Source organism: Cyanistes caeruleus, chromosome 4 (assembly GCF_971803275.1).
Source record: "Cyanistes caeruleus chromosome 4, bCyaCae1.hap1.1, whole genome shotgun sequence".
NCBI lineage: Eukaryota > Metazoa > Chordata > Aves > Passeriformes > Paridae > Cyanistes > Cyanistes caeruleus.
This window is the reverse complement of record NC_141704.1, coordinates 23,418,175-23,562,353: the sequence shown is the minus strand read 5'-3', so window position 1 is coordinate 23,562,353 and position 144,179 is coordinate 23,418,175. Positions and strand designations below refer to the sequence as shown.

Sequence of the window (144,179 nt, the reverse complement as noted above, 5' to 3'; positions counted from 1 at the left end):
GTGACATTTATGTCAAAGCAGGCACTTCACTCCTGTTGTGTGGTTGTATAGATCAAAATAAGTCCAAATAATTCCCAAATTAGGTGAAATAGTTCAATGGAAAAAGATGTCTGAGAACTATAAAAATATACATGGCTTCTGTTTGGCATTAATTAAACTGATTTTTGTGACTTTGATAGATGGTAAAATGAAATGTAGCTAAACTTAATCACAAAGCATGAACAAACTTGTTTTAGGAATTAATTCAAGAAACAATTGCTGTCCATACATGTAATGAATTATTTCAGGCTGTGTATCTTATAAATTGAATAAAACACAATGATTTTTTAATAAAAAAACTTTCAAATATTTAAAATATTTGCAAGTGCAGAAACTTACCCTATTAATCAGTTCTAACTGTAATTAAAACAATACTTAAATTTGCAGTTGATAAGCATTTGGCGAAGCAAAAGCCACAGTACTTTGTAGAAAACTCCTGATGAATTGGTCAGCAAATGGACATAGGATGGAGTTTGCTTGCTTTCAGAAAACTTAATGAGTAATAATGACGTCTTCAACAGTGTTAGTATTAAATCTCTGCCTTGAATGGGCCAATAATTTACACTTTGTGTAATTTAAGCTTTGTGGTCAAGAACAAATTGTTTTCACTTTTCTCCATCCTCCTGTGTTCTCACTTCAGTAAATTAGATCTTATCAGGACCAGTAAGAGACTGTCACCTGAAATGCAATCTTATGAAGTTATTTGTTGCTCCTCTCCTGGGGGAACACAATTGTAGGAAGGCCTTCAGGTGCAGCTGAAGCAAGCAAGGCTGAAATGAAAACATCATAGGTTTCATTTCTGATGAAAAAAATCCTTAAAACACTGTTTCAAGCAATGCTTGCCTCTGTATTTGAGAGTTCAGGTTCCAAGGTTTTGAGTCTTTGAACACAATGACCAGTGTTTTGAGTTGTGCTGTGAGATCAGGGAGGTCGTACACAGACCTCAGAGCAGATGATCTGTGCCTGTAAGAATTTGTACTAGTCTGAATTTGGAGAAATGCACTCTAAAGGGGCTGTAATTTTAGAGTGAGTTAAAGTTGAAGCGTTCTACAGTTCCGTTTGGCGCTAATGTATAATAAGAGGTGAATTCTGAAAACCCTGGAAAAAATAATGAAGCTTTCTGGGAACATGGAGGTTATGAATATTGACATGGTCACCATTGCTGTTTGTGAATCCAGTTTAGCTGTGAATTTGACTGAAACCTGACTCAGGAAATTACTTTAGTTGCATAAGTGAAAGCATTCTGGTTTAATTCATTAGAAGTAATTCCACTTTTGTACAGCTAGGCTTTTGGATGATCAATTAAACTGAAAAATATGACTTGAAGAAAGGTGTGTGAAGTATTGTTGAATTTTGATAACTGTGTAGACTTGAACCTCTCAGTTTCCTCTTTGTGTCTTTGACACTAAACTGGGGAAGTGATGAAATGAAATCTGGTGAAATATTTCTGTACACAGGTCCTTGGACAAATTAGGCAAAGTCCTCATATTTGTATTGTCAAAAAGCACATCTGTTCCTTCTCCTCACATCTGCAATAATCAGACAAGATTTGTGTAATTGCATTTTTTGAGGTGATCCCAGAGAAAGTGATTCCTTTTAAGGCAGTAACTTGTTTTATTCTCTGGAATATGAAACCTGTAGACTACTGAACTGCAGCCGTTGTTTTCATTCATTGTGTCAAATGCAAGTTACAAGAAGGAAAACATTTTCCCTTGCTTCCCTTGCTTGCTTTTTGCTCCCTACCAAATAAAAGTGTATTTTCTTTTCTGAGAAGATTACTGAAATGTATAAGTGAATGTAATTTAAAAACAAAGGAATATTAAAAATAGTAAAAACATAGTTAAGAAAAAGAAAACCTCCATAAATACAATCTTCATATCTTGATGACATTTCTAGACCTCCACTTCATAAGACCTAGAATACTCCCTGGCAATTTACTGTGTAATGGCTACAGTGACATTACTGAATATTTGTATTAAATGATTCAGAAAATTATAATGTAGTCTTCTCCTCGAGGCAGGATTATTCAGAATGTCTGTCAGGCTCTTTATTAGTTCATTGTAGTTCCATACTGTGCATTGCAGAGTACCTGGTTTTGGTGAGGATATTTTTTTTTTTGTTTTGTTACTGTTGCTTCATGTGTACTAATGGCATCAATGAATAATCCTGTATTGGATTCTAAGTCTGCCTCATAGGACTATTTTTCATTTTGGTTGAGCTGACATGGTGTCTGTCTTTAAATGCACAATCACCTTTCTATCTTTTGTTTTTTTTAAATTTTGCTGCAGACTGGTACCTTATCACTGGGATTAATTACCTCTTGCCCTGATTAAGATGCTTCCATTTTCTTACCGTTCACTTTCCCCTTTCATTTTATAAATATTCTGACATTACATACCTTAGCCAGAATACCTCCTAGAGATACATGTCTGTATTTTAACATTTAGCCTCCGTCTTGTTTTTCTCAGTTGTTTTAATTTAAAATGTTTTGTATTTTACACATGAGCAATTAAGCATGTCAGACAAATAAGTTGTTGTCTCTTATAGCATTTTGTATTAATTCACAGGTTCTATTTGTCCCAGTTACATAGTTCATGAATTTGGAAAGCTTACTTCTTTTGGGAAGAATTTTTGCTCCACGGGTTGTCATCAATGTTCCTGGTATAGAATGTATTTGACTGTATAATTTCTATAATTTTACTCATTATTTTGCTAAAGTTACATTGAAAGTGAAATGATTCTGCGGCAAACACTCTTCCCTTGTGTATGATACATCTGAGTGCAGGGTGAAGATAAGGAGAAAACAACTGTTGTGTGTCATGATGATTTAATGATGGATATTAAGACAACATTGCACAAAATAGCAGAACAAGGATTCATTGCTAAGAATTAGTATAAAGCAAAGTACTACACCTAACACAAAAAAGAAGGATTTGAGTGAGTACAAACTGTTTTTGACTAAACAGCACAATGCTAAGCTATTCACAAGAGGTGTTGTTCTGGGATATGCTAATGCAGGATTTGTATTGAGGGCATGGCAACTAATCATTCTGCTAAGCTGGCAGGCAGTAGTAAGGCTTCAGCTGGAGTTTGATTACCATACTGGGTATTTCATGCTAAAGCAGATGCTGAAAAATTGCAGAGAGCAGGTTAAGAGAGTAATGAAAATTATCAGAAGTTTAAAGTGTAAAATTTAAGATGAAAGGCTGAACATTTGAGTTGTTTTCTTCTAGAAGAGAAATACTAATACTGGATATTAAAAGCGGTTGCAAAAGGAAACTAGAGAGTGACCTCCACATGTCCATTGTGTGCAAGAATTTAAATTCCTTACTTTTCTCTAAGGGAGAGTTGAGGCTGGGGGGAATTTCTAGTTATGAGGATTCCTCTGGAACAAGACACCAAGGCATGGGAATGGGATTCCCATTAATGAAAATTTCTGAGAACAAATCAGACTGATATCTCTTAAGAATGGTCTAAATATATTTTTTCTCACCTTGGAGTGAAGGATTAGAACTAATGATCTAAGATTTTATGCCTAAAGAATCTAAGCTGCTAGTTATCTAGGCTGATAGTTTTACCTCTGTATTTCTCTAAGTAACTAAAAATTCAAGAAGATAAAGTGATGAGGCAGATATCTTGCTATATGTTGGAGAATACAGGTTAGGTGTTCAAGATTAAATCAGTTATCTTTGGCTTCCAGATATTATGGGGAAAGAAACAGCTGCACAACAGGATTCATTTGGTCTGCCCTAGGGCCCTTACACTGAACTGTTCTCTGATCTGCCTCTTTCCTCTGGCTCTGAAGAGACCCCCAGCTGATTAGGTTATATGTAGGTGTTTAACCTTTATATGCCCAAATGAAGTGAGAGGTCTCTGAGCCCAGCACCTCAGATTCTGAGCTTCCTACCATGTAGCTTTCTTTCATACACAAGTATGTGATTTACTGAAGTGATTTAGAAAAATACAGATAGTTTTCTAGCTCATTCTAGCATGGTGAGGCATTAGCAAGAATCTTTCTGGGTGCTTGATACTTACGTGTTCATGCATGGCTGTGCTGGCATTACTCTCTTCCACCCCTCAGCAGGACATGGTGAGTTGGATTCAGACCACACAAATACACCCACATGGCACCATTAGGTCAGGTGTTTGGACTGTAAGACAGTTACCAAGAAGGGTAAAAAGGAGAATCTGTGGAACTATAGGCCAGTCAGCTTCACCTCACTCCTGGGGACTTAGATGGAGCCTATCTTTCCTGATGCCAAGGCCAAGATGATGATCTGGAGCAGTCAGTGTGAGTTTATGTAGAAAAATCATGCCTACCCAACATGATACCTTCTATGATAAGAAGAATTGCTCGGTAGATGAAGGAAGAGTGTTGGGTATTTTTAATCCTGTCTTTAATAGTACTGCAGCACTCTCATAAGTGACAAAGTACAGGTGAGGTAAGGGTATGGTGATACGGCTTTCAAGTGGCCTGACTGCTTGAACAGCTGTGCTTCAAGTGCTGTGGTCAGTGGCCTGAAGTACAGATGGAGGCGAGTTACTAGTTCCAGAGGCTGATATCAGGGCCAATAGCGTTTAAAACCTTCATTACTGACTTGAATGACAGGACAGAGTGCACCCTTGGGGAGTGTGCAGAGGGACTGCTTGATACCCCAAATAGCTCTCCTGCCATTCAGAAAAATGTTGACAATCTGGACAAATGGAAAAATGAGAATTCAATGAAGTACAAAACAGGGAAATAGCAAGTCCTGTACCTAAGGACAAACACAGTAATCCAGATTAGTATACTCTACTAGGTTGATCAGCTGGGAAAAATTTGCAGGAAAAGATCTATGGGTCCTGGTGGCCAATAAAATTTAACTTGAGCCAGCAATGCACCTTTGAGACAGGGAAAGACAGCAGCCTCTCCAGGGCTATATCGAGATACTCCAGCCACTCTCAAGCACTCTCAGTCATCTGCCTACAGTCCTGATTTACTGGAGAAGTTCCAGCTGACTGGAAATTAGCAAATGTAATGCTCATTTACAAGAAGGGCGAGAAGGATGATCCAGGGAACTACAGACCTACTAGTCTGACCTCAGTTCCAGGCAAAGAGATCATCCTGAGTGTCAATGCATGGCACATGCTGGACAGCTAGGGTATCAAGCCAAATGATATGGATTTACAAAAGCTTGAACCTGGTCTTCTTCTGTGATAAAGTGACCCAATTATTAGATGAGGGAAAGGCTGTGCATGTAGTCCATCTATACTTCATTAAAGTATTTAGCACTGTCTCCCACAGAAAAACTGCTCAAAACTTGGATGGGTGGACTCTTTGATGGGTGAAAAACTGGCTGGATGGGTGGGCAGGCCCAGAGAATTGTGGCAAATGGAGTTAAATCTAGTTGGCAGCTGGTTGCCAGTGGTGCTCCCCAGGGTTTAGTTATAGGGCTGGTCTTGTCTAACACCTTTATTGATGATCTGGATGTGGGGATTGAGTGCACCCTTGTAAATCTGCAGACGACACTAAGTTGTGTAGGAGTGCTCATCTGCTCAAAGGTAGGGAGGTCCTGCAGAGGGAGCTGGGCAGACTCCATCAAAGGGCTGAGGACAAGTGCAAGAGGTTCAATAAGGTGCCAGGTCCTCCCACTCATGTTGCAGCAACTGGATGCAGCACTACAGGCCCAGGCAGGAGTGGTTTGAAAGCTGTTTGGCAGAAAGGGACTTGGGGGTGCTGCTTTACAGCTAGCTGAAGGTGAGCCAGTGTATGCCCAGGTGGCCAAAAAGGGTAATGGTGTCTTGGTCTGTAGCAAGAATAGTGTGGCCAGCAGTACCAAGGCAGTGATCATCCCCCTGTAGTCAGCATTGGTGAGGCTACACCTGAAGTACTGTGTTCAGTTCTGGGCCTCTTACTTAAAAAAGGACACTGAGGTGCAACAAGGCTTGTGTAAGGTTTAGAATGTGTGTTATGTGGAGTGGCTGAGGGAGCTGGGTTTGTTTAGTCTTGAGAAGAGGAGGCTCAGGGAGAAGCTCATCACTCTAGAGTGACCCGAAAGGAGGCTGTCATGAGGTAGAGGCTGGTTTTTCCTGCCATGCCTGCAGTAACACAACTTGAGGAAATGGCCTTACGATGAAACGGGAGATTCAGGTTAAATACAAGAATTTCTTTTCGTTGTTAAACTGTTGCAGTACCTGGACTATTTATCTCAATGAATAAAGCTATGCAGCAGCAATTTAAATTTTCTGAGGATAATTTTTTTTTTCTTAAATTAGGAGCGATAACAATTCTATCATATTGTGTAAATAGAAATACTAGTAGTTAAGATAGTGTGGGGAATATTTTCTAACAAGAAGTATGCCAAGGTTAATACTGCTCTACTACTCATTATTTGAATTAGTGGACTAATGCCCTGAGATAGAGCTGGGGCATATGTGCAGTCTTTCTTCTGCTGCTGTGAAAGTGAACACAGTGAATATTAAAGTGCAGTTTGGGAGATAATAATTCCTAGCTGCTAATATTTTTGCCTTATGGAGTAATCAATAAATGTAGATACACATATTAATTTCTTAATTTTTCTATGCCTACCTCTCCTCATCCACACAATTTTCACTTACAGTATTCCTTTTTATAAAATAATTTCTATTAAAACCAACCTTGTGTAATTGCTTCACATGTGATATATACACCTGGAGAAACATATATTTTCTATAATTGGGAGACTGTAAAAAGATGAAATTTTTCTCTTTCATAGAATTTACTTAGTCTTGTTTTAAGGTTTGTATGCAGATACAGGAGTGTGGCAACCCAAATACATTGTAGGCACATTTTTTTTTACATATTCTGTGTGAATGTCCTCAAAACAATAGACTTTTTTTTAAAGTGGGGAACAAAGAATTCCAGGGACTCAGCTGGTGCTCAAAGGCCTTTTTACTGCCACAGTCAGCTCTTGCTGCCACATGTGCTGCTGGACATTTGGAGTGACCCAGCAGGACTTGCTGTCTTGGTAACTGACAGAGGCAACATGTCTGCACTCCACTGGCACCATTCCATATGGGCTGTAAAGCAGAATTTCAGTTCAGTGATAAATGGGAGTTTAGTATTTGGTGGGCCTATACTGACATGCTCCTGAATAGTTCAAGAACTCTTCTGGAGATATATTTTGAAGGGAAAGCAGTATTGAAAAGTAATATATAAATATCAAAGTTCAAATTCATGTGTGGAAGTTCTTTTGAGCATCCTTTCCCAATAACATACCAATTGGATACAGACAACTATTCCTTGTTCTCTGCTACTGTGCATTGACTAGTTCAGTAATGCTTGACTAACTTTAGACAAGAGTTTTCTATTCAGATATAGTTTCTCTTAATTAATTCATTTAGAAAATATATGTATAACTCAGCTACAAACATCTTCATGATTTTAAGAGCTCCAGAGTGGTAGGCTGTCCTCAGTGCCCAGAACTGAGAAAGAACTTTTGGTGGTGAGCAGCTGAGATGAAGAGCAGTATCAATTTCCTGACCAAGTCAGTATATATTTTCCAAAGCTTCTCTCCAGCAGTCTCTTGAGGGTGTGGTTGTGAAACAGATGTTAAAGCTGTTGTTCACAACTGTTTCAACTTTGCATATTCTTTTGCTACAGGCTGGAGCTACAGGTCTTGTGCAGTGTCTTTTGAGCCCTTATTTTAAAATCTTTTCATTATGTACAAAGATGTGGGTTTTTTAAATAATACTGAGGCAGTAGCATAGTACTACATCTAAGAATTGGACTCCTCTGGTTCATCAGCATCAAATTATTTTAGTTTTCAGTATACATTCATTTTTTGAATGTGGCTGTGACTGTGAAGTTCTCAAGGTTTAAGTTCTTTGGTTTCTAACTACAGTTTATTGACGACTTGTTGATTTTATATCAATACTGAAAATGATGAATGCGTTCCTCAATGATTACAAATCTTGACAGTTTTCCTACTGAGATTTAGGCTTTCACCAACACTGGTAGCTTTTCTGGTTTAGCAGGCCAGGACCTGCATAAAACATTCATTTTTCAAACTCACTACACCTTTGATTTTAACACTAGTGATAATAACTTAAATTGATTCTCTGGCTTCTAAATATATAGCCAATGAACCGTTCTAGTTAACAAGTAGATACCTCAGATGAATGTGCCACAAAGGTTTTCTTGTAAGTCCTTAAAAATAGAATATCATGTTTGTTTTATTTCCCCTTAGAAATAGTTCTATATTGACAATCACATATCTTTATTTTAAGTATCAGCTGGGTAACACAGTGCAAACGGCAAGATTTTAAAAGCCTATGGATCAGTAAGAAGCAAAGATGAACTAAATTTTAAAAGTTACTGCAGGTGCTTTGTGGTAACATGAAATATGCTGTCCAACAATTCATAAACATTGGATTAAGTGGGATATTTTATTAGTTTTAGGTCATTAGCCTAATGTGTTTGTTTCAGTGGGTGGTTACAATAAAAATACCCATCGATATTTTTTATTTCAGCTGAAGAACTGTGACAGCAGGCCAATCATAATATGCAGTCATATTCTGCAAGCTCATCAGCATCTGCTTAAGAAGGTTTCTCTTCCATACATATTAAGAAATCAGTTAATTACACCTAGGTTATATTTTTCTTTCTATGCCATGCCTCCTTTTTTGCTTGACTTGTGTACCTGAAGAATTTTTTTTTTCCTTCAAAAGCATCTCTTCCTTGCTCACCCCTGGTATCATTTGCCTAACATTTTATGTTAGAGTCCCTAACAAAACAAACTCCTGAAGCTATTCCTCATCTCAGCTCCTTTGTTTCTTTTCCTTGCCTGCATCATGCCGCCCAAACCTGTCCTCATAAGCCTGCCCTCACATCTTCTCCCATCTCAGAAGCTGGCCACTTCTTCTGGCACCTTTCTATCATGAGATGGTGGAACTCGGGATCCTGCATGGAGGAAGCAAAGCAGCGAGCAGGACTTTTTGGATGGACCAGCAAAAATGCTTGTGTCACTTCATCCAATGGACCTCTAGCAGCCAAGTGTTAGTGGGTGTTGGCTTCAGAAGGTTCTTTCCTTTTGATCATAGGGATAGGGAGTGCAAGAAGCCAGGCTTCAGGAAGCAAGTGCTGAGCTATGACAATAATTTATTTAGATTATGATATGTTTTCTGCCTGCATCTGAAGGACACAGGGAAAGGATCTGGTAAGCTGGTAGGTTGCAAACTGAAGAAATCATTCAGGCAATGTTGTAGATGTAGCTCATAAACCACAGGTTGACTACCTCACCCTTAGTCTTAAAATGTAGCAGAAAAAATTAAATGAACCAAAATGTCACAAAAATGCTAAAGTTTTATTATGAAATGTCCTTCAGAATTTCCTCAGTGTGGGAAATATCTACACATTATTTGAACAGATTCAGGATGAAGTTTATATCATTTATCAAACAGTTTCTGGAGGTCCTTGTTTCTCTGTGATGGAGACCCTAATTCTTGATAATCTCTTGTGATGGAATCAGCAGCCTGGGAATTGACAGGAAAACCTCTGCTGACAGGATTTTGTTCTCTCAATCTAAAATGAAATTTTTGATGAAAGCTAACAGCAAAGGCTCATCTGGTTTTCTTTGTGTGTTTTAGTGCATGGAGGAGTGATCAGATCACTTTCACCCTCTCCAATAGGTGACATTTAGAAACATCATAGCAGACTTCACAACAGTGAGTGCAAAAGCACAAAATACTCTGTTTCAGAGGAGGGAAGGCAATATTTTCTTTCCTCTTTTCGCAGCAGTAGTGGTGCAGTGTGCCTCCCAAGACCTGATTTAGCGGAACATCTTCTGTTACACAAATTATCCCTTCTATAGACGAAGAAGAAATATTTCCCCCTCAAAATATATGCTGTTTTAATAGGAAAAGAACTCTTCCTTCAGAGTTTGGTTCTCTTACACTGCCACAGGAGAGTTCTGCTTCCTCTTATTTTATTTCCCACCCCCCTACCCCCCCCCCCCCAAAAAAAAAAAAAAAGGGGTCCTATTTAGTGATATTTTCTCAGAGACTGGACTCTAATGTGTTGGGCTTTAGCACCTTCAATCTGCATCAGTTTGTTGACTGTTCCTTGCCTTATAGTTAGGCTATAATCTGCTATGGACAGGCCCATCATTTTCATGGTTTGTATAGTGCCTTCTGTGATGGACTTCTGGTCCATTTATTAGATCTACTAGATCCCATGATAGCAATACTAGTAATAAGATGGTTTCACTCCCAGTGGCTGCAGTTCTGTTTAATAAATGTGGCACTGTGAAATATCCTGATAACTCCTAGAGCAGTTGCCGAGTGGTGGTGACAGCTTTGGCACCCTGAATTGCTATTTATGAAAGCTTGTGGTTTTCTGATGCCTGCAGCCAGGACAGCATCAAAAGTGACTCAACATGACAGCTAATTAAATGCCATACTTCAGCGTGGACTCATTACCTCTTAACACAGGTCTTGAATAATAATTGCTAAATGTGGACAGATACAAAGAGAACCACAATGTCATTTTCATATTGTTACTGTTCTTGCATTGAGTATTTGCTGGGAGCAATTTTAGTATATCTGAAAGGCCGCCAGATGTCAGTATGACCTTCTGCAATTTACTGCGGCATAATTAACTCACTTTTTATCAAACAGAATCAGGAGTTTTTAATCTATTTTTTAAAGAAAAGTTCTATTTTCTGTGACTGAAAGAAATAAAGTCAATTATTAAATACCTTCTCAGAGTTGCAGTGAGTCTTTCATTTATTACAGAGAAAGGGCAAAAATAAATGCTGAAGAAATTCTGTGCATTTTACAGGGGACTTTTGCAGAAAACTCAGAGTGCCTGGTAGAATGGTAAAAAGCATAAACATTTTGCTGTCACAAAACAGAAAGCTGAATGCAATTTTCTGAACAGAGAGCTGTTCATGTTCCTTCATCTCCCCACTTAGGCTACATCACTGTAGTGCTGGAGCAGGGGAAGGTGGCCTCCTTTTTTTTAAGACCCTAATAAAACCACTGCTAGGCAGAACCAAATCAAAATACTGGGAGGACTCATAAAAGATTTGATTTTATTAAATTATAATTTTTTCCCTAATAGTTCTCCTATTATTGTATTCCAAATCTGTGCTTCTTTGACTATACCTAGGTTATTTGGCCTTGGAGACCTTCCTAGGTATGTGTTGGAGTGTTTATCTGACCATTCTCTCTCGGAAGATATGAACCCTGGGCATGTATCACTCACACCCTTGTGCTTGCTACTTCTCACATCAAGGAAACCTTACTTCTCAGAACTGGTAGCAATGGCAGTGCAATCCTGAGGTCCTCTGGTTTGGTGGATTTGAGGAGCAGGAACACAGGGGATGCCTTGACACATTAAGGGGCCCAGTCAGGAACCCAGTCTCTTCAGAAACAAAAAGTTTGGGAAAATATATTCAGCTTTATTTCTCCATATGAAACCAAAACCAGTGTCTCATTCATTTGTCTTCAGTTCAGATGCCTTGGTTGCATTCTGAAGTCAAAGGAAATAACAAAGGTGCCTCATGACAAAATTATGAGAGCTCACACATCTGCTAAAGTTCTCATATCTAAGTAGATGCTACATGATTATATTTCCTTGCTCCTTTTTTGTTTCAGTTAGGATGTAAAAAGTAGCTTACTTTCCAATGCTAACTTGTCCATTGCATTTTTCCTTCTTGAATTCCTTAACTAGGTCTCCTAAGCATCTTCCATAGAGGAGACATAAGTCTAAAATCTTAGTGTACTAAAAAAAAATGTTTTTACAGTGAGAAGCTCTAATTTTAAGCAACTCATTGGAACTCTGGAACAATGGATTAACAATTTATTGAAGTTAGTGCACATGATGATTTACTGTTCTATAGAATAGGTGTATACAGTTCTTTAATAATGGAGAATTGCAGTAGGCACATACAAGAGTTAATTAGGATGAAGCATTTCAAAGGTAAGGATAAAGTTTTGCAAAATGCTAAAGGATAAAGTTAACTTTATCAATAACAACCACATCTATGACAATTTAAAACTTCAGTAACCCAAATTTCTCTCTCATTTTGTTTTCAAAAATTTTTAATTATTTTTGCCTCAGGTGACTATAATGTCCTTCCTCTCCTCTCCCTGCCTTCCTTGTACATATTCCAAGTGCACATATTTTTCTGTATATTCAGTTACCTGAAAATGGATTTCAAGATGCTCAAAAGTATTAGCTAATGTTTGTACAGCTTAGAAAGCATAGCATGCACAGTACTGGTTAAATTTTTATGCCAGGTGAAAAGCCAATGACTGTAAATATCTGTATGATGGACATTCTGTTTTCAAAAGTTGTCAAAATTTATCAAACTTTTTAAGGTGAAATACACTCACAAATGTTAAAAGTTTTTCATAAAGGAAAAAAAAATCCCACATGAATATATTTTAAATTCATACTAAACATTTAATTTCATTAGAGTAGAAATGTTTCTCTTCATCTCTGAATTTTTAAATATTTTGTTATGTTACAATGTAGGGCAAAAAAATCAGAATGAAGCTATTTGAAAACAAATTATCAAAATTTTTACGTTGTATTCTCTTTGCTGAGCATATCCAGTTTTCTGAAATAGCATATTTCAGAGGAGCTGAATTCCACCTAAAGCTTCACCAATCCATTCTTCTCTCTAAAGCTACTGTTAAAAAATCCTTCAATATAAACCTTGCTTTAATGCATTCCAAAACTGCCTTGCCTTGAAATTTGCCAGATTTATTCTGAAGAGAAAGATGAAAGGTTTTCAATTTGGTTTTAAGTAAAAAATAGTTCTCAGATTTTAGTTTCCAGTTTTGGCTTTTGTGTGTTACTCTTTTATCTCCTTTTAGCTCAAAATGTGCTTGTTGTCTTCCTAGACTGAAAGGACCCTTAATAATTCTATTTCAAGTATTTTTACTATTCCTTAAATTAGGGGAATGTTAGGTACTGAAGTTGGTTATGATCTTTGTTTTGGATAATTTTGGCTTGCTGCTGTAAAGGAAGTTCCTTTTAACTTGAAAAGAATCAGAGAGGGAAACCTGAAAACTCATTATTAATTACATAATCCAGATGACAATATGTGTTTGGGAATCAACACTTCAGGTCCAAAACTACCTGCTAACATATCTAGAGTGACTTAAATGCTAATTGGGTGCAGGAGGTGAGCATGATAGACGTTCCAAGAGCTGGTGTCCTGTGACATCAGGAATGTATTCCTCCTTGAGGATCCCCAAAGCTATTTCAAAACTCTTAGATCCTGTGTCCAGCTGAATTGACACCATAAATCAAGCAGCTGTAAGCACTTTCATGTTCTCAGCTGCTTGCTTATAATTCTGGACTCTGTTTTCCCTGAGCAGTGAAAAAAACCCATTCACCATCACAAAGTGGCTGCATGAAAGATCAAAAAGAAGCAAATGGGTGGGGGTGACCGTGGAGAACAGGACAGAAGTGGAAGGAGACAATTTTTAATTCAGTGCATGCAGCAGGCAGGCAAGGGTAGTGGCAGAAGTGTGCATCTGGATTGGAAGTCATCAGTAGCCCACAGAGCAGGAACTCAGTGGGATCTTTTGTTGATTATGAATTCCTGCTGGTGTCCAAGGCAGCTGTTCCCTCTTTCCCTCTGTCCCTTCCAGTATGATGCACAGCATGAAAGAAGACAGCACAGTAGAGAGTTTAATTCTTCTACTTTTCAAGCACTGAATATAACCAAAGCATGTCATTTATGAAGCTCCCTTCATTACCAGATTTCTCAATTTCTTCTAAAGGACATAATTTTCTTAATTCCCTACTGACTCTATCACCTAATTGCAGTTACAGACTTTGATCTAGCTGTAGTTGTGGAGTTTGATAATGACTAGGAAGTTCCAAGGGATGCAAATTTCTATTATTTTTTGCATAAAATATGGAAACAATTGGATTTGTAAGCAGAAGTCACATTTTCTACCTGAGAAGGGAGCTGGAAGGAAAGCTGCCCAAAGCTGTTCACACAGAGACTGAAGGATTCAGCAGGTTTCCATGATTCTCACCCAAAAAAGTGAAGTAATGAAATAAAAATGAATCAATCATGGAATTATCATGGAGCTCGCAGCCATACTCTGTTTTATTGGCATGAGAGGTATATTTCTCTCCTTACATGGATTCTTGTTTGTTGATTGAGATTCGTAGCTATTTGAACAAGGATCATTTCTCATCTTCAATACCAGTATTCTGCAATCTTGTAATTTTTGGCTCTTAGCCAGTACTAAGTATGACAAGGAAAAATGATAATGTGTAGATTACATTCATTTTAATGTCCTAAAAAGAGTTTTAAAAGTAATTAAAAATATATTTGAAGTAAAATTTTAAACTTTTAACTTGTCCCTTAAGAAGGCTGACACTAAATCTGATAAATCTGAATGAGTGCTCTTAAAAGACTTTCAAAATGAAGAGTTAAAGTGTGTGTATATATATATCTGTATATTATATAGTATATTATATATGAAGTATATATGTGGTATATTGTATATAATATACCACAGGATAAATGGAATTTAAGATTTTTTCTCAAGTTCGCTGTTGTGTTTCTATGTATGATATTGTCTGCAGTGCACAAAATGGAGTTTCTAGAATAGCATATATGTCGAAAAAAATCTTTTTACAATTGAGTGTTTATGAAGAAAATGCAGTTTAAGCACAAATCTGGAAATCTGGGCCTTCTTTCCACTATACATCAAAGTGTTTCTATCAGGTGCTCAGCAGTCTTTCTGTGGCTCTCCTGTGATATTATTTACACATCAAAAACCAGCAGTAGAGATTTGTATGCAACTTTGCAAAGAATATGGAAATTTATTTCAGGTGACACAATAAAATACATGAGAAGAATATCCTTAAAATAGATAAATCATATCCGTTTCTTTAGTACATATTCCTACTGCTCAGATAGAAAAGTGTTTAAAATGGAGTTGAACTATTCTCTGCAATATTCAGAAATTAAATGTAAGTCAGCTAATATTATTGAAATGATCAATGTAAGTCAAAATATAGACATAGGGTGGTTCTTAAAAACTGCAAAAATTAAATTTCTTTTTTTTTTTGTATACATGGAGAAGAAAGATAGAATTGGGTTTCTAGCAGGTCTCTAAATGCATTTGTAGTTTCAATTTTAAGAACAATGAAACATGCTAAACAATTTCACAGCAATTCTGCCTGGACAGATTGCACAATGCTCAAGTGTTTTAGTGTTCTGATTTCCCATCAGTCACATTTATTCAATCATGGAATAAACACCAGGCCCCTGGACACTGTTGAGATTATTCATGAGAGACTGCTGTGCTTAAGAAAAATTGTTGGATGATGAAAGCAATTGCTGAAAAAGTCTTTGCTTTGTTCTAACTTCATTCATGTTGAAATGTGTACTTTTGTTTCTCTTCAGAAAAAAAAGCAAGAAGCATAACTAGAAGTTCTAGCACAATATAGGCTGTTCTGGCAGGCTCTGCTGATTCTCTAATTGTAGGGCTGTATGATATACTTATTAAAGTTTTGATTTTGTCAGAATTAGTAAGTTTTGTCTGTTTTTCTTACAGTGATATTTATTTGCAAGTGACTTATCTCTTTCAGATACCATAGGAATAATTCAAGAAACATTTAGAGAGTTTCCTCCTCAAAGATTTTGCTGCTGACTGAAACTCTAGACAGAACATGAAGACTTTTTGTTGTTTTCTGAAACTGCATTTTAGGAAAGCAATGAAGAAGCAAAATGTCTCAGTATAGGATTTTCTAGAAACCTGAAAACCATCTAGAAACCGCTCCTATGTTAGGAAAAGAACTGGATAATCCCTCTCTGAGAAAATTGCCCTCTCTATGGTGGCTTTTAAATGCTTTTGATGCTGTTTATTGGGAACAACTTCTCCAAATTTTTCTTGTATAAACAAGAGCACAAGACTGGAGCCAGAGCCGTATACTAACATTTTCTTCTGTTGTATGGTGGTGAAATCCTACACTCTCAGTTTTCCTGGATCTTTTATGAGGGAGGTACTTTTCATAATATAATCCAATTATTCTTTGGAATAGGACTGTACAAAACTACTGTAAAAATTTCAGTTCTTTCCCTTTTCTTGATGATTCTCTAAATTCACAATCTTCTTGGGCTGTCTATTCACTATGCTCCTTAAGAGACTTCCTAGGTAGGTACAATTTTTCCAAAGCTGCTGGAACACCTTGCAAATTGCAAGCATGGAAAACCACTCATCATGTCCACTTACCAACTGTATGCTTTCTCCTTTGCCATGAAATTGTGACAGTGACAATTGTGAAATTGTTCATAGCACAATGTTCATATTGACTTCCAACATTTTATCTATTGTGTGCTACTGTTATTGTGCCAAGTATCAGATCTGCAATGGCGTTCCACTGGATAAATATGTAAATGGGAACCAAGTGAACTTTCCAGAAGTGACTTTATATTTAATTCAACTGAGTTTACAAGCAGTACAAAACTATGCTTTAGGGAAGAATGGTGTGTTATATGCTGGGCTTCTCTCTGTTAAAATTGTTCATGGCTTTGTTTGGCTTTGCTTTCACAGTCTGCTCAACCTTCTCTTCAACTCACATCTTCATTTCAATCTACATTTGATCTTTCTGCTCCCTCCCTGTTATCTTGTAACTTAAAAAAATGCAATAGAGAACTTTTTGCCATCTGATATATGAATTACTCCTTGTACTTAAATCACTTCTTAAAATATTAATTTTCTAGTTAGTCCATAACTGGTTTGGTCTACAAACCACTTTTTACCTCAGGTATGAAGGATAATGTATACACGTAAATTGTATTGTCTCTATAATTGTATTTATATCTTGTGTAGTTTGCTGCACAGTACTGGGCTTTTGAGATAGGTCTAGATAGATTAACAGCAAGGTACCAGGCTGGTTGTATATCTGAAATTTAAGAATACTTCTAGTAGGATACTAATTGAGCACATGATTAGAAGGCAGCTCTGGAGCTGAGATGAAAAAAATATATTAAAAGTGGAGTTTTCTCCTTATTTTGTGACCACTTAGTCCCCTGGAGTTATTTTACTGGATTCAACAAGAATTAACTTTTCTCTGCTCTCTCAAATCAATAATAATTTAACTGACATATTCTTTCATACAACCCTGTAGCCCAAACTAGTCTAACTAATATTTTTGATTTAAAATGACATTATCCCATCTTACTCCAGAGTGGTTATTTTTCAAAATTTCTAAGTAGAAACTCACAAGAAATAAAAAGAAAAAGTAGTGTTTTCAGGCACTGAGAAAAAGAACCTACAGGTACAAAACAATGCTCATTTAAAAAACAAACATTACAGAAGAAATTCACTCCAACATAGAGAAATGACCCTATTTCTCTATTAAGTGTGAGATTTTTCTAGATTATATATGACTGATCTTCCTCTATTTGCTAGAGGAGTGGTTCTTATGACTGCTAGATGTTGATTTTCTCAGTGTCTGTTTTAAAATGTTGAAACAACAGAACATAGTTAGCATTATTGATCACATTATTTTATGTTATTACTCTTGAATGGATAGAGGCTGGATGCCTTCTTGGGCTACAGCAGACCTAAGGGCTGGATTTTTTTGCAACTGAAATCCCTTTCATAATGTAAAATTAAGATGAGAGAGTGTCGTGGTTTTAAACTAATAACTAAGAAAAGTACTTATCTCTTGCTGTGAGATATGGATTAGAACAAGAGCAAAACAGGCATAAAACTTACAAGGAATAAAGAAAGTTTATTGACAAACTACAACAATAAGAACACCAAAATAAACTTCCAGAAAAAACCTTTTCATCCCCTATCTACCCACTATTCCCTTGTTCACATGACAACAGAGACAAAAACTTTGGAACTTTGGTGGTTAAAACAGTCCCAATTCTTGCTACAGTCTTTTCACCAGTCTTTGTAGAGAAACAGAAGTTTCTTCCTGTTAATTTATGGAGTTTCTCACAAGAAAACTATTTTTGTTATAGTTTTCCATTGCCCTAATGTTAGCTGCCCAGAGCTACTATTATTAGAGCCCACTCCTCCCATTTTCACATCACTCTGAAGTGTGTATGGGCCATGAGTCTAGAGATAGCATTTTATAAGGATAAGTTATTCAAAGGTAAAAAAAAAAGTCTTTTTCATCTGTTTCTGTGAGCTTCACTAGAAAACAGTTTTCTCATTGCCTCTCAAGGCTTCAAATCTCCCAGCACTTCACTATACCATAATTACTCTACTTTTTACTCAAATTTTCACTTTGAACACTTTATTCCTCCCTATATACTGTATCATGAATTAAAGGAGCTCTTTTCAGGACTTCATTGTCCATCTCCATAGTTTTAACAGAAAGATATTTCAGCTTAATTAAAGCATCTTCTTAATTCTCTGCCTCTTCAGAAGCTTCTTTTCTTTCCTGTCACTGGTAGTTTATAAAGTCTCTTTTCATGTTGATCACTCTCTTTTTCTCTCTCTGGATAAAAAGATTAATCCACAAGTCTCATCTGGGTAATGAAAGAGTTAAAATCTTGCCCAGGCTTTTGTAGATGGTTCTGTGATCTCTGCTGAACAGGAGCTGGAGCCCTCTGCGACGGAAAGTTCCTCATAGCTGCTCTGGAGAGTGTGGCTGTCTCTGCTTGCTGCAGGTCCTGAGCTTCTCTCCTTCTTCACTCGGCATTTTCCAGTGAATTCAGCTACAGCAAAACCTGCAGCCGAGCCAGAGATCAGCTCGGCCCGGGCCCGAGGAAAACCTTCCGCAGGCCCCCCCCATCTCCCGGCCGGGAGACGGGGCAGGCCCGGCCCCATCCCCGCCCGGCCACATGGCCTGGGCAGGGAACGGGAGGCCTGGACCTCCTCCACCCTTCACAGCCAGGAAACAAAGAGCACCCAAGTGCCCTGACTTTACATCTTAAGGTAGGGTTCACAAGTTGATCCTACCTTTCAATGGCCAAAACTGCTGTCAATTCCCAGCAATGACTGATAATTGGTCAGGAGAAAAGACTCCAGTCAGTCCCCAGCAACTTCAACTTCCTTAGCTCTCACAACCACCTTAAAGGTAAAGTCACTTCATGACAGAGAGTTTTAATTATATAAAGAGCATATGAACTACTGTGGAGGGCACGATGTTAACAGCTATTCAACATAGACTATCCATAGAGATGATAGTAGAAAACAGACCAGTATTTGAGGTTCCTCTTTTCTGATTTAGTGAAGGAATTCTGATCTCTGCCTCCTGCTTTCTTTTTCTTCAATGAAGTGTCATCAAGAAGCTAGATTCTTATAGATTCTACAATGTTCTTGAGAAAAATAGCCCTGAATTGCTTGGAGTTTTGGAAAAAAGCTTAAGGGGAGGTTGACATAACTGAAAATTTGCTTATGCATTCCCTGTCCTTCTTTTTGTGCAGTCGTCCTCTCTTGGTTACTTTCTCCAATCGTGGGCTGGCTGTAACACTTGGCATTGTCCCTCCCAGAGAGAACTGGAAGACTCATCTTCTTGGCATAGATTTTTTCAGAATTCAAAACATTTAAAAATGAATAACTTCACCTGTCTCTGCTCTGTTACAGAAAGATTGAAGAATCTCAGAGTTAACTCCAATCATATCAAGGGGCGGGATTGTACCTCCCCACTGTGTGCAGCTCTTGTGGCAAGGGGAATAGGACAAGCATAAAAACAATCTTTTCCACTGGGCTTTGGAATAGTTCCTAAATAGTTTGTACAATCAGTGGGAGATTTGGATATGTCACAGTGGCCAAGTCTCAGAGAGATCCCAAAGCAAAGGCATTCTGCTTAGAAAGAGGTATACACAGCAGCATATGGCCTGCTAATTAAAATCAGTATTTTCCAAAGCTTTGAAAATGGGGGTTGAGTGCCAAAGTGGCAAATGCTTTTCTAATCTCATCTGAAAATTTTACCAGTCATATATATAAATGAATGTTTTGTTAATCATCAGTTTTACTAAAGGACATTTTGTAAATTTTGCCTTTTTTTTTAAACATAGTTTCTGAAGAAGTGCCTACATATGCTAACTATTTGGTGCAATGGCTATGAAAAAAAACCAAAGCACTTCTAACAAAAGAGAAATTATTTTTGGTAATGTAAAAACCTTAAAATTAGGAAACCCCTACTCATTATCGTCCTGGGGTGACTTTATAATACTGGAATTCCTAATTGCCTGGTTTATGATATATATTAAGTTCTGCACCTTTAAGATTGGCTTGGAGAGCTAGGGAAGTTAAAACTGCTGGAGGCTGATGGGAGTTTTCTCCTGGCCAATAACTAACCATTTCTGAGAACTGACAGTGGTTTTAACTTGAAAAGTGAGATTAACCTGTGAACACCACCTTAAGACTTAAGCCTGAGACTTTCATTCTCTCTTTGGTTTCCGGCTTCTGAAGAGGTAACAGGCTCCGGTTCAGCCTCCCCCAAGGCCGCGGAGTGTGGGGAGGGGAGCGGGCCCCAGCCGGGCCAGGCTGGTTCCCTGGCTGGGCTGCAGTTTCTGCCGCTGCTGAGTTTCACCAGAGACTGCTGAGTAAGGAGAGGAAAAGCCACTGACCTGTGGCGTGCTGAGACAGTGACCACACTCCTCCAGAACAGCCATGAAATAAATCTTAAATCCCAGACAGCTCCAGTCGCTGCTCAGGCAGAGATCACAGAACCAGCCACAGGGCCTGGGCAACATTTTAACTTTTTCACTACTCAGATGAGACTTGCAGATTAATCTTTTTTTTCCAGAGAGAGGGGAAGAGAGAGAGTGATCAACATGTAAAGAGACAACACAAATTATCAAAGACAGTGAAAAAAAGGAATTAAGCTTCAGAGGGGGGAGAGAAATAAGGAGATGCTTTAATAAGCTGAAATGTTCTTCTGTTAAAACTATGGAAATGGACAATAGTGTTCTGAAGAAACTCCTTTAATTCATTAAAGAGTATTTTGGGGGGAATAGAGTATATCAAAGTGTAGATTTAAGCAAATGGTGAAGTAGTTTTGATCCTATGAGATGCTGGAACAGAAAAAGAGAAGTAATAGTTGAAGATTTGTGGCCTTTAAGAGGCAAATAGAAAACTTCTGTTTTCAGAGAGGCTCACAAAAACAGATGAAGAGAACTTTTACCTTTGAATAACTCATCCTTAAAAATGACACCCCATCTTGACTCATTGGCCCGTAACACACCTCAGAGTGATGTGAAATGGGAGGAAAGAACTGATGGCAGAATTTCCGAGCAGCTGGCATCAGAGAAATAGAAAGCCACGAAGAAAATGGTTTTCTTGTGAAAAAACTTCATAGATTGGCAGAAGAAGACTTCTTTTTCTCTACAAAGACTGATGACAAGACTATAGAAAAACTGAGACTGTTTTAACCACCAAGTTTTTTGTCTCTATGTTGTCATGTGAACAAGGGAATGGTTAGGTAGTGACGGGAAAAAAGGGTTTCTGGAGGTTTTATTCTGGTTTCTTATTCTTGTAGTTTTTGTTAATAAACTTTGTTCCTTTGATGTTTTAAGCCTGTTTTGCTCTTGTTCTAATCCATATTTCACAGCAAAAAATAAATAAGTTTTCTAGTGATTTTTTAGCTCATACTTTAAAACCATGACAATTATATACTTGGAAATGTAAAATCAGTATCTTCCAGTCCCCTCCGCCCCGAATGCTGAATAATTTCTACGCACTTCACAGTGACAAAGACACACAACTGCAGTGAATGCATCAGCTGCAGATTGCAGACTTAAATAAAGTTTTCTTAGATTTTAAGCTTTTTAAGAAGTACAGTGCACATGTTTGAAAAACAAACATATGACAAAGTGTGTGATTTAGACTGGGTGAATTCTAGACTTATTGCCACTCCAAGATGTCATTATTGAGACAGAAGTTGTAGTGCAGACTCAGCACTGACTGTGACTGGCCCATGTGGTGCTGTCTTCCAGGGAACTTTCTTCACCTGCAGAACCTGCTGTCTCTACCTTTTCAAAGTAAATTGACGGATGTCCTTAATGGGCTTCTCAAATACTGGCTGCAATTCATCTCAAGGGTTTTTGGCAGCTGTGAGTATCCCCAGCCAACCAATTCTCCTTTCCTGTGTGGAGCTAGTCCTGTAATTGTATGCAACAGGAACAAAGGTTTAAAAGTCAGTGTACAATTCTGTAATTCTTCTTACAAGTAGGATGAAATTTAGGAAGATATGGTAAGTGCAATGTTACTTAGATTTCTCCTTAGCCCTACTTTTGGCTTTTTTCTCTGGCCTTCTAATACTGGCATATTACCTAGTGCAGAGGCATGCTGCCATCTGAACAGATGGGTATGAGTGTAGGTGGCTAGGAGGACATGTTTGCTCATCAAATATGTTTGTCGAAAGCAGTATTACCAGCCAGATTATTGGATCAGCTGTTCAGCCTGGGCTTTTAAATCTATATTTAAAACTGCTACTCTGATAAAAAAAAAATGCATTAAATCATAAAATAATGAAATGTTTACAACCCTTTGAAATGTGGCTTTTTTAGTTTGGGAGAGTCAGCATTTTTATTTCTTAAATGCCTGGATTTCAATGGAGACATTATAACCAAGTTTCAGCTACAAAATTTTAAAAAAATCCTCTGAAACCACAGAACTGTACCTGTTGGGAGACATCTAGGTGGTGCTGAAAGAGCCTATTGTAACGTTTCATGGGAGTAGAGACCATTAGGAGTATAAAGTGTATCATTAAATCCTATTAGTTTTACTTTTGTACCTTAGACTCAATTGCTTAGTACTACTATAAGAGTAATTTGTAGAACTATATGTAGTGAAACCTAAAATCTGCGGTAATTAGTGAGGTATCACAAGATAGGCATTAATCAGTGTTTTTAAACTGATTTTCCCCTTTCTGTTATAGAAAATGTGTCAAGAAGTAGAAGAGCTGAGTAGTTTTCTAGACTGCACATGCTTAATAATTAGCAGTAATGTTATGATTTTCTCATGCAAGATACTTAATCTGAATTTTTAGTATGCTGTGCTGCATTAGAAGATATTAAACAGGACAGTTGGCTAAGCAAATTAAATCTGTGTTGAAAGCTGTGGCTGCCTCATGGTTCCTGTCTCAGCTCTCTTTTCTAGTGCAGTTTTCCTAGTGCTTCAAGATAAACCAGTGGCTCATAGAGCTGGAAACCTACTAGAAGCACACAGTTAAAAATGTGAGGTAGCAGCATTCATGCATATCATGCATATCTAGCATCCCCTCTTTCTTCTTCATTTTACATGATTTTTCCTGCTGTCTTTTCAAGGAAGAGCTGAAATGCTGGAAAGATGTGTAGACAGGGGATAACAGATTGCTCTCCTGAGCTGAACACTTTGTTTTTAGATTTAGATACTATGATCAGGCTGTGAATGAAATACAGTGATTCTTAGAGTCCTCTACATCTCTTATGTTGTTCAATGTAGCAATAATCACAATGTGGCCCCCTGACATGCTATGAAAAAATACATGCAATGACAGAGCTTGCAATAAGGGCCTTTTAACCTGAGGAAGGTTATTAAGGAAATATACCCCACACAACTGACACTGTGATCTAATTTAGATATTTTTTTTTTTTTTTCAGATTATACAGGTAATCTTAATGGTAAAGGGAGATCTAGCCAACCAAATAAACTGTGATATACAGTGCTATGAATCAGTTCCTGAAGATCAAATTAATCCTATTTTTTGAATGAAACTTCAAACCCATGTCCTCAGAAGTGTGCAGCCTCTTGACTTCCACTGTTTGGACAAGCTGTATATTCAGTGTGACACTTAATCTTTTTGAAGTCTCTTTGAGTGTACATGGCTAGGCACATGCTGAAACAACTTTGATGGATGGTGGTTATGATTTTCCTTATGAGCCAATTACTTGAAGTGTGAAGCTTGGATAAAAATCAAAATATGTGAAGCACCCAGGTACCACTTGCAGCTTTGGGAAATAATAATTGCCTGGCTCAGTACTTCAGAGTAAATAGGAACCCACTGGACCCTTCTTCTGAAACTGAAGGTGAATTAATGGACATAAGTGCAACTTTTATTTTGAAGCTGATTCAAATATGGTTTGAGCAAACACAACAATTTATTTTCTTGAGACATGCATAAGTAGGTTTATTACAGATATTATCTACTTCTATAAAGGAAAATGGAATATTTGTCATTATTCCTCACTAGCATTATTTTTCTTCTGTACTGGAGTATATGAACTTTGATTTTCTGCAATTAGAAGTGCTAGCAGGTATTTCTAGAATTTCCTTTCCAAATGCAGCAAAGGATGAATAGCAAATGGGCACACAAATTGTTCTCATAAGCCAAGGGGCTTAGAAGTTTTGTGTCTGCTGGAAAAAGTCAAAGAGCTACACCAGAATGTACTTTGATGCCTCTTTCTTCTTTGGCATGTACCTTGAAGTAAGTGTTGTTTCTCCCCTTTTAAGTTGCCTTCAACATTGAAAAAAACCCCTACACTGCTGAATCACTAGGGATTGTTTGGATCTCTGTTTCTTACTTTAAATACAGTACCTTAAAAATCCTGTGTGCTCTGCAGGCATTTATATTGCAGTTGGTAAGACCATAAATCTGTGTTATTGAAGATATATTTTAACAGTTGAACCACTGATTATCTCCTGCATGATCATATGCATGCATATCATGTTAGGAAAAGGTGAAAGAAGAACTATTGCTGGAACACTCTCTTTTATAAAATGTTTAATTGCCTGTGTCCCAAAGCTTCAAGGTCCAGCTCTGGTTTGTCTCAGCTGCATAACCTCACTCACACTGCTGAAGAAGACTTGTGAGAAATCATGTAGAAAGATAAGAAGGATAAATTTATAGCCAGCAGTAGGAGAGTCGAGAGCAGATTACCAAGTAGCTCACAGATTCAGGAGCATAAAAAGCAATATAGAAAGACAAAACCCAAAAAAGAAGTGGTCAAGGGAGAAAGGAGGCTAGCCAGGATCATTTGGTAGCTGGTTCAAGTCATCGGAGGAGCCAATCCCGTGGCTTTGCAAGCTGACCTGACCTTACTGGACCAGTACCTATCTGGTCAGCAAAAACCCAGAGGTCCTCCATTTGGCTGAGACCCAACTAATGTCTGGCCTCACCCAGTCCCAGCTGCCTTTTATGTGACCTATCCAACAAGCCACTGCTTGCTACTTCAACCCTGTATATCCTGCTCTCAGAGTCTTTGCATCTGCTGCTGTGTGAATTGACAGGCTGGCAACCACAAAACCGTGGCTGAAATGCAAAGAGTAAATTTATTTTATCACCTCACTAACCTTGCTAGGATCCTTAAGCAACACCTGAGTGGAGACACACAAGTGGGAATGCTGGCACCAACAGGCTTACTCCATCCTGGTGATTGGTGAGGCTGCTGATGTGCCCTTTTGTCAAGTGCCCATGCTGCCCATGTTGTGATCTCCCTTGTTCTCTTTTATGATCTGTGACCTTTGATATTCTCTCTCCCAAGACTGGAAGCTCAACCAGGTATGTAAGAGTGCCTCTAAGTCTCTGTAAACACCTGTTATCTCTACACAGACATTCCTACTCCTCAAAACAGTTAGAGAACGAACAGCAAAAGGCACAATATGTGATTTTCCACGCCATTATTCTCCAGGCCTTGGCATTCCCAGCTGCAAGGTTACTTGAATGAATCTACCATCCTCTTTGCCATTCTTCTGCTTTTAACATTTTCCTCCCAGCAGCCACTGAAGGTGCCAACCCAGGAGGAGGACTGGGACAAAGAGCCTTCTTATTTAATGCAGGGAAAGAAGAAATTAAAGAAGGTGCTGGGCTGGTGTCAGTGTACCTGGGAAGCTCTGTCAGAGTGCTCCTGACAGTTGTGCTGATCTCCTTTTATGTACTTCCTTCTCCTCCTGGTGTGTGTTGTGTGAGAAAGGACCAAGGGAGCTTAAGTGCCACTTTCTGAGAGGTTATTCACAGCTCCATGTCCTGATTAGGGCATGCTGGAGAGAGGGGCTCCAGCTCTGCTGAGAGACAAGTGACTGAGGCACATGCCCTTCTTCCCAGTGTATCACTCCCTGTGATGTCTTTCAGGGCAGGTAGAGGCTGGGAGTACTGGCATCCTCAACTTCCTTTGGAGAGTCTGAAATTCTGGGGACTGCTGCTATCACTTCTTGTGTGCTTCAGGGGCATATCCATGCTCTCTCCATCATTTTCACCCTTTGAAGAATGAATAATTTCTTTTTCTACTGTAAAGTGAAAACTTCTAGTTTTTAAGCACAGATTTTTCCACACAAATTTGGTCACTTTCAGTGGAAAAATCCTTTATCCACATTTTCTCAAAAAAAAAAAGATGACACCCGAAGTAAAAAAAAATACCACAGTGTGTGCTGTAGACTCTGAGATGAAAAATTTGTATAAGAAAGCTGCAAAACCCATGAGTATTGTTTTGGTTCCACTGAACTTCTTGAAAACATTCAGCCTGATGTAATCTGCAATTTAAAAAGATAAATAAAGTGATTAAGTTGAGGAAGGTTCATAACCTTGTATTAGTGTTGCTTATGAAAAAGTTATCATTGTATTGACTTTGTACTGACTACTGACTTTATCTGTAGCCAGTGCATCTTTTTATTTTATGTATTTTCATTATGATTGCAGAGTGGAAACTAACCTCCAGAATTCTGAAGGAAATGACTGCTCAAATGCTTTGGTGAATCATTCTAAGCCTCATTCAAACAGGGATGCAGCTAGATGAATGTAGATATTCAAAGGCTGTTTAGAAATCCCTGACATACTGGTAAATGAAAACGACTGTCTCATTCTCTTTTGTGAATGAAATTATTCAGAATAGCTAAGGGGAAATGTCACTATGTGAATCAGTTCAACACTTACTGATTAATCCTGCCTCTGGTGTTAGAAGTTTTTCCCTTTCATGCTAGAATATAGAGAAATCTCAATAAATTCAAAGACTTTCTTATGCTGGTAGGGTTTGAATCAGTCTCTAAGCATTTGTAATACAGGACCACATTTTTGCTTAAGACAGTATTTTGGTAGTCACCTTGTAAAAGTGATTGCAGTGTCTCAATGCAGGAAAATGGAATTTCTTAGCATAAGAAAGGCCAGCTTGTAGCCAGCTCTGAATTCCACTGTCTCATGATAGCTTTGGCTTGCAGCAGCTATGGTTTCACATAATCCCTTGATTTCTCCTTAAGTCTTGGCCATTCAGGTGATGGAAATGTATGCTAGTTTCAGTGCAGAATATCAACAGGCATGAGGACACCCCACCTTTGTGCCAGCTTAGTGCTTTTTCTCAGTGTATAAACCATAAGCAACTGATGTTCCTGCAAAATATCATCTCTGTGTTTGCCTGTAAAGGAAAGACAGCTTTAAGCCTGCCCCTGAGATGGAAAGAAGGAACTTTAAATCAATAGTGGACATACCTAACCTACAAAGCAATCCTTTCTGCCAGTTATCCACCATAAACTTTGGGGACAATATGCTTTCCCTATTCATGGACCCTTTGAAAGGGCAGGAGAGGACAGCATTTGCCATTTACAAAACAAATTAGTTTTTGTCTGATACTGGCATTTTACCACCTCCTGCATATGGAATTGAGAGTATCAACACTTATCAATTATATTCACCATAAAAAATATGTGCATTGCAGTTTAGATGATTCCAGAATGAAACTTGCCTTTCCTTATCTTTGCAGTAGCACTCTCAGGGCATATTTAACCTTGCCTTTTCAGTGGCAAATGTTAGTGAATGGCAAGACTTGGACTCTGAACCAAAATAATTCCGAAGTTTTGGTGAATATCGGGGTTAATTTCATAGCTGTATCCTGTCCCTATAGATAGCATAAAAATCAAGCATCTTCAGCCTTTGAAATGCTTAGTTCTGTTCAATAAGTCATTCTGAACAGATATGCATTTAGCAGAACACCTAGCTTCAGATCAATACCAAGCATTTACATCTGATTTTTGAATTTTACCAGTAGTTCCAGAACCTTTTCCTCCCTCTGATGCTCTACGTCTAACACCCACAAGTAACCTCCAAGCACCAAAATTGTATTTTTTCAGCACTTCTGTTTTGCATATTAAGGTGAGTCTTTGGAATTAAGAAATAAAAACCTAAAAGTAGACTTTTGGTGAATAGGAATTAATTTTACTCCTTTTTTTATGGTGATATTACTTTATTGCTGAAATTTTTGGGTTGGCTTGTTGGTGAAGGTTTCCACAGTACTGGCTTAAACTTACTATGAATCTGAAACATATAATTTCATCTTTCAGTAGTTCAGAATTTATTTTATGTTCTGTTTGTTACACAGTCCATTACTATGAAGTTTTTGCCTAACATTAGGCAAAAGCTAAACAAATTAGGTTTATAAAAATCTGCTTGTTGAAAGGAGATTAGTGTTTGTTAAATCACAAGCAGTTTTTTCCCTTCTACTTTATCACCTGCCTCCCCCTAGTAATGATAAAGTACTTGGTCATAGTTTAGAGTAGTAAGAGTAGCAGAGAAAAAAACCTCAAAAAGCCCCCGCAAACAACCCCCCCCCCCAAAAAAAACATCTCCAAATACAAAAATATCCTCTTAGCATTTTGAAGAACATAAGTTGTTTTCCTGAGGGTAATGTGATGTTCTTTGGTACCCACCACAAGTACAATGAGCAGCAGCAGAAATGCCTCTGGATTTATTAGTCTGCCAGCTCCTGTAAAGCTACCACAAAATTGCTGAAGAAACCTCTCATGCTCTCTGTGGTCTTTGCACAGTAAAGCTGAAGAAATGGGAGTTAATCCTGTTGACCTCAAGGTTCTCCTCCTTGCATTTGGAAAATCTCCAGGTTCTCTAATACTTAATTTGATTCAAGAGCAGATTATAAAGGCTTTTTACTATTACTGCCATACTGAATAAAAATGAAGGTGATTCCTTTAGGTGCATTTGATATTGGTTGGGAAAACATTCTGAAACTTGTTCTTAAGCCTTGATTTTTAGATTAGAGGGAATCTTGTTTCAGCAAAGGCATTTGAATGCTTGTTTCTATCCTAAATCTGAGGACATGATGCTGTCTTGTTTACCATACCAACTCATCTCAGAAGTTTTCTCATTTTTCAGTGTGTATTTAGAGTTAGTTCATACTTGGCAGTTCACAAGATTTGTTACAGTGTTAAGTTTTCAATGTTTTCTCTCTTTTAAGGCTAAAATAATACAATGAAAAATTTATTTTCTACTTTCATTTAATTGTCTGGGTTTTTTTTTAACTTGTTAGAAAAGCATGCAGGATGTAGTACTTACCTAGTCATTATTCTAGAGGGGGCTGGTAGATACTTGTAATTTTAGCACCCTGTTTCAAATGTCATAGTCTAAAACTTCTGCAATATAGTGCTGAAACTTTCTATGAAAAATGTCTGTATCCAACTGTACTTCTCTTTTGGATGCTTCAGCCAAGAAAGCAAAGGTATTTACAAGAACAACATTAAGAGAAAACACCAGGGACCTTTTCTTAGATGCTGTAGATTCCCTTTGGTATTAGATTAGGCAATAGGTATTAGGTTTGAAGATGGCCTTTGGGTTAACCATGTGAAAATCCTCCCAAATGTGGGCCAGACACAGGCTTTCAGATTTTTGAGGACTAGTATGAAGCAGAATAAAGTGAACTTGATAAACATTAGTCATTGTCTGCCAGACTGGCTTCTCTTTCTGAGCTCTGAAATTAGGCACTCTGCTTTTCATGCTCTCTATGTCTCATATAGTTGAGGTATATTTTTTTGGAGTGAATGGTGTTGGTTGATATTCTTTGATATAAGGTATGGATAGGTTCTCCCCTTCTCTCTTTCTCCCATTCCTGTCTAGACTTACGAATTATTGTTGGTTTTGAGCCTTACAGATAAAGCACAGTTTCCATCCCTTCATCCTTCCTCTACCCCCTTGCAGTGAGAACCTGCAGAGTGTCCACGTGGATGAAACATTCTGTTGATATACGGCAGATAGATGGAAAAACATTTTTCATGGAGTGTTCACTTCAAACACTGAGCATCAAAAGACATCTGAAAGACAGGCTGAAGATTCAAAATCTATCTTCAGCAGAGATCTTCTAGCAGGAGAAATTCACTTTGATCATTATGGAAGTCACAAAAACATCTTATCAAAAGGTCTCCAGAGAAGTTAATTTTCTCTTTTCCAAAACCTGTGAAGCAATAACCGTATTGGCCAAACAAAAACAAAAAGTTCCCAATTTACAAAGAAAGAGAAAAATAAAAAAAAGAAGAAGAAACCCCTCAAACCCATAAAACATTAGCTTAAAAAAAAAAAAAACCTTAACCATACCATACCTATTTGATGTGCCCTGGGTAGTTGAGAAAAGGAGAAGCATAGATTGGTCTGTCCAAATGTAATAGAAATTTGCCAGGTTGTCAATTATGTGTCAGCCTAGAATTATGTAGTTTAACCCAGGGTTACCTAGGACATTAAATGAAATCAGATAAAATTGCTCAATTGAAATTTGAGCCTCCATAGTTTGTTTCTTTGAAGGTTTCCTCAGTACAACATATTTCTATGATTTATTTTCTGTAAATTAACCCAAACTCCACCTATAACTTTATATCTCTACCTGTTCTGTGTCTCAAAACAAGGTTGTTTTGTCAATTGCATCAACCACATGCTTCTTCCCATCTGTCTCAAAGGTTTCTTTCAATTAGGCTATAGCATCAGTTTTGATATCCCCTGATTACAGAACCATAACCATTATCCTATCCCTAGGCTTTTTTTAGAAACATATTAGCCCTGTGAGACCTAAATCAACCCAATATGTGTCTTAATGTCAGTTCTGGATATCTGTTAAAAAATTAACTTGTTGCTGTGTGTTTTGATTTTTTGAAGCCACCCTAAACCTAAAATGAAAATCATTATTCAAATGGGTTCAGGAAATACACTGAAGACTGCTGTCTTGTCCTTGTCTAAAGTTAATTTTTAAACAAATTGGAAAAAAACCCATCTCTCCCCCATAACAAACTCCCCATAATTTTCTGTTTGTTTAAATGTAAATAACTCTTTAGCTGAATTTCTGTAGTTTTGCAGAGTTTATTGCTATTGAAAGTCCACTTAAAAGATAGGGAAATGAAATGTACTTTTAGCCCTGTCTTTAATATGACATCTGTTTTCAGCTCAACCGAAAGGTCTCTTCTCAATGAAATTGAAGATTTTCTACCTTCTGTACCTGATACCCATGAGAATTGCTCAAGCTGTACCTGCTTAAGCTTTATCCTGAAGTATTATTTTTTGTTGAAAATGTAATTTAAGAAGATTATTGGTAATTCTGAATCCTAATGCTAAGCTTTACTATAAAGCAAGATCTGTTTTATGTGAGGATCCAGTCTAATCATTAGTCTTTTTGCTAACAAAATGGTTCAATTCACAGTGCTCTCACCTCTACCCAAAGAGCTGCTCTTGACAAAGTTTTGAGGTAAACCCCAGCAGGCACAGCCTCACACAGCTATTTATGTTTCCTCCTTCTTTCTCCCACAAACAGGATGTAGGAAAGAATCTGAAGGGTAAAACTGAGGAAACTCATGGGCTGAGACAAAGGCAATGAGTAGCAAAAATTCCAGAATTCCAAAGCAAGGAATTAATCCATCATGCTTAATGCATGGACAGGCAGGGGTTCAGCCATCCTGAGGAAAGCAGGGTTCTGGCAGACATAACAGTGACTGGGGAAGACAAATGCCTTAACTTCAAACTTTTTGCTTGCTTTTTTCTGCAGTTGTTATCGTTCAGCACGATGGGATATACCTCTGATCAGCTGGGGTCAGCTATCCCAGCTGTGCTCTCTCCTAACTGCTTGTGCACTCCCAGCCTCCTGACTAATGGGCTGAAAGGCAGAAAAGGACTTGACATTTAGGTGCTGCTCAGAAGTAGCTAAAGTATCAGTGTGTTATCAACCCTGTTTTCAGCATGAAATCCAAAACAAAGCCCCATATATACTATGAAGTCAATTAAGTCCATCTCAGCCAAAAACAGCAGAAAAAGTTAATATTAGTCTCCATGTGCATTTATGTGGCTGAAGCCTAATAAACATTGGTCAGTCTTTTTTTGGCAGGAAGATTTTATCACCTCTGTTCAAACTGGCTCTTTCAAAACAAGCTAGACTGAGGAAACTCCAGTAAATACTTTGTTTTTCCTCATTTAGCCTGAAACTAGCTCAACAAGGTCCAGCCTGAATGGTGGCCTGATTTACCACCCATATGTCCCCTCACTACTTAGTTCTTCTAGTAGGGTTTAGCTTCTGATTTTCTTCAGTAACTTGTTTGGTTCCACAGGACTTCTGGGATTAATCAGAAGAATAAAATCCCTACATTCAGCCTGGTTTTCTGTCACTAAGACCAATGCTCTCATTGATCCAAACTGTAAACCAAGATTTAATAAAATGCAGGTTTTCCTCCTGTACAAATGGCAAAAATCTCAGGTAGACACAGACATCATTTTTCTTTCTGAAATATTCCATGATAATCTTCACTCTTCACAGATCTAAGCTACTGATCAAGCAATCAGACCCATGTCTGGAAGAGCAATAGGTCTCTTATTATCTTCCCTTATATTACAATAAAAGACCTTCCAAGATCAATCAATAAACACAAATCTCTCAGTTTCTGCTTTGTCAACTTGTAATCTCAGCATAGTGCTGAATTTTTTTCAAAGGTCATATAACTGCACCTGTTTGGAAAAATTTCTGTCAGCCAGCATTGTATCTCTAATGGGCCCACCACTAAATTAAAATAAGTAGAGCTGAATTAGGAAGACAGTCTAACTCTGGTTTAAAATTTAGACCAAAATTAGGGTTAATCAACTGTATTTAAATTCATACTAGAGCATCAGCTCCTGTCACCATTCCTCATCTCTCTTTTCCAGCTTTTATGGAATAATCAGTAATACAGCTGTGAGCTACTTTCCTGAACATTTCTGCTTAACCATAACTGTAAACTGTTTTCCCTGGTACTGAAAATTATATGATGAGTTGTCATCATCCCTTATAGTTGAAAGTTTTTGCAGATGTTTGGACTAGACTTTAAAAATCTGGATTTTAATGCTCCTAAATATATCATTGATCACTAAGACAATTAATGCTGTAGTAATGGAAATAAGGCCCCTGACATTTTTTTTTTTTTTCAGTCTTTCAGGAACTGGAGGCCTTGTAGGGGGTGTGAGAAATATAATTTATTTAAATAGTACATTGAATTCTCATTCTGACCATATAGACCAGCTGGTGTGTGATCCTACCAGGGGCGGTGCCCTGCTACACCTGATGTTCATCAACAGAGATGGGCTGGTGGGAGTGAGGTGGCCAGAGGCTGCCTTGAGCACAGCCAATGTGGAATGCTAAAGGTTTTGGTTCTTGGTGAAGAATGGAAGGGGATCAACAAAACCTTGACCTAGTCCCTCTATTGTTGGCACTCTCAAGACTGCACCCTCAAGTCCTGTATCCAGTTTTGGGCCCCTCACTACAAGAAAGACATTGAGGTGCTGGAATGTGTCCAGAGAAGGGTAATGGAGCAGGTAGAGGGTCTAAAGATTGAGTTATAAGAAGGTCACCTGAGGGAGATGGGGTTCTTTAGCCTGGAGAAAAGGAGGGTGAGGGGAGACATTTACACTCTCTATAACTGCCTGAAAGGAGGCTGTGGCCAGCTGGGGGTTAGTCTCTTGTCCCAGATGACTACCAACAGAAGGAGAGGAATTCGTGTCAAGATGACACGAATGACATTCAAGTTTGACATCAGGAAGAATTTCTTCACTGAAAACATGGTCAAATACTGGAACAGGCTTCCCAGGAAGGTGGTGTAGTCACCGTCCCTGGAAGCGATCAAGGAATGTCTGGGTGTGGCACTTTAGTGCTATGATTTAGCTGATGTGGTGGTGATCAGTCAAAGGTTGGACTCTGTAATATTGGAGATCTTTTCCAGCCTTAATGATTCTGTGATTCTGTTCTAAGCACTCAAATTGAAAGATGTGCCTTCTTACTTGAGACAGTCCTCATTTCACCCTGGAACTATCTGCAGAACTAAGTAGCCAACAGAGCCCTGGAACCTTCACCCTAGGATTCTGACCTTGGACCTTGATGTTTATATTGATTACAGGTAAGACATCTACACACACAGCAGAACAAATAACTGCATGTTACTGTTAGCTCTTTTTTTATTCCTAGATTCCTAGAATAGAACATAAAACTAATTCTTCAATCTAAATTTTCCCAAATCTTAATCTTATTTCTAAGACTAACCTGGATGTAAAATGTAAAATAGACAGCATATAATAAAATAAATAAATTTATTTATTTTATTCACCTTTTGTAGGTTCAGCAGTTAAAACAGCCTTTCCATATGTAGTCCTAATCTGATTGTAATTTTAATCTGAATTTTACTTTATTACACCAGCAGAAACAATAACAAGAGTTCAGTTCTCCTTTGACCTCTCTAGAAAATTATTTAGGAACAACAAAACATAGCTCTGCAACTCACACGTTTTTGTTCCTTAAATTTTATCCTGATTTTTAACTGAAGTGAGAAGTATATAACTTCAGAGTCCACTATATGATTACTGGTCCCTAATCTATACTCTTGCATGCACTTCAAAATCCCAAAGGAGAGACAATTCTTCAGTTTATGATCTGACTTTCAGTCTCGTGCTAAAGCCCAGCCTTAGGCAAACCTGTTAGCATTGGACTGTCAACAGTAGTTAGTCTCTATGGATTTCAGCCCTCTTTTGCTTGGAATCTTGGGGATTCAACATTAAACTGTTTGTAGAACATGCCATTACAACTGCTCTTATCCAAGACTTAATCTCAGAACTGACATTTATGATGGATCAGTGAAGCCAGCTTTTTTAAATTGTAACATTAACATGCAATCTATTAAAAAGGCTCATGTTGCCTTTCATCCAATCTGTAAAGATTGGGCTAGCATTTATCCTTGTTTTATCCCTACATTTTCCAAGATCCATGAAAACTTTCAGACCATCATATTGAAGATTTAACCCAAATTTTAATTTTAGCAGTGGTCTTAGTCATGCATCAGATTTGTTTACTTAGCCATGTAACCCCACTTTCTTAATTTCTGTATGTAGACAACTTTTGCAGTGTGCTGAGACATGATAAGCAGGAAACATCTTTGAGAAATTACTGGTTGGATAATGTACACAGTAGATATCAAACATGAGTAAACTACTAGAGGTAAACTCATAATCCTGGTATTTCCCAAGCCTTTGCTAACCGGTGCAAATGCTGGCCCTTCTCATGCCTTACAGTTGGTTGATCCTTACTCTTTTGAGGTTGTATCTTTAGATTCCCTTTTTTTTTTCTTTAAGGTTTTATATTTTTGGTCCAGTAGTTTTATTTTCCCTCCTGAACTCCTGATCTGCCAACTATTACCTTTGAGCAATTATATTTGTCTTTTTTTTCCTTACCTTGCTGGTCTTCATTGCGTACTTTTTCACTTGACAAGATTTTTCTCAGTAAAACTGAGCCAAGGTGTCATGGAGTGACTTTACCTTTAAGGGAGTTGGAGTTGCTGGGAACTGCCTGGAGTCTTTTCTCCTGACCAATTATCAGTCATTGCTGGGAATTGACAGCAGTTTTGGCCATTGAAAGGTGGGATCAACTTGTGAACCCTACCTTAACATGTAAAGTAAGGGCACTTGGGTGCTCTTTGTTTTCTGGCTGTGAAGGGTGGCAGAGCTCCAGGCCTCCCGTTCCCTGCCCAGGCCATGCGGCCGGGCGGGGATGGGGCCGGGCCTGCCCCGTCTCCCGGCCGGGAGATGGGGGGCCTGGGGAAGGTTTTCCTTGGGCCGGGCCGGGCCGATCTCTGGCTCGGCTGCAGGTTTTACTGTAACTAAATTCACTGGAAACTGCCCAGTGAAGAGGGAGAGAAGCTCAGGACCTGCAGCAAGCGGAGACAGCCACACTCTCCAGAGCAGCTATGAGGAACTTTCCGTTGCAGACAGCTCCAGCTCCTGTTCAGCAGAGATCACCAAACCATCTACAAAAGCCTGGGCAAGATTTTAACTCTTTCATTACCCAGATGAGACTTGTGGATTAATCTTTTTATCCAGAGAGAGAAAAAGAGAGTGATCAACATGAAAAGAGACTTTATAAACTACCAGTGATAGGAAAGAAAAGAAGCTTCAGGAAAGGTAGAGAATTAAGAAGATGCTTTAATTAAGCTGAAATATCTCCCTGTTAAAACTATGGAGATGGACAATGAAGTCCTGAAAAGAACTCCTTTAATTCATGATACAGTATATAGGGAGGAATAAAGTGTTCAAAGTGAAAATTTGAGTAAAAAGTAGAGTAATTATGGTATAGTGAAGTGCTGGGAGATTTGAAGCCTTGAGAGACAATGAGAAAACTGTTTTCTAGTGAAGCTCACAGAAACAGATGAAAAAGACTTTTTTTTTTACCTTTGAATAACTTATCCTTATAAAATGCTATCTCTAGACTCATGGCCCATACACACTTCAGAGTGATGTGAAAATGGGAAGAGTGGGCTCTAATAATAGTAGCTCTGGGCAGCTAACATTAGGGCAATGGAAAACTATAACAAAAATAGTTTTCTTGTGAGAAACTCCATAAATTAACAGGAAGAAACTTCTGTTTCTCTACAAAGACTGGTGAAAAGACTGTAGCAAGAATTGGGACTGTTTTAACCACCAAAGTTCCAAAGTTTTTGTCTCTGTTGTCATGTGAACAAGGGAATAGTGGGTAGATAGGGGATGAAAAGGTTTTTTCTGGAAGTTTATTCTGGTGTTCTTATTGTTGTAGTTTGTCAATAAACTTTCTTTTTTTTCCCTTTTAAATTTTATGCCAGTTTTGCTCTTGTTCTAATCCATATCTCACAGCAAGAGATAAGTAATTTTCTTAGTTACTAGTTTAAAACCACGACACAAGGTCACACTGAACTGATGTTCCCAGATGGATGTTGGATCACAGACACTGAAGTCCTGTTGCAGCAGGTCAGCAAGATCTTTGCATGTGCCATGAGGAGTCAGGGTTCTTGTGAGAGCCCTGTTGAATGTATCAGAACATATAACTCCTTGATGTGACTGCTAAACAGTAATTCTAACCCTAAAATGGGACCAACACCATCTCATCAGACAAAAGAATCGGTGAATTTGTTGACATCTGCTCTTATTGAATGCTGCCAACATTTCAGGCTTCACCAACAGAGTTATTAATATTATGTTTTCTTACATATTACAGAGAGCTCTAAACATAATGATAAATCAGTAATTCTTCCTACTTTTGTACCAGCATTATATCATTAGTTATGTTCACATTATTTTTCATCTTAAATATGTATGAGGTATCAGTTAAGAAGATCTTCAGCCTGCATTTTCTCAAATTTTAATGCTAATCCCAGCTGCCTGAAACAGACTGACCTTCAGGATAAGATACTGAACCAGCTGGGACAAGGTCTTAACCTGCACTTTGAACCCTGGTTTTAAATTTCTTTGATTTATCTCAGCACTAATCTAACCCACACTGGGTTAGATCCAGATTAGGTGATCCACACCTAATCTGGGAGTGGATCAGATTACCTCACTGACAGTTTTCAGTACTGGCATATCAAGGCTTGGTCCTGTAGAGGTCAGCTGTAAAAACAGTAGTTCAGCCCATTTTGCAAATTCTAACTCTCACCATAAGTGTAATCTTAATTCCATTTGCATTTCAGATCATGTTTTGAAATTAAGCATAAAGGTAAAACGTATGCTGTGAGAGCTTGTAAAACAGATGCTTCACAAGGATTTGACCAAGCAATGATGGAGCACATGTGAGTGTGGAAGGTTTGCAGATGACCTCCAGAGGTCCCTACCCACCCTAACAATTGTATCTGTGTATCTGTATTACAGGTTCACAAAAATCAGTCACAGTGGGCAATGCTGGTGTGTGGGATAATGAAGTTCTGTCACCATTGTGACCTTTTCTATTGCCAGATGATGCTACCTTGATTAGACAACTGTTTAATCCAGTTTAATCTAGTAGAGAGGTTTTAAAAAAAATCCTACAATTCTCTTGTCTAGATAAAAAGTTCATTATGCAAGTTTGGGTTTCTAAATTTGGTAACTGATAAGTAGTGGGATTACTGGAGTCTTTTGTTTGTTTGTTTTTTGTTTCATTTTTGTTGTTGTTGTTTTAATATTTTAAAGACAAGAAAAGTCTCGGCTATTTATAAAAATAGAATCAATATAAAGTAAAATGAAAATAACTGTAAATAATTTCTTAAGTCCTGAATAAGAGACTTGACATGCAAAAGCTTTTGGAGAATGTTTCCTAACCTCTAATTTTCAGCAATTCTGTGCACTGTGATCAGTATAGACTGCTGAAAAATATTTCTGTCCCGATACATTTCTAGGACATGTGACTGTCTCATGACTGCTAAATTTATTGCAGCATTTTTTAAGGGGAAAATCAAAGTATTTTTTCTTTCCTCCAAACTAAATATTCTGAAATATTTTTGTTTTGTAGTCAATATTTCAACTTTGTCTTTACTAATATATAGTTGTATCAATATTGACTTAACTAATAGCACACATTATCAGCAAAATGGCCAATAAACATGGAATTGATAGATTGTTCCTCCAAGAAGCTGAACTGATGAGAGTCAAGTATAATTATGGTACAATATTATTTACATACAAGGAAGGAGATGAATTTCTACCGCCTGAGCCAAGAAGTAACAAATAATACAAGCTAGTTTTCTTGTTCAGAAGTACAGATATGTCTTGTAGCAATCTCTGCTGCTTTCTGCTTTATTTCTCTCAGACTACTGATACCCATCAACTGTGTAGAAGGTTTGAGTAAGAAAAACAGCTCTTGTCTCCCTTCAGACAGCATAAGTAATCCTAATGCAGCATAATCTATCTGGTAAATCAGTTGTGAAATGAGGACTGGGAGACCATTGCTCCAAAGTTCTCTGAAAATGGAACCACCTTTAAACCTGGAATCTGCACCAGAGTGTTGCCATGCCATGCTATAGATTATAAATATATAAATTAAAAAATAAATTATCACTAGTGCTCTTAAATAATAACTGTAGAACAAGATGAGTAAGTTGGAAAAAACAAGACATTGAAAAATTGGGAAAAGTGCAATATAATCATTAACTGAGGAAGACCCTTGTACTAAATGACAAGTTTGTAGGGTCAGCCAGTGACTTTCTGCTGTGAGTAGGCAGATGTTTATATATTTTGTATATAATCACAGTATGTAAACCAGGCTATTTGCTCAGATTTATTTTTAATACTGTCCCTTTTTATGATTGAATAAAACCTTAAAAAAAAAAAAAAATCACAGCCCATGGACATTTACCTAGCTTCCTTGTTCATCATCAGCCACCAAGATCTCATTTTTTTCCTATCATTCCTATCAAAGTTGCAATTTCTTGAGCAACTTGCCTTGTAACAGAAACAAGGCTAAGGAGAAAGTTCAGTGAAATAAGGTGTTTATTGGGAAGCTCCTATTTGGCTGTATGAAACTTAAAACTCCAGAGGCTTATTTAAAGTCTTGTAGGCCTTAACATTTAAAGTTTTATAGGCCTGGTGTGTGTTTAGAGATATCTATACAACCAAAAACACCTATTGGATTGGCAAGTCATTGCCTCCAAATATGAAAATATTATTCACGTACAATTTTCCTGTTTTTGTATTTAACCAGCAGTAGCAAGTGATTGAACAAGTGATTAGTCATCTGTATAGCATAAAGTGAACTTTTTGTAACTTTGTGTATAGCCACAAGAAAACGGGCATGTCTGTGAAAGAATTTTGCATCTTCCCAGTAAATGATCTTCTTTTTTGTAGTTATATATTTACACAGAACAATTAAAAATACATCCTTACCAAAAACCCAAACTGACCAGAAGAAACAACCTCTTTGCTATTTATGTCTATAAAGTGGCATTAACATTCAGTTCTCAGGTGCAACAATGATGTAGACACAGAAATATCACATAGAACAATACCTTATTTTGAAAAGGTCAAATTCACCCCAGCCAAAAAGAAGCTGCCTAAATAAAGACATGTATGATTTTGTTAAAATTTCTTCATTTTGGGATTGAGGCATCGTGAATTCAGATGTAGTCAACTGAATCCTAAAAATGGGATACTTAAGCCACCAAGTTTGGTACTTACTGAATAACTCAAATTCCCACCAGTGCAAAAGAAGTTATCTTTATGTTAAGTCTGGCACACTAAACAAAATAGTTATAAATTGAAGGTGACAACTCTTTTTAGATTAACTGAAAACAGACTATGAGAAAATTTCCACTTCTTTATATTACAGACTAGGGTAATAAATATTCCTTGTTGACTCTTTATTTTTTACTGGTTCCTGTTCAAGATTTGTGATTACTGAAATCATAATATAGAGAATATAGATAAGATCATATATTTTTCATCTTTTTCTGTAGAGCTGGGTGGGTATTTTCCATGATGTTTTTTTGAAGTGCCTTCAAGCAAGGTTATCTATATCACAGTCATGAGGACAGGTTATCAGAACCTGCAGGGTTTCTTGGAGACCACAGGCTCATAAGGTGAATTGGAAAGAAAATGAGAAAAGGTTCAGTGTGTATGTGTGTGTGTCAGTGTTTTGTTTGGTTTTGGTTTTTTGTTTATTTGTGTTCTTGTTTGTTTTGTTGGTTTTTTTAAAGTTGAATTAACACTAATATTTTCTTGTATAGAACCTTCTGACTTTGAGAATTGGCATTTCTGTTAATAACTTGGAAAAAGACAAATTGTAGCTGAAAGTGCTTTTGAAGAGAGCTCTTCCTTGACTTTCCTCAGGCTTGATCCCTAGCACATGTTATTTTTCTTGCATCACAGCTGTCCATCATAAATGTTTTTCTTGTGGTACATGATATATCAAGCTTGATGTTGTAAGTACAGAGTTGTATGGAATTTACTAGTAGACTGTAATATTTACTCCATTCACTTAAACAGCAGTTGTATACAGATATACTGCCTTGTTTATCTGCACAGTTTTTTACCGCTAGGATATATCCAGAAAGTATATAGCTGTAGCAATTGTTGTCATGTATTTCTAGATAAGTTTTCAAACATTAAGACATGGCTATCATCTGAGACAAGTACACACATATTACCATGATTTAGTGTGTACTTTTACATAATCACAGTTTTCAAGGTCTCTGAGCTTTTAAGCTGTCTGCTTCTTTCAAGCCCTTATATTTATATATTTCTATAACGTAGACTTCACTGTCTTAGCATACCAATGTAAACCCAAAGTAACTTTATTGAAATCAGTGGTAATAGATGAGAAGAAAATTATTGTGAGGGATGACTCTGCTGTATACCTACACTATTTTTTAAATATGGGAAGTTTAAGACATGTCAGCACTATCTTAAATTGATGCCTGTATTTTATATTTACATGCCATTACTGTTGCTGAGAATAAACTTCTCTGCCCTCTCCCATGCTGCATCATGCACCATGAATGCAAACTAATTGCAGTAGTAGTGATAGGCTGTGAATATATATATATATATATATATATATATATATATATATATATATATATGTATGTATATGTGTGTGTGTGTGTATTGTGGGAATGGGAATGCATTCCCAAAATTGAAGATTGGAGGAAGCCCACATACTTGAACCAGGACTTTGGCAAACCTCAGAGTGAGTTTTTGCTATTTGCAAGCCAATCTTCCCTCTAAGTAATGCTGAGCTTATATGCTTTATGGTGCTATAGCCTGGTGACAGTGAGATCATGAAACAGCCATTCCCTGTGGCAACAGATAGAGAACTGAAGAGGAAAAAGAATTAGATGCCAGTAAATTAACTTATTAATAATTTTGTGGTAGTATAGTCTTCCTTAGGACTTCTGTTTAAAGACATACTAATGATCTAAAAGTGGATCTTGAAAATGGGTCTGAGCTTCTTGTTGAAAATCGTTCCATTGGCCAAAAAAAAAAAAAAAAAGCAATCACACATTTCTAGCCTGCTGTGCAAGATGTGCAATACTAAAGAATACTAAAGTGGAAATCTGATAACAGATATGGGCTGACTAAGATTGCAGAGTTTAAAGCAGTACAACTTCAAGTTGTGTACTTCTAAAGTAACTTTTTTTTTAAATCACTAGGAACTTATCTGAATAATATATGCTCTGTGATGAATAATCTAGCAAGTGAATGGAAGAGAATACCTGAAAAAGGACATGGTAGTGTGCTAACTGAAATCATGATGTAACTACTAGACACATTTCCACTGCATCAAGAGAGTTTTCTAAATTTTATGAAGTTTGAAGATATTTAAATAAAAATACATGTCACTCTCACAGATATCTCATGTCAGGAATATTAATTTCCCTGTGTGATCCTGTCTTGGTTTAAGACAATTTCAGGGGAGGATGCACTGAAATGAGTTGTCTTCCTTTTTGGTCTTAACCACTCCTTTTTCACCAATAAGTAGAGCAAATGTGAGTAGGTATAAGTGGAAAAGTAACAGTTTGCTTAAAAATGAAACAGCAACAGGAGAAAAAAATTGGTGATAATCACTAGTTATAAAGTTGCTGAATCTCCCTGACTCCCTAAGGTGAGCTCTGTAGATGACCTCCAGGAGCAAAGGCACAAAAGGGACAAACCCTTCCCCAAAGATGGGGCCCTGCATAGACAACCACATGGCCCAAGAGACAAAGATGGCAGACAAGTGCTGCTGGGCTCAGCCCTTCCCCTGGAACAGAACACCGGGAAGGCAGGAGCTTAGGAAGCAGTTCTGGTGCCAGCTGGGGGTGCTGGCACTGCCTGGGAGCTCCGGCCTGACAGAGTCAGCCTCCCCAGTTCCTGTGGGCGGCCATGGCTGGGCCTGTGCCTGTGAGGTCAGTGCTGCTGCCCGCTGCCTCCTCCTGCTGCCCTCTGGACTCCAGGGCTGTCAGCGCTCCTGTCACTGCCTCAATTTGGGGAGGAAGAAAGTCGACCAGTCAAGCACTGTGGAATAGTGCTGTGAAATTCACTCTGAAACAGTTTTGCAAAATGCAGCCTCTCATGAAGCAACCTCCCTGCAGAGCCCAGAGGGAAACAAAAGAAGTCTTCTGCCTTGTACTGTCCCACCTTCCCTGTGAGAGCAAAAGAGAAACGCAAGAGGCTTTCTGCCTGAATGCCCCTGACCTTAAGAAGGTGCTGGTGAAACGTGGAAAAACTCTTTATAACCCACAAAGTAAGTTATAATAGTATGGTATGTATTTATTCAGTGCTGTATTTATTCAGAGCCTGGGAGATAAAAAAAAAACAACTCTGCACACTCTTGGAGACTTGTGCTTTTCTTTTTATTCTCTACAAACTAGGACTACACAATATGTCTAATACATATTAATTTCCTAACCCTGCCTGTCCCCACTTTGTATTCAAATTAGCTCCACGCTTCTTTGCAACTGTGCCCTGCTCCTTGTTGGTCACTCTGGTGGTCGTCTGGGGATCTTCTGGGATGAAGTAAACAGTCTACCTCTCAACTGTACTTCTCACCTTGTCTCCTTGACTATGCTCTTTTTTACTCATTTGGTCATCTTCTAGACTTTGATACTAGTTTTCCTGGCTTAGGGGTCCAAAGAACCCCCTTATGCCTGTGGTGCCCTTGTCCTTGCATCCTTTTTGCTTATCTTTATCTTACCTTGTAGCCTTGCTCTTTTCCTGTTCTTGTAAGCACAGTAAATGTTTAGGCATTTCATACGGCTTTTTAGTCAAAGCATTTCTTGATGCTTGATTCTTAATTCTTAATTTCTCTGTTTCACTGGCATCCCCTGATGTCCTCAAGTCTGTTTCTGGCTACAGGTCTTCAAGAGACAGCAGTAGTTTTGGGTGTATGACAGTAGCACAGATAGCTATGGAATACAGTAACATTTTGAGTTACCCAGGCCAGGTCCCTATTTTTAGATTTGTGAATGAGATAATTACAGTAAGTACAGGACATTAACTGCAGTTCTTCACATACCTTATGTAGAAAGAGAATTTCTTTCCCAACCAGGGTGGGTGGAAGAGAGTGCAGGCTTGCCTGAAGAACTCATCAAAATTGTAAAATTTTGTTAGGTGTAGTAATCACAGATTTATAAATACACATACTTTTTATGTATTGTACCATGTACACAAAGACTTTTAATAGGACTGGAAATATCTTTAAAAGAAAGCTACGGAAGCAACAGAGAAATAAAAAGAATAAAAAGCTTCATAAATAAGAGCAATGTGTTTTTTTAAAATTGTGGCCCTTATATAAAGTATATAAAAAGAACCTGGTTCTGGAAAGTGGTTTCTGGAAAGCCATACATACATGCATGTTATGTACTAAGGAGCTCATACATGATGTACTTACAGCATTATAGTCATTGCCTTGCACAAAACTGTGGCCCTAATCTTTGCTAAAAGTACATACTTTCTCCCTGTAACTACTGGTTAAATGAATGAACCTGCATACAGTCAGCAATGCATCAACCAAGCCAGTGTGACTAGGCTCTGTGGTGGATGGAATCTGAATAAATCAATAAGACATGAATTAATTAATTTCAGGCATGTGTAGTCTTATGATGGTTGCATTACATTAACTACTCATCACTGTCTTTTTACTTGGATTATCACAGTCATTTGTGTCTTACTTAAAAGATGTGGTAATACCTTTAGAATAGGGCCTGTCTTCCTGTCTGATCAGTCCAGCGGGACTTTGGTTCTGCTTGTAGGTATCACTGAGTTACAGAGAGCTGATAACATTAATGCTGCTGAAATGACTGAATGGCAAGAGCTTTATGTAGAGTTTTGCTCAGCTCCTTGCATAATCAACTTATAGCTGTTGTCAGCCCTACCTCTTTTGTGTCTGGCTCTTTGACGTGTGGTTACTGCACAGTTGGCTGCACAGAGGCAGCAAAAATTGGTAAATGGTAAAATTCTTCCTGAGTTAGAAGTATAGTTGCATGTGATGAGAGTATGTACATCTGCAGAGACTGTGCTAGTAAATAAACTTATTTCCCCAGTGATATTACTTTACCCTGTGTTCTTACTCAGAGATATATTAATCTTTCTGAAATATGAAAAGGAATAGTAGTAGAAGGATAGGAAAACAAAAAGCACTGATCCTCATGATCTCTGGTGTCTTCTATTGAATTATGTACCAATAATATTCATTGCATGAAAAAATCCTCAAAAGGCTCTGGTCAAATTATTGTCTTGGCTGTAACACAATAGTACAATCTAGGAGGAGAAAAAACCCTTTCAGTTCTCCCAGGGTGACAGACACCATGATGCAATGTTTAACACTGTTTTCTAGAGTTATATTTCTCTTTATGGCAGGACATATATGTTATCATGCCAACCTCACCCTATCAGGAGTCCATCAGGGCTCATATAAATTTTGGATCCTGGTCTGCCAGCTGCAGCTGCTAGAATTATATTCCACTTATGATCCCTGTAAGCTTGCTGGTGATGGAAATGGACTAAGACTGCATGATCCTTTTTCTAGCCAAGAGAAAAATGGGCTAGTCTTGGACTTTTAATTTACAGAAGCATTATGGAAAGAAAAACAGTGAAAAATCCTAATGAACTAGGAGGGAATAAATGCTCTTATAGGTTAGCTGTAAGCTGGAGAGGAGCACTTTTAGAGCTTTCTAAATTGCAAGACAAAAGAGAAAGGAAGAGCCTGACACTGAAAATTGGACAAAGATGTGAGAAAAAAGATAAAGGAAGACTAATACTTGAGAAAACGTGGAGATGACACAGATAGAACTGGTGGAAAAGGAGGGTGAATAAAAAGGAACAAAGAAGAAAAAATAAAAATATGTGAACAGAATGAAAAAAGAAAAAGAGAAATGCCAGCAAGGAGTCGAAATGGGTTGTACAGATGACACTGCAGGAGGGAAGAAAACTGAGGGAAGGAAACATGTACATTCTGTTTCTATAGGATGATGCTGCAGCAGCACTGGCAAGACTGCCTGATGGAGGGGGAGACATCTCAAAGGTCTGTACATTCATAGGATACAAGAGCAACAAGTAAACTCCTTGTGGCCCCTCAGGTGAAAAAGAAAGCAAAAGGCAGAATGTTTGTCCAAACTTATGACTTTCAAAGCATGTACACAGATGACTTCCAGAATAATCAGTATGATGGAAAAACCAAACCAAACAACAACAAAAACAAAAACCAACCAACCAAACAAAAAAAACCCACAGAAAACCAAGCCCCCTCCAAAAAATCCACAAAAAACCCCCAAACTTGAAAGTACAGCTGAACTGGCATGTTTAGTGTTTTATTTCTATTCAAGATTGAAAACTTGGCCAAGGCAATTTCAATTTAGCTACCTGGAAAATATTCTGGAAAATATAATTTACTGACAATTTTTATTGTGTAAGAATTATGTATTTCAGTCAGCAGGGCTTAGATAATTTCTAATCTTCTGTCTTTATCCCAAATGGCTGTCACTGTCTTGACTTGAATGTTTCCTTTGACGTCCACAGTGACCTTTGCTATGGGAGAGCTTACAGACAAGAGAAAAGACTGACAACACTCTCACAAATCTATCCAAACCCTGAACTTCAGTGATTCTTTGAACCAGAAACCTTCTTTTGGCATGAACAAATGTTACCTGTCAGTTTGGCCGTGCTTATGACTTGTTAAAGGTCCACTGTCAGAATCTTTTTCAATTCCTCTGCCATTCCTTGTGGCTAGGTTTTGCTCCTCTGTGAAGAAGAAATCTTCCTGAAGAGACAGCAAAGAAAGAACCTGAACAGTGACCTTCGATACCATTTACATACCGTGAAGTGCTTGCCAGGTAATTTTGCAAGGCTGTTGAGGCAGTGTTGCAAAGTGCTTGTATGGAGCACATACTAAATAGATAATGATTTAAAATTGTTCATGGTTCCAGCAGTTGCTTGTTTTTATTTTCCTATGTGTTATTGCAATTATGGCAAAGAAATGTTAGGAAATTTCTTAAAAAATAAATAACTACATGAATGAAAGATAAAATGGACAGTTTGAGAGGAAAGACTGAGTCCACCAGTGCAAAGAATGTCACCAGTAAGAATAATTTTGAAAGATGGCGGCTGCAGTAAAAAGAAACATTTTAAAACAGTGTGTTGAGGCAGTATTCCAATTCTGGCTCAGAAGGAAGTGTGTTACTTACTGAATTATGAGCTCAACATCCTTTTTAAAGATGGTATTTTCTCTTTGCATTGCAAAGGAAGGGAACAGAAGCCTTCCAGTAAACTGATGTATGGTCTTCAGCTGAATTGCCATTGGTAGACTGTTAAAATATTTTAAGACATATATTTCTTTAAAGATAATGTAATAGATTTGTAAATTTTGCAATATAATGAAATTACTGGGAATTTGAGTTGATGTTGATCACACAGAATGAATATGAGAGATAAAGGCCTTCTTAGAACAATAAGGAAAAAAAGGGTGAAGATGTGATGGAGAGCTTTGGAGAGGAGAGGTTAAGTAGGTGGACTTGGGGCCTTTGCCATCACACAAGGAAAAAATGGTCAGAAGCTGTTTGCTTCATCCCATTTCATCCTCTGCTGTCTGCCTTCTGATCTGCTGAAAACAATAGAATAGGGACATGTGGTACTCTAAAGTAGTATGTTAAACCCTAGATAACATACCCAACTTTTAAGTGGTGAGCCAGTCCAGCATAGAAAACATGCTCACAAATCTACTTTCTAATGCATTCTGACTCTGTGGAAAAAATATATGTCAGCACTGCTTAAAATGAACTAGTTAATGACAGTCTAGTAGCCACTTCACGTATCTAAATTAGAAAACTTTGTATGTACTGCAAAGAAATCTGTTCTATATGTAAACTTCCCCATTTTTGTTTTGAATGCTGCCTGCACCATATAACAGCACATTTTAGAAAATAATATAGCATACAGCAACACATTTAATAAATAATATAGTAATTGTATTATTTCAAACAAAGCATTTTTTTTCTCATTTTGGTTTTCATAAATTACTCTCTTGTAGTAATGATATTCAGCCAGTGGGAATTTATATTTTCTACATGTTTTTTAAACGATTGTCACAGTTCTTTATTTTTATTTTATTGGTAATCATGTTAGTTATATTTGTGGTTATGCTGATTTTCCATGTTCTTTAATCCAATATGTACTGATACGGAATTGCTACCACAAAAGACAAAACTGAAATAGGTAAAATTGTGCCTTTGGATGACAGTACAAACTGTGTGTGCTCAGAAGTGACATCACAAGTACCCAGACTTTAACTTCTAGGTACAAGGAGTCATGAAGATGCTGGATTCTCAGACATTCCCTCTTCCAGGATTACCAAACATTGGAGGTTCCAGCTTTAAACCATACACTGCATGGTGCTTCATACATAGCCCCAGTGACTGGAGAGCAAAGAATTCTCTGTCTGGATTGTTTCTTTTTGTTCTTGGGTAGTTTCAGATTGATAGCATTGATGATGCAGCAAACCACCTCTATAATCAGAAGTGATACAAACAGAAATATATAGAACCCTGTCTAAAATGAGTGTTACAATTTTTTCTGATAAAACTGTAAGGCAAACGGTGGAATTAATTTCAGTGAACATTTAAATATATATTGCAGGTCTCTACTGCCTGGATAGATACCTCAGGTTTTCTTCAGATTCAGAAAAGAGTAATAGTCACCCCTGGGGTGCACTTCATCTTATCCTGCTGTTGACATCTAAAATTAATCATACTCTGGAATTGCCTATATATTTTTTTCATCTCTACAGAAAAATATAGCAAAATTAATTCAGACCTGGGTATCTATATTTCAGATGGCTTAAAATCATTGAAATTAAATAATCTGCAGCAGCTCTCCTCTTCCAAGAGTCTTCCCACTATGGGAAGAATGTTAGAGAGAATACTTTCTTTTTCCACAAGATCTAGTAACATTTTTCAGACTTATTTTTATTTGTTCATTATGCAAAGACCTTTTGGATGTATATAGAGCACTAAATAAATTGTAACTTGCTTGTGAAAAAAGAACATTTTTTGCTTGTCTGGGAGAGAAAACAAGAGAAGTCACTGGATCAGAATTAACATGGAAAAAAATTGATGGAACTAGTGTCCCTGCTGTGTCACAGGGAAGAGGAAAGCTCAGTAATTCATTGCAATAGAACCCAAAACTGAGCAAGGTACTTAGACAGTCTTCCAGAAATGCTTAGCAATGGGTTTGTGTCTGTTGGTGCTATTCAACATTGGCCCTGGCAACATGTTACTTTCCCCATTTTTATACTTTAAAACCAATGTAGTTGGTGTCAGTTCTATTTTATTCTAATGGAGGCATAAATCTTTGCCCTAGCACATAGTAGTAAAATAAAGTCTGAGTAAGTAAACCTGCTGGGGCAAAACATTCTACATTTCTATAAAGTGTTCATTTAGTTTTGAAAAGCAACATATTTTTTTCTCTCAGATTTGACACATGCAATTTTATTTTCAGTGTTTATGAATTGTCTGTTCTTTTGGCAAGTAGCAGACAGTGTACAGTAAGCTATTTTATTACGTTGTAAAAAAATTGGCAGCTACATATTTAAAGAGACAAAAATATTTGGATTAATTAGATGGTATTTTATATTTGACAAGAATTTCTTAGAAAGTAACTGTGAGGCCTTCACTGCAATGGGAATTAAAGTGGTTTCAATTTTCTATTTTATGAGATAGACAACAGCTGCTCTTTGTAGGATGAGTGCAGTAGGTTAATAACTGGGTCAGTGTTCCATTCATGTCACTGTTTCCTTTCTAAGGGGAAGGATTGTGCAGAAAATATGGCTGAAAATTACAAAACTTGGGGGTTTGTCTTTGCTATTTTACAATGAGTCGTCAATAGATGTTTAATATTTTCTAATTTACATGCCTGCAAACTTCCTTAAATTTATCTATTCCTCAATTACTATAAACTGTAATAACAGTTCTATTGATCAGCAAATGCCTTCAAGGCATAGTCTCATTGATGTTAAATTATGAAACAGTAGAGAAGGGTGAATCATATTTCTGGAACATAAAATGTGAATTCTTTTGAAGATCCATAAAGATGTAGAATCTAATTCAGTTCCTCATTGCTATGTTTTCACTTCAAAGTCCAATAGTAGCAAACTTAGCTTTTCCCTGGAGCATTCAGGTGTAACACTGAGGATGTAGAGGAAACAGATCTGAGGCAGAAGAAAGTGCTATTTTCAAACAGTTTCAATAGAAGTGCTGTAGTTTAATATATGTACCCACATGTTACTGGCTTTTTGATATAATGATTGTGTTGAGACACAGCAAGTTTCAAAGTCTGGTTTGTTCTCACAATGCACAGGAATTCCTTTTCCACAGTATGTTGGCTAACCTGTATTCATCTGCAGGGTCTCAGGTTTATTGAATAATGAAGGCTCTTTGAAGTTGATATTTTATTCTTACCTCTTAATAGTTTCAGCATTTCTTCAAAAATACTATAGTATCACAGATATCCTTTAACCAAAATCTGTTTTTTGGTGTCAATGCAGTTCAATGTCTAGACCCTAGCCTATTGTGGAGTTGCAAAAGAAGTGGCCTATATTCTTCTGTTTAGCAAAATTTTAATGAAAATGAAGATGTGAAAGAGACAAAATCTCCTGTATAAAGTGAAGGAAAGACTTTAAAGCATAGGGATATTGGAAAAGGACAGAGAAAAGACTAAGTGAGGAAACAATTGATACATCTCAAGATCATGTTGAAGACAATAATGGAAATGTCAAAAAACAAATGCAGGTTTCAGCTGTTTCAGAGAAGATTGAGAAGACAGGAATCTGTCTCTCTTAAGTTTTCTGCTTAGGGCAAATAATCCATATGGTGAACATCCATCCATTCTGCTGCAGTTCACACCCTGTTGTAGTGTTACTTTTGGTGGGAAGAGCCTCTGTAGTGAACTGTTGAGAATTACGGAATAATTCCATAATTAATAAAGGAAGATTTGTTGCCTTCCTGGGGCCCAGGTAAGAGACATGACCAAGAAACTTCCCAGACTGGTATGGCCCACAGATTATTACAGCATTTGTGACTCTGTATTTAGGGCATAAGTACATGTATTATGAAAAGCCTAAGGAAGGAGCATGTGTGTCAAAGCTTCCTGTGCTCCTTGTTTACAGGATGTCCTGGGGTGACACAGGACCCAGGAGCACACATCAGAAGCAGCACAATTACAGTAGTGATATTTTGCAGGTACAGAAACAGAATAACTTGAATGTCTAGAGCAAATGTCTATAAGTAAAGGGTTCTTTCAGTAGCTATTTGATTTTACTAACCTTGACCTTCACCATACACACATGCCCTAGCTTTTCCACATTGTAAGCTTGGAAGACAGCCAATAACAAGGAAAAACTTAATTTCCTGCTTTATGATTTCATTATGATATGGCTGATAATTTTTTTCCCCCAGTCTCTTATGAACAAAGCTGAACAATTTTGTAATTTTTAGCCTATTCTAACTCTTACAGTTGTGTACTGGTCTGTACAGCCAATGACTAATCTGTTTTGGTTGAGCAGACCTAGCAAACTATTTGTGCTATCTCAGAATTAATGAATATGTTGAGTTGGAAGGGTCCCACAAGGATCATCCAGTCCAACTCTTGGCCCCGCACAGAACATCCCCAGGGGTCACACCATATCCCTGAGAGGAGTGTCCAAATGCTTCTTGAACTCTGTCAGGCTGGTGCTGTTACCACTGACATGGAGAGCCTGTTCCAGTACCCAGCCATCCTCTGGGGGAAGAACCTTTTCGTAATATCCCATCTAAACCTCCCCTGACACAACTTCAGGACATTCCCTCAGGTCCTGCTGTTGATCACCACAAAGAGATGAATTACTGCCCCTCCTCTTCCCCTCAGGAGGAAGCTGTTACTGCAATGAGGTCTCCCCTCAGTCTCCTCCATGTTGACCAGACCAAGTGCCCTCAGCCACTCCGTACATGGCTTCTCCTCAAGGTCCTTCACAATCTTCATTGCCCTCTTTGGCCACTCTAACAGCTTTATATCTTTCTTATATTGTGGCATCCAAAACTGGCCAAAATATTCAAGGTGAGATCACACCAGTAGAGAGTAGGGCTGGACAATCACCTCCCTTTGCCATGCTGGCAGATGATGGGAAGTGACTCTGTGAGCTCTTCTGGCACTTCCCTCAGTGTCCCTGAGTGTATCCCTACAGACCCAAAAGATTTATATGTGTCTCAGTGGTGTAGCACATCACTGACCATTTTACCCTTGAATTATGTGAGCTTCACTTTATTCTCTGTCTTCCAGCTCAAAATAATTCCATTTACTCTAGTCAGTTTTACTTCTAAAACAAAAATTAGCTCATATTATGAAGAAAAGAGAAAAGAAAATTTCATGGTCTTCATTTTGGCATAGTAAAGTCCCTATTTTGGGTACATTTGCAATGTCTATTCAACTGCATCACACTTAGACTGTGATTCAGGAAAAATAAACTGCCCTCCAAGCCCTAAGGACAAATCTATTTACAAATCTATTCACATTTCTAAACTAGAAGCCATTGTAGTTGAGCACTGATGGCTAGAAAAATTCAAACAAAAAGGGAACAACTTTTCCATGGCACATTATTCTGTGATGGAGAATAGCAATCTATGTGGATGGATTCTGACATAAGGTCACATAAATAGTATCACACAATGTATGACATAAAGAAAGAGTGCCCTGTGAGACATGGAGAGAGGAATTTAGAGTGAGAGAGAAAAATGGAAAACACAGTTTACAATAACTTACCACTTGTTTGAATGTTACTCTGAAACAAGTAACTGGAATTTTTCTGAGCTGTTGATAAATTTTGTGATCCTTTCTAGCCGTTCCTTTCCTAGAATGGGTTAAAGGCTTTGTTTAGGTTCTTAATTTCTTGTATGGCCTTTTACAGTGGGCTTGGGAAGAGGATTTGTTTCTAATCGCTATTAGAGTTGTATTTTAGACATGTTTTGATGCATCAGTATATGGATACTTGGGGTTTATTACTCTTTATCTCACTAGTTGCTGATATCTCTCCTGCCCTTAGGGTCAGAACTGGATGGCTATAGCCATTCCAACTGTAACCTCAAGCATCTAACCACAATGCTAAGTGTGGGAACAATGCTCCACATAATTTCTCTGTAACCAAACTCATTTAGCTGTAACAATCCCTTGTAGAGTTATCTGGAACATAGCAGAGTGGCAGGTGGCGAATGTTACTCAGACTGGGCATTTATCAGTGTGTGGTGAGAAAGTGCATTGTGCCTCACTTGTTTTGTATATTCTTTTATCATTATTATTATTATTCTTTTCCTTTTCTTTTCTATCCTATTAAACTATCTTTATCCTGATCCATGAGTTTTAACTTCTTTCTCATTTGCTCCCCCACCCTATTGTGGGCGAGTGGACAGCTGTGCATTCAGCTGCCTGGCGGGTTAAACCACAATAATTAGAAAGGTCCTTAACTCAGTTCATAAGAAATTAACATAACACTGTTACATCCACTTGGCAAATATTTCTTGGCCATATAAGAAAAGCAGAAAGCCTGTTTAGCCCTAAGGAGAAATTTTGAACAACTTTACTTGGTGAATCTTCTTTTCACATTCATTTGATTTGTCCAGGTTCACTTTTTCTTGTGGGAATTTCATTCTTCCTGGAACATCTCTTCTCTAAAAGTTACTTGTTGCCACACAGGTTGTATGAGAATACCCACAATACAGCCAGCCATCACTGAACTATGGCCACAGCTTTGTTAATGTCCCTCCACCTTCTACTCAACATATATCTCATACAGAGCATCTGAAGTTCAGACTTTCCTTATCATTTTCTTAAAGCCTCTGGGTCTCCTCCTTTCTGCAGAAAGCCTTGTTTGCAGCATGTTTGTCTCCTTCAGCCTTATCACTGTAGATTTTACTTGCAAGTACTGGTATTTTTTTCCTCTTTACAGAATGTAGTGTCCACATTTTCAGCATGCTGTTCCCTTAATGCATATGGAAGATATCATTACATTCCAGTGAATAATTTTTAATTGTTAGAGTTCGTAACCCTGAAAACAAACCAAAGCAAACCAACCAACCAAACAAACAAGGAAAAAACCAAACACATCTCCCCTGCCCCCCCAAAAAAAGAGAAGCTTGTACTTTTCTGATCTTCTTAAAAGGGAACATCTCTATAAGCAGCCACCTTGAATTCTCGTATCCATTTCAAACATAATATTTATGCATGACAATATGACAATATGGACACAAAATAAACATTTTTGCTAAAATGTTAGTTTCTTTTGCTGTTTTTATTATTATTTTAGGTTGCAATTTTTATTTCATGTTATAATTATTTCATACCTCAAGTCTTAAACATTCTAAAAATCTTTCTTATTGGAAGTTCATTAACTGGACAATGCAGAAAATCTGATCAAGTCTTCTGTGTTCTATACACTTTTAGCTATAGAATTTTAACCATCAGAATATTTGGAAGGAGTGGAAACATAAAGTAAATAAGATCTTTGACTTTGATTGTAAAAGAATTGGACCATCTTCTCATTATGGTATGAAGCATGAGAGACACAGTTGTATCACAACATCATATTCCAGAGTTGGTCATGACAACAATTTCAGAATTATTTTAATTATTACAAATTATGTCAGCAAACGTAATCTGAAAATGTTTAAGTTTGTAAGAAACAGAGCTGTTGATTTTATTAGTTGTGTTTGTTGCTAGGAAAAAAGCTTTTAAAGCTGCTTGCAGCGTTAATTGCACATTTCTTTTCTGTCTTGCAGAGAATGACATAAAATCACTGATGTGTTTGCTTTAGTTTCCAAAAGTTAATGTAAGGGAATAAAATTTACTTAGCATGAAGTCAATCTTGCTACTGTAAAACACTTTTAATGTTAAAACATTATGATACATTTCTTCTGCATAAGAACAAAAATGTAAGGGGAAGGGTGGAAGAAAACCAGACCTACTTAAATCCTATTATTTAAGAAAAAACAAAATTCATATTTTTTTACCAAATAGTGGCCCACAGTAAACAATGAAGACACAATAGCTTTGAGCTAACTCTTAGTACAAAATCTCCATCCCACAGCTGGATAAACACCCCATGTGCAGGGTGAGCAACTGGCTCATGAGCTGGGCACAAAGGGTTACAGTGACTGGGGTGACATCAGACTGGTGACCTGGCACTAGTGGGGTTCCACAAGCTCCTTCCTTGGCCCTGTGCTCTTCAACATCCTCATAAATGACTTGGACATTGTACAGGAGGGGACACTGAGCAAGTTTGCAGATGGTACAAAACTGGGAGGAGCTGCTGACTCTTTTGAGGGCAGGGGGACCTCAACAAGCTAGAGGACTGGGAAATCACCAATTATATGAATTTTAACAAAGGTAAGATTTGGCCAGATTCTGCACCCGGGATGGGGCAGCTCTGGATGTACAGATGGACAGACTGGGGAATGAGATGCTGGAAAGCAGCTCTGCAGAAAGGGACCTGGGGGTCCTGGTTGGTGGCCAGTTGAATTTGAGTCAGAAGTGCCCTGGCAGCCAGGAGGAGAGCCTGTGTTCTCAGGTGCATCAGGCACAGCATGGCCAGGCAAGGATTGTCCAGCCCTACTCTCTACTGGTGTGATCTCACCTTGAATATTTTGGCCAGTTTTGGATGCCACAATATAAGAAAGATATAAAGCTGTTAGAGTGGCCAAAGAGGGCAATGAAGATTGTGAAGGACCTTGAGGAGTACGGAGTGGCTGAGGGCACTTGGTCTGGTCAACATGGAGGAGACTGAGGGGAGACCTCATTGCAGTTACAGCTTCCTCCTGAGGGGAAGAGGAGGGGCAGTAATTCATCTCTTTGTGGTGATCAACAGCAGGACCTGAGGGAATGTCCTGAAGTTGTGTCAGGGGAGGTTTAGATGGGATATTACGAAAAGGTTCTTCCCCCAGAGGATGGTTGGGTACTGGAACAGGCTCTCCATGTCAGTGGTAACAGCACCAGCCTGACAGAGTTCAAGAAGCATTTGGACACTCCTCTCAGGGATATGGTGTGACCCCTGGGGATGTTCTGTGCGGGGCCAAGAGTTGGACTGGATGATCCTTGTGGGACCCTTCCAACTCAGCATATTGTGAGTCTGTGATTCTGTGATTTATTAGCAGTTGTTGTTACAGAAGGGCTGAAAGGAAGATCTGGGGAACTAGAGGGCTTTCAGGTTATCTCAGTGCTGGGTAGGGTCATTTGACAGATAATCTTGAGTGCCAAGTTGCTGCATGTGCAGAACAGCCAGGGGATGGACCCAACCAGCATGGATTTAGGAAAGGCAGGTCCTGCTTGCCTAACCTGATCACCTTCATTAACAAGGTGACTGGCTAGTAAATGAGCAAAAAGCTGTGGATGTTGTCTACCTAGACTTTATCAAAACTTTTGACACTGTCTTCCATAGCATTCTGCTGGAAAAAATTGGCAGCTCATGCCTTTGACAGGTGCATTCTTTGCTAGATTAAAAACTGGCTGAATGCTGAGGCCCAGAGAGTGGTGGTGAATGGAGTTACATTCAACTGGTGGCTGGTGACCAGTGGTGCTCCCCAGGGCTCGGTACCTGAATCAGCCCTGTTTTATTATCTGTTTTGTGACCTAGACAAGGGGTCGAGGGCTGCTCAGTAAGTTTGAAAGTGACAAGTTAACCAGGATTGCTGGAGGGCAGGAAGGCTTTGCAGAGGGATCGGGACAGGCTGGATCAATGTTCTGAGGCAACTGGATGAGGTTCAACAATAAGCGCCAGGTCCTTCCCTTGGGTCCCAACAATTCCATGCAACACTAAGGGCTTGGGACAGAGTGACTGGAAAGCTGCATGGTGGAAAAGGACCTGGGGATGCTCCTTGGCAGTCAGTTATGCATGAGAAGGTGTGTGCCCAGGTGGCCAAGAAGGCCAATGGCATCCTGGCTTGGATCAGAAATAGTATGGTCAAGGGACTAGGGCAGTGATTGTCTCCCTCTACTCATCACTGGTACCACACCTCGACACACCTGTGTCCAGTATTGGCCCCTCACTACAAGAAAGACATCGATGTGCTGGAGTGTGTCCAGAGAAGGACAACAAAGCCAGGAGAGGGTCTGAAGCACAAGTACTCATGAGGAACAGCTGAGGGAGCTGGGATTGTTGCTTAATTTTAATTTAGCTTAATTGCTACTTTACATTCAGATTAGCAATCTTCAGAGGTGAGTGCTAGTTCCACTTTTAGAAATTATTCATTATATTTCATCTATCAGTTAATATTATGCTTACTTGTTTCCTTGTGACTTTCTTCATAAGATAGTTTGGTTTTACAATTTTAGTGGCACATTAAGCAAGAAATTCTTGGGCCTCTGAGGGCAAATGCAGAAAATTGTCCTCAGTAAATAATCAGGATGTAATGTGGATCTAGGCTTTAAGATGAGCAATAGCCTGTTGCTTGTTGTGGTTTAGGTACCTTGTTTTACATTATGCTCTCATTCATCATATATGAACAACTTCGCAGCTGTTATTTCCCTTCAGCTTAAACAAATCATGCCTGTGGTAGCCAAGGGAAATATTGTATCAGTAGAAAGCAGAAGTTATTTGTAAACTGAATATTATTTCTTTTGCTAGAGAAAAAAAATCTTCGTCTGAAACCAGTGTATTTTTGACATACCTTCAGAAACAAATTTCTCTAAAATGTTATTACTTCTGCAAGGATTTCAAGCTAACCATTTATTGCTATGCTGTTAGTCTGAAATACTCGAAGTAAAATTTTGTGTAGGAGAATTTATATTGACCTATATTGTTTTGTTCTGTCAGAATTTTTTATTGTTGTTCAGATGGATTTTTATATACTTCTGTTGCTGTTATATACAGGATTTTTGTCAGTCCTGAAGACAAAATATATAAAATCTCCAAAATTATTATGAATATAATCTGATTTATGTAAATTGATGTGTTAAACACTACAAGAGTGGACTTTTTAGTAACTCATTATGAGAGTATTTTTTTTGTAGTACCCTTCAGCAGAGGATCTCAAATGACTTTACAAATGGAAATTAGTTTTACTTTTTGGTTCCAGCAGGTAAACCACCATCCTGAAATATTTAGCATTAGAGAGTACCTCAGTACTGTGTGTCATCCCCCAGGGATCATTTTTGGGCCCATTCCTGTTTAATATCTTTATTGATGGTCTGGATGAGTTAATTGAGTCTACCATTTACAAGTTTGCAGATGACACCAAATTGGGTGCAAGTATTGGTATGCTGGAGAGTAGGAGGGCTCTGCACAGGGACCTGGACAGGCTGGATTGATGGGCCAAATCCAACAACATGAGGTTTAACAAGACCAAGTGCCGGGTCCTACACTTTGGTCACAATAACCCCCTCCAGTGCTACAGGCTGGGGACAGAGGATATTCCCACTATACCATTGAGTATAGTATGTCCTGCAGGACAGATTTTTGATTAGATGGAGTTCAGTTTTTAAATTTGTTGCAACAACTTTTCCCTGTCTTAGATAATGTCATCAACTGACTGCCTCTTGCCTGTTAGCTCCACAGACTCCATCCCATAAAACTTTTTCTGCAGCAACCTGAATCCTCTGATTTAAAAACACTGATCTGACACAGTGCATGCTTCCCTGAATGATTTATGTTGCTATGCCCAGAGAAGTATTTTCTTAAAAAATATTGAACTGCTAATTAATGTCTTGTGTCTGACTCACCATGCAAACACGTCAATATTTATTTTGGTTTTTCCTGCTATTCCAATGCTACAAACTAGAAAGACTAGAGACGTGAACAGGGAAGTATTAGCTTGTATCCAAAGATGAATTTGAAAATAATTACTTCTGCCATAACTCTTGTGATCCATATGGATAAGGTATGATACTGGCATTAGTATCTACAGGTCCATCTGCACAGAGACTCATTTTACTGCGCAACATAAAGCTTTGTAAACCTAACCATCTGTTTTCATTTATTCCCCAGAACCTCTCAGTAAGACTGGGAAATAAAGATAAAATGTAAGGAATTACTCTATTTGATATTTGATTGTAAAAAATAATGGGACAAGATTAAAAATAATATTTGAATATTTTGTATGATCATTTCTGTGTCTAAAAGTATTTAAAGTAATAAAGACATTGTTTGACTATGGCATCTGCTAAATACTATGTAGTCTTAAAGACCTAATCCTCCTTCACCTTGCTGTAGAATGCAACTTCAACAAAGGCAACAGAGTGACAGTACTACACAATCAGACTCCCTATATATTTTTTCCCATGATAGTAATGAGGGGATATTTTGTTTTGACTCTTACATGATTTCTCTTACTCTGATTTCCTTTTGGTTTTAGGAGGACCTATGGATGTTTCAAAAAATATTATTCCTCCCTTCTTTTTGGTGAACACGAGATTCTAAACACATTTGGTAGTACCTACTTATTAGATTGAGTACTTTTTATTAGTCCCATATATATATGTATGTATTTATATGCAAAAAATCCATTCAATGAATTAATTCATAGACCAGTAAGAGATTTGGTGCACTCCCTATATGCAGTACACTAACACTGTGACACTCTAAAGTGCTGGAAACTCCTTGTAAAAAAGCTTTAGCTACTCCATACAGAGAAGATAGAATATACAGGGTTATTGTGCACAGGGGAAACTGTCATCTGCAGACTTCAACACATGAAATTCTGTGTTCCACAGAATAATGGATTCATAATATAAATTGCTATCTGAGGATGAAGGGTCAAGTCTTTATAACATGAAATGAGATCTTTCATAATCTCCTTATAGCATGAGTGATTAAATGCATATGAACAAAAGGTTGTGAGCTCTTTCTTTCTTTGTTGCACAGAGAAATATTTTTTTTTTGTGGGTGAGAAAGTGAATCTAGTGAACCTATATTGATGAAAAGATGGGTTGTCTGAAAGCACTGGCTTGCTTTCCTTAAAAAGAACCTCAAACTTACTTTAAAATCTGGTCTTTTTTATGCACAAAATATTAAAAAAAGCACTTTTGCTAATAACTTTAGGAAATTCTTAGACTTGACTAATTAATCAGACAAAGCATACTACACTGATGATTTAGGAGCATCAAGAAGGAAGGAAAATGTAGGTAGGGTTTATTTGGGAATGCTTGAAGATTCTAATTGGATTTCTTCAGAGCTTAGGATCTGTCCTGTCAGTTATATGTATATTGAGTATTTGAATGTTTTGTCAGACTAGCTAGGAAAAAATATAAATATTTGTACCAAAAAAAGTGTTGAAAGCTTATACCTAATTGGCTTAGTTTATGTTTCTATTTTGGGGAAAGCTGAACCCACTATCCAAAGTACACTGATGGTGGTGGCCTGAGCACCATTGACTACACCTTGCTCTGGACTTGTGGTATTAGTTAGGAGAGGAATGGAACTTAACTGCCATCCACACTTGCAGCAAAGTATGCATCCTTTTGGAGTACCTACCCTGCTTGGATCCATGGTAGTACAGATCTGAGACTATACTCCTTGACCCACACACTTGTGGAAAAGGAAAATATTGAGTGCAGTTATTCTTACTTTCTGCATGGAAGAGTAGAGGAAAGCATAACTTAATCTATTGTGAATTACTATAATGGTGAGATAGTCTGCTCCTGTCTAGGGTATATTAATAAATTAAATCACTACAATACTGATATTTGCTTTGAATCAACATGAAATGGTTCAATTTTATGCAATTCAAACCAATTATATAATTACTTGATTCTAAAACATTCGGTACCAATAGGGAAACATAATTGGAGGCTATTTTATTTAATCCCTATCATTTTAATTGTATATGTAAAGTATAAGTGGCAAGGCACCAGAAGCAATTTTATACAGGGTACTCAGAAAAGAAAACAATAATGATAAGCTATATATTGAAAAACTTTTTAAAAGTTGTAAAAAAGTTTAAAATGAGGTTTTTGTTTTTGAAAATCATAATTTCAAAATATACAGAAACAGTATAGGAAAATAAGTCACTTCCTTAATAATCTGTTTTTTTGGGAATTTTGTTGCAAAGAAAACAATTTTGGTTCTGTGCACTTGGTTATAATCCCAAAATTAATTTTGAGCTGTGTAATTATATTTATTGCTGTCATACTTTGGAAAGAGATTATTTTAACTCATCAAAAATATGCAATCCCCCCTTGCATTAGTTTATTTGCTATGATAGGCCCAGTTGATATTGATAGATTTTATATGTACAAAACTATTTAAAATTAATAGCTATAAATCGACATATCTCAGAGATGTACTGTTTTGTTTTTTTTTAAAATGTTTTCAAATAACAGTAGCTAGTTACAGAGACTGGGAGTTGTCCTTAAAACCAAACATCAGTATTAAAACCAAAACCAGGCAATAAAGCTTTCACACTTAGATTTCAAGCTGGTCTCACTGTAGGAATCTGTGAATGAAATTCCTTGTTCTTTCCTATATTCTGAATTAAGCAAGTAACTCTTTGCTTCAAAAGAAGTAGAACTTCAACAGCAACAGTTCATTTTTTTCACTAATTTTTTTTTAATGATTACTTTTATTTGTTTATAACATAATTTAAAAAAATCTTTATTTTCTAAGCAGAAATAACATCTTTACAGCATGAGGTGAGGTTTCCACATTGTGGAAGAACCAAACAGAAGCAAAACCAGTATCTGGTAACCTTTTATTAATGACTATGGATGCTGAGTTCTAATGATCCTGAGGCATACACCTAAAATCAAGGCTGCATGAGAATGCATTTCTAAGGAGACACTTTCCTAAATTTGTCCTGATATTAATGCTGCAGTGGAAGTTTCCTAGCTCACTTGGGATGCCTTTCAAATGTAAGAGAACCTTTATTCAAAATGAAAACAGGAAGACAAAAGTCTGACAGATTTCTATGGCAGATAAATTAATAGTGGAGTGAGGACATAAGACTGGGTCTTTTCAAGGTTTCTTTTGAAGACTTTGGTTCTAGAGGCATCTCATCTCAGCCAATAAAAATACAACTTTCCTCAACAAGGCTGCTTTTTGTAAGAGTATAGGATCTGACAAATTGATTAAATTAAACTCTTTCCTTCAGTTTCTGAGCTCTTGAAGGATACAATTTGCCCACCTCCACAAGTGCAAGAGAGAAGAAGCCTCCTGGGGAGGGGGGGCAGCAGCGGCTGGGCAGCTGCTGAGTGCTCCCAGGCACTGACAGCACAGGTGTGAGCTGTGTACTGGTACACCTGCAGATGCTTGGCATGTGTCCTGTTTGCACACTGCTTACTGGAGTCTAGGAGTCCACCTCTAGCTTATCTGGAAAGCAGAAAATTTGAATGGTGACATTCCATCTCTTTCTGCATAAGCTTAAAAAAAGAAAAAAAAAAGAAAAAAGAAAAAAGAAAAAAAGAAGTGTCAAATAAGAGAATTTTTAATTTCTTTAAAATAATTATGGTGAGATTAGATCATGGTATCAGGTTTGCAATTCAAGGACTTTATTGTTATACCAGCTTAGGTTTCCTTTTGTACCTTTTTTACTATTAATCAAAATTAAAATTCTAATCTTCTTCCCTTAGAATGGTTCAGTGAAATATGTGTCTCAGATATAATATTCAAAAGCTTGCCATGCCAGTCTACTAAAAAAGCTTTCTAATCAATCAGAACTTCTGAATTTTTTTACAGTCCAGCACTTCACAATCCAAAACGCAATTTCCGATAAGACGCCTTAGCAGGCTATGTCAGTAAAAATTAAAACAAAAGAATAGGCATTTCATCAGTGCTTTATTCTGTTGAGACAGTTTTCATGGGTGGCATGACCATTCATACATTTGGATTGATCATGGTAATGCCTCTGTGCACTGACAATTGATACAAATGAGATAAAAAGGAACATTTAGTCATCAGATGGTAACGTCTCTATTTAAAATTCTATCCTAAGTTAAATGGGACAATAGCTGTCAGGAATTAATACTGAAGAGGAGTAAATCTGAAGCTGCCACTATGTGTTAAAAATACCCTGTCATTGACATTTTCATTATACATGTCAATTAAATTCACAATGGGTGTTAGCTTAGAGGAATGATCTGACATGTGAATGGGCCACAGAATCAGGAAACACACTAAAAAAGAAATTAATAAGCTTCAAAATGTGAATATGCAATGTAATAAAAATTAAAACAATATAATTAAAAATATAACAAAATGTGTAGTATGGACATCAGTACAAAGCTTTCTGCTAAGCTCTAACTCTACCGTAATCTGAAGACAAGATTCTCATGTCTGATTACCACCAAGTAGGCACACTTTCTTTTGGCAGCACATAGAAATCTCTGTTGGGAGAGTATATGTTGTACAGGGAAATATAGCAATATAATGTGGGAGAAATATGTTCTGAACAAATACTTGAATGCCATGCAATTCTACTATTTTTTAATTATGAACTTAATTATTAATTTAATGATTCTGTGATGAAGAATATTGACTGTCATATGAGACATTTGTCATATGACATTTATTTTCAGTGCCATGTCTTTACAGACACATCCTCTGTAAAATTTAAATTGTGATTCATTGAGGTTCTTAATCTGATACTGAAAGAACTGGATTAGCACTCTGCATAAGTGTGGATACTCATTCCTTCTTTTTTCTGTAGTCATTAGTGCTGATTGATATCCATGTATCTGGACAGAGAACAAGGTCAGGGACAGATTTAGGTTAAAACTAACCCCACAAAAAAATAAGGTGGTGATGGTGGAAAGCTTAATTGAATTCAGTCTGGCTGTTACCAGGCTCCTTGAGTGCTTTTGCTGGCTTAAGGGAGAGGGAGCAAAGGACTGCTGAGGAATGGTGAGGGTAGTTTAGAGAGGAAGTTTAGAGACTGTACAAGTTTATGCAAGCTTGAGCCATGCATAGTGTTTACCTTGGAAAGCTCTTGTGGCTCCATCACTGCATACAATTTCAGAACAAAAAAAATGCTTTTAAAACTGTAGACTTTAATTAGAATATTGCCATAAGGAAATAAAGTATAGAATGAATCACCTTGTGACAATGAAGTTTTGTCTACTATTGTATGCATTTTTTAAATCCAGCTGCTTTAGCTTATGTTAGGTAAATACATCATCCCCTCCTTAGAAGGAATAGTTGTGTGCAAATCATCTCAGAAAAAAAGTTGGTCATCAGTAAGAGAAAATTTATTTTTCTAATGCAAATGCTGGTTTATTATAAGAGCTATAGAGTTTAGCTCATTATATATAATGTAATCTCTAGAAATAAAATAGTGGCATAAATTTCGAGATAGACTGTTCACATATCATTTAAAACATAAATTATTGGGTAATACTGAAAGAAAAATCAAAGACAAAATACTGCTCCTACTATTTAAGGCCATCTTCATGCTGAAGGGGAGATGAGGCCTACACAGAAATAGAAGCGTATTTTAAAATCAGAAAAATAAAAAAACCATGGATGTGTGAGAGACTTCTTTGGTCCTAGTCCAAATGCTTTGTTACAGAAGGCAACATCATCATATAATCCTGTCTGAAATGGTATCGGGTTTATACATCAACTTCCTGCTTTTCTGAAAAGCCTTCACCAAAATCTTACTTCATTAATATTCTAAAACCTCCAAATTTTTCAACTCAAGTTTTCAACTCAAGTGACCAATTAACTTACATGACTAAAGAGTCTAAATTTCTTTGACCAAGTCTGGTTTACTGAGGATCTTGGCAATCTGATTTCATCCTTTTTGCCTTCTCTAAGACATATTCTTAATAAAGAATTATACAGCAATGATAGCACTAATTGCTAATTCTGATTTTTCAAAACCAGACTTTGCTTGCCAAAACAACTAAAGGTTCCCTTCTTTTCACACAGTGTAGTGGGATATTTAGGGAGTTCAGGGAGAAAAGCAGAGGTGTGTTTTTGTGTTCCCAGTGAAAGCATCTGCAGTTGACTCTAACAGTAGACTTGCTTCTTTCTGTGTGGTTTGTCTTTTGGGTACAAGTGGTAGATGGGGTGCTGACATAAAGATATCACACACCTTTGATTTTTGTTTATTTTAGAGTCTTTTGATTAAGAAATATTTACCAGGAAGCATTCCCAAAGTCAGTAAAGATGAGGCCATGTTGTTTTGGCAGGGGTAAGACTAGAGCCATGAGGATATGAACCATGGTGTGGTTCTTGCCCTCGGGGCCAGATGATAGTCCATGGTCCATTTTAGTGCCAACTATTAATGATTATAGTCAAAGGGATTGATTGGACTGTACGTTCTGCCTTTATTCCCAAACTGCTGAAATAAATCGGTTTTTGCTTTCTAGACCATGCACACAATTCCTCTTTATCTTGGCTAGAGAGGAAATCATGTCACACAGTAGCAATACCTGTCACCACCTGTGGATGCAGGAGCATGCTTGGTGAAAAATAAACATCTCTTTTAGCTATGACATCACAGCTGTATTTTCTCAAACAACACACAATAGTTTATGTATTCTGTCCTTATAAAATGTCATGAAAAGATACCAATTTTTTTAGAAAATGAGTTACTCAAAAGAAATATGATTTTAAAAACAAATACATAGTTGCTTCTGTTTTTTGTTAGGTTTCTTAGTAGGTTTTATTATTTGTTGGCTGTTAGTTTGAAAAACCATCTAGAGTGATGTCTATCACTTGAATGGAAAAATATTCAAAACTCTCTAGTTTAATTTTCAAGATTCTGTACTCTCAAGATTTACAAAATCACATAATAATTTATATTTATCAATATGAAAGTTGAAACCTGTCTGTGAACACTTCTGACAAACAGTACTGTTCCAATGTTTGCAAAGACAGTCAAAATTTTGGTTATAATGAAAGTTCCTTTTACATAGAAAATTTATCCTATGTATTCAAAATAATTCTTGAGTAAAAAGTGTGTTCTTCTAAAGACCTACTTACATTTCAGGGCAGACATATCTTTATTTTCTTATTCAGTGTTCTTATTTTTGTAATTCTGTGTGACACCAGTCTTGTAGAAACATACTATCTACATCTGCTAAAGCATTTCATATAGATTTACTCTTATAACAAGCAGTATTTTGTACATTTGAAATATTGTGCTTTGAACTAGGATAAATTCTCCTTGCTGTGCAAGCAGCACCATCATTATGAAGTGATAAAACATATCTTTTATCTTCTTTATTTACATCAGAAGTTGAATTAACAGCAGTAATAGCAGCAGGCCTACTCAGGATACGGGGAGTTTGATTGAATTTTGTTGTAGAAAATGAGCTTATAGCTGAGTTTAGCCAGCTGATACTGACTCACTCATGCTTCAGCACTTTTTGTCACTTTTGAGATGGATTTATTTAATTTTAAATTGGTCTGAACTGTTCAATCAGGAAAAAAACCAGAAATTTTAAAGTAAAACTGTTCCAGCAAAGACTTTTTATTGTAGAATTCAGCAAGAGATGAAAGAAGTTTGCAACTGCTACTCTACTGTTTCCCTTGAAGCCCCAAATTTAGAAAGCAGAAGCAGAAATATCCTCCATTTAATTAGTATATAGGAATCATGTGAACTGCATGTATTTTGCCATTGACTTCATCTTTTTGATCACAAACTGCTGTGACTGAAGGGGACTTACAAGAATGATGGACTCAAACTCTTAATGGAGGAGGGGAGTGCTGCAGCCACAAGTAGTATCTTGGGAGGTTCAGGATGCAAATTAGGGGAAAAGTCTTCACTATATTTCCACTTTGGAAAAGTTCCTGGGGAGAGGCAGGGAGTCTTCCATTCTTGGGGTTTTTAAGACTGCAGGACATGTCAGCATGACTGAACCAGTCTAGCTCTCTCAACAGTCCTGCTCCATGCAGGAGAAGCAGATGAACTTTTGCTTGATTATTGTTCAAACTAGGCCATGTACAGACATAACTTCCAACTAGCATTTCTACAATTTTAAAAAATAGCTGAAATCCCACAGCACAACATGCAATATGTATGGGATTTATTTAATCCTATCAAATTCCCATTCTAATCTTTCCAATTCAGTTCACTTAAAGGCAGACTTTGGAATTTAAAAAAATTCTGGTATGGATAAGGCAGTCACATTGTTCTGGATTATTGTTTTGTCTAACTATGTTTAAAATCAATTTTAGCAGATACATTAGCAAATATTTTAGATATTTCAGAGGGGCACACAGAGAAGATAATTAATTGTACTGAGGAGATAATGGTTTGATAATAATTTTCACTTTTAGACTTACAGGAGTTAGACTTTCATGTCTAACACAGCCAGAGACGTATGTTAATCAATTATCAAGAATAAAAGCACTTTGTGAGAGTATGCTGGTTTTCCTGATAGCTGTCTAAGATAGAGAACATGAATCACCTTCTGAAAATGCTGGTTTATCTGCATTAGGGAGTTTCCAAGATGACTCAGACACAAAGATTTTAAATGCCGAAACTAGGACACATGAATACGGGGACTGACACTGTATGAGTGAAAATATTTTCATTTCATACAAAAAAGAGTGAAAGGAAATCAAGTAAACTTACAGTTTACCATTCTAATTCAAACCTTTATAACCTCAATATTATGTTTTGGGATATCTCGTGCCAGTGCATTACCTTTAAACTTTTAAAGAAAAAGGCTTTAAATTATTACTGTGTTTGGAGGTAAAAACACTTCAAATAATTTTAGCTGCTTTGATTGTGTCTTTATTTTCCCTATGATGTATATAACAGAAAGTCTAAAGGAAAAAAAAGGGAAACTTAACAGCTTAAACTGTCATTATTACTATGTAAGCTCATATTGTATAATAATAGCAACAGTGAAAGAGAGTAATGCTGACAACAACTCTGTTTTGTGACAAAGCACCTGGCATGGTCCTTTAGATAAATCCAAGTTAAACTTTCCCTTGATCAATTATTCAAAAGATTTCATGAAAGGAAAAAAAGTCCTTATATATTCTTATTCAATTGAAATGTAAGGAACCTTCATCTTCATAGATGTCTTTTGGTGACTTGGTCTGAGGCACAGCAATGCACTTTGATTTTGACTGATGTCAACATAAACAATTTAGTCTTCAGGTTTTCATTGTTATACCTGTCAGACCTCTGAGATACAAAGGATGACATGATAATATCTCGGCTGAAGTATACATCATGAAGGCAGTGTTGAGTTAGATGAGAAACAACAAATATTTGATCTTCATAAAGACAACAACTTGACAGGTCAAGAAAAATTGTGAAAATGAGAGTCACCTGGCCATTTATACTGTGCTCTAATAAATTCATTCACTGCACTGGAATCAATCACTCTCTTTAAATCATCGACCTTCATCTTAGTTCTCAAGTGATGCACATCTATTATACAACTATAGCATAGTCAGTCTTGGTCTAGATATTTTTACCTGGAAACTGAGAAACTAATTCAAATAGTATTTGCTGATTCCTGTGTCATTAAGTTAATTTTCCTATGGTAGTGAGGGCATAACTTAAGCTGAAACAAATTTTGAAGTATTCTTGCATGGTCAGTATTGAAATGAGTTGTTAATATTCTATAGGATCCAGCTCTACTTATTATTTTGTGTATATTATACCAGTCTATTGGAAATTTTCAGGGATCTTCATAATTATAAATCTAAACCTGAAGTGAAGAATGTATAGGCCCTGCTGCCTAATGATATCTGTTTTCAGAATGTAAGTACAGGTTTTGTACCCATTAATAAAATTTTATTGCAGATCTCAGTGTATTGTACTGGCATATCTCATATGTGTTAGATAGGCATTTGGCATATACATGCAAGTGTTGCAAAGCAGGCAGCTGACAGAGCAAAAGCACCAGAAGGCAGCAGTTTGTTTTGATGTGCTGTATCTCAGCCATCTGGGGAGTGAGGTACTACTAACAGAATAAGGCTATTTAAAGAATCTCACAGCAACTACTGTAAAAGTATAAACCTGAAAGGCACAGATATTACTGTTTATTGATTCCTTACAGAAAGATTTACTCACAGTGCTTCTGAATTGAATTTCTGATTAATAAATTCCTTAGTCACATTTGCTGAACATTTTCTTAATCCTTTTAAAGAGTTTGGCTCTCACAGCTTTGGCATTTGGGTCCATAATCATATATTTGGGTAAAATGAATTTAATATTACGTGATTTAGATGATGTAATATTGTTGTCCTTATGGTGAATATGTATATTATGGAATTAGTCTTAATTAGCATTATTGCTGTGTGCAATACTCCTGGTAGGGTGAGCAGCTCGTTCTAATAGGGACAGTAGGGGATGCTCATAAGCAAAAGATAAATCCCAGTGGAGTTACATTGCCTTAGAAAAAAGCAGTAGCCAGGACTTTTTTTACCAATTCATTTTTTGGTGAAAAAAATGAAGAAAAAAAGAGCAGGAGGGTAAAAATACACTTAATGTATCTGATCTTGTAATAATGGCTCCTATTGAAGGCTACAGTGTTTTTCATAAGGGGTCATCACCTTAGAACAACGTATTAAACTCTTCTAAGATTCAGAGTGAGATAAAATAAGAGGAAAACTAGTCAAAAGACTAAGAACTTAAAAGAAGTGGCAACTGGCTACAGTGCTCTTTAGAAAGGAATAATGCACAGAACAAAACAGGCCTAGTAGCTTAGTTGAGATGTGAAATAACCTGTGAATCCTGAAGGATGGAACAGGCAGGGCACAAGAAAGTGAATTTCACTAAAAGAAACCCATAGCCTTTTATTTTACAAGGAGGAGACCTGTTTCTAAATATTTTCTCATGAAAACAGAAAGAAGGAACTGCAAGGACGAGATTCACTATGGCTTCATGAACTAAAATTAACTCATTCCCCATGGCAAAAAACAAGGAAAGTGACAAAGGACAATAACTTTCTAAATAAAAAAAAGCAAGGTTAATGTATCCTTACCTCATCAGTTCAATCATACAAACACAGAATTCAACAGGGATGATATTATTTTTTTCTTATTCTCTGTCCTGCCCAAATAAAAAGCTGACATATGTCTTTTTTGTAGGCCTTGTTAATATATATATATATGCTCTTGTTATAAGACATGACTAAATATATGGATGAATAAGGCTAATGTACAGATTCTAGCAAGTGCAAGGATTTTCTCTTCCGGCCTTGCAGCAAGCACAGATTTCCTCTAAAAAACTTATTTAGCCCCTGAGGTTGTCACTGTGGAGTTGCAATCTATTTTTAGTAATTTTAACACATACTCTAAATTAAAAATAGCAAGGATTTTCATTCAAAAATGCCTAGTGAGGGTTACATGCAAGTACTATTTTTGCCTTATCTTACTATAGTATTATTTTAGCAAACAGCTGGTGCAGACAGGAAAGAAAATAGATGTGCTTTAATGGGCTGTCTGGCTGACTGACTGGTAAGTGCTGTTGAAACATGCTGTGCTAACTTCATGAACGAATTGAGCAAATGCAAATTGTCAAGTCGGTTAACATTTCCCGTTCCCATAGCTCTGACTTGCAGCCATGACAAACACTGTCACTGCCTGAGCTTTACCCTCACCTTTCCAATGAATGAGGATCACACGTTATTGCTCATCCACTATGCTATATGTCCCTGGGATGTGAGAGAAGTGGTGGTGGTGGCACAACAACCCTTGTATCTCTGTGATAGCATGTAAGTCTCAACTTTAATTAAACTCCTAACTAAAACTGGAAGTTCCTGCACAGTGAATGAGTGTAGCACTGTATTAGGAATGGTGATAGTGGTGACACAGACTCTCAAGCTTATTTGCAAAAGAGAGCTAGTTTAATTCTTCCAGATCCTCATTTATAGACAGCTCTGAGAGGGTCCGAAAAGGTAAAGCTTCCATTGGTCATTAAACCAACGCATCGCCGACAATCAGGAACAACACCCCTTGACCATTTCTTGCAAGAAAGCAACAAGGAGACAAACAATACCTGCAAAGGTTGTTTTCCTTCTCTAAGGAAGTTTGAATTCCTCCTCACAATTTCTCAGGCCACATTTTCTCAGGCCACTGTGAGAAAGTTGTGTGACTTAGTTTCACACAGACACTCTGCTACCTGTCTGATTGCTCACATTCAGCATCCACAAATGAGAGTGTGAAGATCCTGTGAATCTCCTGTTGCATTCAGCACAGGAGTGTCTTGCCACATGGCAACTCAGTGCTCTCAGAAAATGGCCTTGTTTTAGAGCAAGGCTGGATACCAGCTATTTCTTCTTTAGAATTAGCTTCACTTGCCCCTGAAGGGTGAGTTTAAGAACCAGTTTGTTCTAAGTTATTGTACTATGTTGTCAGTATAGAGCTCCAAGAAGAACATGAAATCAGAAGTTTAATAATCAGTATTTGAAAATATATTTTATCAGAAATATTTATGTCCTGAAAACATACATGAAAGAGTCAAATCAGAATGCAGAGAAAATTTTACCATGCTTTATATTTACATTAGTATTTGTGTTACTGTTCTACGTCAATCTACTTCAATATTAAAAAGCCTATTTATCCTTTTCCAGAGAAGTTATTTAATTTTATCTAACATATTTCCTTTTTAGAGAGAAGCTTTGAAAGAGTTCCCTTGATGAAACTAATCATCAACATAGAGTGAAAGCCAAGACTCATCATTAAAAAAGAGAGCGTGAACAATAAATAGAAGAAAATAATAGAATATAGATGTCACAGTTAAAGGATTATATCTTTAATTAGGAAAACTTAGCTCTGTTAGATAATGCTTGGCAAAGAGAAAGAGAACAAACCACATATTACTCAAAAGTAGTCTATAAATCTGTACAGGCAAGCTGTTTGGCTGATTCATTTCTTCCCCAGCACTCTGTCTAATACTAAATAACACATAGACTTCCTGCAAGCTACAGGCTTTCTTGGAAAGTAGTTTTACTACTATTCCATGTTTTTAATTTTGTATTACTTCTCAGATATCCTTTAAAAATTTACTGTGCACTCTAGTTAACACCAGAAAGGTGAGGCTAATTAAATTCAATCTTTTTCAGACAATCAGTGTTGGAATACAATTATGTCACCAAAAAACTCACCTTTTGTGTCTGAGGTAGTTTGTAAGTTTGCCTCATTTCAGTATAGCTACATTGTGTCATTCATATGATTACAATGGAAAATATCTTATGAAATATGTGTGACTGAACATACACTTTACAGCATGTATATGAACATTTCAGTAAAAACAAATCTGCTGTGATCATCTATTTCATTCAAATGCTCAGTGAAAATAAACAAGAAAAGTCTAAGATTAATACCATGTTTAAATTAACGTTCATTTTGAATGAATAAACTTGTTACATATCGTCTGTGCTTCAGAAATAATCTCTACACATGTGAGAGCTGTTCACATGGGCAGTGATTCCAGTTACAGGTGATGTGTAGCTCCTTTGTTTTTGCATGTTAACCCTTTTGCCTGTAATAATCTCGTTTAAATAACTAAATAATGTGCACCATTGTGGTTTAATAATTACCCTTGAAACATAAGTCAGGCCCCCTCAGCTACTCTAACACATTTTCTGTGTTAGACATGCTGCTCTTTGACAGTCATGGCTCAAGTGCAAACTACTCTGGCTAAATAAGTGTATGCTACACTTTTACAGTTTAGGTGTTGTAGCAGTAGCAGGACCAAATCCAGACATTTTAAAAAATCTCTGAAACACAATGATTTTTCTTTTCTTGTCATGTACTCTAGAGTCTTCACCAGATGGTGTCATATCTAGCTTTATCTATTTGTTAAGATATTTTTTTATTTTTATTTTTTTTTTAATTAGCTATCTCTCTAACAGGTTTTTAATATGATGAGCATAGACTTCACACTTAACGTTGTGAAGTGGTAATAAAAAAGGAAACTGCTTTTGGGACAACATTGAGATTCCTAAAGCTCCTCTGCATTGTTCTGGTGTAGATAAAAGATACTGAAAAACTTTATTGCTTAATAGGATTTAATTAATTAGTATTATTTAAGACCTGAGAACTTAATTGCTCTTTATGTGTAATTCTATCTTGCTATTTTCCACAAGTTCAAAAGGCTGATGTAAGGCTGCCCTTTTCCAGTCTTGAACAGAAATATAGGTATAGATTTACAAGAGAATGAGAATATGTTTACTTGGGGTAAAACTTCATCATCATCTGGTAGATTTAAAAAAATCTTTAAAAGAAATTATTCATTATACATTTTAAAGTGCTATGGTTAATATATGTAACTAAATAGAGCCTCTAACCTACACTGTAAAAAAATGAAGCTTGAAAAAACCTGTGCTAACCAAACAAAAAAATTTGGTCAGTATAGTTTTGGGATCAAAGGGCAAAATTACTTCAATTGTGTGATTTTGCATTTAACTGCAATAGCAACAGAATGCAGATACTGTGAAGGAGAAGGTGAACATGGTGTGCAGATATTGTTAGGCAGTGGAGTCATTCTGAAACTGTACATATCCAACTGTATTGTACATCATTTATTTATTACTAACTTTGATATAACGCTCTTGGTAGCTGAACAACCTTGTACCTTAGGTCTCATAAAGGGAGATATATTTACAGGGGCCACTAAGTTTAAAGGTACAGTACACTCAGTACACAGTAGGTGATGATCACAGAGGGGAAGCATGAAGAGGGTAAGTCATTTATACTCTTTTGGCACCATTAATTTTAATTTGAAACTTAGCTTTGAAAGGCAAATTGAAATGAGCACATAGGACTTTGCAAAAGTTTCCTTGAAGTCTGAGCCTACTATTAGATGAATTACTATTCAGAGTAATGAATAGGGCTGAAATGCTGAATGTTAAGTGACTTGCACCTTTGAGCTGATACAACCCCTGTCATTCAGCTGAAGCTTGGTCTGCCCCTTTCATTAAGCGCTTGGGAACACGATTACTCGACACAGCGCTTCAGAAGTGAAAGACATTGTGTGCCATATGAGTTGGAAACTCTGGAGCCAGGAGAGTCACCACTCTTTTTAGAAGCACTGCATGAGAGTATTTGAGCGCATTAGTGTGTGAATTCAATTACTGGACTTCATGGGTGTAGTCCCTAAAGATGATAAAGCACTGCCTATGTGCTCCTCAACATCTACTTGTTACACTCTGCTTCCATGGATAGGAACAAAGTGTGTGTAGGAGCAAGGGAGTACGACAGGGAAGAACAATTTAGAATAGCACCTAGATTCAAGAGAAAGAAATGTCTAGTTAATAGCTTATGTGGACAGTAAGGATCAAAGAATTTATTCAGCCCTATAATAATCCATGTGGATAGTTTTGTGTACGTAGATACTACCAGATGCATTACCTCAAATGCTATCATATGACACTAAGGTAATTTATAAATCAGCACTTTTATAACAAGAACTTAGACTTCTAGCAATTCATTTTCCTGCCCTGTGAAAGAAGAAAGATGGATCTCAACAGTTTTGAGTGATGAGTCAAATAACTGTAATGAATCAAATTATATTTCTAGCTGCCACATATAATGTGCTAACTAAAATGTTACTGAACAAAGATATTTTGGTAAAACACCAGTAAAAGAAGGAACTGGAGCCAGTCTTTTTACCTTTGGGCTCATCATCACTGTCCTGTTTCAGCTGGGGTCGAGTTAATTTCTTCTCAGTAACTGTTACAGTGCTGTGTTTTGGATTAAGAATGAGAATGGTGTTGACAACATTTGCTAAGTGGTGTTTATCTTAAGTCAAGGACATTTTTTTTCTTGTCTCATTCTGTTCCAGTGAGGTGGTATGCAAAAAAAACAAACTGTGAAGGAACACAGATGGGACAGGTGACCTAAACTGACCAAAGGGATATTCCACACAACAAAATTTCATGCCCTGTATATAAACTAGAGGAAGGTACCCAGAATGAGGGCTAATGTGGTTTTGGGAAGGGGGGGATCTGACATCAGTCAGCAGATGGTGAAAACTTGCATTGTACATCAGTTGTTTTTTTACCTTTTGGTTATCACTATTGTTATTATTTACAATTATTACTGTATTTTACTTTAATTTCAATTATTAAACTGTTATCTCAACACAAACCTTTAACTTTGATGCTTCTCCTCATGCCATTGGGGAATGCATCTGAGTGTGTCTTCTAGGAGGCTTTTGGCTTCTCTGTCGCACTGCAGCATATTTTTCCTGTGTCAGTCTATGGGGGTATCAGGACAGACAGCTGTTTTACAGTGCATGGAATCACAGCTTGGGAGAAAGGCTCTGGCTCTGCTTTAGTGTGTGAAAAGCCACTACACAGATGACTAGCTGCTGTTTTTCTGTTGCTGTTTGTTACTGTGGATTATACTTCAACTCTGAATGTCTCTTTGCACTTAATGTCCAAATTGTTATTTTTAATTTTCAAAAGACTAGATTAAAATAACTGATGATCCCAGCACTTTTTAATTTGTCATGACTGTTTACAGTCCTTTTTTATTTTCTGAGAAAATGTGTGTACACACATCACATGGTTTTTTTGAAACAAAAAGTTTTTCTCAATTCAGATCTTGCATAGATTTAATCCACTCTTCAATAATAAATTAGCTGTTGATTATTGCCCTGCACAATTGCAACAGCCTCATTAGTTTCACTATGTAGCTTACAGTAGTTTCATGCCAAATTAAAAGTACAGGTCAAAGGACTAATGTGAGATCAACCTATAGAAATTTGAAGCTCACCTGGATCCAGCAATTTATAAACATACATTGCCATTTCATACACTATCCAAAAGCAAAAATTCACAGTGGATATAATTTGAAGTGTTGTTCTGTCATAGCAATTTGGCTACGGCTGATATGTACATTATTATTAAAATGAGAAAGTTGCATTTTATTATTTGCATGCTATTTAAATATTGAATGCTTATCTAGGGTTACTGTGGTCATGGGTAATGTTAAACAATTAAAACAATTAATGTTTTTAAAAATATTACTTACTGGACAATGAGCCTGTTTTGAAGGATACCAAAAACAAGGAACTCTTTTCATTATGTGGAATACATTATTGGCCATGTTCAGTGTCTAGTTTTGGATGGGATAATACAAAAGGGCACTCTCACTGTGGTCATATTTTGATGAAAGAAGATGGGTCCTTCCTATGCCCAGAACATGTTAAATGCAGCATCAGGTGCTGATGAGTGTTCCTCTGGAGAACAAAGAGGGTGATGAGGAATGGAGAGGCTCTGAGCAGGTTAAAATATCTAGGCCGGTTTAGCCTAGTGAAGACTTCCAGAGGACATTATTCACCTTTACAGGTTAAAAAAATATAAATTAAGTAGGTGGCCACTTGTGATTCCTGTTGAGGACTCCTTTCACACAAGTCATGCCGTGGGGAGGTGGAGGGAGAAGGCATGAGCAGAAGTGCTAAGCCCCATCTTTTCTCTCCTTTGCATGAGAGCATTCTCTGCTTGTCAGCACCACAACTTCTTCCTGGCTTGTAAACATGATACATGGAATAAGGGAGATGAGAAGCAGCTTCCTGGAGAGAGGAGCTACTGGAAAGCTGAAATTCCCAGAGTCTTTTCTGCTAAATGATCACCTGGGCGAACACCAAGGAGGCAGGACATCTGCTCATGAAAAAGAAAAATATTATCTGGAAAACGTATGGGGACTGATGAGAAATAGAATAAGGTTTCTAGTAAGCTGAGAAATAAGTTTTCTGAACACTTTGTTGTTATTACAGTTTTATGTTGAACTAGTTTAAGGAGGATTTTCAGAGAAGTTATGAAAATGATTAAAAGATTTGACTACAGGGAACTGGTTTAAATTGACCTATTGTTCTTTCCAAGATGTCAACCTCTTTCTAAACACATTTTCTTTTGATAATTGAAAACTTTCAGTTTTCAAAATTATACATTAATTAATGTAACTTCCCAAGACTTTTTTGCATAGATGTTTTCAGATTTCTTCTCAGGTTTATAAGCCTTTATCTTCTTTTCTCTGACTGTCTCTTTTCCTCTCTCATTTATATGAAGAGCTTTCTCTAGCATGCATGTACCTACATCAAAAGAAGCTGTTTTCCCAGTGGCTGCCTACTACTGGAAAGCTCTCTACAGATGTGAAAGGCTTAAGGACATTCAAATTATTAGATAATTGAAATGAACCTATTTTATGTTATCAATACTTTTAATACAATGGCATTTTTTTTCTGTTTGCAAACAATAACAGGTTTTTAAGAGATTCACAAGATCTCTCTGTGGTTGAATGTCTCAGAATGCATTCCCTTCCTATGATTTTGGTTCACTTAAATTATTTTATTACCATTTCAAATCCACATATAAATAATCTGCTTCACCAAACAACTGAAATTGGAGAACACCATGGAGTAATTTAGATTTTAATTTGGTCAGATATATGCAGACAATAGACCTGCCTTACCATCAAAGAGCATTAATGGAAACAAAGGCAAATTTGCATCAACCTCATGATGAATAAATTGTAAACATTAGTTGCAAAGTATTTAATTGTCAGGTTCATAATAGAAGGTTTTAATGGACACTACGTTTTTGAAGCTGTGTGAAATAGAAAGTACTTACCAGAGGTAATAACTAGTTTAATTTCCTTCCATAAGTATAGCCATTCTTTGCAAATTATTGTGCTTAGGAGCCGTGAAGCAAGACCATTGAGAAGAAGTCTTACTTCAGTTTGGAAAGCATGTATATGAAAATGTAATTCTGTCCCGGTGTGACCCCAAATCACTGAGATTAACAAGGATTCCTCATTGACTTTGGTTGCATTGGTGGTCTTCGATAATGTATGTACTGTTTAAATATATTAAAGGTATAGCACAGTCTTAAAAAGTGGTAATAATGCTCATCACCATCACTGTAAAATAGTAAAGTACCGAAATAAAGCAGCTTAAGAGTCCATAAAAATATCTAAGCATCCAACATTTCAATAATGTTATCATATTCATACACATAATCAGTCCTCTTCTACAGCAATGCAGGATGAGTTTCCACAGTGTTGTAAGACTGAAAGATAATTTTCCCTTGCTGAAGGGTATGATTCCATAGGTGTTAAGAACTTTAGACCGAGTTACGCAATTTTACTTGAGGCCATTATTCATAGAATCATTAAGGCTGGAAAAGACTTCTAACATGATCAAGTCCAAACAGTTTTTTCCAATGCTGCAAAGTCCACCATTAAGCCTAAGTGCCCCATCTGCATGTTGTCTGAAAACTCCCAGGGATTGTTACTCTACCACTTCCTTCAGCAGCCTGTTCCAATGCTTGACCACCCTCTCAATGAAGAAATTTTACTTCATATCTAATCTAAACCTCCCCTGGCACAATTTGAAGCCTCTTCCTCTTATCCTGTCACTCGTTACCTGGGACAAGAGGCTGATCTCCACCTGGCTACGACTGCCTTTCAAGTAATTGCCAAGAGCAAAAAGGTTTCCCATAAACCTCCTTTTCTCCAGGATAAACAAACCTGGCTACCTCAGCCACTCCTCATCAGGCTTGTGCTTCAACCCCTCCACCAGCTTCATTGCCCTTCTCTGGATGTGCTCCAGCCCCTCAATGTCCTTGTAGTGAGGAGCCCAAAACTGAACACAGGATTTGAGGTGCAACCTCACCAGTGCTGAAAACAGCAGGACGACCACTACTCTAGTCCTGTATATCTCTGATATACAGCACCCATCTGGCTTTACTATTATAAGTAAAAAAATAAATTAAAAAAAAATGCATTGTAAAAGGCCTCTTCCATAGAAATCTAGAAGTATCAAGATATTTATAGTGTAATGAGAAGGGCAAATAACACCTGGGAACAGACACATGAGGTTGTGTTCTGGTGGAGAGAGTTTAGTAAAAAAGAATTTGGACGTTTCTAAATATGATATTGTAATGAGCAAAAGGCTTGGTTAATTCATTTGTATACAAAATTTCCTTTCTCAAGTGTTAGATAACTAGTTTAACTGTCTCAGCATCTAGACTACATGAAATATCAGAGTACTGGATTTAACAGCTTTGATGATTTGCTTCTATGTTCCAGGAAAATGATATTTGTAATTGAAAGGAGACATGAACCTTCACTGTCAGAATTCAGACAAAAATGGCAACTTCAGGTAAGATTAGAAAACAAAAAAAAAATCTGTCAGGTGCTAAAAGAATGGGGCAATCCTTAATAGGAAGGGAAAGACTGAAGGAAGAAACCCTGGAGGTTAATTTAAGCTAAGTCACACTGCTGCCACTCTGCCATGTGCTTAAAATGCCCACCACATCTCTCCTGTTTCATTCTGCCCTCGGGACCTCCTCTTTCTGGGCAAGGGTACAAGGTACAGATATCAATTTCTGTGCCTGCAGGTTAGAATTGCCTAGATCAGGACTTCTCTCATTTTTAATAATGCCCAAAGAAACAGAAACCCAGAGATACCGTGGTAAGGAATTCAATGTAAGGACATAGATAAGAGAAAGCTTCAGGAAATAATATGTCAATGTGGAGATGAACTAAAAATAGCCCATAGACCTCTAAACATCCTTCACTCATCACACTTTTCCATATCTCATTCAGCTGAGTGCTAGAATATTTCTAACACTGTAAATGATTTGAGAAGCTGAGCTGGTAAATTTGTTGTTGATAAGCAGCTTGAATATTCAGAAGCAAGAGGCCAGAGAGAACAAAACTTCATGTTCAACAGAACAGACTAGTTGTAATGCAGCAGAAGGACTAGCGCTAGTGAGAGCTATCTTCACAATGAATTTCTAATTCCTTTAGTGCTATTAATGAACTGTTCACCAGTCCTGAGAACAGAATATTCCATTCCATTAGAATATTAAAAAATTATGCAAATTAGATATGGAGACCTAATTAGAGTGCAAGAATTGCATGGTTCAAGGAAAAGTTCACACATGCATCTGTAATTACACAACAGCCCTTCTTCCTAACAGACTAAACCAACTCCATTTCATCATAATAAGTATTATAATTAAAACAGCTTTTCAAACTAATAATACAAGAAAAAAATATAATAAAAAATGTAAAGTCCAAACATCCACAGGATTTGTTTAAAGATCTGGGAAGCATGCAAAATAGTAAGAGAATAATTTTGATACAGATAGTTTAATAACCTATTATTTTTGGCAACAGAATGTTAATGACAAGTCCAAAATATACAATATCAAGAAAGATCCATACTTGCAAAGTTCCTGTCAGGATTACACCCTGAAATTAAATTATTCCACATTATCTTTCTTTTTTTTTTTTTTTTTTTTTTCTTTCAAAGCTGGTACTGTTGACTAGCACACAATTACTTATAAGTTAGAGGGTGTTTTGTTGAACTGTTTTTTTTCAGAGAGAAAAATGTCCTCTGATAAAAAAAAATTGAAGAAAAAAATATGAAGAAAGTACTTATAAATGTCCTTCATGCTGGTACATGCTGCAGAAGAAAACTGAGAAAGTAGTTAAAAGTCCAAGTTATATACATGTTACCAGAGAATTTATTTGTGGTTGTTTTTGTTTGTTTCTTTGTTTTGTTTTATTTTACAATAAAACTTGTTCCAGCTTCCTGGGAGATTTTGCTGCAAATCTAACAAGTTTAGGCTGTCTGTATAACACAAAGAGAAAACCTTTAGGAAAAACATGTCATTAGGCTTCAAGATAAAGCATGGTGCTAATAACACCAAGGTTGTGTTTTCAATCCCTGTATGGGCAATTCACTGACGACTTGGATTCAATGATCATTGTGGGGCCCTTCTAACTCAGAATATTCTGTGATTCTGTAAATACTGTGCCCAACACATCATCTTCTTGATACTTTACTACCTCTGAGATATCTTTCACAGTAGTGAGCAATTACTGAAATTATAATTCTGCAATTATTCCTATGTCTAGGATTATGCATATGGTTTAAAAGTGGAAAATGGACTATTTTCTTCCCCTGACACACATTTTGTTGTGTTCGTATTGAAGATATGTATAACTGAATTATATTTGTTATGAGGAGATGTAAGAAACTTGCACCCCAAACTACTTATGGACTGATGAGGCCAAATAATTCTATACCTAATTTAGTTTCTTTTTCTCTAAGCTGTTTATCATGGGGACTGAATCTTAATGTTATATATTGCATTCCTTTCCATTTTATTCCCCTTTTAAACAAATTTGTACTTTGAACTTCCAAGAAACTGCTAGTTTTGTAATGAGACGCATCCATCTGCTCTAGTTGTCTGCCATCACATCTTCACAGCACGTAAATAAGAAAACCTAATCAATTTTTTCTTATAATATTCATGCTATTTGGATACTGTATAATGATAATTTCTCCTTCTAAAATGACAGCGAACTGGAGGATTAGGATAGCAGATGACAGCATTTATTTCTGTAATTTACTGGTGCCATGAGTAATGTTTGAGACCATGCCATTTCCCTAACACTTCTGACATAAAAAGTCATTTTTGCTGCAAGAGTGTTATAAAATTTGGCATAATGGAGTTTGTTTTTTTCCAAGAGCTATTAACTCCCCAGCTACCAGATTTGGAGGAAGGAGAAAAGAAGACTATTACGTTTTGCACAGAGCTTATTTATATCTCAGCTACCAAAATATAGCTGCAAAATACCATTTGGAATATTTTCAAAGAAAATATTTGACAATAAATATAGTTAATTTCAATGGAAAATAAAAATACATGTAAATGTTTCTAAGAAATCCCTATTTCTATATACACTAATGTACCAATGCCCATTTAAAGAAGTGTTCATCCAGGGCTCTTCCTGAAAATTCAACAGAGATGTATGACTGGCTTTGAAGAATTTAATCTATGCTTTTGTTAGAGCTTTCTGTACTTTTTATCTGTATAAGTGAAAGTGTTAGGTGCAAGTAATTTAGACTGCTTCCTCAACGTCAAGGATATATGGAATAATTTTAGAGGAAGTTATACTTTTGCAGAAAAAAGTGGTCTATGTTCACTTGCTCTGTTTCTCAGGTAGTGATTCTTGGTTACTACTAATGAACTTTTAATCCAATTTAACCTATTAACATTAATGGAATTTCCTGTTATTTGACTTCATAAGCTTCTTAAAGTTCATTGTTGTTTGCATATTTTTCATTATATTTATGTAAATAAAGGGCCAAAGATATTTTTAGATGAAGCATCTGAAGACCCAGGAGCTATGTGTAATGCATATGATAGAGACATGTCATCTAGAGACATGGTTTCTGTTTCTGAAGTAATGGCAAACCAGTGTTTTCTGGACTCAGATTAATTTTGTCTCTATTTACATCCTCCACAAAACATGGTCTGCAGGATAAATTTCTCAAAACAACTTGTTTCTCTGTGTCTAATCTTTTCTGTTCATACATGAAATTAGGATAGCATGGCTTTCTTTCTTCTACTCTCCAGCTATTTTGCCATAGCAGGTCAAGGGGACAGTTTCACAATTTAAATCTTGTAGCAACTTCTATGTTTATTTGTGCTTAACACCTTCATCTCTAGCTTTCATAAACCTATGTTAGTGAAATTAATCTTCAAATTTTCTTGTATGAGAGGAGCGTTTTCAGTTGCCTCCTCAACTCAATTGTTTTCATTCTCAACTCAAAATATTTCTTTTCTGGATTTGTCATCTTTGGCTTTTTACCTTTTAATTTAGTTTTCCTGTATAACTCTTATCAAGAAGTCTGAAATCTCACACATCTCTCATCTTTCCTCATCTTTATCCACAGTTCTGTTCTGTCTCGATTTCTCCTTCCCACATTCTAATATTTTGTCTTTAGCAGATGGATGTTAGAGATGAAAACTTCTTAATTAAAAAGAAATTTTATTTAAAAGTCCCATCCTAAAGTGCATCCTTTGACTTTTAAAGTTCTTAAATGATCATTTGATTGTATCACATACATTTGCTGTTTTGTTTTTTTTATCTTGTTTCTTCATTCATGGTCACCAGTCTTCTCATACACAAGCAGCATTGCCAACATATTTCTCAGGTGTACCTTCCTAAATGGAGAGGGATTTTTTCCCTTAAGAATCAAAGCACACTTCACTATTCTCTTCAATTACTTACTGTTACAACTTATCCAGACCCATAGTCTGTGTGAGATATGTGCAGAAAATAAAGGTAAATCACAGTTCATTTTAGCCCCACTGGAAAGGTACTTGTCAAATATAGCAGAAACTTTTCCTAGTCTGTTCAAACATAGGAATATATTATAAAATGGTGAATAGAGCAAAGGAAAAAAAAAATGAGTGAGAAGTTATTATTTCCTTTGTATTCTGAGTTGATGTTTGCAGTCATTTTCTTCAAATCTTTCTGTAGGACTGTAACCTAAAGTCTGGCATGAGGAGGGAGTAATACTTTGGACTATCTTGTTTTCATGCTTTTTACATGGGATGTGCAGTTGTTTAGTAAGCAGCTTAGTCATGAATCATGTTCCAAAAATCTTTTCAGAAGAAATCCTTTAAAACCCTATGGCTGTCCTCTGGAAACAGGTAGGAGGGTTTCCAATATCTCTCCAGTTTGGAAGCCGTCTAACTGTTCCCAGATGATTATATGCCATTGTCAGATCTGCACATTTAGCCTCACAGCTCCTGGAATTGTGGAGGCCATCTCTATCCACATGGATGACAAGAAGGTGTTCAGGAGCAGTCAGCATGGATTCACGAAAGGTAAATCATGCTTAACCAACTTGCTTGCCTTCTGTGATTTAACAGCTACCTGGATGGAGGACGGGGGGAGCAGTGGATATTGTCTGCCTTGATTTCTTCAAGTCTTTCAAGCCTGTCTCACTACATACTCATAAGAAAATTCAGGAGTTGGGGACTGGAAGCGTGGATAATGAGGTTCATTGAGAACTGGTTGAATGGGAGAGCCCAGAAGGTCTTTATCAATGGCACAGGGTCTAGCTGGAGGCCTGTGATGTTCCCAAGGTTCAATACTGGGCTGAGTATTGTTTAACTTATTCATCAATGACTTGATGAAGGGGCAGATGCCTCCCAGCAAGTTCCAAGCTGTCCATGAGTCAGCAGTGCTCTTGTGGCTAAGAAGGCCAGTGCCTGTAGTGCATTAGGAAGGACTAGCAGTTTGAGGAATGTGATCCTTCCCCTCTACTTTATCATACATTTGTGGTATGGCACATCTGGAGTGCTGTGTCCAGTTCTGGACTCAGTGCAAGAGAGAAATGGAGCTCCTGGAGTGGGTCCAGTGGAAGATGACAAAGGTGATGAGGGCACTGGATCATCTGCCTTACAAGAAAAGGCTGATGGAGCTGTGCCTGTTCAACCTCAAGAAGAGACAAGTGAGAGGCAACCTCAGTGTCTGAAGGACAGGTGTCAAGAGGATGGAGCCAGGCTCTTTTTGGCGAGGCTAACAGGACAAATGGGCAGAAGGTAATGCACAGGAAATTTCAACTAAATATGAGGAAGAACTTCCTTACTGTTTGGGTGACTGAGCACTGGAACAGATTGCCACAGCATTTCCCTCACCAGAGATATTCAAGAACTGTCTGGACAGAATCCTATGCTGTGTACTCTAGGATGACTCCTGCTAGAGGAGGAAGGTTGGACCAGGTGATCTGCTGTGGCCCCTTCCCTAACACATTCTGTAATTCTGTGATTCTGTTTGTGTACATATGTGTGTTTTCAGTGGGACAAAGTGAGAAAGCATATGTGTGCATATGGATATGGGAGAAGTGATAAAGCAAGTAATTTCTTAAATATAACCTAATTCTTGTAGGGCTGTTTTCTGCCCTGGAAAGTGCCAGCAACCACTCAGATTAATGTCAAATTTTCACTTCTGTCCCACTCTTTTTGGTCATTGAGATGAAAAGAACTCTATGGAAAGCAAAACAGAATAAATCTGTACAGGATATTTTAGCATGCTGAGCAGCTGCTACTTAAAATACAAAGCAGAACTTCTTTTGGGAGAGTACCCAGTGATAGTTTTCCAGAAGCACAAGCAATATGTTTACTAATCTCTTCTGGCTAGCAGCAGTGTTTCATTTCCATAAGCCTGGAGGCCAGTAGTCCTGTGAGAACCTACAGTTGCAGAAATTCAAGTGTAATAATTTTGATTTCAAATGACACAGTAATCCCTCAGCTTTTATACAGTTCCAGCTCTACCAGGAATACAAAAGAAGTGACATCATCAGTACCTACAAGATATTTTTAGCTTGTGCTAGAATCTAATACTGTTAAGAGGCTAAAATAAGAAGCCAAGTTCTAAATTCTTCAGAGTTGCAGTCATGAAGCAATTATATCTGCAGTGTCCCATTATCTTATGCTGTATTTCCATGAAATTTCAGAGGGCATTTGTTTATCTGGCAGTTTTTTGAACATCTACTGACTATAAAAAGTACAAGCACCAGGAAAAAACTCAAAATGCATTAATGGCAGGATTTTTCATCTCCTTTTATCTTTTTCTGATAGTTTTTTTTACAAGTGTCATTTGAATTGATTTGATTTAGACTGCTACATTTCTGTGAACACAAATACAAAATGCATAGATATGTGTTACATATATTCATAAGTTCACACACACACTTTCCCCAAAACACTAAGATATGAATATTATTTCTGACATTGCACTGGGTGCTTGTGACAATAGAACAGTGTGGGCTGTAGGTTCTAGCTATGAGATTTCTGTTGATTTTTTTGGTCTTTATTAACCTCCTCCTACATGCCTCCTCCTGGATTTTTATCCTAAGCTTTTGTGGGGTTTATTTTTTTTCCCCTAACAGTCTTGTTACATTATCTTTTTCACCTTACGTGCATCTGCTTTTAAGTTCCTGCCCTTCAGACAGATACAATGCAGAAGAGAGAGGTATTATTATGATGACTAATTACCATGAGTGTTCATTAATATTTCTTGGATCTAACAGTTTCTTTGTGCTATCATTTAGTATAAAAAGTGACACATTTTTTTCTTGTACTCTTGTTGATTAAGAAAATCATGATTTTAGTCTCACTTAGAGGTTATGGAATATTTTGCTGTTATTTTACCTACAGGTCTTTCAGGTTGGATTTTTTGAGAGCTTCGTCTTTTCTTCATGTTTTATAGATAATCTAGGACTGGTGGAAATGAGTTATGGTGAAATATGATGATAGCAACCATATAGTGTCCAGCTGTTCAATTAAATGTCCTACTAAAGAATGGAACACCTATTAAAAATTTGGTTTAACTTGAAAAGTATATGTCTGAAGCTATTGGACTGGGAAATGTGTTTGGAGGTCTTACTGTGTTGTCCTTCCAAGCACAGTATGTCATTTGACTTTCAGCCTAGTGTTGCAGGTAGTTCATTAGTGCTGGGCATTAAATAAATGTAAAATCAGTGAAGAGTGGATTTTAATGACGTGAGACTATGAAAGTTTGCTTTAGGTGGGGAGCTTGTTGCCATTAACTTTAATCTCAGGTCAGGGCTTGTGTGGGATTAAAGAATGCAATTGCATGTGTCAAAACAGCTTCCCCATAAGATAAACCACCACAACAGAATTTCAGATAAGCACAAACAGCACAGCAGGAAGGATTTAACTCCAGACCTAACAAAAGTGAAGGTTTGGAATGAGCACACCAGAAAAATTGAACTCTGCAGACTGGGGGAAAGAATACCACTGCTTACACCCATGCCAACCTAAGCTGTGGGAACTTCGGTGACCACCCTGTGAATATCCAGGACCTGGCCTGTATAAAAGTGGTACCTCCAGAAGAACAACTTGGGAACTGCCACCCCAGAGAAGACCAGAAGAAAGACCAACAGGACACTGCAGGAATCCACATGGTGGCGATACCTTTTGCTTAACCCCTGTCACTCATGCATTCTCTTTCTCCCTCTCCACAGCCCATTCCTATTTCTTCCTATCTCTCTATGTCACATTTACCGTTAAATAAATCTGTACTATTGATTTCAGCATATGGTCTCATTTGCACCTTAATTTAGGCAGAGTCACCTATTATAATGGGATCTTAACAAGAAGTTAAGAACTGCTGCCAGCCCTTGTGTGTATATGAGGTATTGCAATCCAGGACTCACAGGCTAGTATCTTTAGTACAGGCTAAATTCACTTAGCAGAACTTAATACAAATATGTTTGTAATAAATAAAAATCCATGAAATTAGATTCATTGTTCAGCCTGCAGATTATGCAAAGTCAGCTTCTTGACCTTAAAAGGAACAGCCAGTTGCTATCTCCCAGAGCAAACCAGCATATTAAAAATTTTAAAATAAGTATTCAATCAACCACACCAGTGCTGCTGAGGAAGGCCGCTTAAGTGCAAGCAAACCATGACTGATGAAGTTCCTTGATCTGCTGAAAGACACATGCTAATAAAGGAACATGGATAACATATAATTATTTGCTCATTTTTTTGTATTCAGGTACATATATAATTAAGGGAAAAATTGCAGATCCTTTTCTGACAGAATTGTACATAATACAATACATAATGACATACATAATGCAATACCATTCAGCAGTACAACCCACATTCGTAACAGTACAACCAGTTATATATATTGACTTGAAAAGCATAATCCTGCTTAGCATTTCGGCTCTTAGTCATTTCTGTCATTCTTGACACCTTTATAAATTAATCTCATCATCTTTCACAAAGTTTAATTAAACTGGTCTGTACATAGTCTGGTTTCAGAATATAGCAAATTTCTGCATTAAAACTTTATTTCTCTGAATTGAGTTAACATTAGTTCCCATCAGAAATGTGACAGCCTTGAAATATAAACTTCAGGTAACTCGGGATGTTGAATTTGGATTTTGAACACACATGAAAATGTTCAAACAGTAAACAAAACAATTCAAACAGTAAACAAACGGTACAGATAGAAATGACATTTTGTTTTATGCAGATAAGCTGTTCAATATATAAATTCTTATATTCATAGAATCATGGGACCACAGAATGGCTAGGGTTAGAAGGAAACTTAAAAATCATCTAGCTCTAACTTCTCTTCCATGGATATTATATAACAGCTTTTATTTTTCAAAATGATTACCACTGATATATCTTCAGAAAACCATGAGTTCAGCCCTGTTAAGATCCCATTATAATAGGTGACTCTGCCTAAATTAAGGTGCAAATGAGACCATATGCTGAAATCAATAGTACAGATTTATTTAACGGTAAATGTGACATAGAGAGATAGGAAGAAATAGGAATGGGCTGTGGAGAGGGAGAAAGAGAATGCATGAGTGACAGGGGTTAAGCAAAAGATATCGCCACCATGTGGATTCCTGCAGTGTCCTGTTGGTCTTTCTTTACCCTGGTCTTCTCTGGGGTGGCAGTTCCCAAGTTGTTCTTCTGGAGGTACCACTTTTATACAGGCCAGGTCCTGGATATTCACAGGGTGGTCACCGAAGTTCCCACAGCTTAGGTTGGCATGGGTGTAAGCAGTGGTATTCTTTCCCCCAGTCTGCAGAGTTCAATTTTTCTGGTGGGCTCATTCCAAACCTTCACTTTTGTTAGGTCTGGAGTTAAATCCTTCCTGCTGTGCTGTTTGTGCTTATCTGAAATTCTGTTGTGGTGGTTTATCTTATGGGGAAGCTGTTTTGACACATGCAACTTTATTCTTTAAGTCCTCACAGCTTTATCCAGCATTTTAGTGCTGATTTGCAAAATTAGCAGTTAAGATTTATAATAGAAGTGCTTCATGCAAAGATGTACAGAAAAGAAACCCTGGGCACTCTGCAGAAGTTTTTAATTTATCCTACAAAGACCAAAACTGTGCTATGCACTTGTGTGCCATCTGTTTAATCTCATCTATTTGCTAACACCAAACATAAATACAAATGCAGCTTTATGGAATGCTCTATAACACTGTAGCTTGAGGGAGTGCTTGGACTTCCTGCTGGAACTACAGTAGAGATGATATTATAGGTAAAAATTCTCATGCTTGAAACAGCACAATGAATGAGCAGAAAGTGCAAGCTATGACCATGCCAATACTATTGATATTCTTATTATTATCAGCTCCATAACTAGGTATAATATTTGCACAGAATGACTTTAAATCAGAGGTGGGGTGAGAATGTGAATAAGAAACATTATTTTCTTCCATTCCTCTGTAAGTATGAGCATGGAAAATAGTATGAGTTACCAAAATACCTTATGGCAAAGCTATAAGTCTCTATTTTGAGCAAAGTGTTTTAATAATAAGACTAGATTTTCACTCTGACCCTAGAGAGAAAATTTTCAATACTGCTTTGCTGATGCCCTAAATATTTCAGTCTCCATGAAAATTACATTTTTGGAACACACTCTAGAAAATATATTTTTAAAAATATGTGTTTTCTGAGGGTGATAAACACTTGCATAATTTAGTATACAGTTAGAAGAGCATTCCAAAATAAGAAATGGAAAACATGAGGCAATGGAGCTATACAAACCGGTAGGAACCAAGCAATGAGTTCCGCTTCCTGATTATGAAAGCTGGCTTAGTGGTGAGTCGTCACTGAAGAGTATCTACAAGCAGCACCATGGCAAGCAGACTAATGATGATTCTCCCAGTTACATTTAGTTACGAAGGAACAGGATTCTTCGCTGGTCTGTGGCTTGTGTAGTAATTTCAAAGCCATTCAATGCAAATATATTTTTCCAGTAGTATTACAGTAAGATAGGTAAATGGCTTAGCATAGGTGTGAAGGACTACTCGTGCTGAAAGGAAGGGTAATGAAACTCATATCCACAGTATCCTTGAGCTGAGGGGAAAGAACAGCTCAGCATGCAGAAGAGGCTTTCATTGGTCCTGGGAACCTCTGCAGAGAGGAGCTCCAGTAATGCAAACCAGACCAGCTCAGAAGCTGTCCTCCCCTGTGCCCGCTGTCTCTGCATGCAAGCAAACACCAGAGGAACTGGAGATATCAGGGTGCAAGAGAAATTGAAATTACACATCATATTCTGGTTTCTGTGGGACTTGTTTTTAAGCAAGAAGCAATTTCAAAAAACTGTACAGAGATCTAGAGATCTAGAACATAATGGCTTCCTACAGGCATGGTGAAAACCACGCACTGAGTAGAAGACATAGATGGGAGAGCTGAAAATACCCAGCAGAAAGGCTGCAATGTTAGTGCTCATTCGGGCCATCCCAACAAATTACAGCTGCTCTTCAGCCAGATATGCAAAACCTCATGGGCTGGTCAGCATGCTTGTGTGCTGGCATCACCTCTCACTGAGCTGCAAGGCCAGGCACACTCAGGGAAGAGAATTGCTGCTGCAGTAGTTAGAGGGTGTGTGTCTAAGAGGAAACAACAAACACTGAAGAAGACTGATGTGAAGTTACTGAGGATGCAGATTACAGAACTGCCATGTAACATAGCGTGTAGGATGGAAATCCATAAGAAAACGGGCGTCATTAATCCCCTGTTCACAATACAAGATATTTTCTGTTTGACCAAACAACTCTCTAATCAATAAACATTTTGTTCTATTATAAACAGAACACAGAGGATTCATTTGGGTAAAGCTTACTCAGAAGCTGATTTCTAGAGGTAAAGTTTGACTGTATGTGTTTAAACATTATTTCCTTTTGTTTTCTCTGCTGATAAGTATTTTTCTGAAATATGTTTAGGAAAAATATTTAAAACCAAAACCAGAATCTTTATGATATCTCAGATATACCATAAACTGTTAATTGGAACTGTAAACATGCCATTTTTAACATCCAAGTATTTTATATATTTTTAAAATTAATGTGAAAACCAACTTGCAGGTAGTCAGAAATCTGAAAAGTCACAAATGATCTTTACAATTTGGTGAAGGTGTACTTCAGAAGAGAAGACAACTTCCTTGAGCAAAATTAGTGATAGTTTCCTAAGTTACTATTTTCACACTTTCGTGTATTTTACTTTAATAGTTCTGATTTTGATAAATACTCAGTTTGACTTTATTTGAAGGCAAATAAGAATTTTTCTTACTGACAAATATGAGACTCTCTAGCCTGTAGCCTTTAGGGGTGGACAACTTCTCTGCTTCCAGGCAGAGCTTTATTACAGAAATCTCCAAAGTGAATGGAAAGCAGCCCACACAGTATATAATAACTGCCTGTGAGTTTTCTCTGTGGTTTATTAAGATTAAAATGATTAGGTTACTGACTGTATAGAGGAACAATTGTTCGTTAAACTGTGCATAAATAGTTTTAATGGTGTGAATAGGTCTTGTTGTTGAATCAAACATTTTACATAAAAGTATCATTAGAAAGACACCCTGGTGTGGTTTTATGGGATAATAATTTCAGTAATAGAAATGTGAACTCTATTATATACATTATAAAAGCTTGTAACCCTGTAGAGTCCCCAGAAAGTGAGACTGACGCAACTCTCTTTTATATTATTGCCCTTTTATTGATGGAAAAATTCTGTAGCTAGAGGTAAGTGCTAAATCATCCTGTTAGCTCTGCCCCATTATCTTGTACACTTCATGTTGGAACTGAAAATATCTTGAAATATAAATGTATACAGTAGTATTAAAAACCTTAAAACTCTATGTGCTTCTTCAAGGATGAACTAACTGTTCATATGTATTTTATATTTAATAGTGTGCAAAATATACTAAAAAGCCAGAAGTGAGGTGTAGATAGGTTTATAGTTTTTTGTATTTGAAATGAAAGTTATCAGAACAGCTGAGAAAAAGTTTTGTTAAATGTACTGCATTGTATGAGCTAATATTTTACAAGATGTATTGATCGGAACTACTCTGGCGGCAGAAATGAAACAAAAGAGTAATAGCCAAGCTCAAGCTTCATGCAACCAAATAATAACATGGAGTATTAAATGGAAAGCAAGACAAAAAGGACCAGAGAGATCACATAAAATCTGCTATTGCAGAATATTAAATCCACTGCAGATAATCAGTGGCATATGAACAGAATTAAAATAAACAGTCAGAAGCTGTAAGCTGGTAAACATAAATTTTTATCTCACTTATGTTCCCTAATGGATAGTTCTGATACATGATGGGGATTTATTTTTAAATAACGTTATTTCACTGCTATTTTAACTGACCTTACTGTCCAATTCAATTTGCATAAGGAATTGAGATGTTTAGAAGGTATGATTTTTTAAGAAAAGAGAATTTTTGCAAAGTCACTCTGAAAGTTAGAATGAGAAAAAGACACATTTTGTTTTGACTTCAAGAAGTGTTATGATAAAAAAAATTCTTAAAATAGAAGCACAGAAAACTAATTCTATTTAAATGTAATTGTGAGACCATACTACATCCCCAAGCTTGGAGTGAGCTGCATTTCCTCCGAGTCTTGTGCTTCCTTGAAACTTTAGAGGCTTTAATAGGGTTTTGGGCAAATGCAGGCATCTGTCCACACTCAGCTTAACTCAGCTGTCAGAGGCCTAACAGTAAATTAACTATATTGGTCCATAAATAATGCACCTGTCACTTGCACAAAATAGACTGTTATTTGCACAAACCCTCAGAGCTTCTCAGAGTAAGCCATGGGGCAATGTGCTAATAACACCAAAGCTTTGGGCAGTAGTAAGAATAGACCCTGACCTTGCTCAGGTGTAGGTAATAATTATGTAGCAAGTAATTACTGCTGTAACTCTTCCTGTTTGCTTTACAGTAGCTCTTGTATCCTGCAGATGTAGTGCAGGACTTTCTTGTCTTAAAAAAAGCAGGATTATAGGACTACAGCATGTTGTCACAGTGTGTGATTGAACAAACTGTTAATTCTGCATTGTTCTGGTTATTGTGCTTAGTACTTGATAACATAAAAAACTGTCCATACATTGTAACATGTACCAAGTCAGTGCATTTTTGCCGACAAAACAAGAATTCTGATGTAAACAGGCCATAGTAGAGGACAGGTAAATTAATGACTGCATGGAAATTCTAAGTAGACATTTTTGAATTTTGGGTTGTGGTAAACCCAAGGTAGAAGGACACGAAATTGTAAAAAACATAGATATGTATAAAACATGGTGACTGCAATCCTAAAGGATGGTGAGAATGAGATTTCTCAGTGTGATAATGGCCTCCAGTGGGGCATCAGGAAAGGGAAGGCTCAAATGTCTTCATGACTCCTCTGACTCTCCCTTGTCACTTTGCTGCCAACATATGTCTTCTGGGAGAGAGATCAAACTTCCTTCTGCCACGGACTCTGGCCTGGAGCACTGAGGGAGAGCCACACTGGGAGAGACCACAGCAAGGCTGGGGAAAATATGACCCAAGTCTTCTCTAGTAAATCCAGGCTTGATCTGTCATTCTTGTCTCCTAATCACATGTAGAAGTTCTGCTTCTGTCCTTCCTTTTTTTTGGTGATTATGGAGTCTACTTATTTTAGGAGATGATCAGGAAAATCTCAATATTCAATGGGAAAAAAAAGACAGAAGACAAGACTCTGTGTCTGAGGGAAGTTTTAGCTCAGATGCATATCCCTTTTTATAGGACTCTTGTATCTCACTATGAAATTGCTATTAAATGGCTTCTTTCCCCATTAAACAAGAACAAATAGGAAAATATTTTCACAAGAGTGACCTACTGATTACCAACCTGAAATGTAGGTTCCAAGTCCATTTTCTAGATTTATTATTTTCTGCCAAAATTGATTTGGACAAAACTCATAGTAATTACCTAATATATGGTTAGCAATTTTCCATCTCATTACACAACCCTTGTATCTTATTTGCCCATTTAAATGAATACATGTTAAGTGAACAGACCTGTACAACTCAAACAATTTTTCGATCCATCAAGCCAAAACAAATAGAGGACTTCAATAAAGTCTTTACAACAGAACACCACAATATAACATACAATAAAAATGGGATTTATCAGTGTAATGCATCAGCTGAACGAATATAAAACTTTACAACAGAATCAAAATTACTTTTTGGGTTGTCACATGACTATAACATAACCCTAATCTTTCAAAATCCCAAGGAGCTCTGAGGAGGCATTTTGTATCATCCACATAAGAGCTGTGCATCTCTGAGATGCATCAAAATGAAACACACCTAATACTTACACAGACCTAATATATAATAAATACTACTAAAAGTGAATGAAAACTTGTTATTTTCAGCTTGTAATTTTTGCACTGCTTTTGTGTAATCAGAGCTCTGCATTGAAAATAGAATAAATATATTCATCCCAGAGTATGTGCTGTCTTTTAAACAGTTGCTTTTCAAAGCACATATGATATTTGGCATTGGAAAAGCAAAAAGAGCATCGTAACATGATTCAAACTTAAAATGAACAGTTAAACTTCAAGATTAGGATGATCAAGTCAGAAACAATTCTGCTTCAGTTCAGCATACTGGAACCTATTTCTACCCATTTAGAGTTTTAAAGCAGAGTAACAGGGTATGTGAATTGACATCTTGGTCAGTATATACACAGAATGTAGCTTCATAGCTTTGCCTATTCCTTTGCTGCTTTATTATTCATAAATCAGTAATTTATAGAGTATTACCATCAGTGCATATTTTACATATAATTAGAGAAGGTATTATAACAATCCCAAAATACATCAGAAAAAAATATCAAACCATTGAAAATGGATTACAGGTAAGGCAATATTCAGAAAAAAAAATCTTTCCACAAAATAAAGTGTTCTTATCATTTGCAAACAACAGGAAATGAGCAGCATTCAGTTGTGGAAACAACATAATTTTATAATTTTTGCTCAATTTTTAGTCTTTTCAAGTAGTCAAAGTCTGGTTCAAGAATCTGAAAAGTACTGTAAATATTATATTCTTCCCAAGAATGAAGCCTGCTCTTATTCTGCAAGGAAACATAATATTTATTAAAGCTGATGTTACTCAATTCATTAGGAATTTTTCATACACAGTAATGACTAAAAGTTGTCATTAGAAAATAAATTTTTTATACAGCTTTTTTTTTCACTGTACTGTACATAGTTTAGCATTGATATTATGTACACAGACTTCCTCTTTAGAAAAATAAATCTTCATATATGAATATATGTGTACCCATTGAACATAGCATATCAAAGCAGTCTAGGGGTTTGCTGTCTGCAGACTAATTCCTGTGTTTCCTTGAAAGGGTTCTAGTCTCAGCTACCTTCACCTAAGTGGTTTCAATGGAATTGGAGCAGAGAAGTTAACTACGTCAGAAAACCTAATCCACCAATTTCATGTGATTAATTTCTGCACTTCATCTAATCTCCTTTGCTTTCCATTATGCTATTTCTATAGTGTAGCAGACACAGAACCATGAATTGCTGCTGTTTCCCAATGATCAAAAAAACCAAATGAGAACAGAGTCAATAGAGAGGTGGAAAATGCAAATTCATGACTTGGCTGCAGTGAGTTCTTAATTGAAGATTGTGTAGCATAATTCAATGTGAAAAGCCAAAGGATATTGTTAAGGTCTGATTACTGAGAGATGCCTCTGCACAAATTAAGGTGCAAATTAGACCATATGCCAAAGTAAAAAATGCAGATTTTATTTAACAGTAAGCGTGAGGTAGAAAGATAGAAAGAGAAGAAAAAAAAAGTGAGACAGAATGAGATCAAGCAGAAGACATCACCATCCATGGATCCAGAAGTATCACATTGGTATAAGGGATCATAGATTCATTGTCCATTTAAAGTTCCCAGATGAGGCTTGATACTCTCTCTCTCTGTCATGTAAAATAGTTACTCATCTATTTTAATACTCTGCAAAGTTTGATTGTCCTCAGATTCATGCTGCTGTAGAAAAGGAATATTTTAAAAAGAACACATTCTTTTTGAGCTGCATTTGTGTTTGAGCTCTGTTGACTCTTAATTCTTGATTTTTTTGACACACAGCTGTAGTACCGCACATTAAAATGTTGGAGAAAACAGAGACATAGGACACAGTTCATATTACCTTTATGAAGAAAAACCTGTAACTTTTATAACAGAACAAAAGGTATATCCAGCCTAGAGAAATAAGGAGAGTGAACTTAAAGCAAAACCCAAAATATCACCCTGTGCAACAATTAGAATTATGTATTATAGGTGTCAGAAGACCTTTTAAAATGCATTGTCTCTTGGAATTATCTAGGCGTTTATGTCCTTTGTTATTAATTAATGGTCTGAAAATTGTTATTAGAAAGACAAAAAAAATACAGCCTTCACAGGAAGTTTTTTCTTACTATCTTTCTCTTTTTATTTCCTTGGAATTTTATTGATGAAATTGAACTTTTTAATCTTTTTTTTCCAAATGAAGTAAAGTATGTTAAAGCACAGAAGCCCTGTTTTCAGAGGTAGCTGAATTTTTGTTGCCTTGTGATAAGTATCAAGAAGCAAGGAATAGTTACAGAAACACTGAGAGGTTCCTGGCCACATAATACAGTTATTAGGCACTGAACTGTGCATGTATGCACACACATACTTTAAAATTAATGTAGTCAAGCAGAATTAAATTTTCTAAGAGAAAAAATTGAGCTAAACTTTTTAATACAAAAAAATCAACTTGGTTAAGGAATCAGACCATGCACTGCTGGAAGAGAAATGGTGGTACCATATATGATGCATCTTTGATATCCATAGGCTGAACGAAACATTGCAAGGTGGAACTCTACTGACTTGGTAATGAAAAAAATATATGCATTGACACAATGAAATAAAGTTAAAATAAATTTATTAATTAATGAATTTACATTCTTCATAACCAAAATTTAAGTCATTCTGTTCAGAAGTCTTCAGCATGTTCACATTAAGTGTTTCAATAACAAAACTACTTTCATACATGATTAACTCAACTCTTATTTATTAAAGCAATCTAGACATATGCCTAACATTTAGAAGTTCTTAAAAGCCTTACTGGGTTGTGGCCTACCTATCTGATGTGAAGTTCTTTCTCATCACTATGAGTCTTTCTATCAACTGGAAAGAGCTGTGTGTTTGTGCAGGGGTAATACTTAGGTAGAGCATCACACAATAAAACTAGGTAAATAACTATCCCACCATAAAACTAAGATGAAAATTAACATTTGGCTTCGTAAGTTGCGTTGCTTTGATTTTGTCAGCAGTTTGCATTTCTTTGGTACTGTTACCATTGCTGTATATCAAGCATAGTTTCTGATGAAATTTAGGTGTTTTTCTCACAGAATGCTGAAATATTTTATTTGACTTCAGTATACCTGTTTGTTTGCATGGAGAAGAGCAATTTATTTGATTAAAGAATTGAACCATTAATGTTACATTAAACCAATACACTTATAAAAAAATTGTTTTTGTCCCAGGAAAGAGAGTTGTGTTTTTATTGTATCAGTTGCAAAGCCTCACTCATTTTGTGACATGGTGTGATGTCCCCTGCGTGCTGCAGGTGTGTCTCTGCTCCACCAGACCTAATGGGCTGCAGGGACACAGCTGCCTCATGATGATCTTCCTCATGGGCTGCAAGGGAATCTCTGCTCTGTCACCTGGAGCACCTCCTTCTCCTCCTTGTTCACTGATCTGGGTATCTGAAGAGTTGCCCCCCGTGCATATTCTCAGTTCTCTCTTCTCAGCCTGCAATTTTCTCCTGCACAAAAACCTTTTCTCCATCTTAAATATGTTATCCCAGAGGCTGAAGGGATCACATCCACCACTGCTGACAAACTTGGCTTTGTCCAGTGTCAGGTTCATCTTGCCACTGTCTGGTTCTGGCTCTATCAAACACTGAGCTTTTGGTAGCTTCTCACTGAAGCCACCACTTTAACGCTTTTGCTACCAAAACCTTACCACACAAAAGCCTTTTGCAAAACCAGAGAGCCTAGAGGGACACCATGGATTATGCAGGCAATATCATTTTGCTATGGAAATTACTTAGAGCAGCAGGAAAGTCTATTGCTGAAATAGCTGATTTATTGTTACTGTAAAAGGGTCCAAGGAAGAAACCTGGCTGCTTACCAAAACAGGCAAATTTTCCCTTTTCCTGGCTGTATAGCAATGTTTTTCTATTTTATTTCCAAAGCTCTTTGCAACTCATCTCCATCAGTCTCAGACTGTCTTCTTCATGATTATAAACTAGATCCTCAGCTCCACACTTTCTACTTTTTAAATTTCCTGCATAGGGCCTTCTTTTGAAGCAGCACTGTGGGCACTGCTCATATGCATACACAGGAAACACTTATCATCATCTAATTAATTACTGCAACAAAACTTCTTTTTCAAGCACACACACAAAATAACTCAAATCACTTACACTTTATTATGTCAGTTCTTACCTCTCCTTTGTTGCTGGACAGATACTTCAGAACATTTGATATGTAATAGCCTGATTAGGGAAGTGTTGGATTAGCTGTACCTCTGGGATTACTTAAAAGCATAGGGTTTCAAGCATTGATTTAGACTACTTGTGCCTGAGGCTGTCACCCACACTGAGAAAAATTATCTATACCAACCATATCATTGCCATCTTATTAAAAGAGTTACTAGTGTAGCTGTCAATCAAAGACAACATCATGCCTCTGGCTGATTTTCAGTACAAGTACTTTTGCTTGTACAAAAACTAGCCAAAGTTTTAAAAGACAAAATGGCATAGGAGTGTTCACTAGGGACACAATTAAAATTGAATTAATGTTTAATTATGGGCATTTTTGGAACAGAAGAAATACAAGTATTTTCAAGTGAAAAATGTATAGCTTCACTAACTGGCAAAGTTAATTAGAGTACATTTTATGTTACTTCTTCAGGCCATTTTTAAATGAACAACAATTATCTTCTGAACCCCTCTTTCAGTCCTGAGATGGGTATATTTAATCATCAAGTGTCAAATCCTTTGTCTTTTCTTTCTGTTTGATAAATTTTCTAATTAGAAATTCAGTTTCATATTTACAGAACATAATTCTTAAAGAAGAAAGCCCATTGAAACCTTTCAAATTGAGTACAAAACAAACTATCATAAATGGCAGCATATATATGGACCTGAATACAAAGCAAAAGTTTAGTGTCTTAATAGGATACAGAATATTCCTTGTGACATTTAATTCATACATTAAGCACTTGCAGCAAACGGACAGCAAATATTCAAAATGTTAAAAAAAGAATTCATCTAACCCTACTAAGAAAGCATATCCTTCATTTGTCAAACATTGATGGAACTGTGGATCTGACCTGTTCTCACCACATAATCCTTTGCGCTCCCAGATATACTTCTAGGTATCTTGCCTGCTTGAATTTTTTATTTTATGTATTGATCATAGTATAGCAAGGCCTGTGGAAGTCAGAGAAGAGCTTTGATGCCTATAGAGACATTTCAACCCCTATACAACATGACACAACATTTAGGAATTCCTATAGGTAAACATAGAATAATAGAATGGCTTGGGTTGGAAGATACCTTAAAGATCATTTAGTTCCAACCCTCCTGCCATGAACACATACCCCTTCCACTAGACCAGATGTTGCTCAGAGCCCCATCCAGCCTGGACTTGAGTATTTCAGGGATGGGGCATCCACAAGTTCTCTGCTAAATTTTTCCATCACCTGACCACCCTCACAGTAATGAAATGTCTTCCAAATGTCTAATACAAAGCTACTCACTTTCAATTTAAAGCCATTGCCCCTTGTTCTGTTACTACATGCTCTTGTAAATAGCTTCTCTCCATCCTTCCTGTAGGCTCCTATCCGGTGCTGGAAGGCCACAATAGGTCACCCCAAAGGCTTCTCTCTTCCATGATGAACAATCCCAATCCTTCCAGCCTTTCCCCACTGGAGAGGTGCTCCAACTCCCTGACCACTCTGGTGGCCTGCCTTGGATTGGATCTGGTGGCCTCCAACTGATTGATGTTTTTCCTGTGTTGTGGCCTCAGAATCCCCTCTCCTGACCAGCTGGCCCCACTGCTCTTGATGCAGCCCAGGATACAATTGGCTTTCTGGGCTGGGAGGGCACTTCTCCTGCTCATGCCCAACCTCTCATGCACCCCAAGTCCTTCTTGGCAGGGCCACTCTGGATCTGTTCCTCCCCCAGCCTGTGGTGATTCTGGGGTTTGCCCTGACCCAGCAGCAGCACCTTGCATTTGTTCCTGTTAAAACTCACGACATTCCCACCAGCCTCCTTCTTGAGCTTGTCCAGGTCCCTCTGGATGGCATCCCATCCTTTGGATGTGCCAACTGCACTGCTCAGCTTGGTGTCATCTGCAAATTTGCTGAAGGTGCACTTGAGCCCTTTGTCAGTCATTAATGAAGATGTTCAGAAACACTGGTCCCAGTGCTGACCCCTGAGGGACACCACCTGTCACTGATGGCCATTGGGACTCTGAGCCATTGACATTACCCTGTGGATGTGACTGTCCAAACAACTTCTGACATCTAGCACTCCATCCACCAAATCCATCTCTCTTCAGTTCAGAGAGAGGGATGTTGTGGAGGACCAATATTGATCATATGGTGCTTCCATGCTGTGTGAGGCTAAACAAATTGTATGAAAATGAGAATTATTGCCTTACAGGAATTTAGGACTAGAATTTTCTGTCTTCTGACTCTTCTATCTATAGTCAGAGTATTGTAGTAAAGTAGTTTAACTCAAGATAATAACTTCTGGTACTTGAATTGAGAAATTATTGCTTCTGAAAAAAGATAGCTTTCTTTCAGGGGTTTGTATTAAAATGGGCTAGGCTATCACAAGAAATGGGGTATCACATTAAAGGTCTCATAGAACAATGGAATTAAAGCAAAATCAAGTGGAAAACATCCTTTAAAACTGGAAGAAGAAACAGAAATAATTTATTTTTCTCTAATCCTTAAAGTACTAGTGGGTTCTGCAAGGATCAAAACCAAAGTAAACTGAATCCAGTGTAAGATTTTTCAATGTATCCAATGATTTTTACATGTAACTCTTTTGGAGGAACTCTTTTAGAGAATATCTAGGGTTTCTCCTTTATGGTAATATTGTTAGGAAAAAAAATTCCCACTGCTCTCCTTGAACAAAAAAACAAGTGTAATAAAAGCAAAAAACTTAACCTTTAAGTTATTTTCAAGCTCCATTCATGTTTGTGCCATGTACAGAGCATGAGAGGTTACAAATCAAAGGTTGGTTTTGCAGTACAAAATTGGAAAGTGTAACATTAAAATTCAGTATGACCATCTCTTAAGAAGATATTTCCTTATTTAAGATGACTTTTGCTTAAACTAGAATGATTTTATTATTCTCTCTGTGCAAATAACACTATTCTTTCAATCATATATATGATAGTTTTTAGATGATATACTTATGAAGGTAACAATAAACAGTCCCTGAACCAGAGAAACCTTATAGTTTATAAGACAAAGATATACAGTGCATATACAGCATATTGCTGAATAATGAAACTTATTCATATTTAATAGCAGCTTTATTTCAGTGGTATCAGTGGGAGGTGTTTTTTATCACAAATAAAAGACTGAGTTGAGCAAAACGAGTAGGAAGGTGATGAAGAAGCAAAAGACGTAGTTAGAGATGAGTGGTTTTCTTTATGCTATTATTGTATTTCATTTAAATTAATTACCTAAGGATAAATGCAAAGGGAGAATCCTTTTGCCTAATTTTGTTTGAAATTTTTATCATGGTTTCCCCTCAGAGAGTTATCTAGCAGTGCTAGCTGCAAATTGGTCTTCATCTAATAACTTTTCAACCTATCAGTTCATTCAGCCAAATATCCAAGGAGTTTTTCAAAGGGGTGGGATGGTTTCAGAGATGAACACATGCCCACCAGTTCTGTGAATATGTAATTTCTGAATGTCTGTTTAGGTGTCAAGAATGTAAGGCTACAACACAAGACCAATTTCTTAGACATACAGTGGTATCCACTTTGCTGAGAGTCCCTGTAAACAACCCAGCTGTGGAGCAGGGGAAAATTGAGTTGTAACTCATCCTTCCCTGGCCATCAAAGTCAGCTCATCATAAATCATATAGCATGGAATTTATCACCTATCTGTAAATGTAGACGTGTACCTCTGGGCTAGTCATGCTTTTTATTGTCTGTGGGGAGTAAAAGGCACTGCAAGGGGGCAATTTGTCTGACCTGCTTTAGACAGCTTTTTTAAGATGAGATAAAGTGTGCCCCAGAAATGCCAACTTCTCTCCATTGACTGCAAAGACAGTCTAAGGCAACTTACTCAAATATAGATGGTGGTTGAAATCCCAAGGTTGTTATTCCTCAGCTACTTATCAAATTTCAACTCTGAAAATGTGCCTGACTAATCCAAAAAATAATGTGGCATTTTTTTAATGCAGTAAAGTTTTTTGTAAAAAAAAAAAAAAAAGGTCAGTTGTGCATTCTTGACATGGGAACAAGCACTCTGACTTCCACTGGCTGCTGAGATGGTGCTGTATGTATGCATATGCATAATCTCTTGTTGCTGCTGTTTGCCTGCATGAACTTACAAAAATATAGCAATCAAGTATCTGAAGAAATCCTTTTGTTTTCTAAGTATTCTCATAGTCTGTTGGCTCTAACACATGAAAAAATAGAAGTGATTTGGCTTGGAAATCTATAATAAAAGACTTATAAGAAATTAATATATAAAATGTTCGCAATTTAAAAATTCCTGCAGTTCTGAATTGATTTCTCCATCCACTTTTCTTGATCCTCACCGTTTTTGCCCCAGTTACATATTCATCCCTGCCTTATTTACTTTGTGCTGTTTCCCTTTACATGTCATCTTGTTTAGCTGCTCCCAGAATTCATGGGGATTATTTTTTCAAGGACTACAGACTTCAAGCTTCAAATTCTGAAGTGCTGTGATGTGACTGCTCTCATTCTAAGTTTTTACTCCTGACAAGTGCCTTGCTCATTCAGATTAAACACATACTATTTTGGGCTCTAACAGTGCCTTCTGTAGTTGAATGAGTGAATGTTTTTTTTGCAGGGAGAGAGGCCCTTAGACTCTGAAGTAATAGGTTTGACTGATAATGCCAATGTTAATAAAAATGTTTATATCCAGGAATAAGCTGGAAGCTCTTGCTCTTTCAGCAAAATAAAAGTAATTTAAATGATTCTAAGTACTTTGCCTGAGAAATATGTTTTTTGACTGATGTTTGTCTTTATGCATATAAGACTCCATACTTGGCAATTAATTATATGGTCTCTCTTCCAGTGCTCCAAAAGAGCTAGGCAGAGAACTATAGCATTTTAATACCAGAATAGAAGAGTTTGAAACAGACATTTGAAAAATTTGATCGTGTTAGATGTCTGAGGACTATTAAGAAAGGCTCCATGACCTTTTAAAAGTTTCTTCTACACATCCAAGTCAATTGTTTTTCAATATTCTCTATTTTCTATTTCCCCCACCAAAATAATGTAGGAATTTTCAGCATGGAAAGAAGAGATAAAACTTGTAAAATTTGGGAAAACATTCTCTGAAGGGCACGCTTTGGTTAGCTCAAGAAATTATAGATGCACTAAATGTCACAAGATGGTGGATTTTGCTATTTTACTGTTTCACATTATATGTGAGAAAGGCTCCTGATATCTAAACCTAATGGACAATTTCAGAGACTTAATAGAGTCTGTTTAATCAGTGATTATTTTTTAAAACACTTAAAATTTTAGTATTAGGTAAATATCAAAGCAATTGAAATTTGCCAAGAATATTGGAAACAAAAATTACATATGGATAGCTTCTTTAGCTCTAAGAACAAAACTTTTGTTAATAGTTTCATTGCAACACAAAGAGACAAGCTCTATATGAAAGAACTAGATGGGATGCAAACAATGTTTACCCAACCCACTGCACTTGTTATCTCCCAACATTACTTCCCACAATCACTTAGAATGAAAAATACTTTTCTCAAGGGTTTCTTTTTGTGTAAAAGAGAGGAAGAAAAAAGAAGCAGCACAAAAATGTCAATATTAAAATAAGTCTTTAAACACTGCTTAGCTATTTTATTTACTGTAACAGGCAAGAAGCAGCCAGTTCACAGCAGGGAGTTGACTCTCTTTTACACATAAACAGAGCTTCTTCAACTACTTTGCTGTACTTCAGGAAAAGATGAATGCAGGTTCTATTAGGCAGAAACTCCAGGAAATTGGTAGTTACACATCTAACAACTAGACTGGTGGAGCGTTAATGATTAGTTACTTTTTAGTGTGTATTATTCTGACAAAAAACCCCATTTTCTCCAGGATTAGTGGGTAAGGTAAGCACATGCCATTTTTTTTTTTCTTTTGAAAGTGTTATTGAAATGATAAAACTGAACTCCAGAAGAACTGCAAATTAAGTAGCTTTTTGCTGTTGTAATTACATGTTGCATTTCTCTAGCAAATGCTTGTAGATAATAGATGCATTTGTAATTTTACAGGCGTGCTGAAGATGAAATATAGAGTGCTATATCTGAAGAAGTTATAACAAAAGATATGAGCAATAAATGTGTTTACTTCCAGCATGCAAAAGGTAACACTTTTTCCAATGGCTTTGTTCATTCAGCAGTTTTCCTGTGGACAAAAGGCATTTTTAAACAGCCAAAAGAATAGCCATCGATCAGTTAGATAAAGGGTCTGTGGTTATGTGCTATCATGACCCTTATCTCCAGCAGAATAGAAGTGTTCCTCCTATGTAGGAAAGAGGGTTTTTTATTTTCTTATTTATTTTTGCACATTATATGTTGTAGTTTTTGAATCTCTAGTTCAGTGCCAGACTCCTGTTTGGGGAATGAGGGATGGCTTGCCATTTCTGCAGCTCCAACTTGCTTCCTCAGCAGATTCACAAGCATCCACCAGCAGAATCATATTACCAGAGGTCACTGAAGAGGCTGCTCCTGACAGTATGTATTATAACAGAGAGTCATCACTGTTGCAGCTGTAATTTTTATTAACATTACTCACAACCTGTAAATGCCAAGAGTAATTCAGGTCCAAAACCTTTTCTCACTACCTTCCCCACAACTGTTTTCCTCATTTTCCTGCCAGCTTGCTTATCTCTAGGGTTTCTTTGAAATACCGACCTACTGAATTAGAACAACAAACAAGTAGATTTATTTAACTTTGAAAGCCTTGTTGGCAGAGTTCTTTCATTTGTTGTGAAGTAACTACTTCTGCATTTGAAGAGCACAATATAATGCTATTCTGTTTATCCCTTTTTATCAAAATTACAGTTTTCTATAAAATGCAGAGGTTTATTTCATTAATTGCCATTGTGTTTAATTACAGCATAACAAATGTTTTCTGAAGAGTTCTGTGTGTTGCTCTGCCTGGTGCTCAAAATATATTCCTGTAAGCACAAGAAAAAAAAAATATAAATTTATTGTATGTTCATATTTTCTTCCTAGTTGTTGTATGAAAAGTCTTGTTTTGTTAAGTGTTTTTTCACTAGTCAGGAATGGCAAGGAAGGCTCTTACATTCAAGTAGATAAAGCACTTTGATCCTTGTCAGCTGCTAGTTCTGGCACCCTGCTCCCAGTTCATTGCTGTGTGATACTCCCAGTTGCCACTGGGCACATCTACATGGGTGCACTGTCTGCACTTCCCCTCCAGAGCATCTCTGTCCTTCTGCAATCCAGGGCAGAAGGCAGGATGGCAGAGAAGAGTAGGGCTATGGAAGCACAGTGATAGTGTTTGCACAGGTAAAGAAAGGACAAATGCAAGGCACTGTATGAAGTGTGAATTTACTGAAGAAAATTTGGGAAGATATGTAGGTGCACTAATGTAGACCCCTCTAAAGAATTCGGTAGCTTCACTGCAGTACTGTGAGAATGTTAATAAACTGGATAGTTTTGGGCAGATCAGTGCAAGAGAAAGAACAATCATACACATCTCTTCCTGCTGCCTATGTAGAAATACTGAATGACATTAGTGAGCTTTAAATCAGTGACAGATTAAAGGTAAACCCCACAGGTGAGACAGCAAACTATTCAGGATTAGTGGGCACTCAATGCCTTTTACGAATGGTGAATGACCAAATCCTAATTCAAAACAGAAAGTGTAAATAGCTAATCCAAGTTAAAGAAAAAAAGTTCTGTCTGTTGGATACCAAAGTATCTTTTACTGATAACTTCTTAACTTTACATGACATTGTGTGAATTTCAGTATTTCCTTCATGATAGTAGATTTACATTACAGGAGCACTACAGCACTAGAAAATCCAACTCTTGAGACAAGAGCAGACTTCTGGACTCAGTTCTAATAGCTGGTTGCTAACTGAAAGCTTCCACTGTGAATGATTTTTATTTGAAAATGATGAGATTTTTCCTAGTTCCTTTACTGCTACTCCTATGGACACCTTACATCTTGTTTTTGGACACAAATGATTCCAGCCTTCATGATGGCACAACTTCAGTCTTTATCAAGTAAAATTAAGCTTTTGATGACAGGTTTTTGAAATTACAACAAAATGTCAATTTTGACCAGAAAGTAATTAAAGCCTGATGTTTTGACTGCATTATAGCATTAAATTTCCTATGGCACAAAAATATTTATGGAAGGCATAAAAAAACAAGAGTAAACACGCAGCCTTTTGTCATTATTATTTAACTACTCTAGTTACTGAACCTGTCTGGTTCAATATCTGTAAATACTCTACTATATGACCTACCTTGACCAATACATTTTACAAGCTGGAGTCATCTATTAAACATGTGAAATGACTTTGCCAATACAGCTTGCACGAAAAGCCAATAAGTAAAAGAAGGCTTCTCCCATGGGCTGCCTTAGCATTTCTTGCCATGATTAATAAAAGCAGTTTTTCAGTTTGAATCTTCAAGGAACTGCCAACTAAACAGAAATAATGATGCTAATTGAAGGCAAAGATAAACTTGTATTTTATGCTTTCTAGAATTTATATGCAAAATATGTTCAATATGTGCCAGATTGTGTCTGTTACTAAAAGACAAAAGAAGATGATGATGGGGATACAGACATTAATGAAACAACTAAAAATGAAAATATAGAATAGTGTGGCATACTCTGTAGGATATGGCAATAATGAACTTTCTTTGCCAAACAGGAAAAATTATGGTAGCCTTGTCTTCTTAGTTTTGTATTCCTGCAGTTATGCCTCTACAGATGAGAAGTAGCTCAGACTAATAAAAAAAACAGTGTGTCTTCAGAATTAACCAATAAAATAGTTATTAATTATACATAAATCAATATAAATATCACAAATTTGTTTCCCTAAAATTGCCCAAGCAATTGTATTTTGTGTTACTCTCCATTTTGAAAAACCTCCCATTAGTCTTTTTCAGCCTCAAAACTTTTTGAAAGGAGACATTTCATTAGTATTCAGTTGATGCAGTATATGTAGGATACTGCTGGCCAGTATCTAGCTTCATTTAGACCTGTTGTAAGAAAAAGATTAGTTATTTTCAAAAAATTGAGGATCATGGGAGAGCAAAGAAGTCTAATGTTCAGAACAGTCTCCTTCTAACCCAAAACATTCTATTCTTCTATGATCATACTTACTCTCTACTAAAAATGGTCTTTCTATTATTAAATATAAACTATTCTGTCTTAATTTAGAATTAATTTGTGCAATGTTTCCATTATTGATAATTTTCTGTGTCATCAGCTCCTCAACAGATTAACAAGACTTCTTTTCTTTCTGAGAGTAATTATAATGTGAGAACTTTTGTATTCATCAGACTTTTAAATGAGGTTATTAATACTTATATCTCATTACATCTGTTAAATTATAATTTAATTTTTAGTTACTACACATTTTTTCATTTTATATATTTGTATATGTAAATGCTGATTATTGGAATTGTTTACATGACAGAGGTTAAGAATAATTCATTTTAGACAAGTAAGCAGTTATTTTGCCATTGTTTTCAGTAGAATTAATACACAGACATTCTAAACTTTTTTGCTGTTGATGAGAGAACTCTTTAATTGCTTTTTCCTAAATTTAATCTTTTAGAATTCAGTTCAAAACTTGTTGAAATCAATGGAGAAACTCTGTTTTCAAAGGCTGTTATAGCAGGTCCTTAACAAGTATTACTATGTCTCTGTATTTCTTAGAAAATAGGAAATGCCTTTTAGCACTATAGTAAATGAAGGATGAAAATGAACAATCAATGGTAAGAAAGATATATATCTGCTTCAAGTTAAATAGTCTCAGAAGATGCAGAATTTGGTTTTGGTAAAGAGAAATTAAATGTGATTTTTTTTTTTTTTTTTCATCCAAACCCAAAAGTCCATTCAGCAAGGCAGGGACAAGGATAATGAAACTCAGGAAACCTGGATAATGATTTGACCATGATTCAGCACATTTACTTACCTTAAAACATCTGAATAATCCTATCGGAGCCAATGGACTACTTCAGTCGAGATGTCTGGCTGTTTTCTGCCTGGGTGGATGAAGGCAGTAGGAATTTCATAGTGTGTTCATGCTTACAGTCATGAGGAGGGCCAATCTCTGGTAACAGGTGTAGTCTAAAATTTTCTAAATAATAATTTATAAATTCTACATTTTTACTTTCCAAATTTGAAGATTTTATCTGACATTTCACTTCTTACAACACTGTGTTGAGCTACTGAAATACCAAAACTGTGTGTTATGAAACTGAAGAGATGACTTCAGTCTTCAGACTTCAGAGGGGATTAATTTTCACTAACATAAGCCTTCTGGCATCTAGTCTAAGTTAGCAATGAAAGAGAAGCTTTACTGGGGGAATTAGTATCACCTATAATTATTTTACTTTTAATGGAATGAGTTATCCTTTCAGATTTACTAGATCGTTTCAAATGTTATAAAGGGGACCTAGAGAACCAGCTTACTATGGTGTCATTGTTTTTTTAGTCTCTGAAATTAGTGCAGATGATAAAGCTGAACATAAATTTATACCTTTAATAGTGATTCCACTATCCCAGCTGATTCTGCAGTGAACTAAAAGTACATTAACCAATGAATTACCTTCTATGAGTATTTAATGAATCCCATTCATCCTTATTTACATGCATATAACCCCAAATGACTGTTTAATTAAGGGCCTACATTTGCATTACATGTACAGAATTCTTCTGTCTTCTCCTCACTAAACCCCAAAATCAATGAGTTCATATTTATCCAGCTAATCTATGTGCAATAATGGTATTCAGCTAATGTGTAAATTGATATTATTTAAAACATGGATCTAGATAATGAATAAATTCTTTAACTGCAGAAAAAACAAATTGAAGTTGATGATTATAGACCTGTGATAACAGAAATGTCCATGAATGAACAGAGCCCGAAGGCAGACAAAATCTTTTTTTTAAATCAGTGCCATAAGAAAATATGAAGAATCAAAAAAATAAATGAGATAAAATAGAATAAAAATTCACCAGTTGTAAATTTTTGGTAAGTTCCTTGATAAATAATGGAATTATGCAATCATAGTGCCTCTATTCAAAATATTTAGCTTACACTATATTCCAGATATCAAACTCAAATCATAAATATTTGTAGTAATTTAATTAAAATACTATACATTACAAAATTTTCTTTTTATAAACAGTTCCCTTGGTTTAAAGTAGGTTATACACCTGTTTTTAAGGTTATGTTCTCTTACTCAGTTTTTTATCATTGATGAAATTATGATGAAATCAATGAGTCAGCTGTTTTGCCTGTGTTCTCTCCAAACCTCTTGCCCACCCACAGCCCAGTCTCAGGTGGAGCAAAATGAGAAACAAGAAAGACACTGATGTCATGCAAGCACTGTTGAGGCACAGATAGAATGCTGCTCTGTTGTCAACACCATTTCAGTCACACATTCAAAACACTGTATGGGCTGCTGTGAAGAAAATTCTTCCCAGCCAGCCCCAGAACAGTTTGCACCCTTAAAATAAAGTTGCTCTTGACTGGTGGGTGTTCTGTTTTTTGTACTGTTCTCTTGGTAAGTCTTATTAAAAAATAAACATTTAAAATTAAAAAAAAAAAAGAAAAGAAAAATATTTACCAGGAGAGATAATATCAGCTTCTAAGGAATTTCTAAAATTACAGTGTAGTAGGTTAGCTGTGTGAGAAGACAAACTCATAGAATCATAGACTCATAGAATGGTTTGGTTTGGAAGGCAGCTTAAAGGTTGTCTGATTCCAGCCATCCTCTGTTGTGGGCAGGGACAGTTTCCACCAGACCAAGTTTCTCAGAGCCTCATCCTGGCCTTAAACACCTTAGGATGGAGAGTCCACAACATCAGTCAATAATTACAACAGTAGAGAAATAAGAAATTAAGTAAAAGGTGTGACATCTACAGCTGGTCTGTAAGCTGCACAGATAAAATTGGACATAACAGACGCCAAGTCAACTAGCCTAGTTTGTTAAAGAGTAGAAGTAAACAAGTGCCCAGGTAAGACATTGATATGTTCGATTCAAACTCAAACAGCCAATCCCATTCAAGACTAAAGGCAGGCATCTACTTGGCTGGGAGCTGGGTGGTGTTCAGACCTCAACCAATCAAATATTCAAATATTTGAAGCCCCTGTAAAAGAGGAGGTCAGTCAACAAGCTCTAGCTGTTGTTACATGAACTCGGTGTGTTCAGTTGTGTAACTGTCACCAAAATTGTGAAAAACCATAAAGCCCAGAGCTCCGGGCACACTGCATCTGCAAAAGGCCTGCCAAGGAGAGCACGAGACTGTCACAACATGGCTCCCTTCAACCCTTTCTACTTGGTTGTAGTCTCACTCCCAGGCAGCTTAAAATGCTCTGTCTAGGGCTAGGGTTTAGGGTTACTCCTGTGGTTAGGGTTCTGAAAACCATAAAGCTCCAGGCACACTGCAGCTGCTAATGGAATGGCACCAGGAGCACAGGACTGCCACAACATGGCTCACTCATATCCTGAGTATCCATAATTGATTTTTGGTGGGAATTGAATAAGGCAGCCAGGCAAGTGATTTTCTAAGCAAGGCTCCTGGGAGCTTCTTGCAAGTCTGGCAAAACCAACTGCTGTCTGGCTCTGAAAGTAGGCTTTCTGATAAACCAATTAAAGAGTTGAACATGCCTCTGTCAGATTCACATTTTAAAACAATCAAGGCCTGGAAAAGCTCTCTTGCTTTCATTATTTTATGATAATATTGATAATAAAACCAAAATAAAATTTTGCTTCCTTGGGAAAGTTTAAAAAAAAGAGGATTTTGAAGAAAATGAGGTAACAAATATGGTGTTCAGGATGTTTAGCTAATACTTTCCCACTGAGAACTCAACTCAGACTCCAGCTGCCTATGGGGTCTTGAGTCTCTCACATCCTTGCCTGAGCACCTTTTTTCCTAAAACTGAGCTTGTTAGTGACAGCCATCCTTCTCCAAGCAAAGTTTGTTATACCTTTCCTGCTACATTTATGTGAAATACTCTTCTAGGCACTGAAATACAGGTCCTTGATAGACTGACAAAATATATCAAATTAACCTCTGGCATGGCTTGCACTGCTGCTTTGCCCCATGTCTTCCCTTGAAACACAAGAACTACTTCTGGAAGAAGTTAAAATCATTTGTTTTGACAATGTAAAATTAGGGATCTGGCTGTCTTCATCTATTGACTGACTTAGTCCTTAACTAAACTATTCTCCAGTGATTAGCTTGCTATGAGGAAAAAAACATTATCTTCTGCCTGCAAGGACTGTGTTCAGATAAGTCATAGCTTAAGTACATTGAGTCATACATTTCATATAAAACTTACTAGTCTCCCACTCACATGCTACTCAGCCACACAAAAAAGATTAATGCCTTTGGTTCATTAGTGATTCTTGTATCAAATGTGAACCCTTATCTAGTCTCTGATTGTTGCCATGAAACTAATCTTCAATGCAAGTTAAATTCACACATTCTGAATTAAACCCTCCAGACAGAGATTGCTATCAGGTAGGCCAGAGCTAACTCAAATAAACCTCGTGTGTAAGTTACCCTACTCTCACATTTTTATCACATTTTCCAAATCTCTATCTACTTGTAAACAAAGCTCCCTACATGGCTGGGAGAGTCTGGAAATATGCTCTCTCTGTTGTGGTTTAAAATCCTTCATGCCCTCTGACACTTCTACTCTGGCTAATATAGTCCACATTTTGCCTAGAAGTAGTCTTTTAAAAAATCAGATCAATACATTGATTTCCTACATCTGACCTCTACTCTATTAAAATTTGACAAATATTTCAGTCAGCAGCTGCAGTCAGCAAAGTGCACTGAAATTAATACCTGAAGATATCTGGAAATATGTATAACAAATTGTTATAAAAAAAATTGTATTCATGAGAAAGGTGATACATCTTCGTTTTGGCATCTGTAATTATTGTGTGGTGCATTTCAGCATATTTCAAGAAAGAATCTTTTTATAACCATATATTAATTCTGAAGTTTCCTTTTTTGTGGGACCATACTGATACTTACCTTATGTTATCAAGACATTTGTTTGTGCTATTTGAAAAAAAAAAAACCAATCAAATATCTGCCTTTAAAATATCTATGGACAACCTAATCTTTGTATACAACTGTTTCTTGCTTCAGGACTTGGGTATCAAAAAGTACCAGACTCAGTTTCTCAGTCCATATTTTTAGTTACTCACCTTAGTCCTTACACAAAGTGGACATCATTGTAGACGTGTGCTTTAACCGTAATTCATTACATACACTGAGTACAAATTTAATTTTTTTAATCTTCCTGCTGACAAACATATTTTTCCCTTTCTTGCCTGTTAAGTTACTGCAGTGCATGTGAGGGAAATGCACTTGCAAATCTTGTCTCCTGCTCCAGTGACACCATTTTCATTCTGTGGACACTACCTATAGCAGCTCATCTTTAACCAGTTATGGTTCAGCCTATTCCTTGTAGTTTTCTGGTCATGCTTACCCACTTTTCTCTGGAATAAAAGCTAATTTATGTAAACCGGTTGTACTTTGATCCCTAAAATTAGATTTTTCTAAAACACAAAGTGAGCACAGCTAAAATGGAAGTTCAAGGAAAAAGTCTTGAAGTATAAATGTTTATAAATGTGTAAATTTGTCTATCATACATTGCTCATTAAAAAATTAAAAATTATTTGGCATCAAAAATGTCTCACAATATTTCCTCCACTGAGGTTAATAAATATATTTTCATATATTCATGTGCATTGCCCTGACTAAAATATAAGTGAATAGTTTCTTCTTTTTTTTTTAATTCCTTTTTTTCTAAAGTGACCAAACCCAAGTATGGTTGTAATATATACTATATATGTTGTAATATAACTCTCCTAGTCATAACTCTAATTTCTCCCTTAGACTAAGTGAAGATTGTTTCAACTCATAGGTGATGGGATGAACTGGGTCTTCGTTTCTCCCTCATTGCTAAGATAAGTGTCTCTTGAAAAGCACTGTCTGGCTTTTCCTCAGCTCATGACTCCTTTTTCTTCACTTTCATGACCCATGTGCCTATTCTTAGTGCTTGCTGCAATGTCCATGTACCAGTTTCCATATTAAAATAATGACTATCCAATTTTCCCAGAGGTGAACAGACCATTCATCTCCACAAAGATTATATAATGGGTTTCATCAAAGCTATCAACAAGCTCCTGTCTATGCTATGTGTACTTTCTGATGCTTGCAATTCTGACCAGCATGTGTCAGATCAGGTCCTCTCACCTTTTCCCAGGAGCTTCAGGTTGTGCTCTGTTTTAAAATGGATGGTGGCTGTGTCTTATGCTTGTTAGAATTTGCTGAGCAGCAACAATCATACAGGCCTGGTTCAAATATTCTGCCCAAGTTTTAATTTCCAGTCTAAGATTTTGTTTCTAGTATGTGTCCAGATTTATTAAAATCCTGCAGTGACAAATCTCTAAAATGTTAGATTTATTTGTATTCTGTTGTTAAAAATATGTAACCTGGAAGTCTCATATGTAACTGGAGTGCATCACTGTTCACATTTAAATAACAAAAATCTAATTTAAGTCAAGCAGAGAAATTTAAGAACAAGAAAAAAATAATTAGAAAAAGCAGTTTTTAAGGATGTTATGAAACATGAAACCACCTTCAAATTATCTGTTACTCTACTAACATAAATGGCTTCTTGAAATTCTTCTACTTATCTTTCTTATTTCCAGGAATTTTATCTTTGATGAAGCCAGGACTGATGAAACATCTTCTTTGTTCGTGTTAATTTACACATACTCGTAGTAGCTTGTACTACTCCAGAGTTATTCTGGTCATAAATTTCTTGTAAATAAATTCTTCACTGCAGACAGTATAAATTAGAAATGCATAAGAAAACCTGGGTTTCTCTAGTTGGAGTGGCAACCACAAAAGCTATTTTGATTTGTTGATGTATTGTAACTGCAAAATACTGTTGAATAAATAGGAAAATGAAAGTAGAGGGAGTAATTTTGTCAAGTGACTGATGTTTCTCCTCTTACTATAAGTCATGGAAAGTAGTTACCAACATCATCCATAGAGCTGCTTTTAAAATGAAAATCTCCTGTCTCAGTCAGTATTATCCTTTCCACCCAACCATGGATTTTATCAGCATGCCCTTGTCTCATACAGAACTTTGCTAAGAAAACAGTTTTCTTTATCTTCTACGTAAGGCAGTACTAAGAAGATGTAATGATTTCAGGTTACTTAGCAATGTAGGCAATAAACATCTCTCTATAAAGATGACAGTCCCCCTTCCTAGCATCCTATCTCAGTTTACTGCACTGAGGCTTGAGGGCCTGGATTCTTTTTTGTAAGACAGCATCCAACAGTCAGTGACACTACTTTAGATATTGAATTTATCACAGGAGAAGAAAAAATAAAACTTCAGAAAGCAAAATGCCTTAATGACTTTCATTCCAGAGAGGCATTTCTCTAGCTGTTTCACATTACTATCGAGAAGCTGATGGAATGGTGGTTGAGGAAGCAGGCAACTGAATATCAGCTTTTAGGGGAGCTATACTGTGAGCTAGTGCTGTCAGCTGTGCCATGGCAGTGCTCAGAGTGGTGTCTCCTGAGGATGCCATCCCACAAAATAGCTCTGCTAGGTCCATGACCCAGCACTACAATGAGCATGAAGCAACTAACCTGCTTGATATCAAACTATCTCAGTGTTTCTCTGCTGGAAAAACTTGCAAATACTGTGTCATTGCTAATGCATTATGAACCCACAACACACAGCTTGAACTCACAATATGTGACTTCCTAGTAACCTGTTCTACAGCCTTGGCCACAGCTTTTTCATTTACTTATCTTGTATAAACTGTGTTCACATAAACAATCTTGAGCACTAGTTGTCAGAAAAATATTGAACAAGTTAAACTAGAACAGTATCTGTTTAGTTCTAACATCATCTGTGACTGAAAATATTCCTGTTTAGTTCCAATTATATGTCAACAAAAATTACAGGGACAGTCACAGTTCTGGATCAGATATTTATACCATTTGATCCAAGTTTACTTTGGTTTCTTGGAGCCAAATTCATTTTAATCTGGGACATAGTATTTAGAAATAAGAGAAAGCAAAAAATTAGAGAAAGATATGTAAAAGGAAAACCTGTCACTCTTGAGAGGAAAAAATAGTAAAACTATCCTCACAGATGCAGTCCCCACAATAGTTATCAAGAGAAAACTGGAAAATTGTTCTAAAGCCTTTTTTGTCTTTGCTGTGATTCAGCTTTGGAATTAATTATGACAGGTTTTATGACTACAATATTTTAAGGCTAAAAATAGAATGGGAGATTGTTCTATCATTTGTATTGCTGAATTCTTTGGTGCCTTATTAATGAAATACTGCTAAAACAAAAGTTCTAGTAACTCTTGTAACTTCAGGACATAATTGAATATCTACTTTTTCCCTCCTATGTCATGACACTGCAAAAAGAATATGAGTCTGTTTTTGTCACTTTTGCTTGGCTTAACTTGATTTTTTTTTTTTTTTAATTATAGTGGCTGCAAACAAGTCAACAACAGTATAAACTCAACCATTAGGATTTCCATGGTCAATGTCAGAAGTGATGTTATTCTGGAAATAATCCTAGCAAAATTGCACTATATATTTTTCACACTTCAGCAGCATGGCTTATCTACAGATAGTCATTCCTGGTGATCAAGGATCCCATGCAGCAGCATCAGTGCTGGGCACATATGGAGAAGAAAGAATGCAATTTAACATTCTCATTTGGCACTCTCAGTAGGATTGATCTGACTTGCAAAGGAGGCAGAAAAGAAATGCAGCCATTAATAAAGATGACTCACTATGAAAGATGATCTTTGAAGCCTATACTTCTTATCAGATCTTATATCTCTAAATTCTGCAACTATTTTTAAAAAATTGTGGCAAGTAGGTAAGCTATTTAGATGTAATAATAACAGAATAACTCAAATACAATTACACCCCAAAACCTATATATATATTCCCTTGATTTGCAGAAAGCTTTCAATAGAAAAAATATTGATGTGATTTAGGACTGGTAACATCCAGCTCCTTGGATTTCTAGTTGAGGATTCCGCTGCTCTGTTGGATCAGATTTCACAGGATGAGGTTAAAGACACAAATTACTTCTTTAAATTACCAACATTCCCAGAAAATTCCCAGAAGGAAATAGTTTGGGGTTTATTTTTCTGAAAATGTTTAGATCTCTCACCAAAAGTAAAATTTATGAAATACTGAAATTATGGTGTTAAAGAGAACTTCAATGGCCTTTGAATAGGTAGAAGTAAAATGGACCTGAGGAACATCAAAACAGTTTTCTTGCTGTATGTTAATCACAGTACTTAGTGTGATACTCAGTTGATAGTAGGGGACAGATAAACTTAAATGACTAAGAGATCTGTGTAAAGAAGAATACTGAAGAATTAACATTGTTCAGCAGACTAAATGGAGATAAAGTTTCCCAGATCCATGCTATCTGGGAAAAATACAACTCAGCATTTTTTTTTTTTCTTCTTCAGAACAATATTCAAAACTCCTTAGTACTCTAGTTTCATCTACCCTAACAATTAAGTTGTGGCTGATCAATAAATCTCCCAACATAGTTTGAATCAGACTCCAGCCCACTGGTAGCAAATAAGGTGTGTACTAGTCACAAATTTGTGGAAAAACAATGCAGCATTTATCCTGCTCAGTAAAGCCCCAAGATAATTTTTCTATGCTCTGTGTTCATGTTTTGCAAGTTATCTGCTCTCAGTCCTCATCACAGGCAAGATGCAAGGCCTTTGGATTGTGCAGGTCTGGCCAGTCTTACCTTAGAGTTTGTGACTAGAGGTAACTGCAGTTCCACTGAGGCTGTTGACATGGCACTTGCAAGATACTTAGCATAAGAATAAGAGAAAAAAAGTTTTTTTGGCTGTGGAGTATTTTTTCATTGCTTTTAAGAAAGTTTCCATGAACCAGATCAGCAGCCAACACAAAAATATGAGATATTTTTTGTGTGCTGAAAAAAAAAATAATTTATTCACCCACTTTGTACACTTTCTATGTTTTAGAAAATTTAAAAAAATTCTGTATGAGGAAAAGATGGTGAATGTTATTGCACGTTCCACAACGAGACCCCAGAGAGCGACCAGTGTTCTCAGGGCCCGGAGCACTCCGTGGAAAAGGCTGACAATTTTAGATGAAGGGATGGGTTCTTGTTTGGCAATCCAACAGCTGATTTATTTAATCAGCCTTGAATAGGTGCAGGCACGAGAACCAAGGGTTGGGCTCAGGGCACAGGGTTAAATGAAGGGTAAAAGAAGGGATCTGAGGGTTGAGGTCCAACAGGGACAGGGGAAAGTGGTGCTGGGGAGTGGCTGGAGACCAAGAGAACCAAGGGGATAAGAGGGGCAGAACAATGTGACAAAACGTAGCCAATGGGAGTTAAGGGAAGGAAAAACATCCTAGGAAGGGCACATGAATGGTAAATGGGGGCTGAATAAAGGTGACATCAAACCCCACACACTATCATAACGCTAGAACCCAAAAGGCACCAACATGTGGCTGCAAAATGCCCAGGGGAGGGAGGCCTTTTCTTACTCTTTTCTTGAGGGGAATCTCTCTCCTTTTGCCTCTGCCCCTCCATTGATATTGACTCATTGACATGGAGTCATTTTGGTAACAGGCCCCTGGGCCCCCACAGGTGAAGTATCTTTCTGAAAATCTGCACTCATTTTCATTACTTCCTGAATAGTTTAAATTAATCCCACATGTGAACAAACCATTTTTCTGGTATTCCTGCTGCATGCTGTATGCCAGCACAGTCAAATACTAACAAGTCTGCGTCCATGTCCTTTCTGAACAGAGCAGCACAGACACCTGCCATCAAAGAGCAGACATTCATCTCTGCTTGCTAAGGATTTATTTAGCTTTCAGCTCCATGCACAGGTGAACAAGAAAGAATAGCCCTCTCAATGGCTTTAGGTCACCTACCCTATTGCATCATATTTAGATAAATTTTGAACTTTTATATATCTTTTAATATCTCTAACCAAAACCCCACTTCCCCTCCCTACTTCTTCTCATTTTTGTTTATCATTTTGCCTTTATCTTCTCTCCCAGTTTCTCATGACTCATGTAATTTTCATTACGTTACCATTTCTGAAAACGGTGAGAAATCTGTCAAGAATAGATGTAAATGAGATGTGATAGAAGAACACTTGGGATTTATTTCAGTAATCTGTGTGATATTAAAGAGATGAGGAAAGAGAATGCTTGTTTAATGTAAATTGTAAAGACAATGCTAGACAAAGTGGAGAACAATATATAAAGACTATTCATTCCTTCTGAACATGGTCTGCTCAGATTAGCATGTTCAATCAAAACTTTACTACCTATAACATAGTGACAGCTATGACATTTTAAAAAATGGTAAGGCAGGATTTGTTCATGAAAATCTTCTGCAGTTATTGACATTATTATTTATTCTGAAAAATTTATATGCTTGGTTCTTTATTAAAGAAAGTAAAAAGCACAAATCTTGGCTTGAAGATTTTGTGATGATGATGAGCCTCTCTGCAGTAAATCAACTTGATAGACTTCTGCTGATGTTGTGTCTCCACATGAGGCCAAGAATCTGCTACTTTTGCTACATAGGCAACTTGCAAGGTCAGGTCTTTCTTAAAAATCCAAAATAATAAATGAAATAAACCATCACATTTGTTTCAGAAGAATAAAAATGAACACAGGTCCTCACACATATATTTTGACATCTCTTCATTTTAACATACATTATTTTAAGAAATATTTCATATGGAAGTGAATATGCTTTTCACTTCTTTCTAATTCAGTAGTGATGTTTCCACTCTTCACCAGATTCTCATAAGCCAGGAGTTTGACAGAGGCCAGTTTCCTTCACGTGAGAATTCAAATTCCTCACAACTGTGTAAAAGTCACCAAAGCACAGCCCCAGCCAGAGCCTAGCAGATTTCTTCACAGCAGGAAATTATGCAGGAAAGATGCAAAAGTCTGGAGAAATTCTAGGTGGATTTCTAGGGCAAGAAGGAACATAGCACCTGAACTACAGCAAGTGTACAACTACATGTGGAATGATTTGGCAGCAAAGAATCAGATGAATCAGATGGCAGGTCCATTACCAAAACAGACAGTGTAGGAACAAATTAATCATTAAGAAGCATGAGAAATGTATGGGATTGAAAAGAAAAATTTGGCTATGAAGAATGTTTTGGAGTTACAAAGCTGTGTATGTTCAGTGGAATAAGGTTTGAGCATGAGTGAAAACAATTCCTTTCAAAGTCTTCACTACTATGAAAAGGCTACTACTCTTAAATAACATTTCTTTATTCAAGCAAAAATCCCCATAATTTATCAACACCTCTAACTAAATGATGTGTTCTTGTTCCTGCTAATAATGCAACTGTGGTAATATTTCATTGAATTAGGCTGAAGATCCACAGAAGAAGGAAAATCAGTGTCAGGAAACAGAGAACTAAGAGATAATACCAGAAGAATAATATTTATTTTATGGAAGAAAAGCAAAGAGCCAAAATACCTTCTGAATCCATCAGAAATACAGTAGATTTAAAGCATTCTACTGATTACTTTTCTTCAATCCTGCTGTAAATTATGTATTGCTATATGCATAGAATAGAGAAATTCTTATATACATATGAAATATGAATAGTTGCTTTTTGCTTCCAGTTTGGCTTTACAGTAAAAAGAAATTCAAATGATTAGATCTGTGTCACACTGACTCAGCAGTGAGCCAATATTAGAAATTCTGTTAATATTTTATTATAAAACAATTCTATCAGACTCCTCTCTTTGTTTTATATTGAATGCCTTTTTGATTTTTCACATTGTATTGTATACTGACAAAGAAACTCCTGAACAAATCATAGAATCATCAGACTCTAAGCTACTAGTAACTCCCTTTCACCACGGTAAAGGTGGTTTTCTGTCTCCCTATTATTTATCTGCCATAGCTTTCCTGTTAAAGAAAATTATCAGGAATTCAGAGCCCTTTATACCTTCAATGTTTAACCTAGTCATAAAAAAATATTTGCAAACTGCCTATTTGAAGATTCTGTGTTAGAGATCACAGCTACTTTGCTATAGGGAGTCTGGATGTGGAAGCCCACAGTAACAGCAATTCTACATTTCTCAAATTTCTGTGCTTTGTTGCCACAACAGCTGTGTCAGCCACCTCTCTTTTGCACTTGAACACAGCCTATGTCACTCTCATTCACCATGTATGACATGATACCTCACTCAGCTTGTCCTGGAAGAGTTGGGTATCTTGTTCAAGCACCTATCCCTGCCAATACAGAGAAATAAACAGAATGGGTAGCAACTATTTTCAGCAACAGTTTTAGTAACATGAACTGTCATCTGATAGCCCTTATCTTTCTCCAATAGTTGCACTGGAAGCTGAAGAAACTGAGTTCAACTTGACACCCAATAACTGTTAATTAAAATTAATGAAAATAAGATCCACTACTATTAACAGAAACTGAAAGCAAAATGAAATATCTATGATTTCCCCCTTATCGAGCTACTCAAAAGCAATTCTCTTTTAATACCCCTACTCAAGAGAATTTTTTAAAATTAAAGAAAACCATCCATTTTAATATTGCATGTTTCTTCTTTATGGATTGTTAGTGAAGAGATTGTCTTTGGGAATAAAGTGATTAAAATAAATATACCACAAATATTTCTAGGTAAAATTTTACCTACACTATTTTGATGTCTTTTAAGGGGAATAGACTGAAAGACTGAAAATGCACAGGCATGGTCTGATCCTGTCCATACCAGAAAAATCAAGCCTATATTATAAATGACACCTTATAGGCAGTTGCCTCCACTTAGTTTCAGTTTTAGAGCAACAACAACAAAAATATGTTAAAAGTTACTTTCTCTAGCTCCACATTTTAAAATATATTTATAATTTTTCTAACACTTAAATTTTCAGCTTCATAATGTTTCTTTAATATCGTAAATATTAATAATGTTAATATTAACATTAAATATTAATATTTAATATTTTTAAACAGTAATGAAGTTCCTCAGGTGGAGAAGGCTTCTTAGAAAATTGGGGTAAATTTTTCATTTCTACATATCATGTCATACCATACCATACAATTCCAGTCACAATACAGCCCTCAATCCTGTGTTGAATCTTTTTCATGTGATAGGCCAAATATGGAATGTTCAGTGATTTTCTTTGAACTCTGCGTGCTAAACAATATTCATACACAGTAGAGCTAATTGCTATCCTTCATAAAATCGTTTGCATTTTACCCTCTAGAGCTTTAATTTCAGTTAGCCGGTAAAGCTAACTATTTGAGATTTGCAAACATCCCCACTAAGCTTAACCCATCATTTTCTCAGGGGACAGTAAAAAAATGTATTGCTGTACACATACGTATTCCAATTTATTATATCTACTTCCAATCTGTATTCAAATTCTTTTTTCCCTTCACAAGATATTCTTAATATCAAAAAGGAATTTGTGCAGCAGAATAGTTAAATCAATGAGAGAATTTTGGTAAACTAAAGGTAGGATTACTTTGAATAACTCCCAGAATTACTCCAAGAGATATATAGAAAGTTCCTCTTCACAAAGCACAAAAGCATCTCAAAAGAGTGTTACCCTAAGAATACTTGCTATGTAGGAAGTGGATACAAAGCAAAAAATCAGTAGACACTATGTACTAGCATAAAATAGTTGCTTTTGGGTGCTGTAAGGAATGAGTATTTTTTGTTTCAAGTTTCTCTTATCAGATAATTCAAGAGACACGTAAGTAATCTGTGGACATTTAGAAGTTCTTGCAGCCAAAGAGAATAATCATCTTCACAATTACTCTATGATTCACATTAGGTTCAGGGTATCTGACCTTGACTATCTCATGGCTATACTTTCATCTTCTTTCTGTCAGCTGAGTCCATTTTTGGCCATCATTAACAAGACAGGTCAAGAAAGCAGTTGTCAAGTTTATGTTTCCTGACAATTTTCATTTCTCACCTCATTGACAGACAGGTTTTCCTGCTTAGACAAACACGGTTCTGTATTTTCTATCAAGGTCTTTTGTACTTGAGATGTTTAGTTTAAAATTAAAATATTCAATATTTGACAGTCTTATCAGAAACTTTCTCAAGCCCTTTGTTTACCCAAAATGTAAATCAAGGTGGTTTTGAGTTTAAATCAATTTCAGGCTTTTAACTGGCACTATATTTTACAGTAATTTTTCATCATTCAGGAAGCATCACATCTGCCACTATGGTAGAAATGTTTTCTTGGTTCATTTCCCCCTCCTTCACCTTTTAAATATAGTCACACCTGGCCACTGGCCATACAATTTTACAGACAATCCATAACTTACCTCATATGAAGGAAGCAAAAATAAATGCAGCTACTCGATATGCTCTGTGTTATTAAAAACCATTCTAGTAATTACAATCAGGGGAGGAACTATAAACCTTTATTGTTCTTTTAAGAAGTAGCTGGTAGTCTGCTGTCTACAAAAATCATCCCTTAAAAACCCAACCAAAAAAACCCTTATAACTAAAGTGAGATTTCCAACTAAAGAGAGATTTCAAAATCAATATTTTTATGGAAGGAGAACTTTATGTGGAAAAAGGACAGAGACGTAAACTCTGCACAAAGATGTCTCCCACACAGTGCAGTTAAGCACATTTTTCCCAGTGCAGAACATCTGAACTAATATATAGCCATGGCTTTTTTCTTTCTGACAATTAGTAGAATCAGCGGTGGACACATGTATGCACATGTAGCTATTCCAGGCTTGCAAGCTTTCCTATGGTTATTGATAACATAGCCAGAAAAACCTGTCAGAACATTGATGTACTATAAATAACCTTTTGATAAGCTTCAAGCTTCAGAGTTATACCAAATGTGATAACACTGCACTGCAGAATTGCATCTGCTCTTAGAGTACTCTCTATCAGAGCTGGAATCCATTGCTTCAGTATCCATCCCATGACAGGAATGACAGCAGGTGTGAACTTGGAGATCAGGGTTTGCCACAGGACACCAAAATGTCCAACAGTATATTTACACTAATTTCTATGAGGATAGAACTGGTTGTGATAGTGAACTGGCCTTGGGCATCAACCTAAGACCATGGGAATTTGGCCTGTAGGCAGGAAGATGAATAAGTTAGCAGCCCTGTTCATATAAGGTTATGCTTCCAGAATGTTCTAGTTCTCTCCCCTGATTGGTTGCCATTTGCCACATTATTTTTCATATCCTAATCCCGGTTTGTGATTGGATTCCTGCCTTCAGACCAACCCCCAGATCTTCCATATATATGCTGTTGTACCCACCCATTTTTCGCCTTTTGTGGTTGACCCTGTTCTGTGTGTTCACCTTTTGCTGTTTGTTATTTTGGCATTAAATTGATTTTACTTTTGGGGTAACCCACTCGTGCCCATTCCCTTTACTTGCCACACTGCTCCTGGCTGGCCTGGGTCTGAGGTTGCGGAAGCTGAAACACAACAAATTTCATCTTGTTTTAGTTGGAATGCAATAAAGAAAGACTTAAGTTTCAGCCTTGAAACTGCCCACATGAAGGAGCAGGAATTGCTTTCTTTCACTTAAATAGATTTATTTTGCTGGGAATCTTTAATAGCTCTAGAGGATTGATTTAGCAGGTCATAATTGCTATCCTTTGTATAATCCTATTGGATATCCTTAAGCTTCCTTCGCAGAAAATAAAGATGCATTATAGCTTTGCTGGAAAATGCAAGCATCTATTCTGTTCTTTTGCTTGAAAAACTGATTCATTTTATTGCTACATTACTGACTAGCAGCTAAATATTAACTGGAAATACAGCTTTGTGAATACATACCTAAGTATCCTCTAGGGTTAATAAAAGTCATTCTTTTATACACTACAAGCAGTGACTTAAATTGTTTCTCTATCTGTGAAAATTAGTTACCACTTTTTTTTAAAAGTCAGTCATGTACTATCAAAGGGAGCATAAGTTATACTATGAAGTTTTCCAAGTCATCAACAGTAATTTTTTGTAATTCTTATATATGCACTTTCCCACTTTCATGTATCATGATGGGAAGATCTGTGTTTTTGATCTAAATCAGATGTAACTTAGTTGGTGTGGGGGTGGCAATGCTCACTGTACTTGGCACTGACTGATGCCACACCTCAAATGTTGTGTCCAGTTTTGGCCCCTCAGTACAAGAAAGACACTGAGGTGCTGGAACAAGTCAGGAGAAGTACAATAAAGCTGCTGACAAGTCTAGAGAGTGAGACATATGAGAAGTGGTTGAGGGAGTTGTCATCATTCAGTCTGAAGAAAGGGAGGCTCAGGGGACCTTATCACTCTCCACAATCACCTGAAAGAAGGCTAGGGTGGGAGCTGGCCTTTTCTCCTGGGCAGCCAGTGATAGGACAAGAAGAAATGGTCTCAAGATGCACCAGGGGAGGTTCAGGTTGGACATTAGGAAGATTCCTTCACTGAAAGGGTGGTCAGGCGTTGGAATGGGCTGCCCAGGGAAGTGGTGGAGTCACCAGCCCTGGAGGTGTTCAAGAAACAACTGGACAGGGCACTTAGTGCTGTGGTTTAGTTGACATGGTGGTATTTTTTACGTGCAGTTGTAGGTTGGAGACAGATTCACGACTCGAGTTCAATGATCATGAGACAAACAGGAACGGTTTATTATGGCAACCTCCTTTTATAGCAGGGTTCAAAATGTCCCAAAACACCTGGACAAGTGATTGGCTGGGGTCTCAGTACTGCCCAGCCCCCTGGCCAATGATATGTCTGCATTCAGGATTACATGGCACTGGCTGGGATTCCAATTGGAATTCAAATCTATGCCATCATTGCTTTACCCGGGGACTTGTTTATTTCTCTATCAAACTTGGCTAGCCAAATTGGATTTCTGTTATGGACAGAATTATTTGTCCAGCTACAGTCCAGCTGTGCTGTGACAGTATTTAATCAAAGGTTGAACTCAATGACCATGGTAACTTTTATAATACAGTACCCCAGTATTCCAGTGTCAAACAATTCTAATTTAATGTACTTACCAAATTCTCACTATTGCTACCACTAAGGAAATGAACAATATTATATTCATCCCCACATTAGTGCTACCTTGTGCACCCAGAACATCTGGCATTTATGGCATACAAATAGAAAGAGGTGCAGAAATCCATAATATATTTTAAAAGGAAACATAGTTACAGCATTAACTATGGAAGGACTACATATTTCATTTCTTCAAAGAGCCAATCAAGTATTAATTAATTCTCGGGATCCTGGAAGACAATCAAATAATCCAGTTGTTTTGCACAGAAAATTTGCTGAAAAGTAGGGTAACCTATGCTGTATTTTTCAGTATTTTGCCTTGGACCTTATGCTCAGGACATAAAATATTATAGTAGGACCCTAAATGGCTGTCTTTGATTTTGAAAAACATAGATTATAGAAATGTGCAGGTCTCATGTTGGGAACCATCCTATTTTTCATGTTCGGTCCTTCCCAATTTGAGCAATAATGTCTTAATGGATTAAATACAGGAGCAGGAATTAGAAGACCTATGTTTGACTATTAGCTGAGTGTTAACATGAAAATTCAGTTTCCTAAAACAGCTTTTCTATTGAGAAAACAGGAATAACAGCTTATCGCTGCTTTCACCTTCACAGGTTTCAAGCCTCAAACAATGATTATTAGATAATATGAAAACCTCAGATAAAATAATACAAAAAAATTCAGATTATCTACATCATGCAACTAGAAGATAGTACTCAGACTACTGTTCAGAAGAAGGCCTGTCTTTAGGTTTAGCTTAGTCCTTTCTGAGGACTATCAGTGGCTGGTCATATCTTTCTGCCTTTAAGCAGTATTACTGTAACTTTCCTTTATGAAATACATACCTAAAAATATAGACCTGGGAATATCATACTCAACCTCAGAGTTGATTGTTTCTGAGTATACACAAAGAACTTCAGTTTACACTGATATTGATCTCTTGCCAGAGCTGCAGGGCTGAGTGACAACTCAAAACTCAAAAGTAGGCCTCTTCAGCAGTGAAGATTACTAAATTTGCTGGCTCTTAATGCACTATAAAATTCAATGTTCTGAAATATTAGCAGCAGTTTGGATGAGAATCAGACTTTCCACTTTTAGTTGTGTAAAAGACATCTACGCACACCCAAGGTAGTGGTCTGTGGTACAGCTCTTAAGTTCTCTACAAACCTGTCCTACAGGAGGAGTAACCCTTGAAAATGGTGCCTGGAAATCACCTGTCTTGTGTTCCAGTGGTTATGACTGATAGACCCTAAACTAGAAAATTGTCAGAAAAAATGGACTAGAATGAAGAAGTTTCTTGTACCCTCTGCTGCTTAGTACATACTGTTCTTCAGAATTTGTGTTAAACCTCTCCAAAAATATCTCACAGAACAAATGACCCTTCTCTTCCCATAAATGTTCTTTTCTCTAGAAGCTAAAGACACTATTGGTCAGAGTTGATGGAGAAAGGCAGCTAATCTAAGATGACTCAGAGGATAATTCAAAATCAAGCCTTTTTGGACAAATTTGCAAAATAAAACAAAACCAAAGCCAGCCATTATGGGGATAATGCTTTTTCAATTTCACAGCTAATAAGAAAAAAAAGATGCTCTATAAAGCAAGAAAGGTCCTTTGAATTACCTTCCATCTGGGGAAAAAGAAAGAAAAAAGAGAGCAACTTTGCACCACTGTTGCTTTACAGAGTTTATGATCCACTTTGATTTTACGTTACTCTCTACTGGAGAAATAAAGTTGTTTGTTTGTAAACATGTAGAATACAATGCAGAAAAGATGGGAGATCTTTATGCACAGTCACAGACAAAACCACCAGCTGGACAAATACTAAAATTCTTTGTAAATATGTCTAAATATCTGTAAATAAGAGTCACACAATTTTCTTCACCTGGTTTATCTTTAAATTAATTAAAAAGTGCTAACAAGGGAAAATAAGCTATTCTGGCCAGAGAACACGTCTTGTCACTTTTCTTTATTATTTTTTGGTGGTTTTTTTTCCCTGTCTCTTGAATGATATTGCAAGCTAAGAAATAGTATGTTAATAACAACTGAAAAAGAAATCTAAACCTAAAAAGCTGCCATAAGCCAATCTTTTCATCACTATGTGTTCTGTACCAGGAAATATTCTCTTTGAGAGTGGGATACAAGTTTTTCCATAAGGCCGCACACAACTAGGGAATGACTCATATTTAGGGAATAATATCTACAAACAATCAAGTCTCTTACCAAAAATGTGAGATCTTAATCCTCAAAGCTTAATCCTTAAGCTTACAAATGTGAAATGTATAAAGTAATTTGGAGGTGGTGTCCATGGTGTTTCAACATATTGTTTCACGCTCAGCAACGGTAATACCATTCACTCATGTTGGAGTGAAAAATGAGACTCATATTCAGGTGTGTGCAAAACCCCATGTAGACAGACTCAACAAGGTTCCTCAATCCTTGTCTCTCATTAGGTTGACTGGTAGAGAGACTGTATATTTTTTCCCATATGAAGATAAAAAGCTCTGTATTACAAGTAAAAAAATGCCTCCCCGTCAGTTAATTGAAAAAATACATATCTCAAGTTCATTGACTGAACTTTTATTTCTGTGTCAGAAAAACATACAGGCAAGCTCTCTAACAAGGCAGTTTGATAAGAATAAATGAGACTATACTTGAATGTGACTTGCAAGATCACCTTTATTCTAGAACTACAAAAGGGGAGAAAACTCCAATATCTTATTTATTCCTGTCAATTTATGTTTTGTCTCCATACTAAAATACTGAAGAAGCCACCAACCTTCTCTTAAAAATATATCACCCAACCAGACATTCACATAAGCAGAGTACCGCTAAGCCAATTGCACAATTATAACTGGCAAGTTTAATTTTGTCATGCAGCTGGGAAAGGCATAAATTGTTTAGAGAAATTACAGGATTGCAGAATCACTATTCCTAGTAAATGTTGGGAGAGTTTTGGAGACCCTAGGAACCATAAATAAATAAGCAACTTTGGATCAGGAAGGTTTGAATAATATTAAACATATTCAAGTGCTTAGGGCTGGAACCTCACTGCTGTTGGCTTGTGTTGTGAGGTAGGTTGGTTGTGACTTTTACTCTGCTTGTTAATTTAATTTAATTTTTCATAAAGTTATAATTTAAAAACCACGTCAATCATGTTAAAGCATATTATTGTTTAAAAGCTCAACTGAAAATTATTTGATCTAGATACTAGTTACAATACTACCAGATAAATTATTTGTGACTTTGCTTTGCATTTTCTATAAGGCAACATTTTACTTCAGAGTAAACTGCTTAGGAGACTGTCTAACTTGAGCTGACATTACCTACACTTGCATTGTATGAGATTATTTACAAGACACTCCACTGATCAAAATATTTATTTTCTGGTCACAATTGCTCTTCTAGAATATTTGCAGTGTTCTTTTATGATATTTCTCATTCATAGGCCTTCCTTTTGTTGCAGTTTTGGAGACAGTCACACGACTCAACATACCGACTTCATGTGGCAACAGCCAGAGCTTATTGATGGACACCTGCTTTTACAGGGGCTTCAAAATTCCCATGCTTGGACATTTGATTGGTTGAGGTCTTAACACCACTCAGCTCCCTGGCCAATTAGATGTCTGCCTTCAGTCTTGAATTTCATATTGAATCCAACCTATCATTGTCTTACCCCGGGACTTGTTTACTTCTACTCCTAAACAAACTAAGCTAGTCAACTTGGGATCTGTTATGGCAAATTTTATCTGTGCAGTCTACAGTCCAGATGTAGATGTCATATGGTTTTCTGGATCCCCAACCCTCAGTGGAGCGCTAAAACACGCTGGTGAGGCTGGTACCAAGCAGAAAGAAGTGGAGATTTCCTGGGGTGACTTCATGATGCTTGTATCCCCAGTTCTGTTTATGCTGGATACCAAGTTCTGCACCTTTAAGACTGGTTCCGAGAGCGAAGGTGGATAGAAGAAGTGCGGAGTTTGTTTTCAGAAACTGCACTTGCTCCCCTGCATTCGTTCTCATGGTCTGTGTTGTTGGTAGCACGGACAGACAACAAGAGAAAGCTCTTTTTCTTTCAGTTAGTTTTTAGCTAGCTGGGGCAGAGAAGTTTCCTGGACTGTGGTTTATTGTTTTCTTGGATCTGTTCAAACCTGCTCTGGACTGAAAACCCAGAAAACACCAGGAGCTCAGGTCTGTGGCCCATCAGGACCTGGGCTTGGCACTTTCCAGTGCTGGAAGGACTGATAAGAGACTGAGCAAGCCAAGATACAACCCATGGCAAGGACTTTCTGAATTTGCCATCTCTTCAGAACAGAGAGAGGTTTCATTGTTTAATATTAATTTTTTATGTGTGTGAACACTTTGCTTGTTAAATAGACAAGTTTTTTTCCACTTTTCTCCAAGGAAATATTTTCCTGAACTAGCTGGGGGAGGGGCCACTTGAATTTGCTTTCTGTAGGGACCCCATTCAGAGGTTTCTTCCAAAATTTACCTTACACATGTCATTTTGTTTAATTCTTTAAGTCTAATTTTGTTACACATTGTGTAAAATGCTCTACCAAACTGAAGTTATCTCATTTAGTTCCCTTTGTTAACTGAAAATGTAATCTTATGCAAAGTAATTTAAATTTACTTTCCATTTTTATACTTCAAACATTTATGCCGGCTATTATTCTTGACTTTTTTTTTAACCTTTGAGTGGTCATAGATCTCAATTTCTAATATTTGTTTCAGTATTTTGTTAGGAAGATAATTTCTCAATCTCTTCCTTGTCCTATTTGCTCTCTGCCTGATGCTTTTTTTCTCTCATAGTGAGTGTTTAATTCTCTTTTTTTCCTGTAGTGAATTCTGCCTGGAGACATAGGGACCAAACCTCAGAGCAGACTTTGCACATCTTCACAGAATTCAGCAAAAAAGTGGTGACAAAAAACTCCATCATGTGAAGTTCTGGAATAAAGAGATTATACTGCAAACCAGCCTGATTTGGGACTGGGTAATCAGTATTTCTACAGTTTGATCAGCACAGAGGAGTATGTCCATACTGACAGAGGGACAGCCTGAGACTGGGCCTCCTACAATGTGGTGGAGAAGGGATATTTCAGTCTCTTCCAGACACACAGTTTTGCTGTCAGTTCACTGAAGGTGCAATTCAGCATCCTCTCCATAGAAATATGGTAGGTACATCACAGTCTTTTTTGTGAGTATTATGTAAATACAGTTCTCAAATTCACCTTGATTTATTGGGCATTGTGCTGAATGGCAAAGTAAACCCAGTCTTGTTTTCATACTTGTGTTCACTTCAAAGTTCCTCTTCTAGCTCTGTTCCTGAGTCTAGAACATTGTGTTCTGGGACTATTTAGATCATGATGGAGACAAGAATTGCATTGCCTGATGCTGTTTAAATATTCAGTATTCCTAAAAAGTTATTAGATGCTTCTAAGAGTTGATGGGTATGTGATTGCATTGTTGTGTCCTTCAAAAACCTTGAGAAACTACTGAGAATAGGGAGATTAACAGTTTCAATTTTGTTTTAATGAGATACTGAAGTCTTGAGAAGCTGTGGAGATAAGGAGAGAAATAACTACATGATAAATGAGAAAAAGCAGAGATGTAACAGAGAACTAGGAGATACAAGACTCTTTATAAATGAAAGGTTTGAGGAATATGCTGTGGGAAATAAAATAAGGAACTGTGAAAGGGAAAGATCTCATCTTTGTATTGTGCATTTCTATTTTTGTAAATCAGTGATAGTCATAAGAAAACTGCATTGAGATCACCATCTGGTTCTCAGATCAGATTATGGTAATGCAAAGTGGATTGCTGTTCAAGACTGGATGAAATACTTGAAAATATGCTGAGCTGTTGCTCCATGACTTTTCAAAGTCAAAGTCATATTATTAGAGGTAGAGACTGTGCAAGAGTTGGTTCTCCCAGGGTTACTGCAAGCAGGTTCCGCAAGATTTTGTCACTAGTTTGTGATAAACCTGGTGCTCTTGTTTTCAAAATACATAATAGAGGAATGAGTTTAATTTTTTTCCCAACAGTTTAAAATGAAGAGCAGCATGACAAGAATATTAAATTTGACTTTTAGGATTGTTGGGTTTGTCTGCCCAAAACTGCACTTTTTAAAAATTGTGATCTTATTCTGAGATTGACATATATCTCTGCCTAACACTGCTTCTTAGGAAACTAATACTGCAAAACTCATTTACGAGTGCTAGAATTCCATAGTAAGCTTAGGAGAAAAATCAGCAAAGAAATATTAAAATCACTGAAATTCATTGTCATAGACCTAAAAATCTCAGGATGATTTCTCAGTTTATGTTCCTCAGAAAGCAAGCATAACTGTGGTATAAGGTAAAATGTTTACACCAATTCTTGGCACAGAAAACTGTTTTCCTGCAAAATTATTTATGCTAATAAGTAAAATTGGTTTCAACAGAATTAAATAATTTTAGATTGTTAATGCAAAATCTTTTTACTGTAGGTGTAAAACTGTGACAATTTACCTTTACCCTGGGCAGACTCCTTCTGCTTCCTCCAAGGAGACTGTATTTTCTCAAAAGTGAAGTTCTCTTTTGTGTTTTATTTTTAATTCAGATTATTTTCTTTAACAAAGGAATGTTTCAAACAAAATAATTTTATATTATCAAATAACAAACCCAAAATAATTTGCTAATGAGAGTAATGTCCAGCCCTTGAGGGTGGAAGACTCTACTCCTCACAAGAAATTCTGTCGAAAATATCCACTATTTTCCTGTTCCAGAGGCAAAATATTTGGTTTTATGCCTCCTGAGTCAAATCTGCTAAAGGTGATTTAATAGAACCAAATAGAGAGCAAAAGGGAAACTGCATTAACTGCATTTTTGTTTTGATTGCAGCATGGTAGCAAAGGGTCCTCCAGCTCACATTGTTTTGCATCTCTAGGCAAGTGTAGCTGTGAACAGAGCTCCCAGATCCAACTGGAACTGAGATGTGAATGAGAAGCAAAGGTAAGAGCTGGTTTGCCTTGCCTTGGCTTTCTGATCTGCAGTTTCTGCTGCCTGACTTCCCCTTTCTCGGGAGGTGCTGACCCTCTGTGACACTGCCAGCCTTCCTAGGAACTTTCAAAGCTGCTCTCCAGCTGTGTGCTTCTATATTACAATGACCTCAAGTCTGCCAAAAAAAATTTACTGATTCGTAATCTGGTGTTTTTTGTGATGTATGGGGGTGATGGCTCCCATTTTAGGTTTGTCAATGATGGTATTTTTTTTGTCCAATACAAGTTGTACTAAATTGCTTCATTTTGTGAGGAAGTTACCTTAAATAAATCAAATACAAGTTGTACTAAATTGCTTCATTTTGTGAGGAAGTTACCTTAAATAAATCACCTGAGTGTTTTTTACAGAAAGTATAAATAATGTTAATTTGTTAACTACCCACCTGTAAGGGTGCAATATAAGGTACTTTGACAGTAAAAAAACCCAGCCATTATAGGTATTTCGGAAGAAAATAGATTTAAACATGCTAGAATGAAAAGTAAAGAATTAATACAGAGTAAAAATGAAATAATTAATAGAAATATATGGTTATAGCTGAGTGAAATAATTTCAGCAAACAGGAAATTTACTTAAAATATACACAACTGAGATCCAGAAATCCATGAAGTTTTATTCATAAAAAAGTCAGGGAGATATATGAATTACTAGTTTCAAAATTAGTCAAAAATGAAAAAATGTAAAAAAAGATATTAAGAAATAATACATGTAGTAAGTTTTGTGTTTAACCAGAAGATGAATAAGAGTTTTTGGAAATTTGAAATAAGGATGGATGTTGAAGCTTTTGTTGGCTTATTTTTTTGTGAAAAAAAATTAAGCACATTTTTTCACGAACACCGGAAAAAGATTATTTCCCCCAGTTTTAAGCTGAACAGCCTACCTGAAAGACTATTCTACTTGTTACTCTTGTTGCTTTCAAAAGCACATTTCTGCCATGAAATCTGCTATTCCTTTCTCTGCTTCATCTTCCTTTATCTTTCTGAATGCCTTCCACTGAGTTCCACCTTGTCTGATATCCTCCTTAGTAAACTCCTCCAGTGACCAAAGTCTTCCATCTGGTGATCTTTTTCTTACTTATATCCTCCTAAAATTAAAAAAAAAAAAAAAAGGAGATCCTGCATTACTTTGGCAGATCTACCATTCAAGGGTGCTCCATTTGAGTAGATGAGATTAAAGATTACTGATCCTCACTCTGCAACATTTCCGCTGAATTAGAGGTATTATCGCCTCCTCTGGAATTATCCCTTTATGGAAACAAAAGTTAAAATAGGATGTGATTAAATTATACATTAAAAATATTTATCTTTCTCACATTTACGAAGTAAAATTTTAAATTAAATGAGAAGAATAATTTTTACATTTATAATCTCCGTAAATTTTTTTAAAAATTTATTTCCAGAGCCCTCCTATACAAGAATTAACACGCTTCACATCTTTTTCTCCATGTTTTTATTTCCAGTCTAAACAAATTTGCTATTTAATACAGGTTTTAGAAACACAGAATTTTTGAATTCTTAACAATAGGGAAAGTCTTTTGTATAATGTAGAAACATTTTTCTATAGTTTAGTCTTCATTTTTTTCTTTAATCCTTTTTGTCTGCATGCAGGATTTAACACTTTGGATTATTCAGAAAGTATGCTTTGATGGTTAAGTGTGTCTTTCCATATCTAACACAGTTGACAGCAAAATCACTGAAGATCCTTTATGGCATTGTTCTCAAAGGAAAACAAAATGACATTTCTAATAGACTATTCTATCCCCACAGTAATAAATTAAAAAGAAAAATATTTTACAATTCCAGTACTTGAAAGAGCCTTTTTTTTTCTTTAATCTGTTCCTTGCATATTTTTTTGTTAGATGATACTGATATTGTGGTATTTTTATTCTTCACAGATAGTTCCTTGCATCAACATTGGCTTCTCAGTGTCTCTCTGAATTGGTAATCCATTGCTTCAGGTGTCACTCTCTCCACAAGCGATTTCCAGGGGAGGAGTTGGGGCTGTATATATACCTCACTGCAATTTTATTTGCCTCTCAGAAGTATTGGGCAGTTGGTGGATCAAGTGAAATGTATGTGTACTGTGGGAGAAGTAAGTGAAGAAAATGCACGTGAAGGTAGTCTCATATCTATCCTTGCAATATTTTATTAGTTTAAATACAGTATTATTCAAATTAACTCACTTGCCCAGGAAAAGGGAAATACATTCTTTGCACTGGCATAGCAAGAGGTAATCAAGAATTCAACTCATGAACACCTGGTGGAAATAAAAGTGATCCTTAAACTTGAAAATTTTGTTCCTGCTCTGCCTCAAAATTGCAGAGCAAAAGATACTCGAGCGTCTCAGTAGGGCTAATACAGGTACATAAATTTGCCTTTAATTTGTTGACTTCAGATCAGAAAAAAATGGCAGAGATCTGCAATGAATGCCCAGGAAAATCTGTGCTGGGTTTGTGCAGACTAACTATACAGCACTTGGCAGTCATTTTCCTCTTTTAAAACAATGTGCATGACATGTGTAATGGAAATCTTATGCCAGCTTTTGCTCATGGAGATTATTTTCACCCCATACCTTTGTCCATATCTTTCACTCACCACTGTTTTTATCTTTAATGGATCTTTTTATTGTCACTGTTGATATTTTTGATAAACCTTACTGGACGTATAGGATTCACTACAGTAGAATTCTCAGAGAAAACTATTTCAGCATTGAGATCTGATTGAGTGTGCTTTTTGATCAGATCAAAATGGCTGATCAAGAGTTGGTCTAAACTGTACCAAACAACTCCCATCACATCTTTGTTAAGTACCTTTGGTGCAAATAAAGAAAGAGTTGTCTGATATATTTTTATTTCCTGAGAGCAGCAATCCTTGGTCTTGTATTTATCCTAATTAAGCAGAGTTGCACTGAGCCAGTACAAGCATCTTTGTAAGCCACCTGAAATCACAATCAGGACTTCACTACTGGAAGTCATGGGCATTTCTTTAGGTCAGTGGAATATCTTTGAGGAGCCTAGTCATGCTGGATTTGGCTAATTGTGAAGATCTCTTCAGGTGATTCCAGAGAGCTGTATGCTCTCATATTAACTAATTGACTATAAAAATTACTGTTCATTTTTATTTAAACAAAAACCTTTTGAGATTTCCAGGAGAAGACATCCATTCAGTTATGTAATTAGAAATATTTCTTTGGCTTCTTGCCACTAGACTTCAAAAGATTTTCTAGGAATAATTACATGGTTTCTATAACTTAATGTATAATTTTGAATACAAAATTCTTTAGTAAATCTCTCAGTTTAAAAATTAACATAATACTGAGTCAAATAAATAACCTTTCCTGCTTCATTTTCTGCCATGCTGCAGTCTACTAGTTCCTAAAAATCTGTGATTCCTAGCTCATCATTGAACAGGATACCACCATGTTAGGGAAATGGTTTAGTCCTGCACTTAGCAGTGCTAGATTAATGATTGGACTTGATGATCTCAGGGATCTTTTCCAACCTAAACAATTCTGTATCTATTATGGTAGGCAGAAAATAGAAACATATAAAAATATATATAAATATAAATAAAGCCAAGAAAACAATGTTGTGGTAAGAACTGAAACTTTTATACAGCTAATAGAAAACCCAATGAAAATTCTTATGTTTTAATTGAGATTGTGTTTTTAAAATGGAATGAATCATCTTCATTAGTTATTTGCTATGTTTCATTTAAAAAAAAGGTAATGATTTAATTTATACCAAATATCTAACTTTTAGATTGCTAAAGGTATATTAAATGAGTCCTACCAAAACATTTCTGCCTTTGCTAAAAGACAAGGAATCAAACTTCAGACATTGATTCTCATAGTACTTTATTTAGCTTTATTTTTAGTCTTGCAACATTCTTCTAGTGGTTTTTAGCTTAAATTTCATACCTCGGTGTAGATTAGATCACAATCACACTTGACAATAATAGTGAAATATGGGGAAAAGCATGCTCTGAAGTGGCTTGGCTATTTGGAGACTATGATAAATTTGGTTTACAAATGAAAACACTTTAAAGCTGAAGAAGTTATCTTTGCTGGTGCTAGTGCTTAAAGAAAGCAATGGAATTTGTACACTGACTTGATTACAGAAAATAAATTTTGTTGCAGTAAGTATGCCAGGACCCAAACAAAGAAATATAAAAAGATTTACACCATGTTAATGAAAGCATGGTCCATAAAACCACCTAAGTCCTATTCTTGCCTTGTTATGGTACAGAAAACTGTAAATATTATAAAGTACCACCCTTGATGGTTTCTGCCATGCAATATTTCCAGCATACAGCAGAAGTTTAGAAAATAGATATCTTGTTTGGATTGCAGAAGAGCACATGCCTGGATAGCTCTGCTTTCTATAAATCGTGTAGGTTCATGATAATGAATCTGTAATTTCAAGTCTTTACAAAAATGACAAAGTTGATGTTCATGCTAGGATTTATTCTCAGTAAAATATATAATACTGTACAATTTTGCATAAAAACTATGTACCTGCAAAACACAAAATCATACCAACCTGATTGATTTCTATGTATTTTTGCCTAATAGATACATAGTAAAGGCATTTATAAGAAAATTACTGACTCTTGAGGGCTGGCAAGACCTAGATTATTTGGAGCATTGGTCAATGATTGATTGGATGCAATTTGATAAGCCTGATTGTCAGAGTGTGCAGCTGGGATGGAGCAATGCTAGGCACAAGGATAAACTGGGAGAGGAGTGGCTGCAGAGCAGCCCTGCAGAGAGGGATCTGAGGGGGCTGCCTGACAGCAGGATCAGTGCGAGTCGGCTGCCTGTGCCCAGGCAGCCAAGAGGGCAAACCCCAGCCTGGGCTGATCAAACACAGCACCAGCAGCAGCTGGGCAAAGGGGTGATTATCCCACTCTATTCAACTTTGGAGCAGCCTCACTTCGAGTTCTGTGTGCACTTCTGGGCTCTGCAGTTTAAGAAGGATGTGAAGGTGAGTGAATGCATCCAGAGGAGGGCAAAGAAGCTGGGGAAAGGGCTGGAAGGAATATCCTACAATGAGTGGACAGGAACTTGGGCATGTCCAGTTTGGAGAGGAGGCTGAGGGGCAACTGACCTCTTATCCCTGGGATCCAGTAGGAGGATACACAGGAATGGTTCAAAGCTGCACTGGGGAGGATCAGACTGGACATCAGGAAGCATTTCTTTACTAAGGTGGTGGTCAAACACTGGAACAGGCTTCCTAGAGAGGTGATTGATGCCTGGTAGTGTCTGGGAGTCATTCGGACAATGCCCTTAATAACACACCTCGACTTTTGGTCAGCCCCAAAGTAGTCAGCTGGACTAGATAATTAATATAGACCCCATACAACTGAAATATTCTGTTCTAGATACAAGTACAAATTAACACAGCAATATTAACAGAACATCAAAAAATCAAGAAAACAGATTATTTCCCATTTGTGGACTACTAAATAGTCATTGCTGGATTCATTGTAATAAATATACCAAACAAGACTCTGCTGTATGGCTTTAATTGATTTCTTAAAGCATGGTTTCAGCCATTTTAATGGGACCAATGCAGAAATATTTTGCAAAATGCAGTATGTGCTGTGGTTCACAGGGTCAGATTCAATATTCATCACAATTTTGTCTGACCTTACAAATATCAAACATTAGCTCTGTGAATAGCTTTATTTTGATAATAGTAGACAGTTATCATTATACACTCTGTACAATCTTGCAAGTCTGTCTTTAAAAGTATACAAGATACTCTTAAATCAATAAGCTTCTTCATTTACTCCCCAAAAAGACAAGCTAAAACAAAAGCTTAAACACCTCCTCACTAGAAGAGCAATATAGTAATTTAAAATACCTTTTTTTCTTTTCACATTTGAAGAGTTCTAAAAGGCTAGTTTTGATACACATCAAAACTATAAAAAAACCCACTAGCATCCCTTTGGAGAGCTGTAATTTATTGTGTCACACAATAAATGCAGTATGTATGAAAGAACTTAGCTTTATGTGTTATTAAGTATGTTAGACTACTGTGTTTTTGTTTTTATACCACTTCTAATTTATCTGAACAGCTTCAAGCGTTTGAGGTAGTGAGGTGACTTAACTCATGGAATTTAGCAATGGCTTGAGTGGCTCACTCAATCTTGTACTATTCTGAATTTTGTTGAAGGTACTGACTGCTGTCATTACATCAACATAGTATATTATTTCTTGCTGTTTGTCTTTGTGATCATAAACAAGTGAATGACATTTCAAATTAAGACTGCTTTTATATAATGCTCTCAATTTATCAAATAATCAAAATCTGGTACAAGTCTCTTGTTCTGCATAAGAACCATTCGGCTGCCTCTTATATATATTTTTCCTGTTTTCAGGCCTGCTACTGGTATTTCAGTATTTTTCTTGGTTAATGAAACCCTTTCCTGGTCTGAAAATATATGAAGTGTTCATGTAAATATCTTATGAACAATGAACTACAAAGCATCTTGGGAAATATTTGACTATTGGCTCAGTGAGTTCATAGAAAATAATAGTAGGAAATAATTAGCCTGCATGCTTAAAATGGGTATGTGTTTAAGTTTGCTTGTTTTTGTCAGACCATTTCTAGAACTCTTTCACAAAATTTACAAACTCAGTTTTCAAAAACAGGTTTCTACAATCTTTTCAGTAAGGCTGCTTATTCAAATAATGTAGATGTTTAGTCTGCTAACCTCTGTGCATATCTGAAATAAACTACAATTATAGATTAAAATCAATAGTTTTTCCCTAAGGTGTTTCCACTTTAAATATGCATACATAGATAAAAACTCACAGACTGACACAGACAAATTATTTCTAATCTCAAAGTAGCACGAGTATATATATATATATATATATAAATAAAAAAATCTATGCTGCTTTGTTTGTTTCATGAGGAAATTTCTGCAAGGATAATAATAATAGTTCAGGTGTAATACATATTTGACATAGTTGACATGCATTGAAGTTGTTGGTTTTATTTCACATGTCCTTGAAGGTTTAAAACGCTGCTTAGTTAGAATAGATGGAGTATATGGTGTTTCTATTAAAACCACAAAAACCAAAAATTTTGTAGGTGTTGGTTAAGCATATACTGCTTTCATACAGCCTAACACATATATATATATAGTCCCATTAAGCTTTAATGAGATGACCCAAAGCAGTCTGGCTGGGGCAGCTCAGACCTGACAAAAGGCTAATTTACTCTGTTGAGAATAAGAGACAGCAGACAGACTCAGGGAAAGAAACAAGGAAGCAATGTAAGATCAGCAGCCTAAGGTTTTTGCAGGAAGCTTTACAAAAGGGTAGATTTACTACGAGACAAGATGTTTGTGCTGGGATTTTACCAAGTGAAAAGGCACACAAAAGATGTCAAAGCTTTGTTGGAGACTGGAGTCACTGTCTGAGGATAGTGGGGATTTAGCCAGCCAACTGATGATAGCTGATATGAGATGGTAAAGAATCTTGGCCTTTTTAGTCTACTTAAGGGAAAATTAAGGGATAGATGGATGAAAAATTGATATTTAAATATGAACTTAGTGAGAAAGGTATAGAAAAACTCAGTGCCTTGCAGCTGAAATCATACACGCTCAGAGTAGAGATGAGGTATATTTTTAACTGTGAGAAGAGTCAACAACTTCTAATTTATTGTAGACTCTGTCAGTGATTGAAAAGCAGGTAAGAGTTTATTATGTAGGTGAAAGCCTGCTCTTTCCAGCTGTATCTAGAAGCTGTAAGGTAGGTGGCTAATTCAGCAGAGAGACACAGGATGGCATGTAGGTACAGACTGAGCTGGATGCAATGTAGACTAACTTGCTCTAGGAAAGTCCATTCCTAATTTTGGTGTAAGGTCTCATTAATGTAGCTATAGAGCTTCAGGTTGAAAACTGGCTAGTATTTAATACCTTGAGAAAATAATAGAATGCATATCTAACTCACTATGTACATCTTTGTGTACACCACATATTCTTGGGGAAATGATGTACTGAAAAGGCAGATGTCATCAATGACTACCTAGTCATAATAAGAGAGTGAGTGGATGAAGTTCCTTGAGTTGTGCTATTTAGTAGATAAGCCCACATGAACATGCATCCCTCTGACCACTAAAATCTATTACTCTAGGTGAAAGCAAATGAAAATAAGAGTGATTGAGTAATGAGGAATTAATGAAATGTTATTATTTGAATGGCTACATCTGCTATTTGTTACTGTATTTAAAATTATTTCCACCAGCAGAATGATCACTGTGCCTTGCCTCAGCTGGTTGTTTGTTTCAGTCTTGTCATATTTTCATTTGTGTTTGCATGGAAATAAGCAAATCTGTTATTGTCACAGTTTGACAGTGTGTGACAAAATGAAATGGCATAAATTATTTATCCCTTATTCATTATTCTTAGATCCATCATGTTTATGAACATTTCTCTCTATAAATTTTAATTCATTTATTCATTTAAATGTGTCCCTCAGGAATTTTTTTACAAATGAAAGAATAAAGATTGTGTAAAGCTGAAGTAGCTCTCTCTGCTAGAAGAAGTAGAAGTTGGACAAATGGTCAGAGGGTATTGTAATAAAATTTAGCATTAAGCATAACATTTCATAGAACCTATTGAGGTTTGTAAATACAATTCATACTTCAATTTTCTGTATTAGTCCATCTTTGATGCAATAAATCAATCCTTACCTTACTTGGAACAGTGATGGATATACTTCTTTTAGAATAGCTTAAACAAGGTTTTGTGTCTTTATTTTAATGATACTAGATAGAAAATGCCATGTATGCTATTGCACAGAACAAATGATTATTCAAGAACTGTGACACTCTGTTATAATCTAGTTGCTGGAAAGCATTTTAGAAGTGTTATTTGCATAGATTTTCATTTGCTTTTGTCGGTATTCTGAGATCTAAGCAGACATAAGGAAAACTGCTTTGAGCACAAGGTGCTGTTTATGTTGGTTTGAGAATTCTTTTCTTTCCCTACCACTATAGTCAACACTGTAGAAAACCTGCAAATTCAAAGTTGCTGGACAACATCTCACTATGCTCTATATGTCAGTCTGTTTATTTTCTTTTGCTTTGCCTCCCACCTACCATGAATACCTAACTAGGTCATGGGAAGGAGAACAACTCGAGGGGGAGATTTTAACATCCGCCCACCACTAGACATTTTTGACCACTTTGGTGACTTACTTTCTTATAAAGAAATTAATTTATGAAGGTAAAAAGTTCCTAAGTTGTGTTTTTGGAGGAATTAACTGCTTCTAATCTTTCCCATGACATTTTTCTTTCTAAGGATCTGGTATGAAGCATACTACTTCTTTTATTTGAATCAGGACTTAAGGTGACTTATGGCAGCTTTGCTGATATTAATAACTTACTATTAGGCTAGATTTATTAGCATTAGAGAATACATAGCTAGTCAGTGTGCCAAAGGGGAAAAAAATCCCAATATTTTGTCTATCAGCATGGTGCTTTCAGCTAAAGGAACAAAGGAGAATTGTGCTGCTTTTTTAATGGGCAAGTAATTAATGAATACTTGGTTTTCAAGAACCACAAGAGTTACCTTTTCCTAATATTTTTCTGTACTGGCCCTGGTTTTGATGCAGTTGGTTTTCTTCATAGCAACCCATTCTGTGTTTTGGATTTGTGGCTAAAACAGTGTTGATAACAACCTAATACTTTGCCTGTGGCTCAGTAGTTCTTGCACAGGTTCAAATCTTCATCTTTCTCCCACTTTACCCATCCTCACCTTCCAAGGAGGCTGAAGGTGGTGAAGTTGGGAAGCAGCACTGCTGGGACTGTTGAATCAGCCAAAGGGATATTCCTGCCATATAATGCCATGGTCAGCAATAGACCTGTATTCTGCATCCAATTAGAACTGTAGAGGAAGAAGGGGATGAGGTGGTTTCTTACTTCCAAGGTAGCTATTGCTCAAAAAACATGGGGTCCATCTACTGGTTGGAGGTGGTGTGTGATTTCTTTTTAAAAGGAGGATTATCTCCCCTTGATACGGCTATGCTCTGTTAAGAAGACAGCAGGGAGTTAGCAGGGCTGGGAACTGGTAGTTCTAGTCAGCATGTATGCAGTCATTCTGTTTGGAGGGCTTTTTTATTCTTTTAGTCTAGCTTATGGGTGCAAGCTATACTACAGGCACAGATACAGTCCTTTTGATGCTTTGCTTTTCCCTGTGTGGCCCAATGAATATTTAAATGGACTGAAAAAAAGAACTAATTCAAAGTGTTTGTCTCTCACAGTGTAATGATTCGGTTCCTGATTTCTACAGTTAACCTGAAAAATAAGACATTAAGGCTTGAATACCTTAAAGTAGGAAAAATTGTATTCACTTCTTATACAAATTGTAGAGCAGCTTTCTGTGATGAAAAGTGGTAGAGAGAAATGAAAAAAAAAAAAAAAAGTGAAGGGATATAAATATCATCTAAGACTTCTAAAATAAGAGAATGAAAAACAGAAGGACCTATTTCCAAAACTTGATTGTGAATTCTCATGGAAAGAGACATTTCCAGAGATAACTAATAAGCTATCTTAAGTGTAAGTTCAGGCTTTTTTCTCTGAATTCTCCTTTGCTTACTGAAGGTAGAGTGCCAATCAATAATCATAATTGGTAGTTATCAGGAAATTTATGAGGTCACTTAATTTCCTCATAGGTAGTCTATTTGCTTAGCTCAAGACTTTATATTTTATTGCATTGAACCCAAGCCTTGACTCATCCTACCATTGAACTTCACAAATGTAATTGAAACATTTAAGTGGTAGTTTTACTCAAACTCCCTTCAAAGTGACTAGAGAGGACACAGGCTTACTGGGAGAAGGACCGTGCATGTGAGATCTGAATCACTCTGGATACTCATACATCTTTTGACTGATTTTGGAAGGAACCGTGGTTTTTTTGTTTCTATGATAGAAATATCTCTGCTTGAAAGAAGTCTCTGGGCCCAGAGACAAAAGCCATCCTGTAAATAAAGATTCTTGACTTTGTTTTTTGAGAAGAGGATCACCTGATACGGAGGATCCTAATGCACAGCTCTTGTAGTAAAAGGTGAGTGCAGGATTAATCATGCACATTTAATGTGTGCAAAAACATTTATTATAAACAAGTTATTTGTAACCTAAATAGCTCTTTTCCTTCTTAATTTTTAAACCTTAATCCTGTTCCCACTGAAAAATAGGACAGTTCATCAGTAACATTTTTGTTACTCTAATTCACAAATGTACTTAGTGAAAACAGTTTCCCAAAGGTATGAATCAGCAATTTTTCCTTCATTTGTCTGTAGGAGGAGGAAAATCATCCTTCATTCCTCAATTTACCCAGCTTCTGCAACGAAAAATGTAATTATGCTTTGTTGAGAAACTGTCTTCCTTGTAACAGTTTTCATTCTTTAAATGAAAATAAAAACAAACGTAGTTCAGATGCCAGTAATTTCCCTTGATTTCTTTCCCAGTGTTAGACACTGTCAAGTGCTGTAGCAATGTGTGATGCTTCCCTGCTGTTGTTTTTCTGTAGGACCAAAAGTCTTCCATAATTCATCCACTTACACTATTTTTGAGGTTAATTTATGTTCACTGATTTATTTACTTTTTTTTTTTATTATTTTCTTTGAGCATGCATGAAATACACTTAGGAATAATCCCTAAAACTGGGTTATATGGAAAAATGTCTTTTAAGTCTTGCATCTTATCTATTTTCTTTTTCCTTGGTCTTCTTTTTAAGGGTTGCTTCATGTTACCTCTGAATAATGTTTAACATTCAGAAGTGTAATTCACCTGCATCACATCCAGTAAGCAATTTTTTCCTTCTCTCAGCATTCAGGCCCTTATGACCAGTCTCTCAGATACATCACAAAAGGATCTTCTGCACCACTAAATTCTCACATTTGGCCTCTTAATATCTCTCATCTTGCAATAATAGGAACTGATAGAGGCTGATTTGGTGCATGAAAGCAAGCTGGTAATTTACGTGCAGATGGTGAAGTAAAGCAGTGTCACTTGCATCTTGATCCTGAA

General features: G+C 36.7%; 3 long non-coding RNA genes across 3 annotated transcripts; 2 read left to right on the top strand and 1 right to left on the bottom strand.

The window, feature by feature from the left end:
• Positions 1-24,021: 24,021 nt before the first annotated feature.
• LOC147653483 (uncharacterized) lies at positions 24,022-35,971 on the bottom strand. Its single transcript, XR_015286247.1, has 2 exons — positions 35,504-35,971; positions 24,022-26,460 (listed from the first exon to the last, which is right to left on the bottom strand). It is a non-coding gene; the product is annotated as an uncharacterized LOC147653483 (long non-coding RNA).
• Positions 35,491-135,685, top strand: LOC147653481 (uncharacterized). The gene is made up of 7 exons (XR_015286249.1): positions 35,491-36,145; positions 78,888-78,960; positions 104,042-104,133; positions 129,939-130,270; positions 131,584-131,676; positions 132,024-132,088; positions 134,028-135,685. It is a non-coding gene; the product is annotated as an uncharacterized LOC147653481 (long non-coding RNA).
• On the top strand, positions 46,457-53,304 carry LOC147653482 (uncharacterized). The gene is made up of 2 exons (XR_015286250.1): positions 46,457-46,770; positions 48,230-53,304. It is a non-coding gene; the product is annotated as an uncharacterized LOC147653482 (long non-coding RNA).
• Positions 135,686-144,179: the final 8,494 nt, after the last annotated feature.